This window comes from Capricornis sumatraensis, unplaced genomic scaffold (assembly GCF_032405125.1).
Source record: "Capricornis sumatraensis isolate serow.1 unplaced genomic scaffold, serow.2 scaffold1, whole genome shotgun sequence".
Lineage (NCBI taxonomy): Eukaryota > Metazoa > Chordata > Mammalia > Artiodactyla > Bovidae > Capricornis > Capricornis sumatraensis.
The window spans coordinates 13,060,886-13,204,731 of record NW_027184612.1 but is presented as its reverse complement, the minus strand read 5'-3'; positions in this window follow the sequence as shown (position 1 = coordinate 13,204,731).

Sequence of the window (143,846 nt, the reverse complement as noted above, 5' to 3'; positions counted from 1 at the left end):
AAGCGGGACATTGCTGCTACAGCCTGGAAGGAAAGCGCACGTGCATGCCCCAACTCGAGACGAGGCCTGACTCCCCTCGGGAGACTCCAGAAGTACCCAAAGATCCATGTCAGCCACTGAGAGGAATCCTCGATTCCGGCCCTGACTCCACACAAGGTTTTTGGCCCCGGTATCGACGGGAGAGGAATCCCGAGAGGCCCCCTAGCAACTCGCATGGGGACTGGCCTCTCCTGAGGCCACCAGGGCGGGTCCCTGAGGTCCCCGTCGTAACTCGAGAACACCTGCCGCAACTCGAGAAAATCCAGGAAGTTCTCCCTTCCAGGCGAGATGAGGCCTATTTCCGATGAGGCGTCTGGAGACTAATGACACCTAAACTCTGGAACTTCGAAAGGGTCTTTCACACCCTTGCTGCAACTCAAGAAGTTCAACGCCATACCCGTCTCCACTCGAGAGGAAGCACGATCGTCCCGCCCACATCCAGAGGAGCCCCGTTTCCCCCTCCTAGCTCGAGATGAGCGATCCTTTCCCTGCTTTCAACGGGAAAGAATTCCCGGCGTTCCCGTCGCATCTCAAGAGGAGGCACTCTCAACAGGAAAGGCGAGAGGAACTCCATGGTCGTACCACCATTCCAAGAGTCCCTCAGATGTCTCAGTCCATTCCAGAGGAACCTCTTTGCCCTGCACTGGCTCATCTTTCACTCCGATGATCGACTCACACCACGGTGGCACGTGGGACAGCCCTGTGGGAAAGCCTCGAGGGAAAGCCTCCAGGGAAAACCACAGATCCTTTTATCCACGCGATGGGAAGCGTGACATTGCTGCTACAGCCTGGAAGGAAAGCGCACGTGCATGCCCCCACTCCAAACGAGGCCTGACTCCCATGGGGAGACTCCAGAAGTACCCAAAGATCCATGTCAGCCCCTGAGAGGAATCCTCGGTTCCGGCCCTGACTCCACACAAGGTTTTTGGCCCCGGTATCGACGGGAGAGGAATCCCGAGAGGCCCCCTAGCAACTCGCATGGGGACTGGCCTCTCCTGAGGCCACCAGGGCGGGTCCCTGAGGTCCCCGTCGTAACTCGAGAACACCTGCCGCAACTCGAGAAAATCCAGGAAGTTCTCCCTTCCAGGCGAGATGAGGCCTATTTCCGATGAGGCGTCTGGAGACTAATGACACCTAACCTCTGGAACTTCGAAAGGGTCTTTCACACCCTTGCTGCAACTCAAGAAGTTCACCGCCATACCCGTCTCCACTCGAGAGGAAGCACGATAGTCCCGCCCACATCCAGAGGAGCCCCGTTTCCCCCTCGTAGCTCGAGATGAGGGATCCTTTCCCTGCTTTCAACGGGAAAGAATTCCCGGCGTTCCCGTCGCATCTCAAGAGGAGGCACTCTCAACAGGAAAGGCGAGAGGAACTCCATGGTCGTACCACCATTCCAAGAGTCCCCCAGATGTCTCAGTCCATTCCAGAGGAAGCTCTTTGCCCTACACTGGCTCATCTTTCACGCCGAGGATCGACTCACACCACGGTGGCACGTGGGACAGCCCTGTGGGAAAGCCTCGAGGGAAAGCCTCGAGGGAAAACCACAGATCGTTTGATTCACGCCACGGGAAGCGTGACATTGCTGCTACAGCCTTGAAGGAAAGCGCCCGTGCATGCCCCCACTCGAGACGAGGCCTGACTCCCATGGGGAGACTCCAGAAGTACCCAAAGATCCATGTCAGCCACTGAGAGGAATCCTCGGTTCCGGCCCTGACTCCACACAAGGTTTTTGGCCCCGGTATCGACGGGAGAGGAATCCCGAGAGGCCCCCTAGCAACTCGCATGGGGACTGGCCACTAATGAGGCCACCAGGGCGCGTCCCTGAGGTCCCCGTCGTAACTCGAGAACACCTGCCGCAACTCGAGAAAATCCAGGAAGTTCTCCCTTCCAGGCGAGATGAGGCCTATTTCCGATGAGGCGTCTGGAGACTAATGACACCTAAACTCTGGAACTTCGAAAGGGTCTTTCACACCCTTGCTGCAACTCAAGAAGTTCACCGCCATACCCGTCTCCACTCGAGAGGAAGCACGATGGTCCCGCCCACATCCAGAGGAGCCCCGTTTCCCCCTCCTAGCTCGAGATGAGCGATCCTTTCCCTGCTTTCAACGGGAAAGAATTCCCGGCGTTCCCGTCGCATCTCAAGAGGAGGCACTCTCAACAGGAAAGGCGAGAGGAACTCCATGGTCGTACCACCATTCCAAGAGTCACACAGATGTCTCAGTCCATTCCAGAGGAACCTCTTTGCCCTGCACTGGCTCATCTTTCACGCCGAGGATCGACTCACACCACGGTGGCACGTGGGACAGCCCTGTGGGAAAGCCTCGAGGGAAAGCCTCGAGGGAAAACCACAAATCCTTTGATCCACGCGATGGGAAGCGTGACATTGCTGCTACAGCCTGGAAGGAAAGCGCACGTGCATGCCCCCACTCGAGATGAGGCCTGTCTCCCCTGGCGAGACTCCAGAAGTACCCAAAGATCCATATCAGCCCGTGAGAGGAATCCTCGGTTCCGGCCCTGACTCCACACAAGGTTTTTGGCCCCGGTATCGACGGGAGAGGAATCCCGAGAGGCCCCCTAGCAACTCGCATGGGGACTGGCCTCTCCTGAGGCCACCAGGGCGGGTCCCTGAGGTCCCCGTCGTAACTCGAGAACACCTGCCGCAACTCGAGAAGATCCAGGAAGTTCTCCCTTCCAGGCGAGATGAGGCCTATTTCCGATGAGGCGTCTGGAGACTAATGACACCTAACCTCTGGAACTTCGAAAGGGTCTTTCACACCCTTGCTGCATCTCAAGAAGTTCACCGCCATACCCGTCTCCACTCGAGAGGAAGCACGATCGTCCCGCCCACATCCAGAGGAGCCCCCTTTCCCCCTCGTAGCTCGAGATGAGGAATCCTTTCCCTGCTTTCAATGGGAAAGAATTCCCGGCGTTCCCGTCGCATCTGAAGCGGAGGCACTCTCAACAGGAAAGGAGAGAGGAACTCCATGGTCGTACCACCATTCCAAGAGTCCCCCAGATGTCTCAGTCCATTCCAGAGGAAGATCTTTGCCCTGCACTGGCTCATCTTTCACGCCGAGGATCGACTCACACCACGGTGGCACGTGGGACAGCCCTGTGGGAAAGCCTCGAGGGATAGCCTCGAGGGAAAACCACAGATCCTTTGATCCACGCCACGGGAAGCGTGACATTGCTGCTACAGCCTGGAAGGAAAGTGCACGTGCATGCCCCGACTCGAGACGAGGCCTGACTCCCCTGGGGAGATTCCAGAAGTACCCAAAGATCCATGTCAGCCCCTGACAGGAATCCTCGGTTCCGGCCCTGACTCCACACAAGGTTTTTGGCCCCGGTATCGACGGGAGAGGAATCCCGAGAGGCCCCCTAGCAAGTCGCATGGGGACTGGCCTCTCCTGAGGCCACCAGGGCGGGTCCCTGAGGTCCCCGTCGTAACTCGAGAACACCTGCCGCAACTCGAGAAAATCCAGGAAGTTCTCCCTTCCAGGCGAGATGAGGCCTATTTCCGATCAGGCGTCTGGAGACTAATGACACCTAACCTCTGGAACTTCGAAAGGGTCTTTCACACCCTTGCTGCAACTCAAGAAGTTCACCGCCATACCCGTCTCCACTCGAGAGGAAGCACGATGGTCCCGCCCACATCCAGAGGAGCCCCGTTTCCCCCTCGTAGCTCGAGATGAGGGATCCTTTCCCTGCTTTCAACGGGAAAGAATTCCCGGCGTTCCCGTCGCATCTCAAGAGGAGGCACTCTCAACAGGAAAGGCGAGAGGAACTCCATGGTCGTACCACCATTCCAAGAGTCCCCCAGATGTCTCAGTCCATTCCAGAGGAAGCTCTTTGCCCTACACTGGCTCATCTTTCACGCCGAGGATCGACTCACACCACGGTGGCACGTGGGACAGCCCTGTGGGAAAGCCTCGAGGGAAAGCCTCGAGGGAAAACCACAGATCGTTTGATTCACGCCACGGGAAGCGTGACATTGCTGCTACAGCCTTGAAGGAAAGCGCCCGTGCATGCCCCCACTCGAGACGAGGCCTGACTCCCATGGGGAGACTCCAGAAGTACCCAAAGATCCATGTCAGCCACTGAGAGGAATCCTAGGTTCCGGCCCTGACTCCACACAAGGTTTTTGGCCCCGGTATCGACGGGAGAGGAATCCCGAGAGGCCCCCTAGCAACTCGCATGGGGACTGGCCACTCCTGAGGCCACCAGGGCGCGTCCCTGAGGTCCCCATCGTAACTCGAGAACACCTGCCGCAACTCGAGAAAATCCAGGAAGTTCTCCCTTCCAGGCGAGATGAGGCCTATTTCCGATGAGGCGTCTGGAGACTAATGACACCTAAACTCTGGAACTTCGAAAGGGTCTTTCACACCCTTGCTGCAACTCAAGAAGTTCACCGCCATACCCGTCTCCACTCGAGAGGAAGCACGATGGTCCCGCCCACATCCAGAGGAGCCCCGTTTCCCCCTCCTAGCTCGAGATGAGCGATCCTTTCCCTGCTTTCAACGGGAAAGAATTCCCGGCGTTCCCGTCGCATCTCAAGAGGAGGCACTCTCAACAGGAAAGGCGAGAGGAACTCCATGGTCGTACCACCATTCCAAGAGTCACACAGATGTCTCAGTCCATTCCAGAGGAACCTCTTTGCCCTGCACTGGCTCATCTTTCACGCCGAGGATCGACTCACACCACGGTGGCACGTGGGACAGCCCTGTGGGAAAGCCTCGAGGGAAAGCCTCGAGGGAAAACCACAAATCCTTTGATCCACGCGATGGGAAGCGTGACATTGCTGCTACAGCCTGGAAGGAAAGCGCACGTGCATGCCCCCACTCGAGATGAGGCCTGTCTCCCCTGGCGAGACTCCAGAAGTACCCAAAGATCCATATCAGCCCGTGAGAGGAATCCTCGGTTCCGGCCCTGACTCCACACAAGGTTTTTGGCCCCGGTATCGACGGGAGAGGAATCCCGAGAGGCCCCCTAGCAACTCGCATGGGGACTGGCCTCTCCTGAGGCCACCAGGGCGGGTCCCTGAGGTCCCCGTCGTAACTCGAGAACACCTGCCGCAACTCGAGAAGATCCAGGAAGTTCTCCCTTCCAGGCGAGATGAGGCCTATTTCCGATGAGGCGTCTGGAGACTAATGACACCTAACCTCTGGAACTTCGAAAGGGTCTTTCACACCCTTGCTGCATCTCAAGAAGTTCACCGCCATACCCGTCTCCACTCGAGAGGAAGCACGATCGTCCCGCCCACATCCAGAGGAGCCCCCTTTCCCCCTCGTAGCTCGAGATGAGGAATCCTTTCCCTGCTTTCAATGGGAAAGAATTCCCGGCGTTCCCGTCGCATCTGAAGCGGAGGCACTCTCAACAGGAAAGGAGAGAGGAACTCCATGGTCGTACCACCATTCCAAGAGTCCCCCAGATGTCTCAGTCCATTCCAGAGGAAGATCTTTGCCCTGCACTGGCTCATATTTCACGCCGAGGATCGACTCACACCACGGTGGCACGTGGGACAGCCCTGTGGGAAAGCCTCGAGGGAAAGCCTCGAGGGAAAACCACAGATCCTTTGATCCACGCCACGGGAAGCGTGACATTGCTGCTACAGCCTGGAAGGAAAGTGCACGTGCATGCCCCGACTCGAGACGAGGCCTGACTCCCCTGGGGAGATTCCAGAAGTACCCAAAGATCCATGTCAGCCCCTGACAGGAATCCTCGGTTCCGGCCCTGACTCCACACAAGGTTTTTGGCCCCGGTATCGACGGGAGAGGAATCCCGAGAGGCCCCCTAGCAAGTCGCATGGGGACTGGCCTCTCCTGAGGCCACCAGGGCGGGTCCCTGAGGTCCCCGTCGTAACTCGAGAACACCTGCCGCAACTCGAGAAAATCCAGGAAGTTCTCCCTTCCAGGCGAGATGAGGCCTATTTCCGATCAGGCGTCTGGAGACTAATGACACCTAACCTCTGGAACTTCGAAAGGGTCTTTCACACCCTTGCTGCAACTCAAGAAGTTCACCGCCATACCCGTCTCCACTCGAGAGGAAGCACGATGGTCCCGCCCACATCCAGAGGAGCCCCGTTTCCCCCTCGTAGCTCGAGATGAGGGATCCTTTCCCTGCTTTCAACGGGAAAGAATTCCCGGCGTTCCCGTCGCATCTCAAGAGGAGGCACTCTCAACAGGAAAGGCGAGAGGAACTCCATGGTCGTACCACCATTCCAAGAGTCCCCCAGATGTCTCAGTCCATTCCAGAGGAATCTCTTTGCCCTGCACTGGCTCATCTTTCACGCCGAGGATCGACTCACACCACGGTGGCACGTGGGACAGCCCTGTGGGAAAGCTTCGAGGGAAAGCCTCGAGGGAAAACCACAGATCCTTTGATCCACGCGACGGGAAGCGTGACATTGCTGCTACAGCCTGGAAGGAAAGCGCACGTGCATGCCCCCACTCGAGACGAGGCCTGACTCCCATGGGGAGACTGCAGAAGTACCCACAGATCCATGTCAGCCCCTGAGAGGAATCCTCGGTTCCGGCCCTGACTCCACACAAGGTTTTTGGCCCCGGTATCGACGGGAGAGGAATCCCGAGAGGCCCCCTAGCAACTCGCATGGGGACTGGCCTCTCCTGAGGCCACCAGGGCGGGTCCCTGAGGTCCCCGTCGTAACTCGAGAACACCTGCCGCAACTCGAGAAAATCCAGGAAGTTCTCCCTTCCAGGCGAGATGAGGCCTATTTCCGATGAGGCGTCTGGAGACTAATGACACCTAAACTCTGGAACTTCGAAAGGGTCTTTCACACCCTTGCTGCAACTCAAGAAGTTCACCGCCATACCCGTCTCCACTCGAGAGGAAGCAAGATGGTCCCGCCCACATCCAGAGGAGCCCCGTTTCCCCCTCCTAGCTCGAGATGAGCGATCCTTTCCCTGCTTTCAACGGGAAAGAATTCCCGGCGTTCCCGTCGCATCTCAAGAGGAGGCACTCTCAACAGGAAAGGCGAGAGGAACTCCATGGTCGTACCACCATTCCAAGAGTCCCGCAGATGTCTCAGTCCTTTCCAGAGGAACCTCTTTGCCCTGCACTGGCTCATCTTTCACGCCGAGGATCGACTCACACCACGGTGGCACGTGGGACAGCCCTGTGGGAAGCCTCGAGGGAAAGCCTCGAGAGAAAATCACAGATCCTTTGATCCACGCGATGGGAAGCGTGACATTGCTGCTACAGCCTGGAAGGAAAGCGCACGTGCATGCCCCCACTCGAGATGAGGCCTGTCTCCCCTGGCGAGACTCCAGAAGTACCCAAAGATCCATATCAGCCCGTGAGAGGAATCCTCGGTTCCGGCCCTGACTCCACACAAGGTTTTTGGCCCGGGTATCGACGGGAGAGGAATCCCGAGAGGCCCCCTAGCAACTCGCATGGGGACTGGCCTCTCCTGAGGCCACCAGGGCGGGTCCCTGAGGTCCCCGTCGTAACTCGAGAACACCTGCCGCAACTCGAGAAAATCCAGGAAGTTCTCCCTTCCAGGCAGGATGAGGCCTATTTCCGATGAGGCGTCTGGAGACTAATGACACCTAACCTCTGGAACTTCGAAAGGGTCTTTCACACCCTTGCTGCAACTCAAGAAGTTCACCGCCATACCCGTCTCCACTCGAGAGGAAACACGATCGTGCCGCCCACATCCAGAGGAGCCCCCTTTCCCCCTCGTAGCTCGAGATGAGGAATCCTTTCCCTGCTTTCAATGGGAAAGAGTTCCCGGCGTTCCCGTCGCATCTCAAGCGGAGGCACTCTCAACAGGAAAGGCGAGAGGAACTCCATGGTCGTACCACCATTCCAAGAGTCCCCCAGATGTCTCAGTACATTCCAGAGGAAGCTCTTTGCCCTGCACTGGCTCATCTTTCACGCCGAGGATCGACTCACACCACGGTGGCACGTGGGACAGCCCTGTGGGAAAGCCGCGAGGGAAAGCCTCGAGGGAAAACCACAGATCCTTTGATCCACGCCACGGGAAGCGTGACATTGCTGCTACAGCCTGGAAAGAAAGTGCACGTGCATGCCCCGACTCGAGACGAGGCCTGACTCCCCTGGGGAGACTCCAGAAGAACCCAAAGATCCCTGTCAGCCCGTGAGAGGAATCCTCGGTTCCGGCCCTGACTCCACACAAGGTTTTTGGCCCCGGTATCGACGGGAGAGGAATCCCGAGAGGCCCCCTAGCAACTCGCATGGGGACTGGCCTCTCCTGAGGCCACCAGGGCGGGTCCCTGAGGTCCCCGTCGTAACTCGAGAACACCTGCCACAACTCGAGAAATTCCAGGAAGTTCCCCCTTCCAGGCGAGATGAGGCCTATTTCCGATGAGGCGTCTGGAGACTAATGACACCTAACCTCTGGAACTTCGAAAGGGTCTTTCACACCCTTGCTGCAACTCAAGAAGTTCACCGCCATACCCGTCTCCACTCGAGAGGAAGCACGATCGTCCCGCCCACATCCAGAGGAGCCCCCTTTCCCCCTCTTAGCTCGAGATGAGGAATCCTTTCCCTGCTTTCAATGGGAAAGAATTCCCGGCGTTCCCGTCGCATCTCAAGCGGAGGCACTCTCAACAGGAAAGGCGAGAGGAACTCCATGGTCGTACCACCATTCCAAGAGTCCCCCAGATGTCTCAGTCCATTCCAGAGGAAGCTCTTTGCCCTGCACTGGCTCATCTTTCACGCCGAGGATCGACTCACACCACGGTGGCACGTGGGACAGCCCTGTGGGAAAGCCTCGAGGGAAAGCCTCCAGGGAAAACCACAGATCCTTTGATCCACGCCACGGGAAGCGTGACATTGCTGCTACAGCCTGGAAGGAAAGTGCACGTGCATGCCCCGACTCGAGACGAGGCCTGACTCCCCTGGGGAGACTCCAGAAGTACCCAAAGATCCATGTCAGCCCCTGAGAGGAATCCTCGGTTCAGGCCCTGACTCCACACAAGGTTTTTGGCCCCGGTATCGACGGGAGAGGAATCCCGAGAGGCCCCCTAGCAACTCGCATGGGGACTGGCCTCTCCTGAGGCCACCAGGGCGGGTCCCTGAGGTCCCCGTCGTAACTCGAGAACACCTGCCGCAACTCGAGAAAATCCAGGAAGTTCTCCCTTCCAGGCGAGATGAGGCCTATTTCCGATGAGGCGTCTGGAGACTAATGACTCCTAAACTCTGGAACTTCGAAAGGGTCTTTCACACCCTTGCTGCAACTCAAGAAGTTCACCGCCATACCCGTCTCCACTCGAGAGGAAGCAGGATGGTCCCGCCCACATCCAGAGGAGCCCCGTTTCCCCCTCCTAGCTCGAGATGAGCGATCCTTTCCCTGCTTTCAACGGGAAAGAATTCCCGGCGTTCCCGTCGCATCTCAAGAGGAGGCACTCTCAACAGGAAAGGCGAGAGGAACTCCATGGTCGTACCACCATTCCAAGAGTCCCGCAGATGTCTCAGTCCATTCCAGAGGAACCTCTTTGCCCTGCACTGGCTCATCTTTCACGCCGAGGATCGACTCACACCACGGTGGCACGTGGGACAGCCCTGTGGGAAGCCTCGAGGGAAAGCCTCGAGGGAAAACCACAGATCCTTTGATCTGCGCGATGGGAAGCGTGACATTGCTGCTACAGCCTGGAAGGAAAGCGCACGTGCATGCCCCCACTCGAGATGAGGCCTGTCTCCCCTGGCGAGACTCCAGAAGTACCCAAAGATCCATGTCAGCCCGTGAGAGGAATCCTCGGTTCCGGCCCTGACTCCACACAAGGTTTTTGGCCCGGGTATCGACGGGAGAGGAATCCCGAGAGGCCCCCTAGCAACTTGCATGGGGACTGGCCTCTCCTGAGGCCACCAGGGCGGGTCCCTGAGGTATCCGTCGTAACTCGAGAACACCTGCCGCAACTCGAGAAAATCCAGGAAGTTCTCCCTTCCAGGCAGGATGACGCCTATTTCCGATGAGGCGTCTGGAGACTAATGACACCTAACCTCTGGAACTTCGAAAGGGTCTTTCACACCCTTGCTGCAACTCAAGAAGTTCACCGCCATACCCGTCTCCACTCGAGATGAAGCACGATCGTCCCGCCCACATCCAGAGGAGCCCCCTTTCCCCCTCGTAGCTCGAGATGAGGAATCCTTTCCCTGCTTTCAATGGGAAAGAGTTCCCGGCGTTCCCGTCGCATCTCAAGCGGAGGCACTCTCAACAGGAAAGTCGAGAGGAACTCCATGGTCGTACCACCATTCCAAGAGTCCCCCAGATGTCTCAGTCCATTCCAGAGGAAGCTCTTTGCCCTGCACTGGCTCATCTTTCACGCCGAGGATCGACTCACACCACGGTGGCACGTGGGACAGCCCTGTGGGAAAGCCTCGAGGGAAAGCCTCGAGGGAAAACCACAGATCCTTTGATCCACGCCACGGGAAGCGTGACATTGCTGCTACAGCCTGGAAGGAAAGTGCACGTGCATGCCCCGACTCGAGACGAGGCCTGACTCCCCTGGGGAGACTCCAGAAGTACCCAAAGATCCATGTCAGCCCGTGAGAGGAATCCTCGGTTCCGGCCCTGACTCCACACAAGGTTTTTGGCCCCGGTATTGACGGGAGAGGAATCCCGAGAGGCCCCCTAGCAACTCGCATGGGGACTGGCCTCTCCTGAGGCCACCAGGGCGGGTCCCTGAGGTCCCCGTCGTAACTCGAGAACACCTGCCACAACTCGAGAAATTCCAGGAAGTTCCCCCTTCCAGGCGAGATGAGGCCTATTTCCGATGAGGCGTCTGGAGACTAATGACACCTAACCTCTGGAACTTCGAAAGGGTCTTTCACACCCTTGCTGCAACTCAAGAAGTTCACGGCCATACCCGTCTCCACTCGAGAGGAAGCACGATCGTCCCGCCCACATCCAGAGGAGCCCCCTTTCCCCCTCGTAGCTCGAGATGAGGAATCCTTTCCCTGCTTTCAATGGGAAAGAATTCCCGGCGTTCCCGTCGCATCTCAAGCGGAGGCACTCTCAACAGGAAAGGCGAGAGGAACTCCATGGTCGTACCACCATTCCAAGAGTCCCCCAGATGTCTCAGTCCATTCCAGAGGAACCTCTTTGCCCTGCACTGGCTCATCTTTCACGCCGAGGATCGACTCACACCACGGTGGCACGTGGGACAGCCCTGTGGGAAAGCCTCGAAGGAAAGCCTCGAGGGAAAACCACAGATCCTTTGATCCACGCCACGGGAAGCGTGACATTGCTGCTACAGCCTGGAAGGAAAGTGCACGTGCATGCCCCGACTCGAGACGAGGCCTGACTCCCCTGGGGAGACTCCAGAAGTACCCAAAGATCCATGTCAGCCCCTGAGAGGAATCCTCGGTTCCGGCCCTGACTCCACACAAGGTTTTTGGCCCCGGTATCGACGGGAGAGGAATCCCGAGAGGCCCCCTAGCAAGTCGCATGGGGACTGGCCTCTCCTGAGGCCACCAGGGCGGGTCCCTGAGGTCCCCGTCGTAACTCGAGAACACCTGCCGCAACTCGAGAAAATCCAGGAAGTTCTCCCTTCCAGGCGAGATGAGGCCTATTTCCGATGAGGCGTCTGGAGACTAATGACACCTAACCTCTGGAACTTCGAAAGGGTCTTTCACACCCTTGCTGCAACTCAAGAAGTTCACCGCCATACCCGTCTCCACTCGAGAGGAAGAACGATGGTCCCGCCCACATCCAGAGGAGCCCCGTTTTCCCCTCCTAGCTCGAGATGAGCGATCCTTTCCCTGCTTTCAACGGGAAAGAATTCCCGGCGTTCCCGTCGCATCTCAAGAGGAGGCACTCTCAACAGGAAAGGCGAGAGGAACTCCATGGTTGTACCACCGTTCCAAGAGTCCCCCAGATGTCTCAGTCCGTTCCAGAGGAAACTCTTTGCCCTGCACTGGCTCATCTTTCACGCCGAGGATCGACTCACACCTCGGTGGCACGTGGGACAGCCCTGTGGGAAAGCCTCGAGGGAAAGCCTCGAGGGAAAACCACAGATCCTTTGATCCACGCGATGGGAAGCGTGACATTGCTGCTACAGCCTGGAAGGAAAGCGCACGTGCATGCCCACACTCGAGATGAGGCCTGTCTCCCCTGGCGAGACTCCAGAAGTACCCAAAGATCCATATCAGCCCGTGAGAGGAATCCTCGGTTCCGGCCCTGACTCCACACAAGGTTTTTGGCCCGGGTATCGACGGGAGAGGAATCCCGAGAGGCCCCCTAGCAACTCGCATGGGGACTGGCCTCTCCTGAGGCCACCAGGGCGGGTCCCTGAGTTCCCCGTCGTAACTCGAGAACACCTGCCGCAACTCGAGAAAATCCAGGAAGTTCTCCCTTCCAGGCAGGATGAGGCCTATTTCCGATGAGGCGTCTGGAGACTAATGGCACCTAACCTCTGGAACTTCGAAAGGGTCTTTCACACCCTTGCTGCAACTCAAGAAGTTCACCGCCATACCCGTCTCCACTCGAGAGGAAGCACGATCGCCCCGCCCACATCCAGAGGAGCCCCCTTTCCCCCTCGTAGCTCGAGATGAGGAATCCTTTCCCTGCTTTCAATGGGAAAGAATTCCCGGCTTTCCCGTCGCATCTCAAGCGGAGGCACTCTCAACAGGAAAGGCGAGAGGAACTCCATGGTTGTACCACCATTCCAAGAGTCCCCCAGATGTCTCAGTCCAGTCCAGAGGAACCTCTTTGCCCTGCACTGGCTCATCTTTCACGCCGAGGATCGACTCACACCACGGTGGCTCGTGGGAGAGCCCTGTGGGAAAACCACAGATCCTTTGATCCACGCCACGGGAAGCGTGACATTGCTGCTACAGCCTGGAAGGAAAGCGCACGTGCATGCCCCGACTCGATACAAGGCCTGACTCCCCTGGGGAGACTCCAGAAGTACCCAAAGATCCATGTCAGCCCCTGAGAGAAATCCTCGGTTCCGGCCCTGACACCACACAAGGTTTTTGGCCCCGGTATCGACGGGAGAGGATTCCCGAGAGGGCCCCTAGCAACTCGCATGGGGACTGGCCTCTCCTGAGGCCACCAGGGCGGGTCCCTGAGGTCCCCGTCGTAACTCGAGAACACCTGCCGCAACTCGAGAAAATCCAGGAAGTTCTCCCTTCCAGGCGAGATGAGGCCTATTTCCGATCAGGCGTCTGGAGACTAATGACACCTAACCTCTGGAACTTCGAAAGGGTCTTTCACACCCTTGCTGCAACTCAAGAAGTTCACCGCCATACCCGTCTCCACTCGAGAGGAAGCACGATGGTCCCGCCCACATCCAGAGGAGCCCCGTTTCCCCCTCGTAGCTCGAGATGAGGGATCCTTTCCCTGCTTTCAACGGGAAAGATTTCCCGGAGTTCCCGTCGCATCTCAAGAGGAGGCACTCTCAACAGGAAAGGCGAGAGGAACTCCAAGGTCGTACCACCATTCAAAGAGTCCCCCAGATGTCTCAGTCCATTCCAGAGGAACCTCTTTGCCCTGCACTGGCTCATCTTTCACACCGAGGATCGACTCACACCACGGTGGCACCTGGGACAGCCCTGTGGGAAAGCCTCGAGGGAAAGCCTCGAGGGAAAACCACAGATCGTTTGATTCACGCCTCGGGAAGCGTGACATTGCTGCTACAGCCTTGGAAAGCGCACATGCATGCCCCCACTCGAGACGAGGCCTGACTCCCCTGGGGAGACTCCAGAAGTACCCAAAGATCCATGTCAGCCCCTGAGAGGAATCCTCGGTTCCGGCCCTGACTCCACACAAGGTTTTTGGCCCCGGTATCGACGGGAGAGGAATCCCGAGAGGCCCCCTAGCAAGTCGCATGGGGACTGGCCTCTCCTGAGGCCACCAGGGCGGGTCCCTGAGGTCCCCGTCGTAACTCGAGAACACCTGCCGCAACTCGAGAAAATCCAGGAAGTTCTCCCTTCCAGGCGAGATGAGGCCTATTTCCGAACAGGCGTCTGGAGACTAATGACACCTAACCTCTGGAACTTCGAAAGGGTCTTTCACACCCTTGCTGCTACTCAAGAAGTTCACCGCCATACCCGTCTCCACTCGAGAGGAAGCACGATGGTCCCGCCCACATCCAGAGGAGCCCCGTTTCCCCCTCGCAGCTCGAGATGAGGGATCCTTTCCCTGCTTTCAACGGGAAAGAATTCCCGGCGTTCCCGTCGCATCTCAAGAGGAGGCACTCTCAACAGGAAAGGCGAGAGGAACTCCATGGTCGTACCACCATTCCAAGAGTCCCCCAGATGTCTCAGTCCATTCCAGAGGAACCTCTTTGCCCTGCACTGGCTCATCTTTCACGCCGAGGATCGACTCACACCATGGTGGCACGTGGGACAGCCCTGTGGGAAAGCCTCGAGGGAAAGCCTCGAGGGAAAACAACACATCCTTTGATCCACGCGACGGGAAGCGTGACATTGCTGCTACAGCATGGAAGGAAAGCGCACGTGCATGCCCCCACTCGAGACGAGTCCTGACTCCCCTAGGGAGACTCCAGAAGTACCCAAAGATCCATGTCACCCCTGAGAGGAAACCTCGGTTCCGGCCCTGACTCCACACAAGGTTTTTGTCCCCGGTATCGACGGGAGAGGAATCCTGAGAGGCCCCCTAGCAACTCGCATGGGGAATGGCCTTTCCTGAGGCCACCATGGCGGGTCCCTGAGGTCCCCGTCGTAACTCGAGAACACCTGCCGCAACTCGAGAAAATCCAGGAAGTTCTCCCTTCCAGCCGAGATGAGGCCTATTTCCGATGAGGCGTCTGGAGACTAATGACACCTAACCTCTGGAACTTCGAAAGGGTCTTTCACACCCTTGCTGCTACTCAAGAAGTTCACCGCCATACCCGTCTCCACTCGAGAGGAAGCACGATGGTCCCGCCCACATCCAGAGGAGCCCCGTTTCCCCCTCGTAGCTCGAGATGAGGGATCCTTTCCCTGCTTTCAACGGGAAAGAATTCCCGGCGTTCCCGTCGCATCTCAAGAGGAGGCACTCTCAACAGGAAAGGCGAGAGGAACTCCATGGTCGTACCACCATTCCAAGAGTCCCCCAGATGTCTCAGTCCATTCCAGAGGAACCTCTTTGCCCTGCACTGGCTCATCTTTCACGCCGAGGATCGACTCACACCACGGTGGCACGTGGGACATCCCTGTGGCAAAGCCTCGAGGGAAAGCCTCGAGGGAAAACCACAGATCCTTTGATCCACACGACGGGAAGCGTGACATTGCTGTTACAGCCTGGAAGGAAATTGCACGTGCATGCCCCCACTCGAGACGAGGCCTGACTCCCCTGGGGAGACTCCAGAAATACCCAAAGTTCCATGTCACCTCTGAGAGGAAACCTCGGTTCCGACCCTGACTCCACACAAGGTTTTTGGCCCCGGTATCGAAGGGAGAGGAATCCTGAGAGGCCCCCTAGCAACTCGCATGGGGACTGGCCTTTCCTGAGGCCACCATGGCGGGTCCCTGAGGTCCCCGTCGTAACTCGAGAACACCTGCCTCAACTCGAGAAAATCCAGGAAGTTCTCCCTTCCAGGCGAGATGAGGCCTATTTCCGATGAGGCGTCTGGAGACTAATGACACCTAACCTCTGGAACTTCGAAAGGGTCTTTCACACCCTTGCTGCAACTCAAGAAGTTCACCGCTATACCCGTCTCCACTCGAGAGGAAGCACGATGGTCCCGCCCACATCCAGAGGAGCCCCGTTTCACATTCGTAGCTCGAGATGAGGGATCCTTTCCCTGCTTTCAACGGGAAAGAATTCCCGGCGTTCCCGTCGCATCTCAAGAGGAGGCACTCTCAACAGGAAAGGCGAGAGGAACTCCATGGTCGTACCACCATTCCAAGAGTACCCCAGATGTCTCAGTCCATTCCAGAGGAACCTCTTTGCCCTGCACTGGCTCATCTTTCACGCCGAGGATCGACTCACACCACGGTGGCACGTGGGACAGCCCTGTGGGAAAGCCTCAAGGGAAAGCCTCGAGGGAAAACCACAGATCCTTTGATCCAGGCCACGGGAAGCGAGACATTGCTGCTACGGCCTGGAAGGAAAGCTCACGTGCATGCCCCCACTCGAGACGAGGCCTGACTCCCCTGGGGAGACTCCAGAAGTACCCAAAGATCCATGTCAGCCCCTGAGAGGAATCCTCGGTTCCGGCCCTGACTCCACACACGGTTTTTGGCCCCTGTATCGACGGGAGAGGAATCCCGAGAGGCCCCGTAACAACTCGCATGGGGACTGGCCTCTCCTGGGGCCACCAGGGCGGGTCCCTGAGGTTCCCGTCGTAATTCGAGAACACCTGCCGCAACTCGAGAAAATCCATGAAGTTCTCCCTTCCAGGCGAGATGAGGCCTATTTCCGATGAGGCGTCTGGAGACTAATGACACCTAAACTCTGGAATTTCGAGAGGGTCTTTCACACCCTTGCTGCTACTCAAGAAGTTCACCGCCATACCCGTCTCCACTCGAGAGGAAGCACGATGGTCCCGCCCACATCCACAGGAGCCCCGTTTCCCCCTCGTAGCTCGAGATGAGGGATCCTTTCCCTGCTTTCAACGGGAAAGAATTCCCGGCGTTCCCGTCGCATCTCAAGAGGAGGCACTCTCAACAGGAAAGGCGAGAGGAACTCCATGGTCGTACCACCATTCCAAGAGTCCCCCAGATGTCTCAGTCCATTCGAGAGGAAGCTCTTTGCCCTGCACTGGCTCATCTTTCACGCCGAGGATGGACTCACACCACGGTGGCACGTGGGACAGCCCTGTGGGAAAGCCTCGAGGGAAAGCCTCGAGGGAAAACCACAGATCCTTTGATCCACGCGACGGGAAGCGTGACATTGCTGCTTCAGCCTGGAGGGAAAGCGCACGTGCATGCCCCCACTCGAGACGAGGCCTGACTCCCCTGGGGAGACTCCAGAAGTACCCAAAGATCCATGTCAGGCCCTGAGAGGAATTCTCGTTTCCGGCCCTGACTCCACACAAGGATTTGGCCCGGGTATCGACGGGAGAGAAATCCCGAGAGGCCCCCTAGCAACTCGCATGGGGACTGGCCTTTCCTGAGGCCACCATGGCGGGTCCCTGAGGTCCCCGTCGTAACTCGAGAACACCTGCCGCAACTCGAGAAAATCCAGGAAGTTCTCCCTTCCAGGCGAGATGAGGCCTATTTCCTATGAGGCGTCTGGAGACTAATGACACCTAACCTCTGGAACTTCGAAAGGGTCTTTCACACCCTTGCTGCAACTCAAGAAGTTCACCGCCATACCCGTCTCCACTCGAGAGGAAGCACGATGGTCCCGCCCATATCCAGAGGAGCCCCGTTTCCCCCTCGTAGCTCGAGATGAGGGATCCTTTCCCTGCTTTCAACGGGAAAGAATTCCCGGCATTCCGGTCGCATCTCAAGAGGAGGCACTCTCAACAGGAAAGGCGAGAGGAACTCTATTTTCGTACCACCATTCCAAGAATCCCCCAGATGTCTCAGTCCATTCCATAGGAACCTCTTTGCCCTGCACTGGCTCATCTTTCACGCCGAGGATCAACTCACACCACGGTGGCAAGTGGGACAGCCCTGTGGGAAAGCCTCGAGGGAAAGCCTCGAGGGAAAACCACAGAACCTTTGATCCACGCGACGGGAAGCATGACATTGCTGCTACAGCCTGGAAAGAATGCGCACGTGCATGGCCCCAATCGAGACGAGGCCTGACTCCCCTGGGGAGACTCCAGAAGTACCCAAAGATCCATGTCAGCTCCTGAGAGGAATCCTCGGTTCCGGCCCTGACTCCACACAAGGTTTTTGGCCCCGGTATCGCCGGGAGAGGAATCCCGAGAGGCCCCCTAGCAACTCGCATGGGGACTGGCCTCTCCTGAGGCCACCAGGGCGGGTCCCTGAGGTCCCCGTCGTAACTCGAGAACACCTGCCGCAACTCGAGAAAATCCAGGAAGTTCTCCCTTCCAGGCGAGATAAGGCCTATTTCCGATGAGGCGTCTGGAGACTAATGACACCTAACCTCTGGAACTTCGAAAGGGTCTTTCACACCCTTGCTGCTACTCAAGAAGTTCACCGCCATACCCGTCTCCACTCGAGAGGAAGCACGATGGTCCCGCCCACATCCAGAGGAGCCCCGTTTCCCCCTCGTAGCTCGAGATGAGGGATCCTTTCCCTGCTTTCAACGGGAAAGAATTCCCGGCGTTCCCGTCGCATCTCAAGAGGAGGCACTCTCAACAGGAAAGGCGAGAGGAACTCCATGGTCGTACCACCATTCCAAGAGTCCCCCAGATGTCTCAGTCCATTCCAGAGGAACCTCTTTGCCCTGCACTGGCTCATCTTTCACGCCAAGGATCGACTCACACCACGGTGGCACGTGGGACAGCCCTGTGGGAAAGCCTCGAGGGAAAACCACAGATCCTTTGATCCACGCGACGGGAAGCGTGACATTGCTGCTACAGCCTGGAAGGAAAGCACACGTGCATGCCCCCACTCGAGACGAGGCCTGACTCCCCTGGGGAGACTCCAGAAGTACCCAAAGATCCATGTCAGCCCCTGAGAGGAATCCCCTGTTCCGGCCCTGACTCCACACAAGGTTTTTGGCCCCGGTATCGACGGGAGAGGAATCCCGAGAGGCCCCGTAGCAACTCGCATGGGGACTGGCCTCTCCTGGGGCCACCAGGGCGGGTCCCTGAGGTCCCCGTCGTAACTCGAGAACACCTGCCGCAACTCGAGAAAATCCATGAAGTTCTCCCTTCCAGGCGAGATGAGGCCTATTTCCGATGAGGCGTCTGGAGACTAATGAAACCTAACCTCTGGAATTTCGAGAGGGTCTTTCACACCCTTGCTGCTACTCAAGAAGTTCACCGCCATACCCGTCTCCACTCGAGAGGAAACACGATGGTCCCGCCCACATCCAGAGGAGCCCCGTTTCCCCCTCGTAGCTCCAGATGAGGGATCCTTTCCCTGCTTTCAACGGGAAAGAATTCCCGGCGTTCCCGTCGCATCTCAAGCGGAGGCACTCTCAACAGGAAAGGCGAGAGGAACTCCATGGTCGTACCACCATTCCAAGAGTCCCCCAGATGTCTCAGTCCATTCCAGAGGAACCTCTTTGCCCTGCACTGGCTCAGCTTTTACGCCGAGGATCGACTCACACCACGGTGGCACGTGGGACAGCCCTGTGGGAAAGCCTCGACGGAAAGCCTCGAGGGAAAACCACAGATCCTTTGATCCACGCGACGGGAAGCGTGACATTGCTGCTTCAGCCTGGAGGGAAAGCGCACGTGCATGCCCCCACTCGAGACGAGGCCTGACTCCCCTGGGGAGACTCCAGAAGTACCCAAAGATCCATGTCAGCCCCTGACAGGAATCCTCGTTTCCGGCCCTGACTCCACACAAGGATTTGGCCCGGGTATCGACGGGAGAGAAATCCCGAGAGGCCCCCTAGCAACTCGCTTGGGGACTGGCCTCTCCTGAGGCCACCAGGGCGGGTCCCTGAGGTCCCCATCGTAACTCGAGATCACCTGCCGCAACTCGAGAAAATCCAGGAAGTTCTCCCTTCCAGGCGAGATGAGGCCTATTTCCGATGAGGCGTCTAGAGACTAATGACACCTAAACTATGGAACTTCGAAAGGGTCTTTCACACCCTTGCTGCTACTCAAGAAGTTCACCGCCATACCCGTCTCCACTCGAGAGGAAGCACGATGGTCCCGCCCACATCCAGAGGAGCCCCGCTTCCCCCTCGGAGCTCGAGATGAGGGATCCTTTCCCTGCTTTCAACGGGAAAGAATTCCCGGCGTTCCCGTCGCATCTCAAGAGGAGGCACTCTCAACAGGAAAGGCGAGAGGAACTCCATGGTCGTACCACCATTCCAAGAGTCCCCCAGATGTCTCAGTCCATTCCAGAGGAACCTCTTTGCCCTGCACTGGCTCATCTTTCACACCGAGGATCGACTCACACCACGGTGGCACGTGGGACAGCCCTGTGGGAAAGCCTCGAGGGAAAACCACAGATCCTTTGATCCACGCGACGGGAAGCGTGACATTGCTGCTACAGCCTGGAAGGAAAGCGCACGTGCATGCCCCCACTCGAGACGAGGCCTGACTCCCCTGGGGAGACTCCAGAAATACCCAAAGTTCCATGTCACCCCTGAGAGAAAACCTCGGTTCCGGCCCTGACTCCAGACAAGGTTTTTGGCCCCGGTATCGACGGGAGAGGAATATTGAGAGGCCCCCTAGCAACTCGCATGGGGACTGGCCTCTCCTGAGGCCACCATGGCGGGTCCCTGAGGTCCCCGTCGTAACTCGAGAACACCTGCCGCAACTCGAGAAAATCCAGGAAGTTCTCCCTTCCAGGCGAGATGAGGCCTATTTCCTATGAGGCGTCTGGAGACTAATGACACCTAACCTCTGGAACTTCGAAAGGGTCTTTCACACCCTTGCTGCAACTCAAGAAGTTCACCGCCATACCCGTCTCCACTCGAGAGGAAGCACGATGGTCCCGCCCATATCCAGAGGAGCCCCGTTTCCCCCTCGTAGCTCGAGATGAGGGATCCTTTCCCTGCTTTCAACGGGAAAGAGTTCCCGGCATTCCCGTCGCATCTCAAGAGGAGGCACTCTCAACAGGAAAGGCGAGAGGAACTCTATGGTCGTACCACCATTCCAAGAATCCCCCAGATGTCTCAGTCCATTCCAGAGGAACCTCTTTGCCCTGCACTGGCTCATCTTTCACGCCGAGGATCGACTCACACCACGGTGGCAAGTGGGACAGCCCTGTGGGAAAGGCTCGAGGGAAAGCCTCGAGGGAAAACCACAGATCCTTTGATCCACGCGACGGGAAGCGTGACATTGCTGCTACAGCCTGGAAGGAAAGCGCACGTGCATGCCCCCACTCGAGACGAGGCCTGACTCCCCTGGGGAGACTCCAGAAATACCCAAAGTTCCATGTCACCCCTGAGAGAAAACCTCGGTTCCGGCCCTGACTCCACACAAGGTTTTTGGCCCCGGTATCGACGGGAGAGGAATCCTGAGAGGCCCCCTAGCAACTCGCATGGGGACTGGCCTTTCCTGAGGCCACCATGGCGGGTCCCTGAAGTCCCCGTCGTAACTCGAGAACACCTGCCGCAACTCGAGAAAATCCAGGAAGTTCTCCCTTCCAGGCGAGATGAGGTCTATTTCCGATGAGGCATCTGGAGACTGACACGTAACCTCTGGAACTTCGAAAGGGTCTTTCACACCCTTGCTGCAACTCAAGAAGTTCACCGCCATACCCGTCTCCACTCGAGAGGAAGCACGATGGTCCCGCCCATATCCAGAGGAGCCCCGTTTCCCCCTCGTAGCTCGAGATGAGGGATCCTTTCCCTGCTTTCAACGGGAAAGAATTCCCGGCATTCCCGTCGCATCTCAAGAGGAGGCACTCTCAACAGGAAAGGCGAGAGGAACTCCATGGTCGTACCACAATTCCAAGAGTCCCCCAGATGTCTCAGTCCATTCGAGAGGAAGCTCTTTGCCCTGCACTGGCTCAGCTTTCACGCCGAGGATCGACTCACACCACGGTGGCACGTGGGACAGCCCTGTGGGAAAGCCTCGACGGAAAGCCTCGAGGGAAAACCACAGATCCTTTGATCCACGCGACGGGAAGCGTGACATTGCTGCTTCAGCCTGGAAGGAAAGTGCACGTGCATGCCCCGACTCGAGACGAGGCCTGACTCCCCTGGGGAGACTCCAGAAGTACCCAAAGATCCATGTCAGCCCCTGAGAGGAATCCTCGGTTACGGCCCTGACTCCACACAAGGTTTTTGGCCCCGGTATCGACGGGAGAGGAATCCCGAGAGGCCCCCTAGCAACTCGCATGGGGACTGGCCTCTCCTGAGGCCACCAGGGCGGGTCCCTGAGGTCCCCGTCGTAACTCGAGAACACCTGCCGCAACTCGAGAAATTCCAGGAAGTTTCCCCTTCCAGGCGAGATGAGGCCTATTTCTGATGAGGCGTCTGGAGACTAATGACACCTAACCTCTGGACCTTCGAAAGGGTCTTTCACACCCTTTCTGCTACTCAATAAGTTCACCGCCATACCCGTCTCCACTCGAGAGGAAGCACGATGGTCCCGCCCACATCCAGAGGAGCCCCGTTTCCCCCTCCTAGCTCGAGATGAGCGATCCTTTCCCTGCTTTCAACGGGAATGAATTCCCGGCGTTCCCGTCGCATCTCAAGAGGAGGCACTCTCAACAGGAAAGGCGAGAGGAACTCCATGGTCGTACCACCATTCCAAGAGTCCCCCAGATGTCTCAGTCCATTCCAGAGGAACCTCTTTGCCCTGCACTGGCTCATCTTTCACGCCGAGGATCGACTCACACCACGGTGGCATGTGGGACAGCCCTGTGGGAAAGCCTCGAGGGAAAGCCTCGAGGGAAAACCACAGATCCTTTGATCCACGCGATGGGAAGCGTGACATTGCTGCTACAGCCTGGAAGGAAAGGGCACGTGCATGCCCCCACTCGAGATGAGGCCTGTCTCCCCTGGCGAGACTCCAGAAGTACCCAAAGATCCATATCAGCCAGTGAGAGGAATCCTCGGTTCCGGCCCTGACTCCACACAAGGTTTTTGGCCCGGGTATCGATGGGAGAGGAATCCCGAGAGGCCCCCTAGCAACTCGCATGGGGACTGGCCTCTCCTGAGGCCACCAGGGCCGGTCCCTGAGGTCCCCGTCGTAACTCGAGAACACCTGCCGCAACTCGAGAAAATCCAGGAAGTTCTCCCTTCCAGGCGAGATGAGGCCTATTTCCGATGAGGCGTCTGGAGACTAATGACACCTAACCTCTGGAACTTCGAAAGGGTCTTTCACACCCTTGTTTCAACTCAAGAAGTTCACCGCCATACCCGGCTCCACTCGAGAGGAAGCACGATGGTCCCGCCCACATCCAGAGGAGCCCCCTTTCCCCCTCGTAGCTCGAGATGAGGAATCCTTTCCCTGCTTTCAATGGGAAAGAATTCCCGGCGTTCCCGTCGCATTTCAAGCGGAGGCACTCTCAACAGGAAAGGCGAGAGGAACTCCATGGTCGTACCACCATTCCAAGAGTCCCCCAGATGTCTCAGTCCATTCCAGAGGAAGCTCTTTGCCCTGCACTGGCTCATCTTTCATGCCGAGGATCGACTCACACCACGGTGGCACGTGGGACAGCACTGTGGGAAAGCCTCGAGGGAAAGCTTCGAGAGAAAACCACAGATCCTTTGATCCACGCCACGGGAAGCGTGACATTGCTGCTACAGCCTGGAAGGAAAGTGCACGTGCATGCCCCGACTCGAGACGAGGCCTGACTCCCCTGGGGAGTCTCCAGAAGTACCCAAAGATCCATGTCAGCCCCTGAGAGGAATTCTCGGTTACGGCCCTGACTCCACACAAGGTTTTTGGCCCCGGTATCGACGGGAGAGAAATCCCGAGAGGCCCCCTAGCAACTCGCATGGGGACTGGCCTCTCCTGAGGCCACCAGGGCGGGTCCCTGAGGTCCCCGTAGTAACTCGAGAACACCTGCCACAACTCGAGAAATTCCAGGAAGTTCCCCCTTCCAGGCGAGATGAGGCCTATTTCCGATGAGGCGTCTGGAGACTAATGACACCTAACCTCTGGAACTTCGAAAGGGTCTTTCACACCCTTGCTGCAACTCAAGAAGTTCACCGCCATACCCGTCTCCACTCGAGAGGAAGCACGATGGTCCCGCCCACATCCAGAGGAGCCCCGTTTCCCCCTCGTAGCTCGAGATGAGGGATCCTTTCCCTGCTTTCAACGGGAAAGAATTCCCGGCGTTCCCGTCGCATCTCAAGAGGAGGCACTCTCAAAGGAAAGGCGAGAGGAACTCCATGGTCGTACCACCATTCCAAGAGTCCCCCAGATGTCTCAGTCCATTCCAGAGGAACCTCTTTGCCCTGCACTGGCTCATCTTTCACGCCGAGGATCGACTCACACCACGGTGGCACGTGGGACAGCCCTGTGGGAAAGCCTCGAGGGAAAGCCTCGAGGGAAAAACACAGATCCTTTGATCCACGCCACGGGAAGCGTGACATTGCTGCTACAGCCTGGAAGGAAAGCGCACGTGCATGCCCCCACTCGAGACGAGGCCTGACTCCCATGGGGAGACTCCAGAAGTACCCAAAGATTCATGTCAGCCCCTGAGAGGATTCCTCGGTTCCGGCCCTGACTCCACCCAAGGTTTTTGGCCCCGGTATCGACGGGAGAGGAATCCCGAGAGGCCCCCTAGCAACTCGCATGGGGACTGGCCTCTCCTGAGGCCACCAGGGCGGGTCCCTGAGGTCCCCGTCGTAACTCGAGAACACCTGCCGCAACTCGAGAAAATCCAGGAAGTTCTCCCTTCCAGGCGAGATGAGGCCTATATCCGATGAGGCGTCTGGAGACTAATGACACCTAAACTCTGGAACTTCGAAAGGGTCTTTCACACCCTTGCTGCAACTCAAGAAGTTCACCGCCATACCCGTCTCCACTCGAGAGGAAACACGATGGTCCCGCCCACATCCAGAGGAGCCCCGTTTCCCCCTCCTAGCTCGAGATGAGCGATCCTTTCCCTGCTTTCAACGGGAAAGAATTCCCGACGTTCCCGTCGCACCTCAAGAGGAGGCACTCTCAACAGGAAAGGCGAGAGGAACTCCATGGTCGTACCACCATTCCAAGAGTCCCCCAGATGTCTCAGTCCATTCCAGAGGAACCTCTTTGCCCTGCACTGGCTCATCTTTCACGCCGAGGATCGACTCACACCACGGTGGCATGTGGGACAGCCCTGTGGGAAAGCCTCGAGGGAAAGCCTCGAGGGAAAACCACAGATCCTTTGATCCACGCGATGGGAAGCGTGACATTGCTGCTACAGCCTGGAAGGAAAGGGCACGTGCATGCCCCCACTCGAGATGAGGCCTGTCTCCCCTGGCGAGACTCCAGAAGTACCCAAAGATCCATATCAGCCAGTGAGAGGAATCCTCGGTTCCGGCCCTGACTCCACACAAGGTTTTTGGCCCGGGTATCGATGGGAGAGGAATCCCGAGAGGCCCCCTAGCAACTCGCATGGGGACTGGCCTCTCCTGAGGCCACCAGGGCCGGTCCCTGAGGTCCCCGTCGTAACTCGAGAACACCTGCCGCAACTCGAGAAAATCCAGGAAGTTCTCCCTTCCAGGCGAGATGAGGCCTATTTCCGATGAGGCGTCTGGAGACTAATGACACCTAACCTCTGGAACTTCGAAAGGGTCTTTCACACCCTTGTTTCAACTCAAGAAGTTCACCGCCATACCCGGCTCCACTCGAGAGGAAGCACGATGGTCCCGCCCACATCCAGAGGAGCCCCCTTTCCCCCTCGTAGCTCGAGATGAGGAATCCTTTCCCTGCTTTCAATGGGAAAGAATTCCCGGCGTTCCCGTCGCATTTCAAGCGGAGGCACTCTCAACAGGAAAGGCGAGAGGAACTCCATGGTCGTACCACCATTCCAAGAGTCCCCCAGATGTCTCAGTCCATTCCAGAGGAAGCTCTTTGCCCTGCACTGGCTCATCTTTCATGCCGAGGATCGACTCACACCACGGTGGCACGTGGGACAGCACTGTGGGAAAGCCTCGAGGGAAAGCTTCGAGAGAAAACCACAGATCCTTTGATCCACGCCACGGGAAGCGTGACATTGCTGCTACAGCCTGGAAGGAAAGTGCACGTGCATGCCCCGACTCGAGACGAGGCCTGACTCCCCTGGGGAGTCTCCAGAAGTACCCAAAGATCCATGTCAGCCCCTGAGAGGAATTCTCGGTTACGGCCCTGACTCCACACAAGGTTTTTGGCCCCGGTATCGACGGGAGAGAAATCCCGAGAGGCCCCCTAGCAACTCGCATGGGGACTGGCCTCTCCTGAGGCCACCAGGGCGGGTCCCTGAGGTCCCCGTAGTAACTCGAGAACACCTGCCACAACTCGAGAAATTCCAGGAAGTTCCCCCTTCCAGGCGAGATGAGGCCTATTTCCGATGAGGCGTCTGGAGACTAATGACACCTAACCTCTGGAACTTCGAAAGGGTCTTTCACACCCTTGCTGCAACTCAAGAAGTTCACCGCCATACCCGTCTCCACTCGAGAGGAAGCACGATGGTCCCGCCCACATCCAGAGGAGCCCCGTTTCCCCCTCGTAGCTCGAGATGAGGGATCCTTTCCCTGCTTTCAACGGGAAAGAATTCCCGGCGTTCCCGTCGCATCTCAAGAGGAGGCACTCTCAAAGGAAAGGCGAGAGGAACTCCATGGTCGTACCACCATTCCAAGAGTCCCCCAGATGTCTCAGTCCATTCCAGAGGAACCTCTTTGCCCTGCACTGGCTCATCTTTCACGCCGAGGATCGACTCACACCACGGTGGCACGTGGGACAGCCCTGTGGGAAAGCCTCGAGGGAAAGCCTCGAGGGAAAAACACAGATCCTTTGATCCACGCCACGGGAAGCGTGACATTGCTGCTACAGCCTGGAAGGAAAGCGCACGTGCATGCCCCCACTCGAGACGAGGCCTGACTCCCATGGGGAGACTCCAGAAGTACCCAAAGATTCATGTCAGCCCCTGAGAGGATTCCTCGGTTCCGGCCCTGACTCCACCCAAGGTTTTTGGCCCCGGTATCGACGGGAGAGGAATCCCGAGAGGCCCCCTAGCAACTCGCATGGGGACTGGCCTCTCCTGAGGCCACCAGGGCGGGTCCCTGAGGTCCCCGTCGTAACTCGAGAACACCTGCCGCAACTCGAGAAAATCCAGGAAGTTCTCCCTTCCAGGCGAGATGAGGCCTATATCCGATGAGGCGTCTGGAGACTAATGACACCTAAACTCTGGAACTTCGAAAGGGTCTTTCACACCCTTGCTGCAACTCAAGAAGTTCACCGCCATACCCGTCTCCACTCGAGAGGAAACACGATGGTCCCGCCCACATCCAGAGGAGCCCCGTTTCCCCCTCCTAGCTCGAGATGAGCGATCCTTTCCCTGCTTTCAACGGGAAAGAATTCCCGACGTTCCCGTCGCACCTCAAGAGGAGGCACTCTCAACAGGAAAGGCGAGAGGAACTCCATGGTCGTACCACCATTCCAAGAGTCCCGCAGATGTCTCAGTCCATTCCAGAGGAACCTCTTTGCCCTGCACTGGCTCATCTTTCACGCCGAGGATCGACTCACACCACGGTGGCACGTGGGACAGCCCTGTGGGAAAGCCTCGAGGGAAAGCCTCGAGGGAAAAACACAGATCCTTTGATCCACGCCACGGGAAGCGTGACATTGCTGCTACAGCCTGGAAGGAAAGCGCACGTGCATGCCCCCACTCGAGACGAGGCCTGACTCCCATGGGGAGACTCCAGAAGTACCCAAAGATTCATGTCAGCCCCTGAGAGGATTCCTCGGTTCCGGCCCTGACTCCACAAAAGGTTTTTGGCCCCGGTATCGACGGGAGAGGAATCCCGAGAGGCCCCCTAGCAACTCGCATGGGGACTGGCCTCTCCTGAGGCCACCAGGGCGGGTCCCTGAGGTCCCCGTCGTAACTCGAGAACACCTGCCGCAACTCGAGAAAATCCAGGAAGTTCTCCCTTCCAGGCGAGATGAGGCCTATATCCGATGAGGCGTCTGGAGACTAATGACACCTAAACTCTGGAACTTCGAAAGGGTCTTTCACACCCTTGCTGCAACTCAAGAAGTTCACCGCCATACCCGTCTCCACTCGAGAGGAAGCACGATGGTCCCGCCCACATCCAGAGGAGCCCCGTTTCCCCCTCCTAGCTCGAGATGAGCGATCCTTTCCCTGCTTTCAACGGGAAAGAATTCCCGACGTTCCCGTCGCACCTCAAGAGGAGGCACTCTCAACAGGAAAGGCGAGAGGAACTCCATGGTCGTACCACCATTCCAAGAGTCCCGCAGATGTCTCAGTCCATTCCAGAGGAACCTCTTTGCCCTGCACTGGCTCATCTTTCACGCCGAGGATCGACTCACACCACGGTGGCACGTGGGACAGCCCTGTGGGAAGCCTCGAGGGAAAGCCTCGAGGGAAAAGCACAGATCCTTTGATCCACGCGATGGGAAGCGTGACATTGCTGCTACAGCCTGGAAGGAAAGCGCACGTGCATGCCCCCACTCGAGATGAGGCCTGTCTCCCCTGGCGAGACTCCAGAAGTACCCAATGATCCATGTCAGCCCGTGAGAGGAATCCTCGGTTCCGGCCCTGACTCCACACAAGGTTTTTGGCCCGGGTATCGACGGGAGAGGAATCCCAAGAGGCCCCCTAGCAACTTGCATGGGGACTGGCCTCTCCTGAGGCCACCAGGGCGGGTCCCTGAGGTCCCCGTCGTAACTCGAGAACACCTGCCGCAACTCGAGAAAATCCAGGAAGTTCTCCCTTCCAGGCAGGATGAGGCCTATTTCCGATGAGGCGTCTGGAGACTAATGACACCTAACCTCTGGAACTTGGAAAGGGTCTTTCACACCCTTGCTGCAACTCAAGAAGTTCACCGCCATACCCGTCTCCACTCGAGAGGAAGCACGATCGTCCCGTCCACATCCAGCGGAGCCCCCTTTCCCCCTCGTAGCTCGAGATGAGGAATCCTTTCCCTGCTTTCAATGGGAAAGAGTTCCCGGCGTTCCCGTCGCATCTCAAGCGGAGGCACTCTCAACAGGAAAGGCGAGAGGAACTCCATGGTCCTACCACCATTCCAAGAGTCCCCCAGATGTCTCAGTCCATTCCAGAGGAAGCTCTTTGCCCTGCACTGGCTCATCTTTCACGCCGAGGATCGACTCACACCACGGTGGCACGTGGGACATCCCTGTGGGAAAGCCTCGAGGGAAAGCCTCGAGGGAAAACCACAGATCCTTTGATCCACGCCACGGGAAGCGTGACATTGCTGCTACAGCGTGGAAGGAAAGTGCACGTGCATGCCCCGACTCGAGACGAGGCCTGACTCCCCTGGGGAGACTCCAGAAGTACCCAAAGATCCATGTCAGCCCGTGAGAGGAATCCTCGGTTCCGGCCCTGACTCCACACAAGGTTTTTGGCCCCGGTATCGACGGAAGAGGAATCCCGAGAGGCCCCCTAGCAACTCGCATGGGGACTGGCCTCTCCTGAGGCCACCAGGGCGGGTACCTGAGGTCCCCGTCTTAACTCAAGAACACCTGCCGCAACTAGAGATATTCCAGGAAGTTCTCCCTTCCAGGCGAGATGAGGCCTATTTCCGATGAGGCGTCTGGAGACTAATGACACCTAACCTCTGGAACTTCGAAAGGGTCTTTCACACCCTTGCTGCAACTCAAGAAGTTCACCGCCATACCCGGCTCCACTCGAGAGGAATCACGATCGTCCCGCCCACATCCAGAGGAGCCCCCTTTCCCCCTCGTAGCTCGAGATGAGGAATTCTTTCCCTGCTTTCAATGGGAAAGAATTCCCGGCGTTCCCGTCGCATCTCAAGCGGAGGCACTCTCAACAGGAAAGGCGAGAGGAACTCCATGGTCGTACCACCATTCCAAGAGTCCCCCAGATGTCTCAGTCCATTCCAGAGGAAGCTCTTTGCCCTGCACTGGCTCATCTTTCACGCCGAGGATCGACTCACACCACAGTGGCACGTGGGACAGCCCTGTGGGAAAGCCTCGAGGGAAAACCACAGATCCTTTGATCCACGCCACGGGAAGCGTGACATTGCTGCTACAGCCTGGAAGGAAAGCGCACGTGCATGCCCCGACTCGAGACGAGGCCTGACTCCCCTGGGGAGACTCCAGAAGTACACAAAGATCCATGTCAGCCCCTGAGAGGAATCCTCGGTTCCGGCCCTGACTCCACACAAGGTTTTTGGCCCCGGTATCGGCGGGGGAGGAATCCCGAGAGGCCCCCTAGCAACTCGCATGGGGACTGGCCTCTCCTGAGGCCACCAGGGCGGGTCCCTGAGGTCCCCGTAGTAACTCGAGAACACCTGCCACAACTCGAGAAATTCCAGGAAGTTCCCCCTTCCAGGCGAGATGAGGCCTATTTCCGATGAGGCGTCTGGAGACTAATGACACCTAACCTCTGGAACTTCGAAAGGGTCTTTCACACCCTTGCTGCAACTCAAGAAGTTCACCGCCACACCCGTCTCCACTCGAGAGGAAGCACGATGGTCCCGCCCACATCCAGAGGAGCCCCGTTTCCCCCTCGTAGCTCGAGATGAGGGATCCTTTCCCTGCTTTCAACGGGAAAGAATTCCCGGCGTTCCGTCGCATCTCAAGAGGAGGCACTCTCAAAGGAAAGGCGAGAGGAACTCCATGGTCGTACCACCATTCCAAGAGTCCCCCAGATGTCTCAGTCCATTCCAGAGGAACCTCTTTGCCCTGCACTGGCTCATCTTTCACGCCGAGGATCGACTCACACCACGGTGGCACGTGGGACATCCCTGTGGGAAAGCCTCGAGGGAAAGCCTCGAGGGAAAAACACAGATCCTTTGATCCACGCCACGGGAAGCGTGACATTGCTGCTACAGCCTGGAAGGAAAGCGCACGTGCATGCCCCCACTCGAGACGAGGCCTGACTCCCATGGGGAGACTCCAGAAGTACCCAAAGATTCATGTCAGCCCCTGAGAGGATTCCTCGGTTCCGGCCCTGACTCCACACAAGGTTTTTGGCCCCGGTATCGACGGGAGAGGAATCCCGAGAGGCCCCCTAGCAACTCGCATGGGGACTGGCCTCTCCTGAGTCCACCAGGGCGGGTCCCTGAGGTCCCCGTCGTAACTCGAGAACACCTGCCGCAACTCGAGAAAATCCAGGAAGTTCTCCCTTCCAGGCGAGATGAGGCCTATTTCCGATGAGGCGTCTGGAGTCTAATGACACCTAAACTCTGGAACTTCGAAAGGGTCTTTCACACCCTTGCTGCAACTCAAGAAGTTCTCTGCCATACCCGTCTCCACTCGAGAGGAAGCACGATGGTCCCGCCCACATCCAGAGGAGCCCCGTTTCCCCCTCGTAGCTCGAGATGAGGGATCCTTTCCCTGCTTTCAACGGGAAAGAATTCCCGGCGTTCCCGTCGCATCTCAAGAGGAGGCACTCTCAACAGGAAAGGCGAGAGGAACTCCATGGTCGTACCACCATTCCAAGAGTCCCCCAGATGTCTCAGTCCATTCCAGAGGAACCTCTTTGCCCTGCACTGGCTCATCTTTCACTCCGAGGATCGACTCACACCACGGTGGCACGTGGGACAGCCCTGTGGGAAAGCCTCGAGGGAAAGCCTCGAGGGAAAACCACAGATCCTTTGATCCACGCGATGGGAAGCGTGACATTGCTGCTACAGCCTGGAAGGAAAGCGCACGTGCATGCCCCCACTCGAGACGAGGCCTGACTCCCATGGGGAGACTCCAGAAGGACCCAAAGATCCATGTCAGCCCCTGAGAGGAATCCTCGGTTCCGGCCCTGACTCCACACAAGGTTTTTGGCCCCGGTATCGACGGGAGAGGAATCCCGAGAGGCCCCCTAGCAACTCGCATGGGGACTGGCCTCACCTGAGGCCACTAGGGCGCGTCCCTGAGGTCCCCGTCGTAACTCGAGAACACCTGCCCCAACTCGAGAAAATCCAGGAAGTTCTCCCTTCCAGGCGAGATGAGGCCTATTTCCGATGAGGCGTCTGGAGACTAATGACACCTAACCTCTGGAACTTCTAAAGGGTCTTTCACACCCTTGCTGCAACTCAAGAAGTTCACCGCCATACCCGTCTCCACTCGAGAGGAAGCACGATAGTCCCGCCCACATCCAGAGGAGCCCCGTTTCCCCCTCGTAGCTCAAGATGAGGGATCCTTTCCCTGCTTTCAACGGGAAAGAATTCCCGGCGTTCCCGTCGCATCTCAAGAGGAGGCACTCTCAACAGGAAAGGCGAGAGGAACTCCATGGTCGTACCACCATTCCAAGAGTCCCCCAGATGTCTCAGTCCATTCCAGAGGAAGCTCTTTGCCCTACACTGGCTCATCTTTCACGCCGAGGATCGACTCACACCACGGTGGCACGTGGGACAGCCCTGTGGGAAAGCCTCGAGGGAAAGCCTCGAGGGAAAACCACAGATCGTTTGATTCACGCCACGGGAAGCGGGACATTGCTGCTACAGCCTTGAAGGAAAGCGCACGTGCATGCCCCCACTCGAGACGAGGCCTGACTCCCCTGGGGAGACTCCAGAAGTACCCAAAGATCCATGTCAGCCCCTGAGAGGAATCCTCGGTTCAGGCCCTGACTCCACACAAGGTTTTTGGCCCCGGTATCGGCGGGGGAGGAATCCCGAGAGGCCCCCTAGCAACTCGCATGGGGACTGGCCTCTCCTGAGGCCACAAGGGCGGGTCCCTGAGGTCCCCGTAGTAACTCGAGAACACCTGCCACAACTCGAGAAATTCCAGGAAGTTCCCCCTTCCAGGCGAGATGAGGCCTATTTCCGATGAGGCGTCTGGAGACTAATGACACCTAACCTCTGGAACTTCGAAAGGGTCTTTCACACCCTTGCTGCAACTCAAGAAGTTCACCGCCACACCCGTCTCCACTCGAGAGGAAGCACGATGGTCCCGCCCACATCCAGAGGAGCCCCGTTTCCCCCTCGTAGCTCGAGATGAGGGATCCTTTCCCTGCTTTCAACGGGAAAGAATTCCCGGCGTTCCCGTCGCATCTCAAGAGGAGGCACTCTCAAAGGAAAGGCGAGAGGAACTCCATGGTCGTACCACCATTCCAAGAGTCCCCCAGATGTCTCAGTCCATTCCAGAGGAACCTCTTTGCCCTGCACTGGCTCATCTTTCACGCCGAGGATCGACTCACACCACGGTGGCACGTGGGACAACCCTGTGGGAAAGCCTCGAGGGAAAGCCTCGAGGGAAAACCACAGATCCTTTGATCCACGCCACGGGAAGCGTGACATTTCTGCTACAGCCTGGAAGGAAAGGGCACGTGCATGCCCCCACTCGAGACGAGGCCTGACTCCCCTGGGGAGACTCCAGAAGTACCCAAAGATCCATGTCAGCCACTGAGAGGAATCCTCGGTTACGGCCCTGACTCCACACAAGGTTTTTGGCCCCGGTATCGACGGGAGAGGAATCCCGAGAGGCCCCCTAGCAACTCGCATGGGGACTGGCCTCTCCTGAGGCCACCAGGGCGGGTCCCTGAGGTCCCCGTCTTAACTCGAGAACACCTGCCGCAACTCGAGATATTCCAGGAAGTTCCCCCTTCCAGGCGAGATGAGGCCTATTTCCGATGAGGCGTCTGGAGACTAATGACACCTAACCTCTGGAACTTCGAAAGGGTCTTTCACACCCTTGCTGCAACTCAAGAAGTTCACCGCCATACCCGGCTCCAGTCGAGAGGAAGCACGATCGTCCCGCCCACATCCAGAGGAGCCCCCTTTCCCCCTCGTAGCTCGAGATGAGGAATCCTTTCCCTGCTTTCAATGGGAAAGAATTCCCGGCGTTCCCGTCGCATCTCAAGCGGAGGCACTCTCAACAGGAAAGGCGAGAGGAACTCCATGGTCGTACCACCATTCCAAGAGTCCCCCAGATGTCTCAGTCCATTCCAGAGGAACCTCTTTGCCCTGCACTGGCTCATCTTTCACGCCGAGGATCGACTCACACCACGGTGGCACGTGGGACAGCCCTGTGGGAAAGCCTCGAGGGAAAGCCTCGAGGGAAAACCACAGATCCTTTGATCCACGCCACGGGAAGCGTGACATTGCTGCTACAGCCTGGAAGGAAAGTGCACGTGCATGCCCCGACTCGAGACGAGGCCTGACTCCCCTGGGGAGACTCCAGAAGTACCCAAAGATCCATGTCAGCCCCTGACAGGAATCCTCGGTTCAGGCCCTGACTCCACACAAGGTTTTTGGCCCCGGTATCGACGGGAGAGGAATCCCGAGAGGCCCCCTAGCAACTCGCATGGGGACTGGCCTCTCCTGAGGCCACCAGGGCGGGTCCCTGAGGTCCCCGTAGTAACTCGAGAACAACTGCCACAACTCGAGAAATTCCAGGAAGTTCCCCCTTCCAGGCGAGATGAGGCCTATTTCCGATGAGGCGTCTGGAGACTAATGATACCTAACCTCTGGAACTTCGAAAGGGTCTTTCACACCCTTGCTGCAACTCAAGAAGTTCACCGCCACACCCGTCTCCACTCGAGAGGAAGCACGATGGTCCCGCCCACATCCAGAGGAGCCCCGTTTCCCCCTCGTAGCTCGAGATGAGGGATCCTTTCCCTGCTTTCAACGGGAAAGAATTCCCGGCGTTCCGTCGCATCTCAAGAGGAGGCACTCTCAAAGGAAAGGCGAGAGGAACTCCATGGTCGTACCACCATTCCAAGAGTCCCCCAGATGTCTCAGTCCATTCCAGAGGAACCTCTTTGCCCTGCACTGGCTCATCTTTCACGCCGAGGATCGACTCACACCACGGTGGCACGTGGGACAGCCCTGTGGGAAAGCCTCGAGGGAAAGCCTCGAGGGAAAAACACAGATCCTTTGATCCACGCCACGGGAAGCGTGACATTGCTGCTACAGCCTGGAAGGAAAGCGCACGTGCATGCCCCCACTCGAGACGAGGCCTGACTCCCATGGGGAGACTCCAGAAGTACCCAAAGATTCATGTCAGCCCCTGAGAGGATTCCTCGGTTCCGGCCCTGACTCCACACAAGGATTTTGGCCCCGGTATCGACGGGAGAGGAATCCCGAGAGGCCCCCTAGCAACTCGCATGGGGACTGGCCTCTCCTGAGTCCACCAGGGCGGGTCCCTGAGGTCCCCGTCGTAACTCGAGAACACCTGCCGCAACTCGAGAAAATCCAGGAAGTTCTCCCTTCCAGGCGAGATGAGGCCTATTTCCGATGAGGCGTCTGGAGTCTAATGACACCTAAACTCTGGAACTTCGAAAGGGTCTTTCACACCCTTGCTGCAACTCAAGAAGTTCTCTGCCATACCCGTCTCCACTCGAGAGGAAGCACGATGGTCCCGCCCACATCCAGAGGAGCCCCGTTTCCCCCTCGTAGCTCGAGATGAGGGATCCTTTCCCTGCTTTCAACGGGAAAGAATTCCCGGCGTTTCCGTCGCATCTCAAGAGGAGGCAATCTCAACAGGAAAGGCGAGAGGAACTCCATGGTCGTACCACCATTCCAAGAGTCCCCCAGATGTCTCAGTCCATTCCAGAGGAACCTCTTTGCCCTGCACTGGCTCATCTTTCACTCCGAGGATCGACTCACACCACGGTGGCACGTGGGACAGCCCTGTGGGAAAGCCTCGAGGGAAAGCCTCGAGGGAAAACCACAGATCCTTTGATCCACGCGATGGGAAGCGTCACATTGCTGCTACAGCCTGGAAGGAAAGCGCACGTGCATGCCCCCACTCGAGACGAGGCCTGACTCCCATGGGGAGACTCCAGAAGGACCCAAAGATCCATGTCAGCCCCTGAGAGGAATCCTCGGTTCCGGCCCTGACTCCACACAAGGTTTTTGGCCCCGGTATCGACGGGAGAGGAATCCCGAGAGGCCCCCTAGCAACTCGCATGGGGACTGGCCTCACCTGAGGCCACTAGGGCGGGTCCCTGAGGTCCCCGTCGTAACTCGAGAACACCTGCCGCAACTCGAGAAAATCCAGGAAGTTCTCCCTTCCAGGCGAGATGAGGCCTATTTCCGATGAGGCGTCTGGAGACTAATGACACCTAACCTCTGGAACTTCTAAAGGGTCTTTCACACCCTTGCTGCAACTCAAGAAGTTCACCGCCATACCCGTCTCCACTCGAGAGGAAGCACGATAGTCCCGCCCACATCCAGAGGAGCCCCGTTTCCCCCTCGTAGCTCAAGATGAGGGATCCTTTCCCTGCTTTCAACGGGAAAGAATTCCCGGCGTTCCCGTCGCATCTCAAGAGGAGGCACTCTCAACAGGAAAGGCGAGAGGAACTCCATGGTCGTACCACCATTCCAAGAGTCCCCCAGATGTCTCAGTCCATTCCAGAGGAAGCTCTTTGCCCTACACTGGCTCATCTTTCACGCCGAGGATCGACTCACACCACGGTGGCACGTGGGACAGCCCTGTGGGAAAGCCTCGAGGGAAAGCCTCGAGGGAAAACCACAGATCGTTTGATTCATGCCACGGGAAGCGGGACATTGCTGCTACAGCCTTGAAGGAAAGCGCACGTGCATGCCCCCACTCGAGACGAGGCCTGACTCCCCTGGGGAGACTCCAGAAGTACCCAAAGATCCATGTCAGCCACTGAGAGGAATCCTCGATTCCGGCCCTGACTCCACACAAGGTTTTTGGCCCCGGTATCGACGGGAGAGGAATCCCGAGAGGCCCCCTAGCAACGCGCATGGGGACTGGCCTCTCCTGAGGCCACCAGGGCGGGTCCCTGAGGTCCCCGTCGTAACTCGAGAACACCTGCCGCAACTCGAGAAAATCCAGGAAGTTCTCCCTTCCAGGCGAGATGAGGCCTATTTCCGATGAGGCGTCTGGAGACTAATGACACCTAACCTCTGGAACTTCGAAAGGGTCTTTCACACCCTTGCTGCAACTCAAGAAGTTCACCGCCACACCCGTCTCCACTCGAGAGGAAGCACGATGGTCCCGCCCACATCCAGAGGAGCCCCGTTTCCCCCTCGTAGCTCGAGATGAGGGATCCTTTCCCTGCTTTCAACGGGAAAGAATTCCCGGCGTTCCGTCGCATCTCAAGAGGAGGCACTCTCAAAGGAAAGGCGAGAGGAACTCCATGGTCGTACCACCATTCCAAGAGTCCCCCAGATGTCTCAGTCCATTCCAGAGGAACCTCTTTGCCCTGCACTGGCTCATCTTTCACGCCGAGGATCGACTCACACCACGGTGGCACATGGGACAGCCCTGTGGGAAAGCCTCGAGGGAAAGCCTCGAGGGAAAAACACAGATCCTTTGATCCACGCCACGGGAAGCGTGACATTGCTGCTACAGCCTGGAAGGAAAGCGCACGTGCATGCCCCCACTCGAGACGAGGCCTGACTCCCATGGGGAGACTCCAGAAGTACCCAAAGATTCATGTCAGCCCCTGAGAGGATTCCTCGGTTCCGGCCCTGACTCCACACAAGGTTTTTGGCCCCGGTATCGACGGGAGAGGAATCCCGAGAGGCCCCCTAGCAACTCGCATGGGGACTGGCCTCTCCTGAGTCCACCAGGGCGGGTCCCTGAGGTCCCCGTCGTAACTCGAGAACACCTGCCGCAACTCGAGAAAATCCAGGAAGTTCTCCCTTCCAGGCGAGATGAGGCCTATTTCCGATGAGGCGTCTGGAGTCTAATGACACCTAAACTCTGGAACTTCGAAAGGGTCTTTCACACCCTTGCTGCAACTCAAGAAGTTCTCTGCCATACCCGTCTCCACTCGAGAGGAAGCACGATGGTCACGCCCACATCCAGAGGAGCCCCGTTTCCCCCTCGTAGCTCGAGATGAGGGATCCTTTCCCTGCTTTCAACGGGAAAGAATTCCCGGCGTTTCCGTCGCATCTCAAGAGGAGGCACTCTCAACAGGAAAGGCGAGAGGAACTCCATGGTCGTACCACCATTCCAAGAGTCCCCCAGATGTCTCAGTCCATTCCAGAGGAACCTCTTTGCCCTGCACTGGCTCATCTTTCACTCCGAGGATCGACTCACACCACGGTGGCACGTGGGACAGCCCTGTGGGAAAGCCTCGAGGGAAAGCCTCGAGGGAAAACCACAGATCCTTTGATCCACGCGATGGGAAGCGTGACATTGCTGCTACAGCCTGGAAGGAAAGCGCACGTGCATGCCCCCACTCGAGACGAGGCCTGACTCCCATGGGGAGACTCCAGAAGGACCCAAAGATCCATGTCAGCCCCTGAGAGGAATCCTCGGTTCCGGCCCTGACTCCACACAAGGTTTTTGGCCCCGGTATCGACGGGAGAGGAATCCCGAGAGGCCCCCTAGCAACTCGCATGGGGACTGGCCTCACCTGAGGCCACCAGGGCGGGTCCCTGAGGTCCCCGTCGTAACTCGAGAACACCTGCCGCAACTCGAGAAGATCCAGGAAGTTCTCCCTTCCAGGCGAGATGAGGCCTATTTCCGATGAGGCGTCTGGAGACTAATGACACCTAACCACTGGAACTTGGAAAGGGTCTTTCACACCCTTGCTGCAACTCAAGAAGTTCACCGCCATACCCGTCTCCACTCGAGAGGAAGCACGATCGTCCCGCCCACATCCAGAGGAGCCCCCTTTCCCCCTCGTAGCTCGAGATGAGGAATCCTTTCCCTGCTTTCAATGGGAAAGAATTCCCGGCGTTCCCGTCGCATCTGAAGCGGAGGCACTCTCAACAGGAAAGGAGAGAGGAACTCCATGGTCGTACCACCATTCCAAGAGTCCCTCAGATGTCTCAGTCCATTCCAGAGGAAGATCTTTGCCCTGCACTGGCTCATCTTTCACGCCGAGGATCGACTCACACCACGGTGGCACGTGGGAGAGCCCTGTGGGAAAACCACAGATCCTTTGATCCACGCGATGGGAAGCGTGACATTGCTGCTACAGCCTGGAAGGAAAGCGCACGTGCATGCCCCCACTCGAGATGGGTCCTGTCTCCCCTGGCGAGACTCCAGAAGTACCCAAAGATCCATATCAGCCCGTGAGAGGAATCCTCGGTTCCGGCCCTGACTCCACACAAGGTTTTTGGCCCGGGTATCGACGGGAGAGGAATCCCGAGAGGCCCCCTAGCAACTCGCATGGGGACTGGCCTCTCCTGAGGCCACCAGGGCGGGTCCCTCAGGTCCCCGTCGTAACTCGAGAACACCTGCCGCAACTCGAGAAAATCCAGGAAGTTCTCCCTTCCAGGCGAGATGAGGCCTATTTCCGATGAGGCCTCTGGAGACAAATGACACCTAACCTCTGGAACTTCGAAAGGGTCTTTCACACCCTTGCTGCAACTCAAGAAGTTCACCGCCATACCCGTCTCCACTCGAGAGGAAACACGATCGTGCCGCCCACATCCAGAGGAGCCCCCTTTCCCCCTCGTAGCTCGAGATGAGGAATCCTTTCCCTGCTTTCAATGGGAAAGAGTTCCCGGCGTTCCCGTCGCATCTCAAGCGGAGGCACTCTCAACAGGAAAGGCGAGAGGAACTCCATGGTCGTACCACCATTCCAAGAGTCCCCCAGATGTCTCAGTACATTCCAGAGGAAGCTCTTTGCCCTGCACTGGCTCATCTTTCACGCCGAGGATCGACTCACACCACGGTGGCACGTGGGACAGCCCTGTGGGAAAGCCTCGAGGGAAAGCCTCGAGGGAAAACCACAGATCCTTTGATCCACGCCTCGGGAAGCGTGACATTGCTGCTACAGCCTGGAAGGAAAGTGCACGTGCATGCCCCGACTCGAGACGAGGCCTGACTCCCCTGGGGAGACTCCAGAAGAACCCAAAGATCCCTGTCAGCCCGTGAGAGGAATCCTCGGTTCCGGCCCTGACTCCACACAAGGTTTTTGGCCCCGGTATCGACGGGAGAGGAATCCCGAGAGGCCCCCTAGCAAGTCGCATGGGGACTGGCCTCTCCTGAGGCCACCAGGGCGGGTCCCTGAGGTCCCCGTCGTAACTCGAGAACACCTGCCACAACTCGAGAAATTCCAGGAAGTTCCCCCTTCCAGGCGAGATGAGGCCTATTTCCGATGAGGCGTCTGGAGACTAATGACACCTAACCTCTGGAACTTCGAAAGGGTCTTTCACACCCTTGCTGCAACTCAAGAAGTTCACCGCCATACCCGTCTCCACTCGAGAGGAAGCACGATCGTCCCGCCCACATCCAGAGGAGCCCCCTTTCCCCCTCGTAGCTCGAGATGAGGAATCCTTTCCCTGCTTTCAATGGGAAAGAATTCCCGGCGTTCCCGTCGCATCTCAAGAGGAGGCACTCTCAACAGGAAAGGCGAGAGGAACTCCATGGTCGTACCACCATTCCAAGAGTCCCCCAGATGTCTCAGTCCATTCCAGAGGAAGCTCTTTGCCCTGCACTGGCTCATCTTTCACGCCGAGGATCGACTCACACCACGGTGGCACGTGGGACAGCCCTGTGGGAAAGCCTCGAGGGAAAGCCTCGAGGGAAAACCACAGATCCTTTGATCCACGCGATGGGAAGCGTGACATTGCTGCTACAGCCTGGAAGGAAAGTGCACGTGCATGCCCCGACTCGAGACGAGGCCTGACTCCCCTGGGGAGACTCCAGAAGTACCCAAAGATCCATGTCAGCCCGTGAGAGGAATCCTCGGTTCCTGCCCTGACTCCACACAAGGTTTTTGGCCCCGGTATTGACGGGAGAGGAATCCCGAGAGGCCCCCTAGCAACTCGCATGGGGACTGGCCTCTCCTGAGGCCACCAGGGCGGGTCCCTGAGGTCCCCGTCGTAACTCGAGAACACCTGCCACAACTCGAGAAATTCCAGGAAGTTCCCACTTCCAGGCGAGATGAGGCCTATTTCCGATGAGGCCTCTGGAGACTAATGACACCTAACCTCTGGAACTTCGAAAGGGTCTTTCACACCCTTGCTGCAACTCAAGAAGTTCACCGCCATACCCGTCTCCACTCGAGAGGAAGCACGATCGTCCCGCCCACATCCAGAGGAGCCCCCTTTCCCCCTCGTAGCTCGAGATGAGGAATCCTTTCCCTGCTTTCAATGGGAAAGAATTCCCGGCATTCCCGTCGCATCTCAAGAGGAGGCACTCTCAACAGCAAAGCCGAGAGGAACTCCATGTTCGTACCACCATTCCAAGAGTCCCCCAGATGTCTCAGTCCATTCCAGAGGAAACTCTTTGCCCTGCACTGGCTCATCTTTCACGCCGAGGATCGACTCACACCACGGTGGCACGTGGGACAGCCCTGTGGGAAAGCCTCGAGGGAAAGCCTCGAGGGAAATCCACAGATCCTTTCATCCATGCGACGGGAAGCGTGACATTGCTGCTACAGCCTGGAAGGAAAGTGCACGTGCATGCCCCCACTCGAGACGAGGCCTGTCTCCCCTGGCGAGACTACAGAAGTACCCAAAGATCCATATCAGCCCCTGAGAGGAATCCTCGGTTCCGGCCCTGACGCCACACAAGGTTTTTGGCCCCGGTATCGACGGGAGAGGAATCCCGAGAGGCCCCCTAGCAACTCGCATGGGGACTGGCCTCTCCTGAGGCCACCAGGGCGGGTCCCTGAGGTCCCCGTCGTAACTCGAGAACACCTGCCGCAACTCGAGAAAATCCAGGAAGTTCTCCCTTCCAGGCGAGATGAGGCCTATTTCCGATGAGGCGTCTGGAGACTAATGACACCTAACCTCTGGAACTTCGAAAGGGTCTTTCACACCCTTGCTGCAACTCAAGAAGTTCACCGCCATACCCGTCTCCACTCGAGAGGAAGCACGATAGTCCCGCCCCCATCCAGAGGAGCCCCGTTTCCACCTCGTAGCTCGAGATGAGGGATCCTTTCCCTGCTTTCAACGGGAAAGACTTCCCGGCGTTCCCGTCTCATCTCAAGAGGAGGCACTCTCAACAGGAAAGGCGAGAGGAACTCCATGGTCGTACCACCATTCCAAGAGTCCCCCAGATGTCTCAGTCCATTCCAGAGGAAGCTCTTTGCCCTACCCTGGCTCATCTTTCACGCCGAGGATCGACTCACACCACGGTGGCACGTGGGACATCCCTGTGGGAAAGCCTCGAGGGAAAGCCTCGAGGGAAAACCACAGATCCTTTGATCCACGCCACGGGAAGCGTGACATTGCTGCTACAGCCTGGAAGGAAAGCGCACGTGCATGCCCCGACTCGAGACGAGGCCTAACTCCCCTGGGGAGACTCCAGAAGTACCCAAAGTTCCATGTCAGCCCCTGAGAGGAATCCTCGGTTCCGGCCCTGACTCCACACAAGGATTTTGGCCCCGGTATCGACGGGAGAGGAATCCCGAGAGGTCCCCTAGCAACTCGCATGGGGACTGGCCTCTCCTGAGGCCACCAGGGCGGGTCCCTGAGGTCCCCGTCGTAACTCGAAAACACCTGCCGCAACTCGAGAAAATCCAGGAAGTTCTCCCTTCCAGGCGAGATGAGGCCTATTTCCGATGAGGCGTCTGGAGACTAATGACACCTAACCTCTGGAACTTCGAAAGGGTCTTTCACACCCTTGCTGCAACTCAGGAAGTTCACCGCCATACCCGTCTCCACTCGAGAGGAAGCACAATGGTCCCGCCCACATCCAGAGGAGCCCCGTTTCCCCCTCGTAGCTCGAGATGAGGGATCCTTTCCCTGCTTTCAATGGGAAAGAATTCCCGGCGTTCCCGTCGCATCTCAAGAGGAGGCACTCTCAACAGGAAAGGCGAGAGGAACTCCATGGTCGTACCACCATTCCAAGAGTCCCCCAGATGTCTCAGTCCATTCCAGAGGAACCTCTTTGCCCTGCACTGGCTCATCTTTCACGCCGAGGATCGACTCACACCACGGTGGCACGTGGGACAGCCCTGTGGGAAAGCCTCGAGGGAAAGCCTCAAGGGAAAACCACAGATCGTTTGATTCACGCCACGGGAAGCGTGACATTGCTGCTACAGCCTTGAAGGAAAGCGCACGTGCATGCCCCCACTTGAGAGGAGGCCTCACTCCCCTGGGGAGACTCCAGAAGTACCCAAAGATCCATGTCAGCCACTGAGAGGAATCCTCGGTTCCGGCCCTGACTCCACACAAGGTTTTTGGCCCCGGTATCGACGGGAGATCAATCCCGAGAGGCCCCCTAGCAACTCGCATGGGGACTGGCCTCTCCTGAGGCCACCAGGGCGGGTCCCTGAGGTCCCCGTCGTAACTCGAGAACACCTGCCGCAACTCGAGAAAATCCAGGAAGTTCTCCCTTCCAGGCGAGATGAGGCCTATTTCCGATGAGGCGTCTGGAGACTAATGACACCTAACCTCTGGAACTTCGAAAGGGTCTTTCACACCCTTGCTGCAACTCAAGAAGTTCACCGCCATACCCGTCTCCACTCTAGAGGAAGCACGATGGTCCCGCCCACATCCAGAGGAGCCCCGTTTCCCCCTCGTAGCTCGAGATGAGGGATCCTTTCCCTGCTTTCAACGGGAAAGAATTCCCGGCGTTCCCGTCGCATCTCAAGAGGAGGCACTCTCAACAGGAAAGGCGAGAGGAACTCCATGGTTGTACCACCATTCCAAGAGTCCCCCAGATGTCTCAGTCCAGTCCAGAGGAACCTCTTTGCCCTGCACTGGCTCATCTTTCACGGCGAGGATCGACTCACACCACGGTGGCTCGTGGGAGAGCCCTGTGGGAAAACCACAGATCCTTTGATCCACGCGATGGGAAGCGTGACATTGCTGCTACAGCCTGGAAGGAAAGCGCAAGTGCATGCCCCCACTCGAGCCGAGGCCTGACTCCCCTGGGGAGACTCGAGAAGTACCCAAAGATCCATGTCAGCCCCTGAGAGGAATCCTCGTTTCCGGCCCTGACTCCACACAAGGTTTTTGGCCCCGGTATCGACGGGAGAGTAATCCCGAGAGGCCCCCTAGCAACTCGCATGGGGACTGGCCTCTCCTGAGGCCTCCAGGGCGGGTCCCTGAGGTCCCCGTCGTAACTCGAGAACACCAGCCGCAACTCGAGAAATTCCAGGAAGTTCCCCCTTCCAGGCGAGATGAGGCTTATTTCCGATGAGGCGTCTGGAGACTAATGACACCTAACCTCTGGAACTTCGAAAGGGTCTTTCACACCCTTGCTGCAACTCAAGAAGTTCACCGCCATACCCGTCTCCACTCGAGAGGAAGAACGATCGTCCCGCCCACATCCAGAGGAGCCCCCTTTCCCCCTCGTAGCTCGAGATGAGGAATCCTTTCCCTGCTTTCAATGGGAAAGAATTCCCGGCGTTCCCGTCGCATCTCAAGAGGAGGCACTCTCAACAGGAAAGGCGAGAGGAACTCCATGGTCGTACCACCATTCCAAGAGTCCCCCAGATGTCTCAGTCCATTCCAGAGGAACCTCTTTGCCCTGCACTGGCTCATCTTTCACGCCGAGGATCGACTCACACCACGGTGGCACGTGGGACAGCCCTGTGGGAAAGCCTCGAGGGAAAGCCTCGAGGGAAAACCACAGATCCTTTGATCCACGCGACGGGAAGCGTGACATTGCTGCTACAGCCTGGAAGGAAAGTGCACGTGCATGCCCAGACTCGAGACGAGGCCTGACTCCCCTGGGGAGACTCCAGAAGTACCCAAAGATCCATGTCAGCCCCTGAGAGGAATCCTCGGTTCCGGCCCTGACTCCACACAAGGTTTTTGGCCCCGGTATCGACGGGAGAGGAATCCCGAGAGGCCGCCTAGCAACTCGCATGGGGACTGGCCTCTCCTGAGTCCACCAGGGCGGGTCCCTGAGGTCCCCGTCGTAACTCGAGAACACCTGCCACAACTCGAGAAATTCCAGGAAGTTCCCCCTTCTAGGCGAGATGAGGCCTATTTCCGATGAGGCGTCTGGAGACTAATGACACCTAGCCTCTGGAACTTCGAAAGGGTCTTTCACACCCTTGCTGCAACTCAAGAAGTTCACCGCCATACCCGTCTCCACTCGAGAGGAAGCACGATGGTCCCGCCCACATCCAGAGGAGCCCCGTTTCCCCCTCGTAGCTCGAGATGAGGGATCCTTTCCCTGCTTTCAACGGGAAAGAATTCCCGGCGTTCCCGTCGCATCTCAAGAGGAGGCACTCTCAACAGGAAAGGCGAGAGGAACTGCATGGTCGTACCACCATTTCAAGAGTCCCCCAGATGTCTCAGTCCATTCCAGAGGAACCTCTTTGCCCTGCACTGGCTCATCTTTCACGGCGAGGATCGACTCACACCACGGTGGCACGTGGGACAGCCCTGTGGGAAAGCCTCGAGGGAAAGCCTCGAGGGAAAACCACAGATCCTTTGATCCACGCCACGGGATGCGTGACATTGCTGCTACAGCCTGGAACGAAAGCGCACGTGCATGCCCCCACTCGAGATGAGGCCTGTCTCCCCTGGCGAGACTCCAGAAGTACCCAAAGATCCATATCAGCCCCTGAAAGGAATCCTCGGTTCCGGCCCTAACTCCACAAAAGGTTTTTGGCCCCGGTATCGAAGGGAGAGGAATCCCGAGAGGCCCCCTAGCAAGTCGAATGGGGACTGGCCTCTCCTGAGGCCACCAGGGCGGGTCCCTGAGGTCCCCGTCGTAACTCGAGAACACCTGCCGCAACTCGAGAAAATCCAGGAAGTTCACCCTTCCAGGCGAGATGAGGCCTATTTCCGATGAGGCGTCTGGAGACTAATGACACCTAACCTCTGGAACTTCGAAAGGGTCTTTCACACCCTTGCTGCAACTCAAGAAGTTCACCGCCATACCCGTCTCCACTCGAGAGGAAGCACGATGGTCCCGCCCACATCCAGAGGAGCCCCGTTTCCCCCTCCTAGCTCGAGATGAGCGATCCTTTCCCTGCTTCCAACGGGAAAGAATTCCCGGCGTTCCCGTCGCATCTCAAGAGGAGGCACTCTCAACAGGAAAGGCGAGAGGAACTCCATGGTCGTACCACCATTCCAAGAGTCCCCCAGATGTCTCAGTCCATTCCAGAGGAACCTCTTTGCCCTGCACTGGCTCATCTTTCACGCCGAGGATCGACTCACACCACGGTGGCACGTGGGACAAACCTGTGGAAAAACCACAGATCCTTTGATCCACGCGATGGAAAGCGTGACATTGCTGCTACAACCTGGAAGGAAAGCGCACGTGCATGCCCCCACTCGAGATGGGGCCTGTCTCCCCTGGCGAGACTCCAGAAGTACCCAAAGATCCATATCAGCCCGTGAGAGGAATCCTCGGTTCCGGCCCTGACTCCACACAAGGTTTTTGGCCCGGGTATCGACGGGAGAGGAATCCCGAGAGGCCCCCTAGCAACTCGCATGGGGACTGGCCTCTCCTGAGGCCACCAGGGCGGGTCCCTGAGGTCCCCGTCGTAACTCGAGAACACCTGCCGCAACTCGAGAAAATCCAGGAAGTTCTCCCTTCCAGGCAGGATGAGGCCTATTTCCGATGAGGCGTCTGGAGACTAATGACACCTAACCTCTGGAACTTCGAAAGGGTCTTTCACACCCTTGTTGCAACTCAAGAAGTTCACCGCCATACCCGTCTCCACTCGAGAGGAAGCACGATCGTCCCGCCCACATCCAGAGGAGCCCCCTTTCCCCCTCGTAGCTCGAGATGAGGAATCCTTTCCCTGCTTTCAATGGGAAAGAGTTCCCGGCGTTCCCGTCGCATCTCAAGCGGAGGCACTCTCAACAGGAAAGGCGAGAGGAACTCCATGGTCGTACCACCATTCCAAGAGTCCCCCAGATGTCTCAGTCCATTCCAGAGGAATCTCTTTGCCCTGCACTGGCTCATCTTTCACGCCGAGGATCGACTCACACCACGGTGGCACGTGGGACAGCCCTGTGGGAAAGCCTCGAGGGAAAGCCTCGAGGGAAAACCACAGATCCTTTGATCCACGCCACGGGAAGCGTGACATTGCTGCTACAGCCTGGAAGGAAAGTGCACGTGCATGCCCCGACTCGAGACGAGGCCTGACTCCCCTGGGGAGACTCCAGAAGTACCCAAAGATCCATGTCAGCCCGTGAGAGGAATCCTCGGTTCCGGCCCTGACTCCACACAAGGTTTTTGGCCCCGGTATCGACGGGAGAGGAATCCCGAGAGGCCCCCTAGCAACTCGCACGGGGACTGGCCTCTCCTGAGGCCACCAGGGCGGGTCCCTGAGGTCCCCGTCGTAACTCGAGAACACCTGCCACAACTCGAGAAATTCCAGGAAGTTCCCCCTTCCAGGCGAGATGAGGCCTATTTCCGATGAGGCATCTGGAGACTAATGACACCTAACCTCTGGAACTTCGAAAGGGTCTTTCACACCCTTGTTGCAACTCAAGAAGTTCACGGCCACATCCGTCTCCACTCGAGAGGAAGCACGATGGTCCCGCCCACATCCAGAGGAGCCCCGTTTCCCCCTCCTAGCTCGAGATGAGGGATCCTTTCCCTGCTTTCAACGGGAAAGAATTCCCGGCGTTCCCGTCGCATCTCAAGAGGAGGCACTCTCAACAGGAAAGGCGAGAGGAACTCCATGGTCGTACCACCATTCCAAGAGTCCCCCAGATGTCTCAGTCCATTCCAGAGGAACGTCTTTGCCCTGCACTGTCTCATCTTTCACGCCGAGGATCGACTCACACCACGGTGGCACGTGGGACAGCCCTGTGGGAAAGCCTCGAGGGAAAGCCTCGAGGGAAAACCACAGATCGTTTGATTCACGCCACGGGAAGCGTGACATTGCTGCTACAGCCTTGAAGGAAAGGGCACGTGCATGCCCCCACTCGAGACGAGGCCTGACTCCCCTGGGGAGACTCCAGAAGTACCCAAAGATCCATGTCAGCCACTGAGAGGAATCCTCGGTTCCGGCCCTGACTCCACACAAGGTTTTTGGCCCCGGTATCGACGGGAGAGGAATCCCGAGAGGCACCCTAGCAACTCGCATGGGGACTGGCCTCTCCTGAGGCCACCAGGACGGGTCCCTGAGGTCCCCGTCGTAACTCGAGAACACCTGCCGCAACTCGAGAAAATCCAGGAAGTTCTCCCTTCCAGGCGAGATGAGGCCTATTTCCGATGAGGCGTCTGGAGACTAATGACACCTAACCTCTGGAACTTCGAAAAGGTCTTTCACACCCTTGCTGCAACTCAAGAAGTTCACCGCCATACCCGTCTCCACTCTAGAGGAAGCACGATGGTCCCGCCCACATCCAGAGGAGCCCCGTTTCCCCCTCCTAGCTCGAGATGAGCGATCCTTTCCCTGCTTCCAACGGGAAAGTATTCCCGGCGTTCCGGTCGCATCTCAAGAGGAGGCACTCTCAACAGGAAAGGCGAGAGGAACTCCATGGTCGTACCACCATTCCAAGAGTCCCCCAGATGTCTCAGTCCATTCCAGAGGAACCTCTTTGCCCTGCACTGGCTCATCTTTCACGCCGAGGATCGACTCACACCACGGTGGCACGTGGGACAAACCTGTGGAAAAACCACAGATCCTTTGATCCACGCGATGGAAAGCGTGACATTGCTGCTACAGCCTGGAAGGAAAGCGCACGTGCATGCCCCCACTCGAGATGGGGCCTGTCTCCCCTGGCGAGACTCCAGAAGTACCCAAAGATCCATATCAGCCCGTGAGAGGAATCCTCGGTTCCGGCCCTGACTCCAAACAAGGTTTTTGGCCCGGGTATCGACGGGAGAGGAATCCCGAGAGGCCCCCTAGCAACTCGCATGGGGACTGGCCTCTCCTGAGGCCACCAGGGCGGGTCCCTGAGGTCCCCGTCGTAACTCGAGAACACCTGCCGCAACTCGAGAAAATCCAGGAAGTTCTCCCTTCCAGGTAGGATGAGGCCTATTTCCGATGAGGAGTCTGGAGACTAATGACACCTAACCTCTGGAACTTCGAAAGGGTCTTTCACACCCTTGCTGCAACTCAAGAAGTTCACCGCCATACCCGTCTCCACTGGAGAGGAAGCACGATCGTCCCGCCCACATCCAGAGGAGCCCCCTTTCCACCTCGTAGCTCGAGATGAGGAATCCTTTCCCTGCTTTCAATGGGAAAGAGTTACCGGCGTTCCCGTCGCATCTCAAGCGGAGGCACTCTCAACAGGAAAGGCGAGAGGAACTCCATGGTCGTACCACCATTCCAAGAGTCCCCCAGATGTCTCAGTCCATTCCAGAGGAATCTCTTTGCCCTGCACTGGCTCATCTTTCACGCCGAGGATCGACTGACACCACGTTGGCACGTGGGACAGCCCTGTGGGAAAGCCTCAAGGGAATGCCTCGAGGGAAAACCACAGATCCTTTGATCCACGCCACGGGAAGCGTGACATTGCTGCTACAGCCTGGAAGGAAAGTGCACGTGCATGCCCCGACTCGAGACGAGGCCTAACTCCCCTGGGGAGACTCCAGAAGTACCCAAAGATCCATGTCAGCCCGTGAGAGGAATCCTCGGTTCCGGCCCTGACTCCACACAAGGTTTTTGGCTCCGGTATCGACGGGAGAGGAATCCCGAGAGGCACCCTAGCAACTCGCATGGGGACTGGCCTCTCCTGAGGCCACCAGGGCGGGTGCCTGAGGTCCCCGTCGTAACTCGAGAACACCTGCCGCAACTCGAGAAAATCCAGGAAGTTCTCCCTTCCAGGCGAGATGAGGCCTATTTCCGATGAGGCGTCTGGAGACTAATTACACCTAACCTCTGGAACTTCGAAAAGGTCTTTCACACCCTTGCTGCAACTCAAGAAGTTCAACGCCATACCCGTCTCCACTCTAGAGGAAGCACGATGGTCCCGCCCACATCCAGAGGAGCCTCGTTTCCCCCTCCTAGATCGAGATGAGCGATCCTTTCCCTGCTTTCAACGGGAAAGAATTCCCGGTATTCCCGTCCCATCTCAAGAGGAGGCACTCTCAACAGCAAAGGCGAGAGGAACTCCATCGTCGTACCACCATTCCAAGAGTCCCCCAGATGTCTCAGTCCATTCCAGAGGAACCTCTTTGCCCTGCACTGGCTCATCTTTCACGCCGAGGATCGACTCACACCACGGTGGCACGTGGGACAGCCCTGTGGGAAAGCCTCGAGGGAAAGCCTCGAGGGAAAACCACAGATCCTTTGATCCACGCGACGGGAAGCGTCACATTGCTGCTACAGCCTGGAAGGAAAGTGCAAGTGCATGCCCCCACTCGAGCCGAGGCCTGACTCCCCTGGGGAGACTCCAGAAGTACCCAAAGATCCATGTCAGCCCCTGAGAGGAATCCTCGTTTCCGGCCCTGACTCCACACAAGGTTTTTGGCCCCGGTATCGACGGGAGAGGAATCCCGAGAGGCCCCCTAGCAACTCGCATGGGGACTGGCCTCTCCTGAGGCCATCAGGGCGGGTCCCTGAGTTCCCCGTCGTAACTCGAGAGCACCTGCCGCAACTCGAGAAAATCCAGGAAGTTCTCCCTTCCAGGCGAGATGAGGCCTATTTCCGATGAGGCGTCTGGAGACTAATGACACCTAACCTCTGGAACTTCGAAAAGGTCTTTCACACCCTTGCTGCAACTCAAGAAGTTCACCGCCATACCCGTCTCCACTCTAGAGGAAGCACGATGGTCCCGCCCACATCCAGAGGAGCCCCGTTTCCCCCTCCTAGCTCGAGATGAGCGATTCTTTCCCTGCTTCCAACGGGAAAGAATTCCCCGCGTTCCCGTCGCATCTCAAGAGGAGGCACTCTCAACAGGAAAGGCGAGAGGAACTCCATGGTCGTACCACCATTCCAAGAGTCCCCCAGATGTCTCAGTCCATTCCAGAGGAACCTCTTTGCCCTGCACTGGCTCATCTTTCACGCCGAGAATCGACTCACACCACGGTGGCACGTGGGACAAACCTGTGGAAAAACCACAGATCCTTTGATCCACGCGATGGAAAGCGTGACATTGCTGCTACAGCCTGGAAGGAAAGCGCACGTGCATGCCCCCACTCGAGATGGGTCCTGTCTCCCCTGGCGAGACTCCAGAAGTACCCAAAGATCCATATCAGCCCGTGAGAGGAATCCTCGGTTCCGGCCCTGACTCCACACAAGGTTTTTGGCCCGGGTATCGACGGGAGAGGAATCCCGAGAGGCCCCCTAGCAATTCGCATGGGGACTGGCCTCTCCTGAGGCCACCAGGGCGGGTCCCTGAGGTCCCCGTCGTAACTCGAGAACACCTGCCGCAACTCGAGAAAATCCAGGAAGTTCTCCCTTCCAGGCAGGATGAGGCCTATTTCCGATGAGGCGTCTGGAGACTAATGACACCTAACCTCTGGAACTTCGAAAGGGTCTTTCACACCCTTGCTGCAACTCAAGAAGTTCACCGCCATACCCGTCTCCACTGGAGAGGAAGCACGATCGTCCCGCCTACATCCAGAGGAGCCCCCTTTCCCCCTCGTAGCTCGAGATGAGGGATCCTTTCCCTGCTTTCAACGGGAAAGAATTCCCGGCGTTCCCGTCGCATCTCAAGAGGAGGCACTCTAAACAGGAAAGGCGAGAGGAACTCCATGGTCGTACCACCATTCCAAGAGTCCCCCAGATGTCTCAGTCCATTCCAGAGGAACGTCTTTGCCCTGCACTGTCTCATCTTTCACGCCGAGGTTCGACTCACACCACAGTGGCACGTGGGACAGCCCTGTGGGAAAGCCTCGAGGGACAGCCTCGAGGGAAAACCACAGATCGTTTGATTCACGCCACGGGAAGCGTGACATTGCTGCTACAGCCTTGAAGGAAAGCGCACGTGCATGCCCCCACTCGAGACGAGGCCTGACTCCCCTGGGGAGACTCCAGAAGTACCCAAAGATCCATGTCAGCCACTGAGAGGAATCCTCGGTTCCGGCCCTGACTCCACACAAGGTTTTTGGCCCCAGTATCGACGGGAGAGGAATCCCGAGAGGCACCCTAGCAACTCGCATGGGGACTGGCCTCTCCTGAGGCCACCAGGGCGGGTCCCTGAGGTCCCCGTCGTAACTCGAGAACACCTGCCGCAACTCGAGAAAATCCAGGAAGTTCTCCCTTCCAGGCGAGATGAGGCCTATTTCCGATGAGGCGTCTGGAGACTAATGACACCTAACCTCTGGAACTTCGAAAAGGTCTTTCACAGCCTTGCTGCAACTCAAGAAGTTCATCGCCATACCCGTCTCCACTCTAGAGGAAGCACGATGGTCCCGCCCACATCCAGAGGAGCCTCGTTTCCCCCTCCTAGATCGAGATGAGCGATCCTTTCCCTGCTTTCAACGGGAAAGAATTCCCGGTATTCCCGTCCCATCTCAAGAGGAGGCACTCTCAACAGCAAAGGCGAGAGGAACTCCATCGTCGTACCACCATTCCAAGAGTCCCACAGATGTCTCAGTCCATTCCAGAGGAACCTCTTTGCCCTGCACTGGCTCATCTTTCACGCCGAGGATCGACTCACACCACGGTGGCACGTGGGACAGCCCTGTGGGAAAGCCTCGAGGGAAAACCACAGATCCTTTGATCCACGCGACGGGAAACGTCACATTGCTGCTACAGCCTGGAAGGAAAGTGCACGTGCATGCCCCCACTCGAGACGAGGCCTGTCTCCCCTGGCGAGACTCCAGAAGTACCCAAAGATCCATATCAGCCCCTGAGAGGAATCCTCCGTTTGAGCCCTGACTCCACACAAGGTTTTTCGCCCCGGTATCGACGGGAGAGGAATCCCGAGAGGCCCCCTAGCAACTCGCATGGGGACTGGCCTCTCCTGAGGGCACCAGGGCGGGTCCCTGAGGTCCCCATCGTAACTCGAGAACACCTGCCGCAACTCGAGAAAATCCAGGAAGTTCTCCCTTCCAGGCGAGATGAGGCCTATTTCCGATGAGGCGTCTGGAGACTAATGACACCTAACCTCTGGAACTTCGAAAGGGTCTTTCACACCCTTGCTGCAACTCAAGAATTTCACCGCCATACCCGTCTCCACTCGAGAGGAAGCACGATGGTCCCGCCCACATCCAGAGGAGCCCCGTTTTCCCCTCGTAGCTCGAGATGAGGGATCCTTTCCCTGCTTTCAACGGGAAAGAATTCCCGGCGTTCCCGTCGCATCTCAAGAGGAGGCACTCTCAACAGGAAAGGCGAGAGGAACTCCATGGTCGTACCACCATTCCAAGAGTCCCCCAGATGTCTCAGTCCATTCAAGAGGAACCCCTTTGCCCTGCACTGGCTCATTTTTCACGCCGAGAATCGACTCACACCACGGTGTCACGTGGGACAGCCCTGTGGGAAAGCCTCAAGGGAAAGCCTCGAGGGAAAACCGCAGATCCTTTGATCCACGCTACGGGAAGCGTGACATTGCTGCTACAGCCTGGAAGGAAAGTGCACGTGCATGCCCCCACACGAGACGAGGCCTGTCTCCCCTGGCGAGACTCCAGAAGTACCCAAAGATCCATATCAGTCCCTGAGAGGAATCCTCGGTTCCGGCCCTGACTTCACACAAGGTTTTTGGCCCCGGTATCGACGGGAGAGGAATCCCGAGGGGCCCCCTAGCAACACGCATAGGGACTGGCCTCTCCTGAGGCCAACAAGGCGGGTCCCTGAGGTCCCCGTCGTAACTCGAGAACACCTGCTGCAACTCGAGAAAATCAAGGAAGTTCTCCCTTCCAGGCGAGATGAGGCCTATTTCCGATGAGGCGTCTGGAGACTAATGACACCTAACCTCTGGAACTTCGAAAGGGTCTTTCACACCCTTGTTGCAACTCAAGAAGTTCACCGCCATACCCGTCTCCATTCGAGAGAAAGCACGATGGTCCCGCCCACATCCAGAGGAGCCCCGTTTCCCCCTCGTAGCTCGAGATGAGGGATCCTTTCCCTGCTTTCAACGGGAAAAAATTCCCGGCGTTCCCGTCGCATCTCAAGAGGAGGCACTCTCAACAGGAAAGGCGAGAGGAACTCCATGGTCGTACCACCATTCCAAGAGTCCCCCAGATGTCTCAGTCCATTCCAGAGGAACCTCTTTGCCCTGCACTGGCTCATCTTTCACGCCGAGGATCGACTCACACCACGGTGGCACGTGGGACAGCCCTGTGGGAAAGCCTCGAGGGAAAGCCTCGAGGGAAAACCACAGATCCTTTGATCCACGCGACGGGAAGCGTGACATTGCTGCTACAGCCTGGAAGGAAAGCGCACGTGCATGCCCCCACTCGAGACGAGGCCTGACTCCCCTGGGGAGACTCCAGAAGTACCCAAAGATCCATGTCAGCCCCTGAGAGGAATCCTCGGTTCCGGCCCTGACTCCACACAAGCTTTTTGGCCCCGGTATCGACGGGAGAGGAATCCCGAGAGGCCCCCTAGCAACTCGCATGGGGACTGGCCTCTCCTGAGGCCACCAGGGCCGGTCCCTGAGGTCCCCGTCGTAACTCGAGAACACCTGTCGCAACTCGAGAAAATCCAGGAAGTTCTCCCTTCCAGGCGAGATGAGGCCTATTTCCGATGAGGCGTCTGGAGACTAATGACACGTAACCTCTGGAACTTCGAAAGGGTCTTTCACACCCTTGCTGCAACTCAACAAGTTCACCACCATACCCGTCTCCACTCGAGAGGAAGCACGACGGTCCCGTCCACATCCAGAGGAGCCCCGTTTCCCCCTCGTAGCTCGAGATGAGGGATCCTTTCCATGCTTTCAACGGGAAAGAATTCCCTGCGTTCCCGTCGCATCTCAAGAGGAGGCACTCTCAACAGGAAAGGCGAGAGGAACTCCATGGTCGTACCACCATTCCAAGAGTCCCCCAGATGTCTCAGTCCATTCCAGAGGAACCTCTTTGCCCTGCACTGGCTCATCTTTCACGCCGAGGATCGACTCACACCACGGTGGCACGTGGGACAGCCCTGTGGTAAAGCCTCGAGGGAAAACCACAGATCCTTTGATCCACGCCACGGGAAGCGTGACATTGCTGCTACAGCCTGGAAGGAACGCGCACGTGCATGCCCCCACTCGAGACGAGGCCTGACTCCCCTGGGAAGACTCCAGAAGTACCCAAAGATCCATGTCTGCCCCTGATAGGAATCCTCGGTTCCGGCCCTGACTGCAGACAAGGTTTTTGGCCCCGGTATCGACGGGAGAGGAATCCCGAGAGGCCCCTTAGCAACTCGCATGGGGACTGGCCTCTCCTGAGGCCACCAGGGCGGGTCCCTGAGGTCCCCGTCGTAACTCGAGAACACCTGCCGCAACTCGAGAAAATCCAGGAAGTTCTCCCTTCCAGGCGAGATGAGGCCTATTTCCGATGAGGCGTCTGGAGACTAATGACACCTAACCTCTGGAACTTCGAAAGGGTCTTTCACACCCTTGCTGCAACTCAAGAAGTTCACCGCCATACCCGTCTCCACTCGAGAGGAAGCACGATGGTCCCGCCCACATCCAGAGGAGCCCCGTTTCCCCCTCGTAGCTCGAGATGAGGGATCCTTTCCCTGCTTTCAACGGGAAAGAATTCCCGGCGTTCCCGTCGCATCTCAAGAGGAGGCACTCTCAACAGGAAAGGCGAGAGGAACTCCATGGTCGTACCACCATTCCAAGAGTCCCCCAGATGTCTCAGTCCATTCAAGAGGAACCTCTTTGCCCTGCACTGGCTCATTTTTCACGCCGAGAATCGACTCACACCACGGTGTCACGTGGGACAGCCCTGTGGGAAAGCCTCGAGGGAAAGCCTCGAGGGAAAACCGCAGATTCTTTGATCCACGCTACGGGAAGCGTGACATTGCTGCTACAGCCTGGAAGGAAAGTGCACGTGCATGCCCCCACACGAGACGAGGCCTGTCTCCCCTGGCGAGACTCCAGAAGTACCCAAAGATCCATATCAGTCCCTGAGAGGAATCCTCGGTTCCGGCCCTGACTCCACACAAGGTTTTTGGCCCCGGTATCGACGGGAGAGGAATCCCGAGGGGCCCCCTAGCAACACGCATAGGGACTGGCCTCTCCTGAGGCCAACAAGGCGGGTCCCTGAGGTCCCCGTCGTAACTCGAGAACACCTGCTGCAACTCGAGAAAATCAAGGAAGTTCTCCCTTCCAGGCGAGATGAGGCCTATTTCCGATGAGGCGTCTGGAGACTAATGACACCTAACCTCTGGAACTTCGAAAGGGTCTTTCACACCCTTGTTGCAACTCAAGAAGTTCACCGCCATACCCGTCTCCACTCGAGAGGAAGCACGATGGTCCCGCCCACATCCAGAGGAGCCCCGTTTCCCCCTCGGAGCTCGAGATGAGGGATCCTTTCCCTGCTTTCAACGGGAAAGAATTCCCGGCGTTCCCGTCGCATCTCAAGAGGAGGCACTCTCAACAGGAAAGGCGAGAGGAACTCCATGGTCGTACCACCATTCCAAGAGTCCCCCAGATGTCTCAGTCCATTCCAGAGGAGCCTCTTTGCCCTGCACTGGCTCATCTTTCACGCCGAGGATCGACTCACACCACGGTGGTACGTGGGACAGCCCTGTGGGAAAGCCTCGAGGGAAAGCCTCGAGGGAAAACCACAGATCCTTTGATCCACGCGACGGGAAGCGTGACATTGCTGCTACAGCCTGGAAGGAAAGCGCACGTGCATGCCCCCACTCGAGACGAGGCCTGACTCCCCTGGGGAGACTCCAGAAGTACCCAAAGATCCATGTCAGCCCCTGAGAGGAATCCTCGGTTCCGGCCCTGACTCCACACAAGGTTTTTGGCCCCGGTATCGACGGGAGAGGAATCCCGAGAGGCCCCATAGCAACTCGCATGGGGACTGGCCTCTCCTGAGGCCACCAGGGCGGGTCCCTGAGGTCCCCGTCGTAACTCGAGAACACCTGCCGCAACTCGAGAAAATCCAGGAAGTTCTCCCTTCCACGCAAGATGAGGCTTATTTCCGATGAGGCCTCTGGAGACAAATGACACCTAACCTCTGGAACTTCGAAGGGGTCTTTCACACCCTTGCTGCAACTCAAGAAGTTCACCGCCATACCCGTCTCCACTCGAGAGGAAGCACGATGGTCCCGCCCACATCCAGAGGAGCCCCGTTTCCCCCTCGTAGCTCGAGATGAGGGATCCATTCCCTGCTGTCAACGGGAAAGAATTCCCGGCGTTCCCGTCGCATCTCAAGAGGAGGCACTCTCAACAGGAAAGGCGAGAGGAACTCCATGGTCGTACCACCATTCCAAGAGTCCCCCAGATGTCTCAGTCCATTCCAGAGGAGCCTCTTTGCACTGCACTGGCTCATCTTTCACGCCGAGGATCGACTCACACCACGGTGGCACGTGGGACAGCCCTGTGGGAAAGCCTCGAGCGAAAGCCTCGAGGGAAAACCACAGATCCTTTGATCCACGCGACGGGAAGCGTGACATTGCTGCTACAGCCTGGAAGGAAAGCGCACGTGCATGCCCCCACTCGAGACGAAGCCTGACTCCCCTGGGGAGACTCCACAAGTACCCAAAGATCCATGTCAGCCCCTGAGAGGAATCCTCGGTTCCGGCCCTGACTCCACACAAGGTTTTTGGCCCCGGTATCGACGGGAGAGGAATCCCGAGAGGCCCCCTAGCAACTCGCATGGGGACTGGCCTCTCCTGAGGCCACCAGGGCGGGTCCCTGAGGTCCCCGTCGTAACTCGAGTACACCTGCCGCAACTCGAGAAAATCCAGGAAGTTCTCCCTTCCAGGCGAGATGAGGCCTATTTCCGATGAGGCGTCTGGAGACTAATGACACCTAAACTCTGGAACTTCGAAAGGGTCTTTCACACCCTTGCTGCAACTCAAGAAGTTCACCGCCATACCCATCTCCACTCGAGAGGAAGCACGATGGTCCCGCCCACATCCAGAGGAGACCCGTTTCCCCCTCGGAGCTCGAGATGAGGGATCCATTCCCTGCTTTCAACGGGAAAGAATTCCCGGCGTTCCCGTCGCATCTCAAGAGGAGGCACTCTCAACAGGAAAGGCGAGAGGAACTCCCTGGTCGTACCACCATTCCAAGAGTCCCCCAGATGTCTCAGTCCATTCCAGAGGAGCCTCTTTGCCCTGCACTGGCTCATCTTTCACGCCGAGGATCGACTCACACCACGGTGGCACGTGGGACAGCCCTGTGGGAAAGCCTCGAAGGAAAGCCTCGAGGGAAAACCACAGATCCTTTGATCCACGCGACGGGAAGCGTGACATTGCTGCTACAGCCTGGAAGGAAAGCACACGTTCATGCCCCCACTCGAGACGAGGCCTGACTCCCCTGGGGAGACTCCACAATTACCCAAAGATCCATGTCAGCCCCTGAGAGGAATCCTCGGTTCCGGCCCTGACTCCACACAAGGTTTTTGCCCCGGTATCGACGGGAGAGGAATCCCGAGAGGCCCCCTAGCATCTCGCATGGGGACTGGCCTCTCCTGAGGCCACCAGGGCGGGTCCCTGAGGTCCCCGTCGTAACTCAAGAACACCTGCCGCAACTCGAGAAAATCCAGGAAGTTCTCCCTTCCAGGCGATTGAGGCCTATTTCCGATGAGGCGTCTGGGGACAAATGACAACAAACCTCTGGAACTTCGAAAGGGTCTTTCACACCCTTGATGCAACTCAAGAAGTTCACCTCCATACCCGTCTCCACTCGAGAGGAAGCACGATGGTCCCGCCCACATCCAGAGGAGCCCCGTTTCCCCCTCGGAGCTCGAGATGAGGGATCCTTTCCCTGCTTTCAACGGGAAAGAATTCCCGGCGTTCCCGTCGCATCTCAAGAGGAGGCACTCTCAACAGGAAAGGCGAGAGGAACTCCATGGTCGTACCACCATGCCAAGAGTCCCCCAGATGTCTCAGTCCATTCCAGAGGAGCCTCTTTGCCCTGCACTGGCTCATCTTTCACGCCGAGGATCGACTCACACCACGGTGGCACGTGGGACAGCCCTGTGGGAAAGCCTCGAGGGAAAGCCTCGAGGGAAAACCACAGATCCTTTGATCCACGCGACGGGAAGCGTGACATTGCTGCTACAGCCTGGAAGGAAAGCGCACGTGCATGCCCCCACTCGAGACGAGGCCTGACTCCCCTGGGGAGACTCCAGAAGTACCCAAAGATCCATGTCAGCCCCTGAGAGGAATCCTCGGTTCCGGCATTGACTCCACACAAGGTTTTTGGCCCCGGTATCGACGGGAGAGGAATCCCGAGAGGCCCCCTAGCAACTCGCATGGGGACTGGCCTCTCCTGAGGCCACCACGGCGGATCCCTGAGGTCCCCGTCGTAACTCGAGAACACCTGCCGCAACTCGAGAAAATCCAGGAACTTCTCCCTTCCAGGCGAGATGAGGCCTATTTCCGATGAGGCCTCTGGAGACAAATGACACCTAACCTCTGGAACTTCGAAAGGGTCTTTCACAGCCTTGCTGCAACTCAAGAAGTTCACCGCCATACCCGTCTCCACTCGAGAGGAAGCACGATGGTCCCGCCCACATCCAGAGGAGCCCCGATTGCCCCTCGTAGCTCGAGATGAGGGATCCTTTCCCTGCTATCAACGGGAAAGTATTTTCGGCGTTCCCGTCGCATCTCAAGAGGAGGCACTCTCAACAGGAAAGACGAGAGGAACTCCATGGTCGTACCACCATTCCAAGAGTCCCCGAGATTTCTCAGTCCATTCCAGAGGAACCTCTTTGCCCTGCACTGGCTCATCTTTCACGCCGAGGATCGACTCACACCACGGTGGCACGTGGGACAGCCCTGTGGGAAAGCCTCGAGGGTAAACCACAGATCCTTTGATCCACGCGACGGGAAGCGTGACATTGCTGCTACAGCCTGGAAGGAAAGCGCACGTGCATGCCCCCACTCGAGACGAGGCCTGACTCCCCGGGGGAGACTCCAGAAGTACCCAAAGATCCATGTCATCCCCTGAGAGGAATCCTCGGTTCCGGCCCTGACTCCACACAAAGTTTTTGACCCCGGTATCGACGGGAGAGGAATCCCGAGAGGCCCCCGAGCAACTCGCATGGGGACTGGCCTTTCCTGAGGCCACCAGGGCGGGTCCATGAGGTCCCCGTCGTAACTCGAGAACACCTGCCACAACTCGAGAAATTCCAGGAAGTTCTCCCTTCCAGGCGAGATGAGGCCTATTTCCGATGAGACGTCTGGAGACTAATGACACCGAACCTCTGGAACTTCAAAAGGGTCTTTCACACCCTTGCTGCAACTCAAGAAGTTCACCGCCATACCCGTCTTCACTCGAGAGGAAACACGATGGTCCCGCCCACATCCAGAGGAGCCCCGTTTCCCCCTCGTAGCTCGAGATGAGGGATCCTTTCCCTGCTATCAACGGGAAAGAATTCCCGGCGTTCCCGTCGCATCTCAAGAGGAGGCACTCTCAACAGGAAAGATGAGAGGAACTCCATGGTCGTACCACCATTCCAAGAGTCCCCGAGATTTCTCAGTCCATTCCAGAGGAACCTCTTTGCCCTGCACTGGCTCATGTTTCACGCCGAGGATCGACTCACACCACAGTGGCACGTGGGACAGACCTGTGGGAAAGCCTCGAGGGAAAGCCTCGAGGGAAAACCACAGATCCTTTGATCCACGCGACGGGAAGCGTGACATTGCTGCTACAGCCTGGAAGGAAAGTGCACGTGCATGCCCCCACTCGAGACGAGGCCTGACTCCCCTGGGGAGACTCCAGAAGTACCCAAAGATCCATGTCAGCCCCTGAGAGGAATCCTCGGTTCCGGCCCTGACTCCACACAAGGTTTTTGGCCCCGGTATCGACGGGAGAGGAATCCCGAGAGGCCCCCTAGGAACTCGCAAGGGGACTGACCTTTCCTGAGGCCACCAGGGCGGGTTCCTGAGGTGCCCGTCGTAACTCGAGAACACCTGCCGCAACTCGAGAAAATCCAGGAAGTTCTCCCTTCCAGGCGAGATGAGGCCTATTTCCGATAAGGCGTCTGGAGACTAATGACACGGAACCTCTGGAACTTCGAAAGGGTCTTTCACACCCTTGCTGCAACTCAAGAAGTTCACCGTCATAACCGTCTCCACTCGAGAGGAAACATGATGGTCCCGCCCACATCCAGAGGAGCCCCGATTGCCCCTCGTAGCTCGAGATGAGGGATCCTTTCCCTGCTATCAACGGGAAAGTATTTTCGGCGTTCCCGTCGCATCTCAAGAGGAGGCACTCTCAACAGGAAAGACGAGAGGAACTCCATGGTCGTACCACCATTCCAAGAGTCCCCGAGATTTCTCAGTCCATTCCAGAGGAACCTCTTTGCCCTGCACTGGCTCATCTTTCACGCCGAGGATCGACTCACACCACGGTGGCACGTGGGACAGCCCTGTGGGAAAGCCTCGAGGGTAAACCACAGATCCTTTGATCCACGCGACGGGAAGCGTGACATTGCTGCTACAGCCTGGAAGGAAAGCGCACGTGCATGCCCCCACTCGAGACGAGGCCTGACTCCCCGGGGGAGACTCCAGAAGTACCCAAAGATCCATGTCATCCCCTGAGAGGAATCCTCGGTTCCGGCCCTGACTCCACACAAAGTTTTTGACCCCGGTATCGACGGGAGAGGAATCCCGAGAGGCCCCCGAGCAACTCGCATGGGGACTGGCCTTTCCTGAGGCCACCAGGGCGGGTCCCTGAGGTCCCCGTCGTAACTCGAGAACACCTGCCGCAACTCGAGAAATTCCAGGAAGTTCTCCCTTCCAGGCGAGATGAGGCCTATTTCCGATGAGACGTCTGGAGACTAATGACACCGAACATCTGGAACTTCAAAAGGGTCTTTCACACCCTTGCTGCAACTCAAGAAGTTCACCGCCATACCCGTCTTCACTCGAGAGGAAACACGATGGTCCCGCCCACATCCAGAGGAGCCCCGTTTCCCCCTCGTAGCTCGAGATGAGGGATCCTTTCCCTGCTATCAACGGGAAAGAATTCCCGGCGTTCCCGTCGCATCTCAAGAGGAGGCACTCTCAACAGGAAAGATGAGAGGAACTCCATGGTCGTACCACCATTCCAAGAGTCCCCGAGATTTCTCAGTCCATTCCAGAGGAACCTCTTTGCCCTGCACTGGCTCATGTTTCACGCCGAGGATCGACTCACACCACGGTGGCACGTGGGACAGACCTGTGGGAAAGCCTCGAGGGAAAGCCTCGAGGGAAAACCACAGATCCTTTGATCCACGCGACGGGAAGCGTGACATTGCTGCTACAGCCTGGAAGGAAAGCGCACGTGCATGCCCCCACTCGAGACGAGGCCTGACTCCCCTGGGGAGACTCCAGAAGTACCCAAAGATCCATGTCAGCCCCTGAGAGGAATCCTCGGTTCCGGCCCTGACTCCACACAAGGTTTTTGGCCCCGGTATCGACGGGAGAGGAATCCCGAGAGGCCCCCTAGCAACTCGCATGGGGACTGGCCTCTCCTGAGGCCACCAGGGCCGGTCCCTGAGGTCCCCGTCGTAACTCGAGAACACCTGCCGCAACTCGAGAAAATCCAGGAAGTTCTCCCTTCCAGGCGAGATGAGGCCTATTTCCGATGAGGCGTCTGGAGACTAATGACACGGAACCTCTGGAACTTCGAAAGGGTCTTTCACACCCTTGCTGCAACTCAAGAAGTTCACCGTCATAACCGTCTCCACTCGAGAGGAAACATGATGGTCCCGCCCACATCCAGAGGAGCCCCGATTGCCCCTCGTAGCTCGAGATGAGGGATCCTTTCCCTGCTATCAACGGGAAAGTATTTTCGGCGTTCCCGTCGCATCTCAAGAGGAGGCACTCTCAACAGGAAAGGCGAGAGGAACTCCATGGTCGTACCACCATTCCAAGAGTCCCCGAGATTTCTCAGTCCATTCCAGAGGAACCTCTTTGCCCTGCACTGGCTCATCTTTCACGCCGAGGATCGACTCACACCACGGTGGCACGTGGGACAGCCCTGTGGGAAAGCCTCGAGGGTAAACCACAGATCCTTTGATCCACGCGACGGGAAGCGTGACATTGCTGCTACAGCCTGGAAGGAAAGCGCACGTGCATGCCCCGACTCGAGACGAGGCCTGACTCCCCGGGGGAGACTCCAGAAGTACCCAAAGATCCATGTCATCCCCTGAGAGGAATCCTCGGTTCCGGCCCTGACTCCACACAAAGTTTTTGACCCCGGTATCGACGGGAGAGGAATCCCGAGAGGCCCCCGAGCAACTCGCATGGGGACTGGCCTTTCCTGAGGCCACCAGGGCGGGTCCCTGAGGTCCCCGTCGTAACTCGAGAACACCTGCCGCAACTCGAGAAATTCCAGGAAGTTCTCCCTTCCAGGCGAGATGAGGCCTATTTCCGATGAGACGTCTGGAGACTAATGACACCGAACCTCTGGAACTTCAAAAGGGTCTTTCACACCCTTGCTGCAACTCAAGAAGTTCACCGCCATACCCGTCTTCACTCGAGAGGAAACACGATGGTCCCGCCCACATCCAGAGGAGCCCCGTTTCCCCCTCGTAGCTCGAGATGAGGGATCCTTTCCCTGCTATCAACGGGAAAGAATTCCCGGCGTTCCCGTCGCATCTCAAGAGGAGGCACTCTCAACAGGAAAGATGAGAGGAACTCCATGGTCGTACCACCATTCCAAGAGTCCCCGAGATTTCTCAGTCCATTCCAGAGGAACCTCTTTGCCCTGCACTGGCTCATGTTTCACGCCGAGGATCGACTCACACCACGGTGGCACGTGGGACAGACCTGTGGGAAAGCCTCGAGGGAAAGCCTCGAGGGAAAACCACAGATCCTTTGATCCACGCGACGGGAAGCGTGACATTGCTGCTACAGCCTGGAAGGAAAGCGCACGTGCATGCCCCCACTCGAGACGAGGCCTGACTCCCCTGGGGAGACTACAGAAGTACCCAAAGATCCTTGTCAGCCCCTGCGAGGAATCCTCGGTTCCGGCCCTGACTCCACACAAGGTTTTTGGCCCCGGTATCGATGGGAGAGGAATCCCGAGAGGCCCCCTAGCAACTCGCATGGGGACTGGCCTCTCCTGAGGCCACCAGGGCCGGTCCCTGAGGTCCCCGTCGTAACTCGAGAACACCTGCCGCAACTCGAGAAAATCCAGGAAATTCTCCCTTCCAGGCGAGATGAGGCCTATTTCCGATGAGGCGTCGGGAGACTAATGACACCTAACCTCTGGAACTTCGAAAGGGTCTTTCACACCCTTGCTGCAACTCAAGAAGTTCACCGCCATACCCGTGTCCACTCGAGAGGAAGCATGATGGTCCCGCCCACATCCAGAGGAGCCCCGTTTCCCCCTCGTAGCTCGAGATGAGGGATCCTTTCCCTGCTTTCAACGGGAAAGAATTCCCGGCGTTCCCGTCGCATCTCAAGAGGAGGCACTCTCAACAGGAAAGGCGAGAGGAACTCCATGGTCGTACCACCATTCCAAGAGTCCCCCAGATGTCTCAGTCCTTTCCAGAGGAAGCTCTTTGCCCTGCACTGGCTCATCTTTCACGCCGAGGATCGACTCACACCACGGTGGCACGTGGGACAGCCCTGTGGGAAAGCCTCGAGGGAAAACCACAGATCCTTTGATCCACGCGACGGGAAGCGTGACATTGCTGCTACAGCCTGGAAGGAAAGCGCACGTGCATGCCCCCACACGAGACGAGGCCTGACTCCGCTGGGGAGTCTCCACAAGTACCCAAAGATCCATGTCAGCCCCTGAGAGGAATCCTCGGTTCCGGCCCTGACTCCACACAAGGTTTTTTGCCCCGGTATCGACGGGAGAGGAATCCCGAGAGGCCCCCTAGCAACTCGCATGGGGACTGGCCTCTCCTGAGGCCACCAGGGCGGGTCTCTGAGGTCCCCGTCGTAACTCGACAACACCTGCCGCAACTCGAGAAAATACAGGAAGTTCTACCTTCCAGGCGAGATGAGGCCTATTTCCGATGAGGCGTCTGGAGACGAATGACACCTAACATCTGGAACTTTGAAAGGGTCTTTCACATCCTTGCTGCAACTCAAGAAGTTCACCGCCATACCCGTGTCCACTCGAGAGGAAGCACGATGGTCCCGCCCACATCCAGAGGAACCCCGTTTCCCCCTCGTTGCTCGAGATGTGGGATCCTTTCCCTGCTTTCAACGGGAAAGAATTCCCGGCGTTCCCGTCGCATCTCAAGAGGAGGCACTCTCAACAGGAAAGGCGAGAGGAACTCCATGGTCGTACCACCATTCCAAGAGTCCCCCAGATGTCTCAGTCCATTCCAGAGGAGCCTCTTTGCCCTGCACTGGCTCATCTTTCACGCCGAGGATCGACTCACACCACGGTGGTACGTGGGACAGCCCTGTGGGAAAGCCTCGAGGGAAAGCCTCGAGGGAAAACCACAGATCCTTTGATCCACGCGACGGGAAGCGTGACATTGCTGCTACAGCCTGGAAGGAAAGCGCACGTGCATGCCCCCACTCGAGACGAGGCCTGACTCCCCTGGGGAGACTCCAGAAGTACCCAAAGATCCATGTCAGCCCCTGAGAGGAATCCTCGGTTCCGGCCCTGACTCCACACAAGGTTTTTGGCCCCGGTATCGACGGGAGAGGAATCCCGAGAGGCCCCCTAGCAACTCGCATGGGGACTGGCCTCTCCTGAGGCCACCAGGGCGGGTCCCTGAGGTCCCCGTCGTAACTCGAGAACACCTGCCGCAACTCGAGAAAATCCAGGAAGTTCTCCCTTCCACGCGAGATGAGGCCTATTTCCGATGAGGCCTCTGGAGACAAATGACACCTAACCTCTGGAACTTCGAAGGGGTCTTTCACACCCTTGCTGCAACTCAAGAAGTTCACCGCCATACCCGTCTCCACTCGAGAGGAAGCACGATGGTCCCGCCCACATCCAGAGGAGCCCCGTTTCCCCCTCGTAGCTCGAGATGAGGGATCCATTCCCTGCTGTCAACGGGAAAGAATTCCCGGCGTTCCCGTCGCATCTCAAGAGGAGGCACTCTCAACAGGAAAGGCGAGAGGAACTCCATGGTCGTACCACCATTCCAAGAGTCCCCCAGATGTCTCAGTCCATTCCAGAGGAGCCTCTTTGCACTGCACTGGCTCATCTTTCACGCCGAGGATCGACTCACACCACGGTGGCACGTGGGACAGCCCTGTGGGAGAGCCTCGAGCGAAAGCCTCGAGGGAAAACCACAGATCCTTTGATCCACGCGACGGGAAGCGTGACATTGCTGCTACAGCCTGGAAGGAAAGCGCACGTGCATGCCCCCACTCGAGACGAAGCCTGACTCCCCTGGGGAGACTCCACAAGTACCCAAAGATCCATGTCAGCCCCTGAGAGGAATCCTCGGTTCCGGCCCTGACTCCACACAAGGTTTTTGGCCCCGGTATCGACGGGAGAGGAATCCCGAGAGGCCCCCTAGCAACTCGCATGGGGACTGGCCTCTCCTGAGGCCACCAGGGCGGGTCCCTGAGGTCCCCGTCGTAACTCGAGTACACCTGCCGCAACTCGAGAAAATCCAGGAAGTTCTCCCTTCCAGGCGAGATGAGGCCTATTTCCGATGAGGCGTCTGGAGACTAATGACACCTAAACTCTGGAACTTCGAAAGGGTCTTTCACACCCTTGCTGCAACTCAAGAAGTTCACCGCCATACCCATCTCCACTCGAGAGGAAGCACGATGGTCCCGCCCACATCCAGAGGAGACCCGTTTCCCCCTCGGAGCTCGAGATGAGGGATCCATTCCCTGCTTTCAACGGGAAAGAATTCCCGGCGTTCCCGTCGCATCTCAAGAGGAGGCACTCTCAACAGGAAAGGCGAGAGGAACTCCATGGTCGTACCACCATTCCAAGAGTCCCCCAGATGTCTCAGTCCATTCCAGAGGAGCCTCTTTGCCCTGCACTGGCTCATCTTTCACGCCGAGGATCGACTCACACCACGGTGGCACGTGGGACAGCCCTGTGGGAAAGCCTCGAGGGAAAGCCTCGAGGGAAAACCACAGATCCTTTGATCCACGCGACGGGAAGTGTGACATTGCTGCTACAGCCTGGAAGGAAAGCGCACGTGCATGCCCCCACTCGAGACGAGGCCTGACTCCCCTGGGGAGACTCCAGAAGTACCCAAAGATCCATGTCAGCCCCTGAGAGGAATCCTCGGTTCCGGCCCTGACTCCACACAAGGTTTTTGGCCCTGGTATCGACGGGAGAGGAATCCCGAGAGGCCCCCTAGCAACTCGCATGGGGACTGGCCTCTCCTGAGGCCACCAGGGCGGGTCCCTGAGGTCCCCGTCGTAACTCGAGAACACCTGCCGCAACTCGAGAAAATCCAGGAAGTTCTCCCTTCCAGGCGAGATGAGGCCTATTTCCGATGAGGCGTCTGGAAACTAATGACACCTAAACTCTGGAACTTCGAAAGGGTCTTTCACACCCTTGCTGCAACTCAAGAAGTTCACCGCCATACCCGTCTCCACTCGAGAGGAAGCACGATGGTCCCGCCCACATCCAGAGGAGACCCGTTTCCCCCTTGGAGCTCGAGATGAGGGATCCATTCCCTGCTTTCAACGGGAAAGAATTCCCGGCGTTCCCGTCGCATCTCAAGAGGAGGCACTCTCAACAGGAAAGGCGAGAGGAACTCCCTGGTCGTACCACCATTCCAAGAGTCCCCCAGATGTCTCAGTCCATTCCAGAGGAGCCTCTTTGCCCTGCACTGGCTCATCTTTCACGCCGAGGATCGACTCACACCACGGTGGCACGTGGGACAGCCCTGTGGGAAAGCCTCGAAGGAAAGCCTCGAGGGAAAACCACAGATCCTTTGATCCACGCGACGGGAAGCGTGACATTGCTGCTACAGCCTGGAAGGAAAGCGCACGTTCATGCCCCCACTCGAGACGAGGCCTGACTCCCCTGGGGAGACTCCACAATTACCCAAAGATCCATGTCAGCCCCTGAGAGGAATCCTCGGTTCCGGCCCTGACTCCACACAAGGTTTTTGCCCCGGTATCGACGGGAGAGGAATCCCGAGAGGCCCCCTAGCATCTCGCATGGGGACTGGCCTCTCCTGAGGCCACCAGGGCGGGTCCCTGAGGTCCCCGTCGTAACTCAAGAACACCTGCCGCAACTCGAGAAAATCCAGGAAGTTCTCCCTTCCAGGCGATTGAGGCCTATTTCCGATGAGGCGTCTGGGGACAAATGACAACAAACCTCTGGAACTTCGAAAGGGTCTTTCACACCCTTGATGCAACTCAAGAAGTTCACCTCCATACCCGTCTCCACTCGAGAGGAAGCACGATGGTCCCGCCCACATCCAGAGGAGCCCCGTTTCCCCCTCGGAGCTCGAGATGAGGGATCCTTTCCCTGCTTTCAACGGGAAAGAATTCCCGGCGTTCCCGTCGCATCTCAAGAGGAGGCACTCTCAACAGGAAAGGCGAGAGGAACTCCATGGTCGTACCACCATGCCAAGAGTCCCCCAGATGTCTCAGTCCATTCCAGAGGAGCCTCTTTGCCCTGCACTGGCTCATCTTTCACGCCGAGGATCGACTCACACCACGGTGGCACGTGGGACAGCCCTGTGGGAAAGCCTCGAGGGAAAGCCTCGAGGGAAAACCACAGATCCTTTGATCCACGCGACGGGAAGCGTGACATTGCTGCTACAGCCTGGAAGGAAAGCGCACGTGCATGCCCCCACTCGAGACGAGGCCTGACTCCCCTGGGGAGACTCCAGAAGTACCCAAAGATCCATGTCAGCCCCTGAGAGGAATCCTCGGTTCCGGCATTGACTCCAAACAAGGTTTTTGGCCCCGGTATCGACGGGAGAGGAATCCCGAGAGGCCCCCTAGCAACTCGCATGGGGACTGGCCTCTCCTGAGGCCACCACGGCGGATCCCTGAGGTCCCCGTCGTAACTCGAGAACACCTGCCGCAACTCGAGAAAATCCAGGAACTTCTCCCTTCCAGGCGAGATGAGGCCTATTTCCGATGAGGCCTCTGGAGACAAATGACACCTAACCTCTGGAACTTCGAAAGGGTCTTTCACAGCCTTGCTGCAACTCAAGAAGTTCACCGCCATACCCGTCTCCACTCGAGAGGAAGCACGATGGTCCCGCCCACATCCAGAGGAGCCCCGTTTCCCCCTCGTAGCTCGAGATGAGGGATCCATTCCCTGCTTTCAACGGGAAAGAATTCCCGGCGTTCCCGTCGCATCTCAAGAGGAGGCACTCTCAACAGCAAAGGCGAGAGGAACTCCATCGTCGTACCACCATTCCAAGAGTCCCCCAGATGTCTCAGTCCATTCCAGAGGAACCTCTTTGCCCTGCACTGGCTCATCTTTCACGCCGAGGATCGACTCACACCACGGTGGCACGTGGGACAGCCCTGTGGGAAAGCCTCGAGGGAAAGCCTCGAGGGAAAACCACAGATCCTTTGATCCACGCGACGGGAAGCGTCACATTGCTGCTACAGCCTGGAAGGAAAGTGCAAGTGCATGCCCCCACTCGAGCCGAGGCCTGACTCCCCTGGGGAGACTCCAGAAGTACCCAAAGATCCATGTCAGCCCCTGAGAGGAATCCTCGTTTCCGGCCCTGACTCCACACAAGGTTTTTGGCCCCGGTATCGACGGGAGAGGAATCCCGAGAGGCCCCCTAGCAACTCGCATGGGGACTGGCCTCTCCTGAGGCCATCAGGGCGGGTCCCTGAGTTCCCCGTCGTAACTCGAGAGCACCTGCCGCAACTCGAGAAAATCCAGGAAGTTCTCCCTTCCAGGCGAGATGAGGCCTATTTCCGATGAGGCGTCTGGAGACTAATGACACCTAACCTCTGGAACTTCGAAAAGGTCTTTCACACCCTTGCTGCAACTCAAGAAGTTCACCGCCATACCCGTCTCCACTCTAGAGGAAGCACGATGGTCCCGCCCACATCCAGAGGAGCCCCGTTTCCCCCTCCTAGCTCGAGATGAGCGATTCTTTCCCTGCTTCCAACGGGAAAGAATTCCCCGCGTTCCCGTCGCATCTCAAGAGGAGGCACTCTCAACAGGAAAGGCGAGAGGAACTCCATGGTCGTACCACCATTCCAAGAGTCCCCCAGATGTCTCAGTCCATTCCAGAGGAACCTCTTTGCCCTGCACTGGCTCATCTTTCACGCCGAGAATCGACTCACACCACGGTGGCACGTGGGACAAACCTGTGGAAAAACCACAGATCCTTTGATCCACGCGATGGAAAGCGTGACATTGCTGCTACAGCCTGGAAGGAAAGCGCACGTGCATGCCCCCACTCGAGATGGGTCCTGTCTCCCCTGGCGAGACTCCAGAAGTACCCAAAGATCCATATCAGCCCGTGAGAGGAATCCTCGGTTCCGGCCCTGACTCCACACAAGGTTTTTGGCCCGGGTATCGACGGGAGAGGAATCCCGAGAGGCCCCCTAGCAATTCGCATGGGGACTGGCCTCTCCTGAGGCCACCAGGGCGGGTCCCTGAGGTCCCCGTCGTAACTCGAGAACACCTGCCGCAACTCGAGAAAATCCAGGAAGTTCTCCCTTCCAGGCAGGATGAGGCCTATTTCCGATGAGGCGTCTGGAGACTAATGACACCTAACCTCTGGAACTTCGAAAGGGTCTTTCACACCCTTGCTGCAACTCAAGAAGTTCACCGCCATACCCGTCTCCACTGGAGAGGAAGCACGATCGTCCCGCCTACATCCAGAGGAGCCCCCTTTCCCCCTCGTAGCTCGAGATGAGGGATCCTTTCCCTGCTTTCAACGGGAAAGAATTCCCGGCGTTCCCGTCGCATCTCAAGAGGAGGCACTCTAAACAGGAAAGGCGAGAGGAACTCCATGGTCGTACCACCATTCCAAGAGTCCCCCAGATGTCTCAGTCCATTCCAGAGGAACGTCTTTGCCCTGCACTGTCTCATCTTTCACGCCGAGGTTCGACTCACACCACAGTGGCACGTGGGACAGCCCTGTGGGAAAGCCTCGAGGGACAGCCTCGAGGGAAAACCACAGATCGTTTGATTCACGCCACGGGAAGCGTGACATTGCTGCTACAGCCTTGAAGGAAAGCGCACGTGCATGCCCCCACTCGAGACGAGGCCTGACTCCCCTGGGGAGACTCCAGAAGTACCCAAAGATCCATGTCAGCCACTGAGAGGAATCCTCGGTTCCGGCCCTGACTCCACACAAGGTTTTTGGCCCCAGTATCGACGGGAGAGGAATCCCGAGAGGCACCCTAGCAACTCGCATGGGGACTGGCCTCTCCTGAGGCCACCAGGGCGGGTCCCTGAGGTCCCCGTCGTAACTCGAGAACACCTGCCGCAACTCGAGAAAATCCAGGAAGTTCTCCCTTCCAGGCGAGATGAGGCCTATTTCCGATGAGGCGTCTGGAGACTAATGACACCTAACCTCTGGAACTTCGAAAAGGTCTTTCACAGCCTTGCTGCAACTCAAGAAGTTCATCGCCATACCCGTCTCCACTCTAGAGGAAGCACGATGGTCCCGCCCACATCCAGAGGAGCCTCGTTTCCCCCTCCTAGATCGAGATGAGCGATCCTTTCCCTGCTTTCAACGGGAAAGAATTCCCGGTATTCCCGTCCCATCTCAAGAGGAGGCACTCTCAACAGCAAAGGCGAGAGGAACTCCATCGTCGTACCACCATTCCAAGAGTCCCACAGATGTCTCAGTCCATTCCAGAGGAACCTCTTTGCCCTGCACTGGCTCATCTTTCACGCCGAGGATCGACTCACACCACGGTGGCACGTGGGACAGCCCTGTGGGAAAGCCTCGAGGGAAAACCACAGATCCTTTGATCCACGCGACGGGAAACGTCACATTGCTGCTACAGCCTGGAAGGAAAGTGCACGTGCATGCCCCCACTCGAGACGAGGCCTGTCTCCCCTGGCGAGACTCCAGAAGTACCCAAAGATCCATATCAGCCCCTGAGAGGAATCCTCCGTTTGAGCCCTGACTCCACACAAGGTTTTTCGCCCCGGTATCGACGGGAGAGGAATCCCGAGAGGCCCCCTAGCAACTCGCATGGGGACTGGCCTCTCCTGAGGGCACCAGGGCGGGTCCCTGAGGTCCCCATCGTAACTCGAGAACACCTGCCGCAACTCGAGAAAATCCAGGAAGTTCTCCCTTCCAGGCGAGATGAGGCCTATTTCCGATGAGGCGTCTGGAGACTAATGACACCTAACCTCTGGAACTTCGAAAGGGTCTTTCACACCCTTGCTGCAACTCAAGAATTTCACCGCCATACCCGTCTCCACTCGAGAGGAAGCACGATGGTCCCGCCCACATCCAGAGGAGCCCCGTTTTCCCCTCGTAGCTCGAGATGAGGGATCCTTTCCCTGCTTTCAACGGGAAAGAATTCCCGGCGTTCCCGTCGCATCTCAAGAGGAGGCACTCTCAACAGGAAAGGCGAGAGGAACTCCATGGTCGTACCACCATTCCAAGAGTCCCCCAGATGTCTCAGTCCATTCAAGAGGAACCCCTTTGCCCTGCACTGGCTCATTTTTCACGCCGAGAATCGACTCACACCACGGTGTCACGTGGGACAGCCCTGTGGGAAAGCCTCAAGGGAAAGCCTCGAGGGAAAACCGCAGATCCTTTGATCCACGCTACGGGAAGCGTGACATTGCTGCTACAGCCTGGAAGGAAAGTGCACGTGCATGCCCCCACACGAGACGAGGCCTGTCTCCCCTGGCGAGACTCCAGAAGTACCCAAAGATCCATATCAGTCCCTGAGAGGAATCCTCGGTTCCGGCCCTGACTTCACACAAGGTTTTTGGCCCCGGTATCGACGGGAGAGGAATCCCGAGGGGCCCCCTAGCAACACGCATAGGGACTGGCCTCTCCTGAGGCCAACAAGGCGGGTCCCTGAGGTCCCCGTCGTAACTCGAGAACACCTGCTGCAACTCGAGAAAATCAAGGAAGTTCTCCCTTCCAGGCGAGATGAGGCCTATTTCCGATGAGGCGTCTGGAGACTAATGACACCTAACCTCTGGAACTTCGAAAGGGTCTTTCACACCCTTGTTGCAACTCAAGAAGTTCACCGCCATACCCGTCTCCATTCGAGAGAAAGCACGATGGTCCCGCCCACATCCAGAGGAGCCCCGTTTCCCCCTCGTAGCTCGAGATGAGGGATCCTTTCCCTGCTTTCAACGGGAAAAAATTCCCGGCGTTCCCGTCGCATCTCAAGAGGAGGCACTCTCAACAGGAAAGGCGAGAGGAACTCCATGGTCGTACCACCATTCCAAGAGTCCCCCAGATGTCTCAGTCCATTCCAGAGGAACCTCTTTGCCCTGCACTGGCTCATCTTTCACGCCGAGGATCGACTCACACCACGGTGGCACGTGGGACAGCCCTGTGGGAAAGCCTCGAGGGAAAGCCTCGAGGGAAAACCACAGATCCTTTGATCCACGCGACGGGAAGCGTGACATTGCTGCTACAGCCTGGAAGGAAAGCGCACGTGCATGCCCCCACTCGAGACGAGGCCTGACTCCCCTGGGGAGACTCCAGAAGTACCCAAAGATCCATGTCAGCCCCTGAGAGGAATCCTCGGTTCCGGCCCTGACTCCACACAAGCTTTTTGGCCCCGGTATCGACGGGAGAGGAATCCCGAGAGGCCCCCTAGCAACTCGCATGGGGACTGGCCTCTCCTGAGGCCACCAGGGCCGGTCCCTGAGGTCCCCGTCGTAACTCGAGAACACCTGTCGCAACTCGAGAAAATCCAGGAAGTTCTCCCTTCCAGGCGAGATGAGGCCTATTTCCGATGAGGCGTCTGGAGACTAATGACACGTAACCTCTGGAACTTCGAAAGGGTCTTTCACACCCTTGCTGCAACTCAACAAGTTCACCACCATACCCGTCTCCACTCGAGAGGAAGCACGACGGTCCCGTCCACATCCAGAGGAGCCCCGTTTCCCCCTCGTAGCTCGAGATGAGGGATCCTTTCCATGCTTTCAACGGGAAAGAATTCCCTGCGTTCCCGTCGCATCTCAAGAGGAGGCACTCTCAACAGGAAAGGCGAGAGGAACTCCATGGTCGTACCACCATTCCAAGAGTCCCCCAGATGTCTCAGTCCATTCCAGAGGAACCTCTTTGCCCTGCACTGGCTCATCTTTCACGCCGAGGATCGACTCACACCACGGTGGCACGTGGGACAGCCCTGTGGTAAAGCCTCGAGGGAAAACCACAGATCCTTTGATCCACGCCACGGGAAGCGTGACATTGCTGCTACAGCCTGGAAGGAACGCGCACGTGCATGCCCCCACTCGAGACGAGGCCTGACTCCCCTGGGAAGACTCCAGAAGTACCCAAAGATCCATGTCTGCCCCTGATAGGAATCCTCGGTTCCGGCCCTGACTGCAGACAAGGTTTTTGGCCCCGGTATCGACGGGAGAGGAATCCCGAGAGGCCCCTTAGCAACTCGCATGGGGACTGGCCTCTCCTGAGGCCACCAGGGCGGGTCCCTGAGGTCCCCGTCGTAACTCGAGAACACCTGCCGCAACTCGAGAAAATCCAGGAAGTTCTCCCTTCCAGGCGAGATGAGGCCTATTTCCGATGAGGCGTCTGGAGACTAATGACACCTAACCTCTGGAACTTCGAAAGGGTCTTTCACACCCTTGCTGCAACTCAAGAAGTTCACCGCCATACCCGTCTCCACTCGAGAGGAAGCACGATGGTCCCGCCCACATCCAGAGGAGCCCCGTTTCCCCCTCGTAGCTCGAGATGAGGGATCCTTTCCCTGCTTTCAACGGGAAAGAATTCCCGGCGTTCCCGTCGCATCTCAAGAGGAGGCACTCTCAACAGGAAAGGCGAGAGGAACTCCATGGTCGTACCACCATTCCAAGAGTCCCCCAGATGTCTCAGTCCATTCAAGAGGAACCTCTTTGCCCTGCACTGGCTCATTTTTCACGCCGAGAATCGACTCACACCACGGTGTCACGTGGGACAGCCCTGTGGGAAAGCCTCGAGGGAAAGCCTCGAGGGAAAACCGCAGATTCTTTGATCCACGCTACGGGAAGCGTGACATTGCTGCTACAGCCTGGAAGGAAAGTGCACGTGCATGCCCCCACACGAGACGAGGCCTGTCTCCCCTGGCGAGACTCCAGAAGTACCCAAAGATCCATATCAGTCCCTGAGAGGAATCCTCGGTTCCGGCCCTGACTCCACACAAGGTTTTTGGCCCCGGTATCGACGGGAGAGGAATCCCGAGGGGCCCCCTAGCAACACGCATAGGGACTGGCCTCTCCTGAGGCCAACAAGGCGGGTCCCTGAGGTCCCCGTCGTAACTCGAGAACACCTGCTGCAACTCGAGAAAATCAAGGAAGTTCTCCCTTCCAGGCGAGATGAGGCCTATTTCCGATGAGGCGTCTGGAGACTAATGACACCTAACCTCTGGAACTTCGAAAGGGTCTTTCACACCCTTGTTGCAACTCAAGAAGTTCACCGCCATACCCATCTCCACTCGAGAGGAAGCACGATGGTCCCGCCCACATCCAGAGGAGCCCCGTTTCCCCCTCGGAGCTCGAGATGAGGGATCCTTTCCCTGCTTTCAACGGGAAAGAATTCCCGGCGTTCCCGTCGCATCTCAAGAGGAGGCACTCTCAACAGGAAAGGCGAGAGGAACTCCATGGTCGTACCACCATTCCAAGAGTCCCCCAGATGTCTCAGTCCATTCCAGAGGAGCCTCTTTGCCCTGCACTGGCTCATCTTTCACGCCGAGGATCGACTCACACCACGGTGGTACGTGGGACAGCCCTGTGGGAAAGCCTCGAGGGAAAGCCTCGAGGGAAAACCACAGATCCTTTGATCCACGCGACGGGAAGCGTGACATTGCTGCTACAGCCTGGAAGGAAAGCGCACGTGCATGCCCCCACTCGAGACGAGGCCTGACTCCCCTGGGGAGACTCCAGAAGTACCCAAAGATCCATGTCAGCCCCTGAGAGGAATCCTCGGTTCCGGCCCTGACTCCACACAAGGTTTTTGGCCCCGGTATCGACGGGAGAGGAATCCCGAGAGGCCCCATAGCAACTCGCATGGGGACTGGCCTCTCCTGAGGCCACCAGGGCGGGTCCCTGAGGTCCCCGTCGTAACTCGAGAACACCTGCCGCAACTCGAGAAAATCCAGGAAGTTCTCCCTTCCACGCAAGATGAGGCTTATTTCCGATGAGGCCTCTGGAGACAAATGACACCTAACCTCTGGAACTTCGAAGGGGTCTTTCACACCCTTGCTGCAACTCAAGAAGTTCACCGCCATACCCGTCTCCACTCGAGAGGAAGCACGATGGTCCCGCCCACATCCAGAGGAGCCCCGTTTCCCCCTCGTAGCTCGAGATGAGGGATCCATTCCCTGCTGTCAACGGGAAAGAATTCCCGGCGTTCCCGTCGCATCTCAAGAGGAGGCACTCTCAACAGGAAAGGCGAGAGGAACTCCATGGTCGTACCACCATTCCAAGAGTCCCCCAGATGTCTCAGTCCATTCCAGAGGAGCCTCTTTGCACTGCACTGGCTCATCTTTCACGCCGAGGATCGACTCACACCACGGTGGCACGTGGGACAGCCCTGTGGGAAAGCCTCGAGCGAAAGCCTCGAGGGAAAACCACAGATCCTTTGATCCACGCGACGGGAAGCGTGACATTGCTGCTACAGCCTGGAAGGAAAGCGCACGTGCATGCCCCCACTCGAGACGAAGCCTGACTCCCCTGGGGAGACTCCACAAGTACCCAAAGATCCATGTCAGCCCCTGAGAGGAATCCTCGGTTCCGGCCCTGACTCCACACAAGGTTTTTGGCCCCGGTATCGACGGGAGAGGAATCCCGAGAGGCCCCCTAGCAACTCGCATGGGGACTGGCCTCTCCTGAGGCCACCAGGGCGGGTCCCTGAGGTCCCCGTCGTAACTCGAGTACACCTGCCGCAACTCGAGAAAATCCAGGAAGTTCTCCCTTCCAGGCGAGATGAGGCCTATTTCCGATGAGGCGTCTGGAGACTAATGACACCTAAACTCTGGAACTTCGAAAGGGTCTTTCACACCCTTGCTGCAACTCAAGAAGTTCACCGCCATACCCATCTCCACTCGAGAGGAAGCACGATGGTCCCGCCCACATCCAGAGGAGACCCGTTTCCCCCTCGGAGCTCGAGATGAGGGATCCATTCCCTGCTTTCAACGGGAAAGAATTCCCGGCGTTCCCGTCGCATCTCAAGAGGAGGCACTCTCAACAGGAAAGGCGAGAGGAACTCCCTGGTCGTACCACCATTCCAAGAGTCCCCCAGATGTCTCAGTCCATTCCAGAGGAGCCTCTTTGCCCTGCACTGGCTCATCTTTCACGCCGAGGATCGACTCACACCACGGTGGCACGTGGGACAGCCCTGTGGGAAAGCCTCGAAGGAAAGCCTCGAGGGAAAACCACAGATCCTTTGATCCACGCGACGGGAAGCGTGACATTGCTGCTACAGCCTGGAAGGAAAGCACACGTTCATGCCCCCACTCGAGACGAGGCCTGACTCCCCTGGGGAGACTCCACAATTACCCAAAGATCCATGTCAGCCCCTGAGAGGAATCCTCGGTTCCGGCCCTGACTCCACACAAGGTTTTTGCCCCGGTATCGACGGGAGAGGAATCCCGAGAGGCCCCCTAGCATCTCGCATGGGGACTGGCCTCTCCTGAGGCCACCAGGGCGGGTCCCTGAGGTCCCCGTCGTAACTCAAGAACACCTGCCGCAACTCGAGAAAATCCAGGAAGTTCTCCCTTCCAGGCGATTGAGGCCTATTTCCGATGAGGCGTCTGGGGACAAATGACAACAAACCTCTGGAACTTCGAAAGGGTCTTTCACACCCTTGATGCAACTCAAGAAGTTCACCTCCATACCCGTCTCCACTCGAGAGGAAGCACGATGGTCCCGCCCACATCCAGAGGAGCCCCGTTTCCCCCTCGGAGCTCGAGATGAGGGATCCTTTCCCTGCTTTCAACGGGAAAGAATTCCCGGCGTTCCCGTCGCATCTCAAGAGGAGGCACTCTCAACAGGAAAGGCGAGAGGAACTCCATGGTCGTACCACCATGCCAAGAGTCCCCCAGATGTCTCAGTCCATTCCAGAGGAGCCTCTTTGCCCTGCACTGGCTCATCTTTCACGCCGAGGATCGACTCACACCACGGTGGCACGTGGGACAGCCCTGTGGGAAAGCCTCGAGGGAAAGCCTCGAGGGAAAACCACAGATCCTTTGATCCACGCGACGGGAAGCGTGACATTGCTGCTACAGCCTGGAAGGAAAGCGCACGTGCATGCCCCCACTCGAGACGAGGCCTGACTCCCCTGGGGAGACTCCAGAAGTACCCAAAGATCCATGTCAGCCCCTGAGAGGAATCCTCGGTTCCGGCATTGACTCCACACAAGGTTTTTGGCCCCGGTATCGACGGGAGAGGAATCCCGAGAGGCCCCCTAGCAACTCGCATGGGGACTGGCCTCTCCTGAGGCCACCACGGCGGATCCCTGAGGTCCCCGTCGTAACTCGAGAACACCTGCCGCAACTCGAGAAAATCCAGGAACTTCTCCCTTCCAGGCGAGATGAGGCCTATTTCCGATGAGGCCTCTGGAGACAAATGACACCTAACCTCTGGAACTTCGAAAGGGTCTTTCACAGCCTTGCTGCAACTCAAGAAGTTCACCGCCATACCCGTCTCCACTCGAGAGGAAGCACGATGGTCCCGCCCACATCCAGAGGAGCCCCGATTGCCCCTCGTAGCTCGAGATGAGGGATCCTTTCCCTGCTATCAACGGGAAAGTATTTTCGGCGTTCCCGTCGCATCTCAAGAGGAGGCACTCTCAACAGGAAAGACGAGAGGAACTCCATGGTCGTACCACCATTCCAAGAGTCCCCGAGATTTCTCAGTCCATTCCAGAGGAACCTCTTTGCCCTGCACTGGCTCATCTTTCACGCCGAGGATCGACTCACACCACGGTGGCACGTGGGACAGCCCTGTGGGAAAGCCTCGAGGGTAAACCACAGATCCTTTGATCCACGCGACGGGAAGCGTGACATTGCTGCTACAGCCTGGAAGGAAAGCGCACGTGCATGCCCCCACTCGAGACGAGGCCTGACTCCCCGGGGGAGACTCCAGAAGTACCCAAAGATCCATGTCATCCCCTGAGAGGAATCCTCGGTTCCGGCCCTGACTCCACACAAAGTTTTTGACCCCGGTATCGACGGGAGAGGAATCCCGAGAGGCCCCCGAGCAACTCGCATGGGGACTGGCCTTTCCTGAGGCCACCAGGGCGGGTCCATGAGGTCCCCGTCGTAACTCGAGAACACCTGCCACAACTCGAGAAATTCCAGGAAGTTCTCCCTTCCAGGCGAGATGAGGCCTATTTCCGATGAGACGTCTGGAGACTAATGACACCGAACCTCTGGAACTTCAAAAGGGTCTTTCACACCCTTGCTGCAACTCAAGAAGTTCACCGCCATACCCGTCTTCACTCGAGAGGAAACACGATGGTCCCGCCCACATCCAGAGGAGCCCCGTTTCCCCCTCGTAGCTCGAGATGAGGGATCCTTTCCCTGCTATCAACGGGAAAGAATTCCCGGCGTTCCCGTCGCATCTCAAGAGGAGGCACTCTCAACAGGAAAGATGAGAGGAACTCCATGGTCGTACCACCATTCCAAGAGTCCCCGAGATTTCTCAGTCCATTCCAGAGGAACCTCTTTGCCCTGCACTGGCTCATGTTTCACGCCGAGGATCGACTCACACCACAGTGGCACGTGGGACAGACCTGTGGGAAAGCCTCGAGGGAAAGCCTCGAGGGAAAACCACAGATCCTTTGATCCACGCGACGGGAAGCGTGACATTGCTGCTACAGCCTGGAAGGAAAGTGCACGTGCATGCCCCCACTCGAGACGAGGCCTGACTCCCCTGGGGAGACTCCAGAAGTACCCAAAGATCCATGTCAGCCCCTGAGAGGAATCCTCGGTTCCGGCCCTGACTCCACACAAGGTTTTTGGCCCCGGTATCGACGGGAGAGGAATCCCGAGAGGCCCCCTAGGAACTCGCAAGGGGACTGACCTTTCCTGAGGCCACCAGGGCGGGTTCCTGAGGTGCCCGTCGTAACTCGAGAACACCTGCCGCAACTCGAGAAAATCCAGGAAGTTCTCCCTTCCAGGCGAGATGAGGCCTATTTCCGATAAGGCGTCTGGAGACTAATGACACGGAACCTCTGGAACTTCGAAAGGGTCTTTCACACCCTTGCTGCAACTCAAGAAGTTCACCGTCATAACCGTCTCCACTCGAGAGGAAACATGATGGTCCCGCCCACATCCAGAGGAGCCCCGATTGCCCCTCGTAGCTCGAGATGAGGGATCCTTTCCCTGCTATCAACGGGAAAGTATTTTCGGCGTTCCCGTCGCATCTCAAGAGGAGGCACTCTCAACAGGAAAGACGAGAGGAACTCCATGGTCGTACCACCATTCCAAGAGTCCCCGAGATTTCTCAGTCCATTCCAGAGGAACCTCTTTGCCCTGCACTGGCTCATCTTTCACGCCGAGGATCGACTCACACCACGGTGGCACGTGGGACAGCCCTGTGGGAAAGCCTCGAGGGTAAACCACAGATCCTTTGATCCACGCGACGGGAAGCGTGACATTGCTGCTACAGCCTGGAAGGAAAGCGCACGTGCATGCCCCCACTCGAGACGAGGCCTGACTCCCCGGGGGAGACTCCAGAAGTACCCAAAGATCCATGTCATCCCCTGAGAGGAATCCTCGGTTCCGGCCCTGACTCCACACAAAGTTTTTGACCCCGGTATCGACGGGAGAGGAATCCCGAGAGGCCCCCGAGCAACTCGCATGGGGACTGGCCTTTCCTGAGGCCACCAGGGCGGGTCCCTGAGGTCCCCGTCGTAACTCGAGAACACCTGCCGCAACTCGAGAAATTCCAGGAAGTTCTCCCTTCCAGGCGAGATGAGGCCTATTTCCGATGAGACGTCTGGAGACTAATGACACCGAACATCTGGAACTTCAAAAGGGTCTTTCACACCCTTGCTGCAACTCAAGAAGTTCACCGCCATACCCGTCTTCACTCGAGAGGAAACACGATGGTCCCGCCCACATCCAGAGGAGCCCCGTTTCCCCCTCGTAGCTCGAGATGAGGGATCCTTTCCCTGCTATCAACGGGAAAGAATTCCCGGCGTTCCCGTCGCATCTCAAGAGGAGGCACTCTCAACAGGAAAGATGAGAGGAACTCCATGGTCGTACCACCATTCCAAGAGTCCCCGAGATTTCTCAGTCCATTCCAGAGGAACCTCTTTGCCCTGCACTGGCTCATGTTTCACGCCGAGGATCGACTCACACCACGGTGGCACGTGGGACAGACCTGTGGGAAAGCCTCGAGGGAAAGCCTCGAGGGAAAACCACAGATCCTTTGATCCACGCGACGGGAAGCGTGACATTGCTGCTACAGCCTGGAAGGAAAGCGCACGTGCATGCCCCCACTCGAGACGAGGCCTGACTCCCCTGGGGAGACTCCAGAAGTACCCAAAGATCCATGTCAGCCCCTGAGAGGAATCCTCGGTTCCGGCCCTGACTCCACACAAGGTTTTTGGCCCCGGTATCGACGGGAGAGGAATCCCGAGAGGCCCCCTAGCAACTCGCATGGGGACTGGCCTCTCCTGAGGCCACCAGGGCCGGTCCCTGAGGTCCCCGTCGTAACTCGAGAACACCTGCCGCAACTCGAGAAAATCCAGGAAGTTCTCCCTTCCAGGCGAGATGAGGCCTATTTCCGATGAGGCGTCTGGAGACTAATGACACGGAACCTCTGGAACTTCGAAAGGGTCTTTCACACCCTTGCTGCAACTCAAGAAGTTCACCGTCATAACCGTCTCCACTCGAGAGGAAACATGATGGTCCCGCCCACATCCAGAGGAGCCCCGATTGCCCCTCGTAGCTCGAGATGAGGGATCCTTTCCCTGCTATCAACGGGAAAGTATTTTCGGCGTTCCCGTCGCATCTCAAGAGGAGGCACTCTCAACAGGAAAGGCGAGAGGAACTCCATGGTCGTACCACCATTCCAAGAGTCCCCGAGATTTCTCAGTCCATTCCAGAGGAACCTCTTTGCCCTGCACTGGCTCATCTTTCACGCCGAGGATCGACTCACACCACGGTGGCACGTGGGACAGCCCTGTGGGAAAGCCTCGAGGGTAAACCACAGATCCTTTGATCCACGCGACGGGAAGCGTGACATTGCTGCTACAGCCTGGAAGGAAAGCGCACGTGCATGCCCCGACTCGAGACGAGGCCTGACTCCCCGGGGGAGACTCCAGAAGTACCCAAAGATCCATGTCATCCCCTGAGAGGAATCCTCGGTTCCGGCCCTGACTCCACACAAAGTTTTTGACCCCGGTATCGACGGGAGAGGAATCCCGAGAGGCCCCCGAGCAACTCGCATGGGGACTGGCCTTTCCTGAGGCCACCAGGGCGGGTCCCTGAGGTCCCCGTCGTAACTCGAGAACACCTGCCGCAACTCGAGAAATTCCAGGAAGTTCTCCCTTCCAGGCGAGATGAGGCCTATTTCCGATGAGACGTCTGGAGACTAATGACACCGAACCTCTGGAACTTCAAAAGGGTCTTTCACACCCTTGCTGCAACTCAAGAAGTTCACCGCCATACCCGTCTTCACTCGAGAGGAAACACGATGGTCCCGCCCACATCCAGAGGAGCCCCGTTTCCCCCTCGTAGCTCGAGATGAGGGATCCTTTCCCTGCTATCAACGGGAAAGAATTCCCGGCGTTCCCGTCGCATCTCAAGAGGAGGCACTCTCAACAGGAAAGATGAGAGGAACTCCATGGTCGTACCACCATTCCAAGAGTCCCCGAGATTTCTCAGTCCATTCCAGAGGAACCTCTTTGCCCTGCACTGGCTCATGTTTCACGCCGAGGATCGACTCACACCACGGTGGCACGTGGGACAGACCTGTGGGAAAGCCTCGAGGGAAAGCCTCGAGGGAAAACCACAGATCCTTTGATCCACGCGACGGGAAGCGTGACATTGCTGCTACAGCCTGGAAGGAAAGCGCACGTGCATGCCCCCACTCGAGACGAGGCCTGACTCCCCTGGGGAGACTACAGAAGTACCCAAAGATCCTTGTCAGCCCCTGCGAGGAATCCTCGGTTCCGGCCCTGACTCCACACAAGGTTTTTGGCCCCGGTATCGATGGGAGAGGAATCCCGAGAGGCCCCCTAGCAACTCGCATGGGGACTGGCCTCTCCTGAGGCCACCAGGGCCGGTCCCTGAGGTCCCCGTCGTAACTCGAGAACACCTGCCGCAACTCGAGAAAATCCAGGAAATTCTCCCTTCCAGGCGAGATGAGGCCTATTTCCGATGAGGCGTCGGGAGACTAATGACACCTAACCTCTGGAACTTCGAAAGGGTCTTTCACACCCTTGCTGCAACTCAAGAAGTTCACCGCCATACCCGTGTCCACTCGAGAGGAAGCATGATGGTCCCGCCCACATCCAGAGGAGCCCCGTTTCCCCCTCGTAGCTCGAGATGAGGGATCCTTTCCCTGCTTTCAACGGGAAAGAATTCCCGGCGTTCCCGTCGCATCTCAAGAGGAGGCACTCTCAACAGGAAAGGCGAGAGGAACTCCATGGTCGTACCACCATTCCAAGAGTCCCCCAGATGTCTCAGTCCTTTCCAGAGGAAGCTCTTTGCCCTGCACTGGCTCATCTTTCACGCCGAGGATCGACTCACACCACGGTGGCACGTGGGACAGCCCTGTGGGAAAGCCTCGAGGGAAAACCACAGATCCTTTGATCCACGCGACGGGAAGCGTGACATTGCTGCTACAGCCTGGAAGGAAAGCGCACGTGCATGCCCCCACACGAGACGAGGCCTGACTCCGCTGGGGAGTCTCCACAAGTACCCAAAGATCCATGTCAGCCCCTGAGAGGAATCCTCGGTTCCGGCCCTGACTCCACACAAGGTTTTTTGCCCCGGTATCGACGGGAGAGGAATCCCGAGAGGCCCCCTAGCAACTCGCATGGGGACTGGCCTCTCCTGAGGCCACCAGGGCGGGTCTCTGAGGTCCCCGTCGTAACTCGACAACACCTGCCGCAACTCGAGAAAATACAGGAAGTTCTACCTTCCAGGCGAGATGAGGCCTATTTCCGATGAGGCGTCTGGAGACGAATGACACCTAACATCTGGAACTTTGAAAGGGTCTTTCACATCCTTGCTGCAACTCAAGAAGTTCACCGCCATACCCGTGTCCACTCGAGAGGAAGCACGATGGTCCCGCCCACATCCAGAGGAACCCCGTTTCCCCCTCGTTGCTCGAGATGTGGGATCCTTTCCCTGCTTTCAACGGGAAAGAATTCCCGGCGTTCCCGTCGCATCTCAAGAGGAGGCACTCTCAACAGGAAAGGCGAGAGGAACTCCATGGTCGTACCACCATTCCAAGAGTCCCCCAGATGTCTCAGTCCATTCCAGAGGAGCCTCTTTGCCCTGCACTGGCTCATCTTTCACGCCGAGGATCGACTCACACCACGGTGGTACGTGGGACAGCCCTGTGGGAAAGCCTCGAGGGAAAGCCTCGAGGGAAAACCACAGATCCTTTGATCCACGCGACGGGAAGCGTGACATTGCTGCTACAGCCTGGAAGGAAAGCGCACGTGCATGCCCCCACTCGAGACGAGGCCTGACTCCCCTGGGGAGACTCCAGAAGTACCCAAAGATCCATGTCAGCCCCTGAGAGGAATCCTCGGTTCCGGCCCTGACTCCACACAAGGTTTTTGGCCCCGGTATCGACGGGAGAGGAATCCCGAGAGGCCCCCTAGCAACTCGCATGGGGACTGGCCTCTCCTGAGGCCACCAGGGCGGGTCCCTGAGGTCCCCGTCGTAACTCGAGAACACCTGCCGCAACTCGAGAAAATCCAGGAAGTTCTCCCTTCCACGCGAGATGAGGCCTATTTCCGATGAGGCCTCTGGAGACAAATGACACCTAACCTCTGGAACTTCGAAGGGGTCTTTCACACCCTTGCTGCAACTCAAGAAGTTCACCGCCATACCCGTCTCCACTCGAGAGGAAGCACGATGGTCCCGCCCACATCCAGAGGAGCCCCGTTTCCCCCTCGTAGCTCGAGATGAGGGATCCATTCCCTGCTGTCAACGGGAAAGAATTCCCGGCGTTCCCGTCGCATCTCAAGAGGAGGCACTCTCAACAGGAAAGGCGAGAGGAACTCCATGGTCGTACCACCATTCCAAGAGTCCCCCAGATGTCTCAGTCCATTCCAGAGGAGCCTCTTTGCACTGCACTGGCTCATCTTTCACGCCGAGGATCGACTCACACCACGGTGGCACGTGGGACAGCCCTGTGGGAGAGCCTCGAGCGAAAGCCTCGAGGGAAAACCACAGATCCTTTGATCCACGCGACGGGAAGCGTGACATTGCTGCTACAGCCTGGAAGGAAAGCGCACGTGCATGCCCCCACTCGAGACGAAGCCTGACTCCCCTGGGGAGACTCCACAAGTACCCAAAGATCCATGTCAGCCCCTGAGAGGAATCCTCGGTTCCGGCCCTGACTCCACACAAGGTTTTTGGCCCCGGTATCGACGGGAGAGGAATCCCGAGAGGCCCCCTAGCAACTCGCATGGGGACTGGCCTCTCCTGAGGCCACCAGGGCGGGTCCCTGAGGTCCCCGTCGTAACTCGAGTACACCTGCCGCAACTCGAGAAAATCCAGGAAGTTCTCCCTTCCAGGCGAGATGAGGCCTATTTCCGATGAGGCGTCTGGAGACTAATGACACCTAAACTCTGGAACTTCGAAAGGGTCTTTCACACCCTTGCTGCAACTCAAGAAGTTCACCGCCATACCCATCTCCACTCGAGAGGAAGCACGATGGTCCCGCCCACATCCAGAGGAGACCCGTTTCCCCCTCGGAGCTCGAGATGAGGGATCCATTCCCTGCTTTCAACGGGAAAGAATTCCCGGCGTTCCCGTCGCATCTCAAGAGGAGGCACTCTCAACAGGAAAGGCGAGAGGAACTCCATGGTCGTACCACCATTCCAAGAGTCCCCCAGATGTCTCAGTCCATTCCAGAGGAGCCTCTTTGCCCTGCACTGGCTCATCTTTCACGCCGAGGATCGACTCACACCACGGTGGCACGTGGGACAGCCCTGTGGGAAAGCCTCGAGGGAAAGCCTCGAGGGAAAACCACAGATCCTTTGATCCACGCGACGGGAAGTGTGACATTGCTGCTACAGCCTGGAAGGAAAGCGCACGTGCATGCCCCCACTCGAGACGAGGCCTGACTCCCCTGGGGAGACTCCAGAAGTACCCAAAGATCCATGTCAGCCCCTGAGAGGAATCCTCGGTTCCGGCCCTGACTCCACACAAGGTTTTTGGCCCTGGTATCGACGGGAGAGGAATCCCGAGAGGCCCCCTAGCAACTCGCATGGGGACTGGCCTCTCCTGAGGCCACCAGGGCGGGTCCCTGAGGTCCCCGTCGTAACTCGAGAACACCTGCCGCAACTCGAGAAAATCCAGGAAGTTCTCCCTTCCAGGCGAGATGAGGCCTATTTCCGATGAGGCGTCTGGAAACTAATGACACCTAAACTCTGGAACTTCGAAAGGGTCTTTCACACCCTTGCTGCAACTCAAGAAGTTCACCGCCATACCCGTCTCCACTCGAGAGGAAGCACGATGGTCCCGCCCACATCCAGAGGAGACCCGTTTCCCCCTTGGAGCTCGAGATGAGGGATCCATTCCCTGCTTTCAACGGGAAAGAATTCCCGGCGTTCCCGTCGCATCTCAAGAGGAGGCACTCTCAACAGGAAAGGCGAGAGGAACTCCCTGGTCGTACCACCATTCCAAGAGTCCCCCAGATGTCTCAGTCCATTCCAGAGGAGCCTCTTTGCCCTGCACTGGCTCATCTTTCACGCCGAGGATCGACTCACACCACGGTGGCACGTGGGACAGCCCTGTGGGAAAGCCTCGAAGGAAAGCCTCGAGGGAAAACCACAGATCCTTTGATCCACGCGACGGGAAGCGTGACATTGCTGCTACAGCCTGGAAGGAAAGCGCACGTTCATGCCCCCACTCGAGACGAGGCCTGACTCCCCTGGGGAGACTCCACAATTACCCAAAGATCCATGTCAGCCCCTGAGAGGAATCCTCGGTTCCGGCCCTGACTCCACACAAGGTTTTTGCCCCGGTATCGACGGGAGAGGAATCCCGAGAGGCCCCCTAGCATCTCGCATGGGGACTGGCCTCTCCTGAGGCCACCAGGGCGGGTCCCTGAGGTCCCCGTCGTAACTCAAGAACACCTGCCGCAACTCGAGAAAATCCAGGAAGTTCTCCCTTCCAGGCGATTGAGGCCTATTTCCGATGAGGCGTCTGGGGACAAATGACAACAAACCTCTGGAACTTCGAAAGGGTCTTTCACACCCTTGATGCAACTCAAGAAGTTCACCTCCATACCCGTCTCCACTCGAGAGGAAGCACGATGGTCCCGCCCACATCCAGAGGAGCCCCGTTTCCCCCTCGGAGCTCGAGATGAGGGATCCTTTCCCTGCTTTCAACGGGAAAGAATTCCCGGCGTTCCCGTCGCATCTCAAGAGGAGGCACTCTCAACAGGAAAGGCGAGAGGAACTCCATGGTCGTACCACCATGCCAAGAGTCCCCCAGATGTCTCAGTCCATTCCAGAGGAGCCTCTTTGCCCTGCACTGGCTCATCTTTCACGCCGAGGATCGACTCACACCACGGTGGCACGTGGGACAGCCCTGTGGGAAAGCCTCGAGGGAAAGCCTCGAGGGAAAACCACAGATCCTTTGATCCACGCGACGGGAAGCGTGACATTGCTGCTACAGCCTGGAAGGAAAGCGCACGTGCATGCCCCCACTCGAGACGAGGCCTGACTCCCCTGGGGAGACTCCAGAAGTACCCAAAGATCCATGTCAGCCCCTGAGAGGAATCCTCGGTTCCGGCATTGACTCCAAACAAGGTTTTTGGCCCCGGTATCGACGGGAGAGGAATCCCGAGAGGCCCCCTAGCAACTCGCATGGGGACTGGCCTCTCCTGAGGCCACCACGGCGGATCCCTGAGGTCCCCGTCGTAACTCGAGAACACCTGCCGCAACTCGAGAAAATCCAGGAACTTCTCCCTTCCAGGCGAGATGAGGCCTATTTCCGATGAGGCCTCTGGAGACAAATGACACCTAACCTCTGGAACTTCGAAAGGGTCTTTCACAGCCTTGCTGCAACTCAAGAAGTTCACCGCCATACCCGTCTCCACTCGAGAGGAAGCACGATGGTCCCGCCCACATCCAGAGGAGCCCCGTTTCCCCCTCGTAGCTCGAGATGAGGGATCCATTCCCTGCTTTCAACGGGAAAGAATTCCCGGCGTTCCCGTCGCATCTCAAGAGGAGGCACTCTCAACAGGAAAGGCGAGAGGAACTCCATGGTCATACCACCATTCCAAGAGTCCCCCAGATGTCTCAGTCCATTCCAGAGGAGCCTCTTTGCCCTGCACTGGCTCATCTTTCACGCCGAGGATCGACTCACACCACGGTGGCACGTGGGACAGCCCTGTGGGAAAGCCTCGAGGGAAAACCACAGATCCTTTGATCCACGCGACGGGAAGCGTGACATTGCTGCTACAGCCTGTAAGGAAAGCGCACGTGCATGCCCCCACTCGAGACGAGGCCTGACTCCCCTGGGGAGACTCCAGAAGTACCCAAAGATCCATGTCAGCCCCTGAGAGGAATCCTCGGTTCCGGCCCTGACTCCACACAAGTATTTTGGCCCCGGTATCGACGGGAGAGGAATCCCGAGAGGCCCCCTAGGAACTCGCAAGGGGACTGACCTTTCCTGAGGCCACCAGGGCGGGTTCCTGAGGTCCCCGTCGTAACTCGAGAACACCTGCCGCAACTCGAGAAAATCCAGGAAGTTCTCCCTTCCAGGCGAGATGAGGCCTATTTCCGATAAGGCGTCTGGAGACTAATGACACGGAACCTCTGGAACTTCGAAAGGGTCTTTCACACCCTTGCTGCAACTCAAGAAGTTCACCGTCATAACCGTCTCCACTCGAGAGGAAACATGATGGTCCCGCCCACATCCAGAGGAGCCCCGATTGCCCCTCGTAGCTCGAGATGAGGGATCCTTTCCCTGCTATCAACGGGAAAGTATTTTCGGCGTTCCCGTCGCATCTCAAGAGGAGGCACTCTCAAAAGGAAAGACGAGAGGAACTCCATGGTCGTACCACCATTCCAAGAGTCCCCGAGATTTCTCAGTCCATTCCAGAGGAACCTCTTTGCCCTGCACTGGCTCATCTTTCACGCCGAGGATCGACTCACACCACGGTGGCACGTGGGACAGCCCTGTGGGAAAGCCTCGAGGGTAAACCGCAGATCCTTTGATCCACGCGACGGGAAGCGTGACATTGCTGCTACAGCCTGGAAGGAAAGCGCACGTGCATGCCCCCACTCGAGACGAGGCCTGACTCCCCGGGGGAGACTCCAGAAGTACCCAAAGATCCATGTCATCCCCTGAGAGGAATCCTCGGTTCCGGCCCTGACTCCACACAAAGTTTTTGACCCCGGTATCGACGGAAGAGGAATCCCGAGAGGCCCCCGAGCAACTCGCATGGGGACTGGCCTTTCCTGAGGCCACCAGGGCGGGTCCCTGAGGTCCCCGTCGTAACTCGAGAACACCTGCCGCAACTCGAGAAATTCCAGGAAGTTCTCCCTTCCAGGCGAGATGAGGCCTATTTCCGATGAGACGTCTGGAGACTAATGACACCGAACCTCTGGAACTTCAAAAGGGTCTTTCACACCCTTGCTGCAACTCAAGAAGTTCACCGCCATACCCGTCTTCACTCGAGAGGAAACACGATGGTCCCGCCCACATCCAGAGGAGCCCCGTTTCCCCCTCGTAGCTCGAGATGAGGGATCCTTTCCCTGCTATCAACGGGAAAGAATTCCCGGCGTTCCCGTCGCATCTCAAGAGGAGGCACTCTCAACAGGAAAGATGAGAGGAACTCCATGGTCGTACCACCATTCCAAGAGTCCCCGAGATTTCTCAGTCCATTCCAGAGGAACCTCTTTGCCCTGCACTGGCTCATGTTTCACGCCGAGGATCGACTCACACCACGGTGGCACGTGGGACAGCCCTGTGGGAAAGCCTCGAGAGAAAGCCTCGAGGTAAAACCACAGATCCTTTGATCCACGCGACGGGAAGCGTGACATTGCTGCTACAGCCTGGAAGGAAAGCGCACGTGCATGCCCCCACTCGAGACGAGGCCTGACTCCCCTGGGGAGACTCCAGAAGTACCCAAAGATCCATGTCTGACCCTGAGAGGAATCCTCGGTTCCGGCCCTGACTCCACACAAGGATTTTCGCCCCGGTATCGACGGGAGAGTTATCCCGAGAGGCCCCCTAGCAACTCGCATGGGGACTGGCCTTTCCTGAGGCCACCAGGGCGGGGCCCTGAGGTCCCCGTCGTAACTCGAGAACACCTGCCACAACTCGAGAAAATCCAGGAAGTTCTCCCTTCCAGGCGAGATGAGGCCTATTTCCGATGAGGCGTCTGGAGACTAATGACACCTAATCTCTGGAACTTCGAAAGAGTCTTTCACACCCTTGCTGCAACTCAAGAAGTTCACCGCCATACCCGTCTCCACTCGAGAGGAAGCACGATGGTCCCGCCCACATCCAGAGGAGCCCCGTTTCCCCCTCGCAGCTCGAGATGAGGGATCCTTTCCCTGCTTTCAACGGTAAAGAATTCCCGGCGTTTCAGTCGCATCTCAAGAGGAGGCACTCTCAACAGGAAAGGCGAGAGGAACTCCATGGTCGTACCACCATTTTAAGAGTCCCCCAGATGTCTCAGTCCATTCCAGAGGAACCTCTTTGCCCTGCACTGGCTCATCGTTGATGCCGAGGATCGACTCACACCACGGTGGCACGTGGGACAGCGCTGTGTGAAAGCCTCGAGGGAAAGCCTCGAGGGAAAACCACAGATCGTTTGATCCAGGCGACGGGAAGCGTGACATTGCTGCTACAGCTTGGAAGGAAAGCGCAAGTGCATGCCCCCACTCGAGACGAGGCCTGACTCCCCTGGGGAGACTCCAGAAGTACCCAAAGATCCATGTCAGCCCCTGAGAGGAATCCTCGGTTCCGGCCCTGACTCCACACAAGGTTTTTGGCCCCGGTATCGACGGGAGAGGAATCCCGAGTGGCCCCCTAGCAACTCGCATGGGGACTGGCCTTTCCTGAGGCCACCAGGGCGGGTCCCTGAGATCCCCGTCGTAACTCGAGAACACCTGCCGCAACTCGAGAAAATCCAGGAAATTCTCCCTTCCAGGCGAGATGAGGCCTATTTCCGATGAGGCATCTGGAGAGTAATGACACGTAACCTCTGGAACTTCGAAAGGGTCTTTCACACCCTTGCTGCAACTTAAGAAGTTATCCGCCATACCCGTCTCCACTCGAGAGGAAGCACGATGGTCCCGCCCACATCCAGAGGAGCCCCGTTTCCCCCTCGTAGCTCGAGATGAGGGATCCTTTCCCTGCTTTCAACGGGAAATAATTCCCGGCGTTCCCGTCGCATCTCAAGTGGAGGCACTCTCAACAGGAAAGGCGAGAGGAACTACATGGCCGTATCACCATTCCAAGAGTCCCCCAGATGTCTCATTCCATTCCAGAGGAACCTCATTGCCCTGCACTGGCTCATCTTTCACGGCGAGGTCGAATCACACCACAGTTACCCGTGGGACAGCCCTGTGGGAAAGCCTCGAGGGAAAGCCTCGAGGGAAAACCACAGATCCTTTGATCCACGCGACGGGAAGCGTGACATTGCTGCTACAGCCTGGAAGGAAAGCGCACGTGCATGCCCCCACTCGAGACGAGGCCTGACTCCCCTGGGGAGACTCCAGAAGTACCCAAAGATCCATGTCAGCCCCTGAGAGGAATCCTCGGTTCCGGCCCTGACTCCACACAAGGTTTTTGACCCCGGTATCGACGGGAGAGGAATCCCGAGAGGCCCCCTAGCAACTCGCATGGGGACTGGCCTCTCCTGAGGCCACCAGGGCGGGTCCCTGAGGTCCCCGTCGTAACTCGAGAACACCTGCCGCAACTCGAGAAAATCCAGGAAGTTCTCCCTTCCAGGCGAGATGAGGCCTATTTCCGATGAGGCCTCTGGAGACTAATGACACCTAAACTCTGGAACTTCGAAAGGGTCTTTCACAGCCTTGCTGCAACTCAAGAAGTTCACCGCCATACCCGTCTCCACTCGAGAGGAAGCACGATGGTCCCGCCCACATCCAGAGGAGCCCCGTTTCCCCCTCGTAGCTCGAGATGAGGGATCCATTCCCTGCTTTCAACGGGAAAGAATTCCCGGCGTTCCCGTCGCATCTCAAGAGGAGGCACTCTCAACAGGAAAGGCGAGAGGAACTCCATGGTCATACCACCATTCCAAGAGTCCCCCAGATGTCTCAGTCCATTCCAGAGGAGCCTCTTTGCCCTGCACTGGCTCATCTTTCACGCCGAGGATCGACTCACACCACGGTGGCACGTGGGACAGCCCTGTGGGAAAGCCTCGAGGGAAAACCACAGATCCTTTGATCCACGCGACGGGAAGCGTGACATTGCTGCTACAGCCTGTAAGGAAAGCGCACGTGCATGCCCCCACTCGAGACGAGGCCTGACTCCCCTGGGGAGACTCCAGAAGTACCCAAAGATCCATGTCAGCCCCTGAGAGGAATCCTCGGTTCCGGCCCTGACTCCACACAAGTATTTTGGCCCCGGTATCGACGGGAGAGGAATCCCGAGAGGCCCCCTAGGAACTCGCAAGGGGACTGACCTTTCCTGAGGCCACCAGGGCGGGTTCCTGAGGTCCCCGTCGTAACTCGAGAACACCTGCCGCAACTCGAGAAAATCCAGGAAGTTCTCCCTTCCAGGCGAGATGAGGCCTATTTCCGATAAGGCGTCTGGAGACTAATGACACGGAACCTCTGGAACTTCGAAAGGGTCTTTCACACCCTTGCTGCAACTCAAGAAGTTCACCGTCATAACCGTCTCCACTCGAGAGGAAACATGATGGTCCCGCCCACATCCAGAGGAGCCCCGATTGCCCCTCGTAGCTCGAGATGAGGGATCCTTTCCCTGCTATCAACGGGAAAGTATTTTCGGCGTTCCCGTCGCATCTCAAGAGGAGGCACTCTCAAAAGGAAAGACGAGAGGAACTCCATGGTCGTACCACCATTCCAAGAGTCCCCGAGATTTCTCAGTCCATTCCAGAGGAACCTCTTTGCCCTGCACTGGCTCATCTTTCACGCCGAGGATCGACTCACACCACGGTGGCACGTGGGACAGCCCTGTGGGAAAGCCTCGAGGGTAAACCGCAGATCCTTTGATCCACGCGACGGGAAGCGTGACATTGCTGCTACAGCCTGGAAGGAAAGCGCACGTGCATGCCCCCACTCGAGACGAGGCCTGACTCCCCGGGGGAGACTCCAGAAGTACCCAAAGATCCATGTCATCCCCTGAGAGGAATCCTCGGTTCCGGCCCTGACTCCACACAAAGTTTTTGACCCCGGTATCGACGGAAGAGGAATCCCGAGAGGCCCCCGAGCAACTCGCATGGGGACTGGCCTTTCCTGAGGCCACCAGGGCGGGTCCCTGAGGTCCCCGTCGTAACTCGAGAACACCTGCCGCAACTCGAGAAATTCCAGGAAGTTCTCCCTTCCAGGCGAGATGAGGCCTATTTCCGATGAGACGTCTGGAGACTAATGACACCGAACCTCTGGAACTTCAAAAGGGTCTTTCACACCCTTGCTGCAACTCAAGAAGTTCACCGCCATACCCGTCTTCACTCGAGAGGAAACACGATGGTCCCGCCCACATCCAGAGGAGCCCCGTTTCCCCCTCGTAGCTCGAGATGAGGGATCCTTTCCCTGCTATCAACGGGAAAGAATTCCCGGCGTTCCCGTCGCATCTCAAGAGGAGGCACTCTCAACAGGAAAGATGAGAGGAACTCCATGGTCGTACCACCATTCCAAGAGTCCCCGAGATTTCTCAGTCCATTCCAGAGGAACCTCTTTGCCCTGCACTGGCTCATGTTTCACGCCGAGGATCGACTCACACCACGGTGGCACGTGGGACAGCCCTGTGGGAAAGCCTCGAGAGAAAGCCTCGAGGTAAAACCACAGATCCTTTGATCCACGCGACGGGAAGCGTGACATTGCTGCTACAGCCTGGAAGGAAAGCGCACGTGCATGCCCCCACTCGAGACGAGGCCTGACTCCCCTGGGGAGACTCCAGAAGTACCCAAAGATCCATGTCTGACCCTGAGAGGAATCCTCGGTTCCGGCCCTGACTCCACACAAGGATTTTCGCCCCGGTATCGACGGGAGAGTTATCCCGAGAGGCCCCCTAGCAACTCGCATGGGGACTGGCCTTTCCTGAGGCCACCAGGGCGGGGCCCTGAGGTCCCCGTCGTAACTCGAGAACACCTGCCACAACTCGAGAAAATCCAGGAAGTTCTCCCTTCCAGGCGAGATGAGGCCTATTTCCGATGAGGCGTCTGGAGACTAATGACACCTAATCTCTGGAACTTCGAAAGAGTCTTTCACACCCTTGCTGCAACTCAAGAAGTTCACCGCCATACCCGTCTCCACTCGAGAGGAAGCACGATGGTCCCGCCCACATCCAGAGGAGCCCCGTTTCCCCCTCGCAGCTCGAGATGAGGGATCCTTTCCCTGCTTTCAACGGTAAAGAATTCCCGGCGTTTCAGTCGCATCTCAAGAGGAGGCACTCTCAACAGGAAAGGCGAGAGGAACTCCATGGTCGTACCACCATTTTAAGAGTCCCCCAGATGTCTCAGTCCATTCCAGAGGAACCTCTTTGCCCTGCACTGGCTCATCGTTGATGCCGAGGATCGACTCACACCACGGTGGCACGTGGGACAGCGCTGTGTGAAAGCCTCGAGGGAAAGCCTCGAGGGAAAACCACAGATCGTTTGATCCAGGCGACGGGAAGCGTGACATTGCTGCTACAGCTTGGAAGGAAAGCGCAAGTGCATGCCCCCACTCGAGACGAGGCCTGACTCCCCTGGGGAGACTCCAGAAGTACCCAAAGATCCATGTCAGCCCCTGAGAGGAATCCTCGGTTCCGGCCCTGACTCCACACAAGGTTTTTGGCCCCGGTATCGACGGGAGAGGAATCCCGAGTGGCCCCCTAGCAACTCGCATGGGGACTGGCCTTTCCTGAGGCCACCAGGGCGGGTCCCTGAGATCCCCGTCGTAACTCGAGAACACCTGCCGCAACTCGAGAAAATCCAGGAAATTCTCCCTTCCAGGCGAGATGAGGCCTATTTCCGATGAGGCATCTGGAGAGTAATGACACGTAACCTCTGGAACTTCGAAAGGGTCTTTCACACCCTTGCTGCAACTTAAGAAGTTATCCGCCATACCCGTCTCCACTCGAGAGGAAGCACGATGGTCCCGCCCACATCCAGAGGAGCCCCGTTTCCCCCTCGTAGCTCGAGATGAGGGATCCTTTCCCTGCTTTCAACGGGAAATAATTCCCGGCGTTCCCGTCGCATCTCAAGTGGAGGCACTCTCAACAGGAAAGGCGAGAGGAACTACATGGCCGTATCACCATTCCAAGAGTCCCCCAGATGTCTCATTCCATTCCAGAGGAACCTCATTGCCCTGCACTGGCTCATCTTTCACGGCGAGGTCGAATCACACCACAGTTACCCGTGGGACAGCCCTGTGGGAAAGCCTCGAGGGAAAGCCTCGAGGGAAAACCACAGATCCTTTGATCCACGCGACGGGAAGCGTGACATTGCTGCTACAGCCTGGAAGGAAAGCGCACGTGCATGCCCCCACTCGAGACGAGGCCTGACTCCCCTGGGGAGACTCCAGAAGTACCCAAAGATCCATGTCAGCCCCTGAGAGGAATCCTCGGTTCCGGCCCTGACTCCACACAAGGTTTTTGACCCCGGTATCGACGGGAGAGGAATCCCGAGAGGCCCCCTAGCAACTCGCATGGGGACTGGCCTCTCCTGAGGCCACCAGGGCGGGTCCCTGAGGTCCCCGTCGTAACTCGAGAACACCTGCCGCAACTCGAGAAAATCCAGGAAGTTCTCCCTTCCAGGCGAGATGAGGCCTATTTCCGATGAGGCGTCTGGAGACTAATGACACCTAAACTCTGGAACTTCGAAAGGGTCTTTCACACCCTTGCTGCAACTCAAGAAGTTCACCGCCATACCCGTCTCCACTCGAGAGGAAGCACGATGGTCCCGCCCACATCCAGAGGAGCCCCGTTTCCCCCTCGTAGCTCGAGATGAGGGATCCTTTCCCTGCTTTCAACGGGAAAGAATTCCCGGCGTTCCCGTCGCTTCTCAAGAGGAGGCACTCTCAACAGGAAAGGCGATAGGAACTCCATGGTCGTACCACCATTCCAAAAGTCCCCCAGATGTCTCAGTCCTTTCCAGAGGAAGCTCTTTGCCCTGCACTGGCTCATCTTTCACGCCGAGGATCGACTCACACCACGGTGGCACGTGGGACAGCCCTATGGGAAAGCCTCGAGGGAAAACCACAGATCCTTTGATCCACGCGACGGGAAGCGTGACATTGCTGCTACAGCCTGGAAGGAAAGCGCACGTGCGTGCCCCCACACGAGACGAGGCCTGACTCCGCTGGGGAGTCTCCACAAGTACCCAAAGATCCATGTCAGCCCCTGAGAGGAATCCTCGGTTCCGGCCCTGACTCCACACAAGGTTTTTTGCCCCGGTATCGACGGGAGAGGAATCCCGAGAGGCCCCCTAGCAACTCGCATGGGGACTGGCCTCTCCTGAGGCCACCAGGGCGGGTCTCTGAGGTCCCCGTCGTAACTCGACAACACCTGCCGCAACTCGAGAAAATCCAGGAAGTTCTACCTTCCAGGCGAGATGAGGCCTATTTCCGATGAGGCGTCTGGAGACGAATGACACCTAACCTCTGGAACTTTGAAAGGGTCTTTCACATCCTTGCTGCAACTCAAGAAGTTCACCGCCATACCCGTGTCCACTCGAGAGGAAGCACGATGGTCCCGCCCACATCCAGAGGAACCCCGTTTCCCCCTCGTAGCTCGAGATGTGGGATCCTTTCCCTGCTTTCAACGGGAAAGAATTCCCGGCGTTCCCGTCGCATCTCAAGAGGAGGCACTCTCAACAGGAAAGGCGAGAGGAACTCCATGGTCGTACCACCATTCCAAGAGTCCCCCAGATGTCTCAGTCCATTCCAGAGGAACCTCTTTGCCCTGCACTGGCTGATCTTTCACGCCGAGGATCGACTCACACCACGGTGGCACGTGGGACAGCCCTGTGGGAAAGCCTCGAGGGAATGCCTCGAGGGAAAACCACAGATCCTTTGATCCACGCCACGGGAAGCGTGACATTGCTGCTACAGCTTGGAAGGAAAGCGCACGTGCATGCCCCCACTCGAGACGAGGCCTGACTCCCCTGGGGAGACTCCAGAAGTACCCAAAGATCCATGTCATCCCCTGAGAGGAATCCTCGGTTCCGGCCCTGACTCCACACAAGGTTTTTGGCCCCGGTATCGACGGGAGAGGAATCCCGAGAGGCCCCCTAGCAACTCGCATGGGGACTGGCCTCTCCTGAGGCCACCAGGGCGGGTCCCTGAGGTCCCCGTCGTAACTCGAGAACACCTGCCGCAACTCGAGAAAATCCAGGAAGTTCTCCCTTCCAGGCGAGATGAGGCCTATTTCCGATGAGACGTCTGGAGACTAATGACACCTAACCTCTGGAATTTCGAAAGGGTCTTTCACACCCTTGCTGCAACTCAAGAAGTTCACCGCCATACCCGTCTCCACTCGAGAGGAAGCACGATGGTCCCGCCCACATCCAGAGGAGCCCCGTTTCCCCCTCGGAGCTCGAGATGGGGGATCCTTTCCCTGCTTTCAACGGGAAAGAATTCCCGGCGTTCCCGTCGCATCTCAAGAGGAGGCACTCTCAACAGGAAAGGCGAGAGGAACTCCATGGTCGTACCACCATTCCAAGAGTCCCCGAGATGTCTCAGTCCATTCCAGAGGAACCTCTTTGCCCTGCACTGGCTCATCTTTCACGCCGAGGATCGACTCACACCACGGTGGCACGTGGGACAGCCCTGTGGGAAAGCCTCGAGGGAAAACCACAGATCCTTTGATCCACACGACGGGAACCGTGACATTGCTGCTACAGCCTGTAAGGAAAGCACACGTGCATGCCCCCACACGAGACGAGGCCTGACTCCCCTGGGGAGACTCCAGAAGTACCCCAAGATACATGTCAGCCCCTGAGAGGAATCCTCGGTTCCGGCCCTGACTCCACACAAGGTTTTTGGCCCCGGTATCAACGGGAGAGGAATCCCGAGAGCCCCCTAGCAACTCGCATGGGGACTGGCCTCTCCTGAGGCCACCAGTGCGGGTCCCTGAGGTCCCCGTCGTAACTCGACAACACCTGCCGCAACTCGAGAATATCCAGGAAGTTCTACCTTCCAGGCGAGATGAGGCCTATTTCCGATGAGGCGTCTGGAGACGAATGACACCTAACCTCTGGAACTTTGAAAGGGTCTTTCACATCCTTGCTCCAACTCAAGAAGTTCACCGCCATACCCGTGTCTACTTGAGAGGAAGCACGATGGTCCCGCCCACATCCAGAGGAACCCCGTTTCCCCCTCGTAGCTCGAGATGAGGGATCCTTTCCCTGCTTTCAACGGGAAAGAATTCCCGGCGTTCCCGTCGCATCTCAAGAGGAGGCACTCTCAACAGGAAAGGCGAGAGGAACTCCATGGTCGTACCACCATTCCAAGAGTCCCCCAGATGTCTCAGTCCATTCCAGAGGAACCTCTTTGCCCTGCACTGGCTGATCTTTCACGCCGAGGATCGACTCACACCACGGTGGCACGTGGGACAGCCCTGTGGGAAAGCCTCGAGGGAAAGCCTCGAGGGAAAACCACAGATCCTTTGATCCACGCTACGGGAAGCGTGACATTGGTGCTACAGCCTGGAAGGAAAGCGCACGTGCATGCCCCCACTCGAGACGAGGCCTGACTCCCCTGGGGAGACTCCAGAAGTACCCAAAGATCCATGTCAGCCCCTGAGAGGAATCCTTGGTTCCGGCCCTGACTCCACACAAGGTTTTTGGCCCCGGTATCGACGGGAGAGGAATCCCGAGAGGCCCCCTAGCAACTCGCATGGGGACTGGCCTCTCCTGAGGCCACCAGGGCGGGTCCCTGAGTTCCCCGTCGTAAATCGAGAACACCTGCCGCAACTCGAGAAAATCCAGGAAGTTCTCCCTTCCAGGCTGCCGGGAGCCAGTGTGAGGAATCCCGCCCGTGACAAGGTCATGAGGAAGGAAGCTGACATACGCAAGGCGTGCTCAGACTTCAGGGACCCCTCTGGAAATTCCTAAGCATGTACCCCAACAAAAATCTGCCGGCTTTTGTGCTCTGCTTTTCCACTCTTCTGACATTTTCTGGAAAAAGTCAATTCAGGGCTTTAGTCTTCTACATTTGAAAGAGTGTTTCAATCCAAAAAACCCCTCCGATGGCTTTCTAGCCTGCCTGCAGGACTCGTACAGCTGCGCATGTGATTGTTTGAGGCCTCCTGACCGCAGGAGGCACAGGAAGCTTAAAACATCCTAGGAATGTAGGGGCTTCCGAAGAGTCAAAATCTTTAGAATAGGACTGATTAAAAGTTTCATTTGTTGAGTCAATGCTTGCTGCCAAATTTTCATATCCTTTATTTTTAGATATAGTTGGTATATAGAAAAACAAGTAGTAGACCTTGTATTAGCAACATTAGACCTTTGAGTTAAGTACCTTCTTTGTTATAACCCACTGCGCCTTTGTTCTATAGAGATGCAACTTTAATGCTTTAAGGAGATGCAGATCAAAGAAAAACACTTCAGGGGAAACAAAATTAACATTCATTAAGGAAGAGGGCCAAAAAGTGTTAACAAGCCTCTTGGCCAGAAGATAATGTAAATCACCTGAGACCTTTTGTATACAAAATGATGTATAGAAAGAGTCTGGGCTGCGAACGCTACATAATTTTGTGTTGCCCATTGATCTCCATGTTTTATCAAAAGTATAAAAGGCCTTCTGAACAATAAAGGACGGGACCAGGTTCTCAGACCAGTTTCTCGGACCAGTTTCTCGGACCAGTTTCTCGGACCAGCTTCTCAGACCAGTTTCTTGAACTAGTCTCTCGGCCTGGTTTCTGGGGAATCTGGCTCCCCCCGTGTCTCTCTCTCTCTCATTTTCTCTCCCTTTTCTTCCCTCTGCTCTTTACTTTAATTTCAGGCTGAATTTCCATCTGGGGCGCGGAGGCTCTCCAGGTCTACTTATTTGCCCTGGTTATTAAGGTCCGCGCGAAAGGGAGCTTAAGGCGAGGCACCCTTAGATATTCAAGCGGGCACCGGTGGCCCAACGTAGATGGTGCAAATTCCTTGTCTGGAATTTTATTGGTCTTCCGCGTAAACCAAGCTATTCAGCCTTCTTCCTCCACTTAATCTTCCTACTACACTATAGTTTCTTAATCTAATCTTATATTAATAAATAAACGAGTTTTTCCACGCCAACGCCGTCCACCCTTCGAATTCCCTGGATCCACCGGGGCTGGACCCCGGCAAGTGGCGCCCGGAACAGGCTATTCGAAGGTAGGTTCCTCGGAGCAAAAGCTCCCCCCGGAGCACTCTCTGTTGCTCCCCCCGGAGCACTCTCTGTTGCTCCCCCCGGAGCACTCTCTGTAGCTCCCCCCGGAGCACTCTCTGTTGCTCCCCCCGGAGTGACTTAATCACTCCCCCCGGAGTACTTTCGGGTACTCCCCCAGTGTTGAGTGTTCGGGACGGCTAGGACCCCACTCAGGGTGCCGCGGACCCCCCTGTAGGATAGACAGGGTGAGGACGAGTGGGAAGTGTTCAAGGGTTTAAGAGAAACCTGGTGCTCTAGAGGTTGAAAAGAAACCTGCTATCTTAGGGTTGAAAACAAAACCCCCCTTGCCAAAGGTAAAACCTTTTTGTCAAGGCAGACTTTTCTATAACTCTTAATTTTCTGACATGGGTAACAATGACTCAAAACAGCGACACCTCTTTATACAAGTAATTTTTTAACTGTTAAACAAAAGACAAATTAAAGATAAAAAGGCTAGTGTTACAAGAGCAATGTCCTTGGTTTCCATAAAAGGGATTTTAGATACTTGGGTGAAGCTAGGAAAACAGCTAAAAACTTACTATACTTTGCATGGGCCTGTAAATGCTTTTGCTCTGTAAAATATGATTACAAATGTTCTGGACCCCTGTCATGAGGCTGTTAGATAGCCTATGGGAGAGGCTATAGCGGTGAATGGTAGTGGGTCTCCACCTTCTACGCAGATCATATTTTCTGCCATTGGCAAACAAAAGGAGACAGACTGTACTCTTCCTCCCGAGGAAGGAGGGTGCTTACAGGACGCAGCGGCCGAGCGCCCTGGAGAGCCCCCTCCCCCTCTACACAAACCAAACCTTTAAAAAAAAAAGTATCTTATTTAAGGCGACCACTGCAACCTCTGCTTGCGCCTCCCCAGGGCTTAATAACTCCCCACTTTATATCCAAAGCCTCCCAGAACATTGCTTAAGTTTCAAAACTATAGTTAAAATATTTTTGAGCAAAACAACTTTTAAAACAGAGCTTGCTCCTTGCATAAAATCCCCTCAGGAGGGGCCTCACCCAAAATAAATAAATAAATAAATAAATTAAAAAAAAACAGAAAAAAGAAAGAAAAATATTCGTAATAAAAAGGATTTTACAAATGCAAAATGTTTCTCTTGAGGCCAAATAGAACATTTTTTGCCAAAATGTTCTGGTAAACAGAGACAACAAGCTGTACCAAACAACCCCAGGTAGCTCAGGCCTAGACCTCAGTTCCACCACCTCAATAATATTAACTCCCGACTCAGATTCCAATGGGAGTGGCTAGTCGCCTGCCTGAGGACATTGTAAGACTTCTGCTGGGGCATAGCTTGCTTTCTTTTCAAGGAATTTCGGTAGTGTCTTGTGTAGTAAATTCTGATTATACTGAAAAAATTGAAGTTTTGATATCGCCACCCGCTAAAACTGTGCAATTAATAAAAATAAAAAAGTAGCACAGCTTTTGCTTTTACTTTATTACCAGACAGAAAAACCAGAAAAAAAAAGCCCCAGAGGATCTAGATCTAGCCTTTTGGGTGCAGAATATTGCAGCTTCTAGGCCTTTAAAAGATTTTTTAATTCAAGGATATAAAATGTCATGGCTGTTAGACAATAGACAAAACGTTTTTTGCATTGCTGGAAAAGACTGGCCCAGCTCCTGGCCCACACATACTACTAAAAATAACTTGGTGGGGATAGGAAGAGCCCCACAGTAGCCAAAAGTGCAAAAATTTTAGATTGGCAATTTGAGGATACCTGTGCAACTTTCCAACCTTATGTTGCTCCTTCGCTCCCCCTTACCCTGTGGGGGAGGGACGTGCTATCTCAAATGGGAGTGTTACTTTTTAGCCCTGATGATAAAGTGACCTCTCAGATGTTGCAGATGGGCTATGATCCATCAAAAGGATTGGGTAAACAACAGACAGGAATAATTGAGCCAATTTGCCCAACTCCTCGCAAGCTACGTGCTGGATTGGGATATCCAAATTTATAATGGAGGCCATTATTTTTGCTGCCTACCCCATTACATGGAAATCTCAAGATCCGGTGTGGGTGAAACAATGGCCTCTGCCTAAGGAAAAATTACTGACATATTAATTAAAAAGATTAATTCAAGTATACTGATTTATTAAATTGTTTAGTAAAGAGCCATCAAAAATTGTAATTCCATATAACAGAGAACAACTTGATGCTTTTCAAATGTTTGATGATGATTGGCAGATTGCTATAGGAAATTATTGTGGTCAAATCTTGCATCATTTACCCTCACGTTTTGTTAATTCAAAAATTAAAAAGGGAGAATTTAAGTATAGTTTTTCCTCCATCAGATTTTACAACATGTTCTCTTTGTAATAAGTTAAATGCTGATTTGTTTGGAACTATAAGATGTAAAACCGTTGATAAAGTGAACAGATCTCCAGATAACAAAAAGATCCCGACCCAAAATTAACTGCCGGTCGAGGAAGTGTTTATATTTTTTCCACAGGGCGCAGATTCGTCAGTTTGGATCCTGGACAGACTGATTCGCCACAAAAGAAAAAGGGAACTTCTCTGCTGCCACCACCACGGGAAACAGCCTCACACTGAAAGCTGCAGGGCGGGGCCAGCCTGACTTACTGACGGGACCCAGTGCTCCGCCAGCGTCCGTCTGCAAAACTATGGGATAGAGACTTGATGGGGAAAGGAAATGTATAGGAACTGTATAATATTTGCTCAAATTTTCGTGTAGCTTGGCCGCCGCGCGCGATGGCAGAAGAGGCAAAATAAACATCAAGATCCCGGCGGGACTAACACCTGCTGCAGCGCAAACTCCAACCACAAAATGACTCTATTTACTCTATTTTGGCTTGTCTATCCTCTCCTTATGTTTTTCTTTTCACCAATGATTCCAGAAAACTTAACATACCTAATGTGACTTGTGAACCATGGATGCTTTCATCTTGTTTAACTCCTCAAAATAATGTCTGCTCTTTTGTGGTTTTAAAGATGTCCTGTAACTGTAACAACTTATTGATATGATCATTATGTTCTTGCTGTGTTACAACAACTGTATGGCAGCGATCATTGAATCAACAAGTGTAAATGCCCAATATGTTAAAAAATCAAGTTTTAGATGTTTTGGAACAGCTCAGATATTAGTTTAGACTTAGGGAAACTTCATAATCAGATTCAGACCTTGGAACACTCCCAATTAGATTTTACCACCGCAGGAGAAGCCAATGACTTTTTCCACACTTTCTCTAACTTCATTTCTGGAAAGACTATTCTGTCTACTGTTTATAATCTTGCTCCTCGTAATCATTCTTCCCTGTATTGTCTAGATTCTTCGGCAGAGCATTCGGAATCTCACGACCAAACTGCACCTGATTTAAAAAATAAATAATTAATTAATTAAAATTTAAAAGGGTGAGATGCCGGGAGCCAGTGTGAGGAATCCCGCCCGTGACAAGGTCATGAGGAAGGAAGCTGACATACGCAAGGCGTGCTCAGACTTCAGGGACCCCTCTGGAAATTCCTAAGCATGTACCCCAACAAAAATCTGCCGGCTTTTGTGCTCTGCTTTTCCACTCTTCTGACATTTTCTGGAAAAAGTCAATTCAGGGCTTTAGTCTTCTACATTTGAAAGAGTGTTTCAATCCAAAAAACCCCTCCGATGGCTTTCTAGCCTGCCTGCAGGACTCGTACAGCTGCGCATGTGATTGTTTGAGGCCTCCTGACCGCAGGAGGCACAGGAAGCTTAAAACATCCTAGGAATGTAGGGGCTTCCGAAGAGTCAAAATCTTTAGAATAGGACTGATTAAAAGTTTCATTTGTTGAGTCAATGCTTGCTGCCAAATTTTCATATCCTTTATTTTTAGATATAGTTGGTATATAGAAAAACAAGTAGTAGACCTTGTATTAGCAACATTAGACCTTTGAGTTAAGTACCTTCTTTGTTATAACCCACTGCGCCTTTGTTCTATAGAGATGCAACTTTAATGCTTTAAGGAGATGCAGATCAAAGAAAAACACTTCAGGGGAAACAAAATTAACATTCATTAAGGAAGAGGGCCAAAAAGTGTTAACAAGCCTCTTGGCCAGAAGATAATGTAAATCACCTGAGACCTTTTGTATACAAAATGATGTATAGAAAGAGTCTGGGCTGCGAACGCTACATAATTTTGTGTTGCCCATTGATCTCCATGTTTTATCAAAAGTATAAAAGGCCTTCTGAACAATAAAGGACGGGACCAGGTTCTCAGACCAGTTTCTCGGACCAGTTTCTCGGACCAGTTTCTCGGACCAGTTTCTCGGACCAGCTTCTCGGACCAGTTTCTTGAACTAGTCTCTCGGCCTGGTTTCTGGGGAATCTGGCTCCCCCCGTGTCTCTCTCTCTCTCATTTTCTCTCCCTTTTCTTCCCTCTGCTCTTTACTTTAATTTCAGGCTGAATTTCCATCTGGGGCGCGGAGGCTCTCCAGGTCTACTTATTTGCCCTGGTTATTAAGGTCCGCGCGAAAGGGAGCTTAAGGCGAGGCACCCTTAGATATTCAAGCGGGCACCGGTGGCCCAACGTAGATGGTGCAAATTCCTTGTCTGGAATTTTATTGGTCTTCCGCGTAAACCAAGCTATTCAGCCTTCTTCCTCCACTTAATCTTCCTACTACACTATAGTTTCTTAATCTAATCTTATATTAATAAATAAACGAGTTTTTCCACGCCAACGCCGTCCACCCTTCGAATTCCCTGGATCCACCGGGGCTGGACCCCGGCACCAGGCGAGATGAGGCCTATTTCCGATGAGGCGTCTGGAGACTAATGACACCTAACCTCTGGAACTTCGAAAGGGTCTTTCACACCCTTGTTGCAACTCAAGAAGTTCACCGCCATACCGTCTCCACTCGAGAGGAAGCACGATGGTCCCGCCCACATCCAGAGGAGCCCCGTTTCCCCCTCGGAGCTCGAGATGAGGGATCCTTTCCCTGCTTTCAACGGGAAAGAATTCCCGGCGTTCCCGTCGCATCTCAAGAGGAGGCACTCTCAACAGGAAAGGCGAGAGGAACTCCATGGTCGTACCACCATTCCAAGAGTCCGCCAGATGTCTCAGTCCATTCCAGAGGAACCTCCTTGCCCTGCACTGGCTCATCTTTCACGCCGAGGATCGACACACACAACGGTGGCACGTGGGACAACCCTGTGGGAAAGCCTCGAGGGAAAGCCTCGAGGGAAAACCACAGATCCTTTGATCCACGCCACGGGAAGCGTGACATTGCTGCTACAGCCTGGAAGGAAAGCGCACGTGCATGCCCCCACTCGAGACGAGGCCTGACTCCCCTGGGGAGACTCCACAAGTACCCAAAGATCCATGTCAGCCCCTGAGAGGAATCCTCGGTTCCGGCCCTGACTCCACACAAGGTTTTTGGTCCCGGTATCTACGGGAGAGGAATCCCGAGAGGCCCCCTAGCAACTCGCATGGGGACTGGCCTCTCCTGAGGCCACCAGGGCGGATCCCTGAGGTCCCCGTCGTAACTCGAGAACACCTGCCGCAACTCGAGAAAATCCAGGAAGTTCTCCCTTCCAGGCGAGATGAGGCCTATTTCTGATGAGGCCTCTGGAGACTAATGACACCTAACCTCTGGAACTTCGAAAGGGTCTTTCACATCCTTGCTGCAACTCAAGAAGTTCACCGCCATACCCGTCTCCACTCGAGAGGAAGCACGATGGTCCCGCCCACATCCAGAGGAGCCCAGTTTCCCCCTCGTAGCTCGAGATGAGGGATCCTTTCCCTGCTTTCAACGGGAAAGAATTCCCGGCGTTCCCGTCGCATCTCAAGAGGAGGCACTCTCAACAGGAAAGGCGAGAGGAACTCCATGGTCGTACCATCATTCCAAGAGTCCCCCAGATGTCTCAGTCCATTCCAGAGGAACCTCTTTGCCCTGCACTGGCTCATCTTTCACGCCGAGGATCGACTCACACCACGGTGGCACGTGGGACAGCCCTGTGGGAAAGCCTCGAGCGAAAGCCTCGAGGGAAAACCACAGATCCTTTGATCCACGCGACGGGAAGCGTGACATTGGTGCTACAGCCTGGAAGGAAAGCGCACGTGCATGCCCCCACTCGAGACGAGGCCTGACTCCCCTGGGGAGACTCCAGAAGTACCCAAAGATCCATGTCAGCCCCTGAGAGGAATCCTCGGTTCCGGCCCTGACTCCACACAAGGTTTTTTGCCCCGGTATCGACCGGAAAGGAATCCCGAGAGGCCCCCTAGTAACTCGCATGGGGACTGGCCTCTCCTGAGGCCACCAGGGCGGGTCCCTGAGGTCCCCGTCGTAACTCGAGAACACCTGCCGCAACTCGAGAAAATCCAGGAAGTTCTCCCTTCCAGGCGAGATGAGGCCTATTTCCGATGAGGCCTCTGGAGACTAATGACACCTAACCTCTGGAACTTCGAAAGGGTCTTTCACACCCTTGCTGCAACTCAAGAAGTTCACCGCCATACCGTCTCCACTCGAGAGGAAGCACGATGGTCCCGCCCACATCCAGAGGAGCCCCGTTTCCCACTCGGAGCTCGAGATGAGGGATCCTTTCCCTGCTTTCAACGGGAAAGAATTCCCGGCGTTCCCGTCGCATCTCAAGAGGAGGCACTCTCAACAGGAAAGGCGAGAGGAACTCCATGGTCGTACCACCATTCCAAGAGTCCCCCAGATGTCTCAGTCCATTCCAGAGGAAACTCTTTGACCTGCACTGGCTCATCTTTCACGCCGAGGATCGACACACACAACGGTGGCACGTGGGACAGCCCTGTGGGAAAGCCTCGAGGGAAAGCCTCGAGGGAAAACCACAGATCCTTTGATCCACGCCACGGGAAGCGTGACATTGCTGCTACAGCCTGGAAGGAAAGCGCACGTGCATGCCCCCACTCGAGACGAGGCCTGACTCCCCTGGGGAGACTCCACAAGTACCCAAAGATCCATGTCAGCCCCTGAGAGGAATCCTCGGTTCCGGCCCTGACTCCACACAAGATTTTTGGCCCCGGTATCTACGGGAGAGGAATCCCGAGAGGCCCCCTAGCAACTCGCATGGGGACCGGCCTCTCCTGAGGCCACCAGGGCGGGTCCCTGAGTTCCCCGTCATAACTCGAGAACACCTGCCGCAACTCGAGAAAATCCAGGAAGTTCTCCCTTCCAGGCGAGATGAGGCCTATTTCCGATGAGGCCTCTGGAGACTAATGACACCTAACCTCTGGAACTTCGAAAGGGTCTTTCACATCCTTGCTGCAACTCAAGAAGTTCACCGCCATACCCGTCTCCACTCGAGAGGAAGCACCATGGTCCCGCCCACATCCAGAGGAGCCCAGTTTCCCCCTCGTAGCTCGAGATGAAGGATCCTTTCCCTGCTTTCAACGGGAAAGAATTCCCGGCGTTCCCGTCGCATCTCAAGAGGAGGCACTCTCAACAGGAAAGGCGAGAGGAACTCCATGGTCGTACCATCATTCCAAGAGTCCCCCAGATGTCTCAGTCCATTCCAGAGGAACCTCTTTGCCCTGCACTGGCTCATCTTTCACGCCGAGGATCGACTCACACCACCGTGGCACGTGGGACAGCCCTGTGGGAAAGCCTCGAGCGAAAGCCTCGAGGGAAAACCACAGATCCTTTGATCCACGGGACGGAAAGCGTGACATTGCTGCTACAGCCTGGAAGGAAAGCGCACGTGCATGCCCCCACTCGAGACGAGGCCTGACTCCCCTGGGGAGACTCCAGAAGTACCCAAAGATCCATGTCAGCCCCTGAGAGGAATCCTCGGTTCCGGCCCTGACTCCACACAAGGTTTTTTGCTCCGGTATCGACCGGAGAGGAATCCCGAGAGGCCCCCTAGTAACTCGCATGGGGACTGGCCTCTCCTGAGGCCACCAGGGCGGGTCCCTGAGGTCCCCGTCGTAACTCGAGAACACCTGCCGCAACTCGAGAAAATCCAGGAAGTTCTCCCTTCCAGGCGAGATGAGGCCTATTTCCGATGAGGCGTCTGGAGACAAATGACAACAAACCTCTGGAACTTCGAAAGGGTCTTTCACACCCTTGATGCAACTCATGAAGTTCACCTCCATACCCGTCTCCACTCGAGAGGAAGCACGATGGTCCCGCCCACATCCAGAGGAGCCCCGTTTCCCCCTCGGAGCTCGAGATGAGGGACCCTTTCCCTGCTTTCAACGGGAAAGAATTCCCGGCGTTCCCGTCGCATCTCAAGAGGAGGCACTATCAACAGGAAAGGCGAGAGGAACTCCATGGTCGTACCACCATTCCAAGAGTCCCCCAGATGTCTCAGTCCATTCCAGAGGAGCCTCTTTGCCCTGCACTGGCTCATCTTTCACGCCGAGGATCGACTCACACCACGGTGGCACGTGGGACAGCCCTGTGGGAAAGCCTCGAGGGAAAGCCTCGAGGGAAAACCACAGATCCTTTGATCCACGTGACGGGAAGCGTGACATTGCTGCTACAGCCTGGAAGGAAGGCGCACGTGCATGCCCTCACTCGAGAGGAGGCCTGACCCCCCTGGGGAGACTCCAGAAGTACCCAAAGACCCATGTCAGCCCCTGAGAGGAATCCTGGGTTCCGGCCCTGACTCCACAGAAGGATTTTGGCCCCGGTATCGACGGGAGAGGAATCCCGAGAGGCCCCCGAGCAACTCGCATGGGGACTGGCCTTTCCTGAGGACACCAGGGCGGGTCCCTGAGGTCCCCGTCGTATCTCGAGAACACCTGCCGCAACTCGAGAAAATCCAGGAAGTTCTCCCTTCCAGGCGAGATGAGGCCTATTTCCGATGAGGCGTCTGGAGACTAATGACACCGAACCTCTGGAACTTTGAAAGGGTCTTTCTCACCCTTGCTGCAACTCAAGAAGTTCACCGCCATACCCGTCTCCACTCGAGAGGAAACACGATGGTCCCGCCCACATCCAGAGGAGCCCCGTTTCCCACTCGTAGCACGAGATGAGGGATCCTTTCCCTGCTCTCAACGGGAAAGAATTCCCGGCGTTCCCGTCGCATCTCAAGAGGAGGCACTCTCAACAGGAAAGGCGAGAGGAACTCCATGGTCGTACCATCATTCCAAGAGTCCCCCAGATGTCTCAGTCCATTCCAGAGGAACCTCTTTGCCCTGCACTGGCTCATCTTTCACGCCGAGGATCGACTCACACCACCGTGGCACGTGGGACAGCCCTGTGGGAAAGCCTCGAGCGAAAGCCTCGAGGGAAAACCACAGATCCTTTGATCCACGGGACGGAAAGCGTGACATTGCTGCTACAGCCTGGAAGGAAAGCGCACGTGCATGCCCCCACTCGAGACGAGGCCTGACTCCCCTGGGGAGACTCCAGAAGTACCCAAAGATCCATGTCAGCCCCTGAGAGGAATCCTCGGTTCCGGCCCTGACTCCACACAAGGTTTTTTGCTCCGGTATCGACCGGAGAGGAATCCCGAGAGGCCCCCTAGTAACTCGCATGGGGACTGGCCTCTCCTGAGGCCACCAGGGCGGGTCCCTGAGGTCCCCGTCGTAACTCGAGAACACCTGCCGCAACTCGAGAAAATCCAGGAAGTTCTCCCTTCCAGGCGAGATGAGGCCTATTTCCGATGAGGCGTCTGGAGACAAATGACAACAAACCTCTGGAACTTCGAAAGGGTCTTTCACACCCTTGATGCAACTCATGAAGTTCACCTCCATACCCGTCTCCACTCGAGAGGAAGCACGATGGTCCCGCCCACATCCAGAGGAGCCCCGTTTCCCCCTCGGAGCTCGAGATGAGGGACCCTTTCCCTGCTTTCAACGGGAAAGAATTCCCGGCGTTCCCGTCGCATCTCAAGAGGAGGCACTATCAACAGGAAAGGCGAGAGGAACTCCATGGTCGTACCACCATTCCAAGAGTCCCCCAGATGTCTCAGTCCATTCCAGAGGAGCCTCTTTGCCCTGCACTGGCTCATCTTTCACGCCGAGGATCGACTCACACCACGGTGGCACGTGGGACAGCCCTGTGGGAAAGCCTCGAGGGAAAGCCTCGAGGGAAAACCACAGATCCTTTGATCCACGTGACGGGAAGCGTGACATTGCTGCTACAGCCTGGAAGGAAGGCGCACGTGCATGCCCTCACTCGAGAGGAGGCCTGACCCCCCTGGGGAGACTCCAGAAGTACCCAAAGACCCATGTCAGCCCCTGAGAGGAATCCTGGGTTCCGGCCCTGACTCCACAGAAGGATTTTGGCCCCGGTATCGACGGGAGAGGAATCCCGAGAGGCCCCCGAGCAACTCGCATGGGGACTGGCCTTTCCTGAGGACACCAGGGCGGGTCCCTGAGGTCCCCGTCGTATCTCGAGAACACCTGCCGCAACTCGAGAAAATCCAGGAAGTTCTCCCTTCCAGGCGAGATGAGGCCTATTTCCGATGAGGCGTCTGGAGACTAATGACACCGAACCTCTGGAACTTTGAAAGGGTCTTTCTCACCCTTGCTGCAACTCAAGAAGTTCACCGCCATACCCGTCTCCACTCGAGAGGAAACACGATGGTCCCGCCCACATCCAGAGGAGCCCCGTTTCCCACTCGTAGCACGAGATGAGGGATCCTTTCCCTGCTCTCAACGGGAAAGAATTCCCGGCGTTCCCGTCGCATCTCAAGAGGAGGCACTCTCAACAGGAAAGGCGAGAGGAACTCCATGGTCGTACCACCATTCCAAGAGTCCCCCAGATGTCTCAGTCCATTCCAGAGGAACCTCTTTGCCCTGCACTGGCTCATCTTTCACGCCGAGGATCGACTCACACCACGGTGGCACGTGGGACAGCCCTGTGGGAAAGCCTCGAGGGAAAACCACAGATCCTTTGATCCACGCGACGGGAAGCGTGACATTGCTGCTACAGCATGGAAGGAAAGCGCACGTGCATGCCCACACTCGAGACGAGGCCTGACTCCCCTGGGGAGACTCCAGAAGTACCCAAAGATCCATGTCAGCCCCTGAGAGGAATCCTCGGTTCCGGCCCTGACTCCACACAAGGTTTTTGGCCCCGGTATCGACGGGAGAGGAATCCCGAGAGGCCCCCTAGCAACTCGCATGGGGACTGGCCTCTCCTGAGGCCACCAGGGCGGGTCCCTGAGGTCCCCGTCGTAACTCGAGAACACCTGCCGCAACTCGAGAAAATCCAGGAAGTTCTCCCTTCCAGGCGAGATGAGGCCTATTTCCGATGAGGCGTCTGGAGACTAATGACACCTAACCTCTGGAACTTCGAAAGGGTCTTTCACATCCTTGCTGCAACTCAAGAAGTTCACCGCCATACCCGTCTCCACTCGAGAGGAAGCACGATGGTCCCGCCCACATCCAGAGGAGCCCCGTTTCCCCCTCGTAGCTCGAGATGAGGGATCCTTTCCCTGCTTTCAACGGGAAAGAATTCCCGGCGTTCCCGTTGCATCTCAAGAGGAGGCACTCTCAACAGGAAAGGCGAGAGGAACTCCATGGTCGTACCACCATTCCAAGAGTCCCCCAGATGTCTCAGTCCATTCCAGAGGAACCTCTTTGCCCTGCACTGGCTCATCTTTCACGCCGAGGATCGACTCACACCACGGTGGCACGTGGGACAGCCCTGTGGGAAAGCCTCGAGGGAAAGCCTCGAGGGAAAACCACAGATCCTTTGATCCACGCGACGGGAAGCATGACATTGCTGCTACAGCATGGAAGGAAAGCGCACGTGCATGCCCCCACTCGAGACGAGTCCTGACTCCCCTGCGGAGACTCCAGAAGTACCCAAAGATCCATGTCAGCCCCTGAGAGGAATCCTCGGTTCCGGCCCTGACTCCACACAAGGTTTTTGGCCCCGGTATCGACGGGAGAGGAATCCCGAGAGGCCCCCTAGCAACTAGCATGGGGACTGGCCGTACCTGAGGCCACCAGGGCGGGTCCCTGAGGTCCCCGTCGTAAATCGAGAACACCTGCCGCAACTCGAGAAAATCCAGGAAGTTCTCCTTTCCAGGCGAAATGAGGTCTATTTCCGATGAGGCGTCTGGAGACTAATGACACCTAACCTCTGGAACTTCGAAAGGGTCTTTCACACCCTTGATGCAACTCATGAAGTTCACCTCCATACCCGTCTCCACTCGAGAGGAAGCACGATGGTCCCGCCCACATCCAGAGGAGCCCCGTTTCCCCCTCGGAGCTCGAGATGAGGGACCCTTTCCCTGCTTTCAACGGGAAAGAATTCCCGGCGTTCCCGTCGCATCTCAAGAGGAGGCACTATCAACAGGAAAGGCGAGAGGAACTCCATGGTCGTACCACCATTCCAAGAGTCCCCCAGATGTCTCAGTCCATTCCAGAGGAGCCTCTTTGCCCTGCACTGGCTCATCTTTCACGCCGAGGATCGACTCACACCACGGTGGCACGTGGGACAGCCCTGTGGGAAAGCCTCGAGGGAAAGCCTCGAGGGAAAACCACAGATCCTTTGATCCACGTGACGGGAAGCGTGACATTGCTGCTACAGCCTGGAAGGAAGGCGCACGTGCATGCCCTCACTCGAGAGGAGGCCTGACCCCCCTGGGGAGACTCCAGAAGTACCCAAAGACCCATGTCAGCCCCTGAGAGGAATCCTGGGTTCCGGCCCTGACTCCACAGAAGGATTTTGGCCCCGGTATCGACGGGAGAGGAATCCCGAGAGGCCCCCGAGCAACTCGCATGGGGACTGGCCTCTCCTGAGGCCACCAGGGCGGGTCCCTGAGGTCCCCGTCGTAACTTGAGAACACCTGCCCCAACTCGAGAAAATCCAGGAAGTTCTCCCTTCCAGGCGAGATGAAGCCTATTTCCGATGAGGCGTCTGGAGACTAATGACACCTAACCTCTGGAACTTCGAAAGAGTCTTTCACACCCTTGCTGCAACTCAAGAAGTTCACCGCCATACCCGTCTCCACTCGAGAGGAAGCACGATGGTCCCGCCCACATCCAGAGGAGCCCCGTTTCCCCCTCGTAGCTCGAGATGAGGGATCCTTTGCCTGCTTTCAACGGGAAAGAATTCCCGGCGTTCCCGTCGCATCTCAAGAGGAGGCACTCTCAACAGGAAAGGCGAGAGGAACTCCATGGTCGTACCACCATTCCAAGAGTCCCCCAGATGTCTCAGTCCATTCCAGAGGAACCTCTTTGCCCTGCACTGGCTCATCTTTCACGCCGAGGATCGACTCACACCACGGTGGCACGTGGGACAGCCCTGTGGGACAGCCTCGAGGGAAAGCCTCGAGGGAAAACCACAGATCCTTTGATCCACGCGACGGGAAGCATGACATTGCTGCTACAGCATGGAAGGAAAGCGCACGTGCATGCCCCCACTCGAGACGAGTCCTGACTCCCCTGCGGAGACTCCAGAAGTACCCAAAGATCCATGTCAGCCCCTGAGAGGAATCCTCGGTTCCGGCCCTGACTCCACACAAGGTTTTTGGCCCCGGTATCGACGGGAGAGGAATCCCGAGAGGCCCCCTAGCAACTAGCATGGGGACTGGCCGTACCTGAGGCCACCAGGGCGGGTCCCTGAGGTCCCCGTCGTAAATCGAGAACACCTGCCGCAACTCGAGAAAATCCAGGAAGTTCTCCTTTCCAGGCGAAATGAGGTCTATTTCCGATGAGGCGTCTGGAGACTAATGACACCTAACCTCTGGAACTTCGAAAGGGTCTTTCACACCCTTGCTGCAACTCATGAATTTCACCGCCATACCCGTCTCCACTCGAGAGGAAGCACGATGGTCCCGCCCACATCCAGAGGAGCCCCGTTTCCCCCTCGTAGCTCGAGATGAGGGATCCTTTCCCTGCTTTCAACGGGAAAGAATTCCCGGCGTTCCCGTCGCATCTCAAGAGGAGGCACTCTCAACAGGAAAGGCGAGAGGAACTCCATGGTCGTACCACCATTCCAAGAGTCCCCCAGATGTCTCAGTCCAATCCAGAGGAACCTCTTTGCCCTGCACTGTCTCATCTTTCACGCCGAGAATCGACTCACACCACGGTGGCACGTGAGACAGCCCTGTGGGAAAGCCTCGAGGGAAAACCACAGATCCTTTGATCCACGCGACGGGAACCGAGACATTGCTGCTACAGCCTGGAAGGAAAGCGCACGTGCATGCCCCCACTAAAGACAAGGCCTGACTCCCCTGGGGAGACTCCAGAAGTACCCAAAGATCAATGTCAGCCCCTGAGAGGAATCCTCGGTTCCGGCCCTGACTCCACACAAGTTTTTTGGCCCCGGTATCGACAGGAGAGGAATCCTGAGAGGCCCCCGAGCAACTCGCATGGGGACTGGCCTTTCCTGAGGCCACCAGGGCGGGTCCCTGAGGTCCCCGTCGTAACTCGAGAACACCTACCGCAACTCGAGAAACTTCAGGAAGTTCTCCCTTCCAGGCGAGATGAGGCCTATTTCCGATGAGGCGTCTGGAGACTAATGACACGGAACCTCTGGAACTTCGAAAGGGTCATTCACATCCTTGCTGCAACTCAAGAAGTTCACCGCCATAACCGTCTCCACTCGAGAGGATACATGATGGTCCCGCCCACATCCAGAGGAGCCCCGTTTGCCCCTCGTAGCTCGAGATGAGGGATCCTTTCCCTGCTATCAACGGGAAAGTATTTTCGGCGTTCCCGTCGCATCTCAAGAGGAGGCACTCTCAACAGGAAAGACGAGAGGAACTCCATGGTCGTACCACCATTCCAAGAGTCCCCGAGATTTCTCAGTCCATTCCAGAGGAAGCTCTTTGCCCTGCACTGGCTCATCTTTCACGCCGAGGATCGACTCACACCACGGTGGCACGTGGGACAGCCCTGTGGGAAAGCCTCGAGGGAAAGCCTCGAGGGAAAACCACAGATCCTTTGATCCACGCGACGGGAAGCGTGACATTGCTGCTACAGCCTGGAAGGAAAGCGCACGTGCATGCCCCCATTCGAGACGAGGCCTGACTCCCCTGGGGAGACTCCACAAGTACCCAAAGATCCATGTCAGCCCTTGAGAGGAATCCTCGGTTCCGGCCCTGACTCCACACAAGGATTTTGGCCCCGGTATCGACGGGAGAGGAATCCCGAGAGGCCCCCTAGCACCTCGCATGGGGACTGGCCACTCCTGAGGCCACCAGGGCGGGTCCCTGAGGTCCCCGTCGTAACTCGAGAACACCTGCCACAACTCGAGAAAATCCAGGAAGTTCTCCCTTCCAGGCGAGATGAGGCCTATTTCCGATGAGGCGTCTGGAGACTAATGACACCTAACCTCTGGAACTTCGAAAGGGTCTTTCACACCCTTGCTGCAACTCAAGAAGTTCACCGCCATACCCGTCTCCACTCGAGAGGAAGCACGATGGTCCAGCCCACATCCAGAGGAGCCCCGTTTCCCCCTCGTAGCTCGAGATGATGGATCCTTTCCCTTCTTTCAACGGGAAAGAATTCCCGGCGTTCCCGTCGCATCTCAAGAGGAGGCACTCTCAACAGGAAAGTCGAGAGGAACTCCATGGTCGTAGCACGATTCCAAGAGTCCCCCAGATGTCTCAGTCCATTCCAGAGGAACCTCTTTGCCCTGCACTGGCTCATCTTTCACGCCGAGGATCGACTCACACCACGGTGGCATGTGGGACAGCCCTGTGGGAAAGCCTCGAGGGAAAGCCTCGAGGGAAAACCACAGATTGTTTGATCCATGCGATGGGAAGCGTGACATTGCTGCTACAGCCTGAAAGGAAAGCGCACGTGCATGCCCCCACTCGAGACGAGGCCTGACTCCCCTGGGGAGACTCCAGAAGTACCCAAAGATCCATGTCAGCCCCTGAGAGGAATCCTCGGTTCCGGCCCTGACTGCACACAAGGCTTTTGGCCACGGTATCGACGGGAGAGGAATCCCGAGAGGCCCCCTAGCACCTCGCATGGGGACTGGCCTCTCCTGAGGCCACCAGGGTGGGTCCCTGAGGTCCCCGTCGTAACTCGAGAACACCTGCCGCAACTCGAGAAAATCCAGGAAGTTCTCCCTTCCAGGCGAGATGAGGCCTATTTCCGATGAGGCGTCTGGAGACTAATGACACCTAAACTCTGGAACTTCGAAAGGGTCTTTCACACCCTTGCTGCAACTCAAGAAGTTCACCGCCATACCTGTCTATACTCGAGAGCATGCACGATGGTCCCGCCCACATCCATAGGAGCCCCGTTTCCCCTCATAGCTCGAGATGAGGGATCCTTTCCCTGCTTTCAACGGGAACGAATTCCCGACGTTCCCGTCGCATCTCAAGAGGAGGCACTCTCAACAGGAAAGGCGAGAGGAACTCCATGGTCGTACCACCATTCCAAGAGTCCCCCAGATGTCTCAGTCCATTCCAGAGGAAGCTCTTTGCCCTTCACTGGCTCATCTTTCACGCCGAGGATCGACTCACACCACGGTGGCACGTGGGACAGCCCTGTGGGAAAGCCTCGAGGGAAAGCCTCGAGGGAAAACCACAGATCCTTTGATCCACGCCACGGGAAGCGTGACATTGCTGCTACAGCCTGGAAGGAAAGCGCACGTGCATGCCCCCACTCGAGACGAGGCCTGACTCCCCTGGGGAGACTCCACAAGTACCCAAAGATCCATGTCAACCCTTGAGAGGAATCCTCGGTTCCGGCCCTGACTCCACACAAGGTTTTTGGCCCCGGTATCGACGGGAGAGTAATCCCGAGAGGCCCCCTAGCACCTCGCATGGGGACTGGCCACTCCTGAGGCCACCAGGGCGGGTCCCTGAGGTCCCCGTCGTAACTCGAGAACACCTGCCACAACGCGAGAAAATCCAGGAAGTTCTCCCTTCCAGGCGAGATGAGGCCTATTTCCGATGAGGCGTCTGGAGACTAATGACACCTAACCTCTGGAACTTCGAAAGGGTCTTTCACACCCTTGCTGCAACTCAAGAAGTTCACCGCCATACCCGTCTCCACTCGAGAGGAAGCACGATGGTCCCGCCCACATCCAGAGGAGCCCCGTTTCCCCCTCGTAGCTCGAGATGATGGATCCTTTCCCTGCTTTCAACGGGAAAGAATTCCCGGCGTTCCCGTCGCATCTCAAGAGGAGGCACTCTCAACAGGAAAGGCGAGAGGAACTCCATGGTCGTAGCACCATTCCAAGAGTCCCCCAGATGTCTCAGTCCATTCCAGAGGAACCTCTTTGCCCTGCACTGGCTCATCTTTCACGCCGAGGATCGACTCACACCACGATGGCACGTGGGACAGCCCTGTGGGAAAGCCTCGAGGGAAAGCCTCGAGGGAAAACCACAGATCCTTTGATCCACGCGACGGGAAGCGTGACATTGCTGCTACAGCCTGGAAGGAAAGCGCACGTGCCTGCCCCCACTCGAGACGAGGCCTGACTCCCCTGGGGAGACTCCAGAAGTACCCAAAGATACATGTCAGCCCCTGAGAGGAATCCTCGGTTCCGGCCCTGACTCCACACAAGGTTTTTGGCCCCGGTATCGACGGGAGAGGAATCTCGAGAGGCCCCCTAGCACATCGCATGGGGACTGGCCTCTCCTGAGGCCACCAGGGCGGGTCCCTGAGGTCCCCGTCGTAACTCGAGAACACCTGCCGCAACTCGAGAAAATCCAGGAAGTTCTCCCTTCCAGGCGAGATGAGGCCTATTTCCGATGAGGCGTCTGGAGACTAATGACACCTAACCTCTGGAACTTCGAAAGGGTCTTTCACACCCTTGCTGCAACTCAAGAAGTTCACTGCCATACCCGTCTCCACTCGAGAGGAAGCACGATGGTCCCGCCCACATCCAGAGGAGCCCCGTTTCCCCCTCGTAGCTCGAGATGAGGGATCCTTTCCCTGCTTTCAACGGGAAAGAATTCCCGGCATTCACGTCGCATCTCAAGAGGAGGCACTCTCAACAGGAAAGGCGAGAGGAACTCCATGGTCGTACCACCATTCCAAGAGTCCCCCAGATGTCTCAGTCCATTCCAGAGGAACCTCTTTGCCCTGCACTGGCTCATCTTTCACGCCGAGGATCGACTCACACCACGGTGGCACGTGGGACAGCCCTGTGGGAAAGCCTCGAGGGAAAGCCTCGAGGGAAAACCACAGATCCTTTGATCCACGCCACGGGAAGCGTGACATTGCTGCTACAGCCTGGAACGAAAGCGCACATGCATGCCCCCACTCGAGACGAGGCCTGACTCCCCTGGGGAGACTCCACAAGTACACAAAGATCCATGTCAGCCCCTGAGAGGAATCCTCGGTTCTGGCCCTGACTCCGCACAAGGTTTTTGGCCCCGGTATCGACGGGAGAGGAATCCCGAGAGGCCCCCTAGCACCTCGCATGGGGACTGGCCTCTCCTGAGTCCACCAGGGCGGGTCCCTGAGGTCCGCGTCGTAACTCGAGAACACCTGCCGCAACTCGAGAAAATCCAGGAAGTTCTCCCTTCCAGGCGAGATGAGGCCTATTTCCGATGAGGCGTCTGGAGACTAATGACACCTAACCTCTGGAACTTCGAAAGGGTCTTTCACACCCTTGCTGCAACTCAAGAAGTTCACCGCCATACCCGTCTCCACACGAGAGGAAGCACGATGGTCCCGCCCACATCCAGAGGAGCCCCGTTTCCCCCTCGTAGCTCGAGATGAGGGATCCTTTCCCTGCTTTCAACGGGAACGAATTCCCGGCGTTCCCGTCGCATCTCAAGAGGAGGCACTCTCAACAGGAAAGGCGAGAGGAACTCCATGGTCGTACCACCATTCCAAGAGTCCCCCAGATGTCTCAGTCCATTCCAGAGGAACCTCTTTGCCCTGCACTGGCTCATCTTTCACGCCGAGGATCGACTCACACCACGGTGGCACGTGGGACAGCCCTGTGGGAAAGCCTCGAGGGAAAGCCTCGAGGGAAAGCCTCGAGGGAAAACCACAGATCCTTTAATCCACGCGACGGGAAGCGTGACATTGCTGCTACAGCCTGGAAGGAAAGCGCACGTGCATGCCCCCACTCGAGACGAGGCCTGACTCCCCTGGGGAGACTCCAGAAGTACCCAAAGATCCATGTCAGCCCCTGAGAGGAATCCTCGGTTCCGGCCCTGACTCCACACAAGGTTTTTGGCCACGGTATCGACGGGAGAGGAATCCCGAGAGGCCCCCTAGCAACTCGCATGGGGACTGGCCTCTCCTGAGGCCACCAGGGCGGGTCCCTGAGGTCCTCGACGTAACTCGAGAGCACCTGCCGCAACTCGAGAAAATCCAGGAAGTTCTCCCTTCCAGGCGAGATGAGGCCTATTTCCGATGAGGCGTCTGGAGACTAATGACACCTAACCTCTGGAACTTCGAAAGGGTCTTTCACACCCTTGCTGCGACTCAAGAAGTTCACCGCCATACCCGTCTCCACTCGAGAGGAAGCACGGTGGTCCCGCCCACATCCAGAGGATCCCCGTTTCCCCCTCGTAGCTCGAGATGAGGGATCCTTTCCCTGCTTTAAACGGGGAAGAATTCCCGGCGTTCCCGTCGCAACTCAAGAGGAGGCACTCTCAACAGGAAAGGCGAGAGGAACTCCATGGTCGTACCACCATTCCAAGAGTCCCCCAGATGTCTCAGTCCATTCCAGAGGAACCTCTTTGCCCTGCACTGGCTCATCTTTCACGCCGAGGATCGACTCACACCACGGTGGCACGTGGGACAGCCCTGTGGGAAAGCCTCGAGGGAAAGCCTCGAGGGAAAACCACAGATCCTTTGATCCACGCGACGGGAAGCGTGACATTGCTGCTACAGCCTGGAAGGAAAGCGCACGTGCATGCCCCCACTCGAGACGAGGCCTGACTCCCCTGGGGAGACTCCAGAAGTACCCAAAGATCCATGTCAGCCCCTGAGAGGAATCCTCGGTTACGGCCCTGACTCCACACAAGGTTTTTGGCCCGGTATCGACGGGAGAGGAATCCCGAGAGGCCCCCTAGCAACTCGCATGGGGACTGGCCTCTCCTGAGGCCACCAGGGCGGGTCGCTGAGGTCCTCGTCGTAACTCGAGAGCACCTGCCGCAACTCGAGAAAATCCAGGAAGTTCTCCCTTCCAGGCGAGATGAGGCCTATTTCCGATGAGGCGTCTGGAGACTAATGACACCTAACCTCTGGAACTTCGAAAGGGTCTTTCACACCCTTGCTGCGACTCAAGAAGTTCACCGCCATACCCGTCTCCACTCGAGAGGAAGCACGATGGTCCCGCCCACATCCATAGGATCCCCGTTTCCCCCTCGTAGCTCGAGATGAGGGAACCTTTCCCTGCTTTCAACGGGAAAGAATTCCCGGCGTTCCCGTCGCATCTCAAGAGGAGGCACTCTAAACCGGAAAGGCGAGAGGAACTCCATGGTCGTACCACCATTCCAAGAGTCCCCCAGATGTCTCAGTCCATTCCAGAGGAACCTCTTTGCCCTGCACTGGCTCATCTTTCACGCCGAGGATCGACTCACACCACGGTGGCACGTGGGACAGCCCTGTGGGAAAGCCTCGAGGGAAAGCCTCGAGGGAAAACCACAGATCCTTTGATCCACGCCACGGGAAGCGTGACATTGCTGCTAAAGCCTGGAAGGAAAGTGCACGTGCATGCCCCCTCACGAAACGAGGCCTGTCTACCCTGGCGAGACTCCAGAAGTATCCAAAGATACATATCAGCCCCTGAGAGGAATCCTCGGTTCCGGCCCTGACTCCACACAAGGTTTTTGGCCCCGCTATCGACGGAAGAGGAATCCCGAGAGGCCCCCTAGCAACTCGCATGGGGAATGGCCTCTCCTGAGGCCACCAGGGCCTGTCCCTGAGGTCCCCGTCGTAACTCGAGAACACCTGCCGCCACTCGAGAAAATCCAGGAAGTTCTCCCTTCCAGGCGAGATGAGGCCTATTTCCGATGAGGCGTCTGGAGACTAATGACACCGAACCTCTGGAACTTCGAAAGGGTCTTTCACACCCTTGCTGCAACTCAAGAAGTTCACCACCATACCCGTCTCCACTCGAGAGGAAGCACGATGGTCCCGACCACATCCAGAGGAGCCCCGTTTCCCCCTCGTAGCTCGAGATGAGGGATCCTTTCCCTGCTTTCAACGGGAAAGAATTCCCTGCGTTCCCGTCGCATCTCAAGAGGAGGCATTCTCAACAGGAAAGGCGAGAGGAACTCCATGGTCGTACCACCATTCCAAGAGTCCCCCAGATGTCTCAGTCCATTCCAGAGGATCCTCTTTGCCCTGCACTGGCTCATCTTTCACGCCGAGGATCGACTCACTGCACGGTGGCACGTGGGACAGCCCTATGGGAAAGCCTCGAGGGAAAGCCTCGAGGGAAAACCACAGATCCTTTGATCCACGCGACGGGAAGCGTGACATTGCTGCTACAGCCTGGAAGGAAAGCGCACGTGCATGCCCCCACTCGAGACGAGGCCTGACTCCCCTGGGGAGACTCCAGAAGTACCCAAAGATCCATGTCAGCCCCTGAGAGGAATCCTCGGTTCCGGCCCTGACTCCACACAAGGTTTTTGGCCCCGGTATCGACGGGAGAGGAATCCCGAGAGGCCCCCTAGCAACTCGCATGGGGACTGGCCTCTCCTGAGGCCACCAGGGCGTGTCCCTGAGGTCCTCGTCGTAACTCGAGAGCACCTGCCGCAACTCGAGAAAATCCAGGAAGTTCTCCCTTCCAGGCGAGATGAGGCCTATTTCCGATGAGGCGTCGGGAGACTAATGACACCTAACCTCTGGAACTTCGAAAGGGTCTTTCACACCCTTGCTGCGACTCAAGAAGTTCACCGCCATACCCGTCTCCACTCGAGAGGAAGCACGATGGTCCCGCCCACATCCAGAGGATCCCCGTTTCCCCCTCGTAGCTCGAGATGAGGGATCCTTTCCCTGCTTTCAACGGGAAAGAATTCCCGGCGTTCCCGTCGCATCTCAAGAGGAGGCACTCTCAACAGGAAAGGCGAGAGGAACTCCATGGTCGTACCACCATTCCAAGAGTCCCCCAGATGTCTCAGTCCATTTCAGAGGAACCTCTTTGCCCTGCACTGGCTCATCTTTCACGCCGAGGATCGACTCACACCACGGTGGCACGTGGGACAGCCCTGTGGGAAAGCCTCGAGGGAAAGCCTCGAGGGAAAACCACAGATCCTTTGATCCACGCGACGGGAAGCGTGACATTGCTGCTACAGCCTGGAAGGAAAGCGCACGTGCATGCCCCCACTCGAGACGAGGCCTGACTCCCCTGGGCAGACTCCAGAAGTACCCAAAGATCCATGTCAGCCCCTGAGAGGAATCCTCGGTTCCAGCCCTGACTCCACACAAGGTTTTTGGCCCCGGTATCGACGGGAGAGGAATCCCGAGAGGCCCCCTAGCAACTCGCATGGGGACTGGCCTCTCCTGAGGCCACCAGGGCGGGTCCCTGAGGTCCCCGTCGTAACTCGAGAACACCTGCCGCAACTCGAGAAAATCCAGGAAGTTCTCCCTTCCAGGCGAGATGAGGCCTATTTCCGATAAGGCGTCTGGAGACTAATGACACCTAACCTCTGGAACTTCGAAAGGGTCTTTCACACCCTTGCTGCGACTCAAGAAGTTCACCGCCATACCCGTCTCCACTCGAGAGGAAGCACGATGGTCCCGCCCACATCCAGAGGAGCCCCGTTTCCCCCTCGTAGCTCGAGATGAGGGATCCTTTCCCTGCTTTAAACGGGAAAGAATTCCCGGCGTTCCCGTCGCATCTCAAGAGGAGGCACTCTCAACAGGAAAGGCGAGAGGAACTCCATGGTCGTACCACCATTCCAAGAGTCCCCCAGATGTCTCAGTCCATTCCAGAGGAACCTCTTTGCCCTGCACTGGCTCATCTTTCACGCCGAGGATCGACTCACACCACGGTGGCACGTGGGACAGCCCTGTGGGAAAGCCTCGAGGGAAAGCCTCGAGGGAAAACCACAGATCCTTTGATCCAAGCGACGGGAAGCGTGACATTGCTGCTAAAGCCTGGAAGGAAAGTGCACGTGCATGCCCCCTCACGAAACGAGGCCTGTCTCCCCTGGCGAGACTCCAGAAGTATCCAAAGATCCATATCAGCCCCTGAGAGGAATCCTCGGTTCCGGCCCTGACTCCACACAAGGTTTTTGCCCCGGTATCGACGGGAGAGGAATCCCGAGAGGCCCCCTAGCAACTCGCATGGGGACTGGCCTCTCCTGAGGCCACCAGGGCCGGTCCCTGAGTTCCCCGTCGTAACTCGAGAACACCTGCCGCAACTCGAGAAAATCCAGGAAGTTCTCCCTTCCAGGCGAGATGAGGCCTATTTCCGATGAGGCGTCTGGAGACTAATGACACCTAACCTCTGGAACTTCGAAAGGGTCTTTCACACCCTTACTGCAACTCAAGAAGTTCACCACCATACCCGTCTCCACTCGAGAGGAAGCACGATGGTCCCGACCACATCCAAACGAGCCCCGTTTCCCCCTCGTAGCTCGAGATGAGGGATCCTTTCCCTGCTTTCAACGGGAAAGAATTCCCTGCGTTCCCGTCGCATCTCAAGAGGAGGCACTGTCAACAGGAAAGGAGAGGAACTCCATGGTCGTACCACCATTCCAAGAGTCCCCCAGATGTCTCAGTCCATTCCAGAGGAACCTCTTTGCCCTGCACTGGCTCATCTTTCACGCCGAGGATCGACTCACACCACGGTGGCACGTGGAACAGCCCTGTGGGAAAGCCTCGAGGGAAAGCCTCGAGGGAAAACCACAGATCCTTTGATCCAAGCGACGGGAAGCGTGACATTGCTGCTAAAGCCTGGAAGGAAAGCGCACGTGCATGCCCCCACTCGAGACGAGGCCTGACTCCACTGGGGAGACTCCAGAAGTACCCAAAGATCCATGTCAGCCCCTGAGAGGAATCCTCGGTTCCGGCCCTGACTCCACACAAGGTTTTTGGCCCCGGTATCGACGGGAGAGGAATCCCGAGAGGCCCCCTAGCAACTCGCATGGGGACTGGCCTCTCCTGAGGCCACCAGGGCGGGTCCCTGAGGTCCCCGTCGTAACTCGAGAACACCTGCCGCAACTCGAGAAAATCCAGGAAGTTCTCCCTTCCAGGCGAGATGAGGGCTATTTCCGATGAGGCCTCTGAAGACTAATGACACCAAACCTCTGGAACTTCGAAAGGGTCTTTCACACCCTTGCTGCAACTCAAGAAGTTCACCGCCATACCCGTCTCCACTCGAGAGGAAGCACGATGGTCCCGCCCACATCCAGAGGAGCCCCGTTTCCCCCTCGTAGCTCGAGATGAGGGATCCTTTCCCTGGTTTCAACGGGAAAGAATTCCCGGCGTTCCCGTCACATCTCAAGAGGAGGCACTCTCAACAGGAAAGGCGAGAGGAACTCCATGGTCGTACCACCATTCCAAGAGTCCCCCAGATGTCTCAGTCCAATCCAGAGGAACCTCTTTGCCCTGCACTGGCTCATCTTTCACGCCGAGGATCGACTCACACCACGGTGGCACGTGGGACAGCCCTGTGGGAAAGCCTCGAGGGAAAGCCTCGAGGGAAAACCACAGATCCTTTGATCCACGCGACGGGAAGCGTGACATTGCTGCTACAGCCTGGAAGGAAAGTGCACGTGCATGCCCCCTCACGAAACGAGGCCTGTCTCCCCTGGCGAGACTCCAGAAGTATCCAAAGATCCATATCAGCCCCTGAGAGGAATCCTCGGTTCCGGCCCTGACTCCACACAAGGTTTTTGGCCCCGGTATCGACGGGAGAGGAATCCCGAGAGGCCCCCTAGCAACTCGCATGGGGACTAGCCTCTCCTGAGGCCACCAGGGCGTGTCCCTGAGGTCCTCGTCGTAACTCGAGAGCACCTGCCGCAACTCGAGAAAATCCAGGAAGTTCTCCCTTCCAGGCGAGATGAGGCCTATTTCCGATGAGGCGTCGGGAGACTAATGACACCTAACCTCTGGAACTTCGAAAGGGTCTTTCACACCCTTGCTGCGACTCAAGAAGTTCACCGCCATACCCGTCTCCACTCGAGAGGAAGCACGATGGTCCCGCCCACATCCAGAGGATCCCCGTTTCCCCCTCGTAGCTCGAGATGAGGGATCCTTTCCCTGCTTTCAACGGGAAAGAATTCCCGGCATTCCCGTCACATCTCAAGAGGAGGCACTCTCAACAGGAAAGGCGAGAGGAACTCCATGGTCGTACCACCATTCCAAGAGTCCCCCAGATGTCTCAGTCCATTCCAGAGGAACCTCTTTGCCCTGCACTGGCTCATCTTTCACGCCGAGGATCGACTCACACCACGGTGGCACGTGGGACAGCCCTGTGGGAAAGCCTCGAGGGAAAGCCTCGAGGGAAAACCACAGATCCTTTGATCCACGCGACGGGAAGCGTGACATTGCTGCTACAGCCTGGAAGGAAAGCGCACGTGCATGCCCCCACTCGAGACGAGGCCTGACTCCCCTGGGGAGACTCCAGAAGTACCCAAAGATCCATGTCAGCCCCTGAGAGGAATCCTCGGTTCCAGCCCTGACTCCACACAAGGTTTTTGGCCCCGGTATCGACGGGAGAGTAATCCCGAGAGGCCCCCTAGCAACTCGCATGGGGACTGGCCTCTCCTGAGGCCACCAGGGCGGGTCCCTGAGGTCCCCGTCGTAACTCGAGAACACCTGCCGCAACTCGAGAAAATCCAGGAAGTTCTCCCTTCCAGGCGAGATGAGGCCTATTTCCGATGAGGCGTCTGGAGACTAATGACACCTAACCTCTGGAACTTCGAAAGGGTCTTTCACACCCTTGCTGCAACTCAAGAAGTTCACCACCATACCCGTCTCCACTCGAGAGGAAGCACGATGGTCCCGACCACATCCAAAGGAGCCCCGTTTCCCCCTCGTAGCTCGAGATGAGGGATCCTTTCCCTGCTTTCAACGGGAAAGAATTCCCTGCGTTCCCGTCGCATCTCAAGAGGAGGCACTGTCAACAGGAAAGGAGAGGAACTCCATGGTCGTACCACCATTCCAAGAGTCCCCCAGATGTCTCAGTCCATTCCAGAGGAACCTCTTTGCCCTGCACTGGCTCATCTTTCACGCCGAGGATCGACTCACACCACGGTGGCACGTGGGACAGCCCTGTGGGAAAGCCTCGAGGGAAAGCCTCGAGGGAAAACCACAGATCCTTTGATCCACGCGACGGGAAGCGTGACATTGCTGCTAAAGCCTGGAAGGAAAGCGCACGTGCATGCCCCCACTCGAGACGAGGCCTGACTCCACTGGGGAGACTCCAGAAGTACCCAAAGATCCATGTCAGCCCCTGAGAGGAATCCTCGGTTCCGGCCCTGACTCCACACAAGGTTTTTGGCCCCGGTATCGACGGGAGAGGAATCCCCAGAGACCCCCAACAACTCGCATGGGGACTGGCCTCTCCTGAGGCCACCAGGGCGTGTCCATGAGGTCCTCGTCGTAACTCGAGAGCACCTGCCGCAACTCGAGAAAATCCAGGAAGTTCTCCCTTCCAGGCGAGATGAGGCCTATTTCCGATGAGGCGTCTGGAGACTAATGACACCTAACCTCTGGAACTTCGAAAGGGTCTTTCACACCCTTGCTGCGACTCAAGAAGTTCACCGCCATACCCGTCTCCACTCGAGAGGAAGCACGATGGTCCCGCCCACATCCAGAGGATCCCCGTTTCCCCCTCATAGCTCGAGATGAGGGATCCTTTCCCTGCTTTCAACGGGAAAGAATTCCCGGCGTTCCCGTCGCATCTCAAGAGGAGGCACTCTCAACAGGAAAGGCGAGAGGAACTCCATGGTCGTACCACCATTCCAAGAGTCCCCCAGATGTCTCAGTCCATTCCAGAGGAACCTCTTTGCCCTGCACTGGCTCATCTTTCACGCCGAGGATCGACTCACACCACGGTGGCACGTGGGACAGCCCTGTGGGAAAGCCTCGAGGGAAAGCCTCGAGGGAAAACCACAGATCCTTTGATCCACGCGACGGGAAGCGTGACATTGCTGCTACAGCCTGGAAGGAAAGCGCACGTGCATGCCCCCACTCGAGACGAGGCCTGACTCCCCTGGGGAGACTCCAGAAGTACCCAAAGATCCATGTCAGCCCCTGAGAGGAATCCTCGGTTCCAGCCCTGACTCCACACAAGGTTTTTGGCCCCGGTATCGACGGGAGAGGAATCCCGAGAGGCCCCCTAGCAACTCGCATGGGGACTGGCCTCTCCTGAGGCCAACAGGGCGGGTCCCTGAGGTCCCCGTCGTAACTCGAGAACACCTGCCGCAACTCGAGAAAATCCAGGAAGTTCTCCCTTCCAGGCGAGATGAGGCCTATTTCCGATAAGGCGTCTGGAGACTAATGACACCTAACCTCTGGAACTTCGAAAGGGTCTTTCACACCCTTGCTGCGACTCAAGAAGTTCACCGCCATACCCGTCTCCACTCGAGAGGAAGCACGATGGTCCCGCCCACATCGAGAGGAGCCCCGTTTCCCCCTCGTAGCTCGAGATGAGGGATCCTTTCCCTGCTTTAAACGGGAAAGAATTCCCGGCGTTCCCGTCGCATCTCAAGAGGAGGCACTCTCAACAGGAAAGGCGAGAGGAACTCCATGGTCGTACCACCATTCCAAGAGTCCCCCAGATGTCTCAGTCCATTCCAGAGGAACCTCTTTGCCCTGCACTGGCTCATCTTTCACGCCGAGGATCGACTCACACCACGGTGGCACGTGGGACAGCCCTGTGGGAAAGCCTCGAGGGAAAGCCTCGAGGGAAAACCACAGATCCTTTGATCCACGCGACGGGAAGCGTGACATTGCTGCTAAAGCCTGGAAGGAAAGCGCACGTGCATGCCCCCACTCGAGACGAGGCCTGACTCCACTGGGGAGACTCCAGAAGTACCCAAAGATCCATGTCAGCCCCTGAGAGGAATCCTCGGTTCCGGCCCTGACTCCACACAAGGTTTTTGGCCCCGGTATCGACGGGAGAGGAATCCCGAGAGGCCCCCTAGCAACTCGCATGGGGACTGGCCTCTCCTGAGGCCACCAGGGCGGGTCCCTGAGGTCCCCGTCGTAACTCGAGAACACCTGCCGCAACTCGAGAAAATCCAGGAAGTTCTCCCTTCCAGGCGAGATGAGGGCTATTTCCGATGAGGCCTCTGAAGACTAATGACACCAAACCTCTGGAACTTCGAAAGGGTCTTTCACACCCTTGCTGCAACTCAAGAAGTTCACCGCCATACCCGTCTCCACTCGAGAGGAAGCACGATGGTCCCGCCCACATCCAGAGGATCCCCGTTTCCCCCTCGTAGCTCGAGATGAGGGATCCTTTCCCTGCTTTCAACGGGAAAGAATTCCCGGCGTTCCCGTCGCATCTCAAGAGGAGGCACTCTCAACAGGAAAGGCGAGAGGAACTCCATGGTCGTACCACCATTCCAAGAGTCCCCCAGATGTCTCAGTCCATTCCAGAGGAACCTCTTTGCCCTGCACTGGCTCATCTTTCACGCCGAGGATCGACTCACACCACGGTGGCACGTGGGACAGCCCTGTGGGAAAGCCTCGAGGGAAAGCCTCGAGGGAAAACCACAGATCCTTTGATCCACGCGACGGGAAGCGTGACATTGCTGCTACAGCCTGGAAGGAAAGCGCACGTGCATGCCCCCACTCGAGACGAGGCCTGACTCCCCTGGGGAGACTCCAGAAGTACCCAAAGATCCATGTCAGCCCCTGAGAGGAATCCTCGGTTCCAGCCCTGACTCCACACAAGGTTTTTGGCCCCGGTATCGACGGGAGAGGAATCCCGAGAGGCCCCCTAGCAACTCGCATGGGGACTGGCCTCTCCTGAGGCCACCAGGGCGGGTCCCTGAAGTCCCCGTCGTAACTCGAGAACACCTGCCGAATCTCGAGAAAATCCAGGAAGTTCTCCCTTCCAGGCGAGATGAGGCCTATTTCCGATGAGGCATCTGGAGACTAATGACACCTAACCTCTGGAACTTCGAAAGGGTCTTTCACACCCTTGCTGCAACTCAAGAAGTTCACCGCCATACCCGTCTCCACTCGAGAGGAAGCACGATGGTCCCGCCCACATCCAGAGGAGCCCCGTTTCCCCCTCGTAGCTCGAGATGAGGGATCCTTTCCCTGGTTTCAACGGGAAAGAATTCCCGGCGTTCCCGTCGCATCTCAAGAGGAGGCACTCTCAACAGGAAAGGCGAGAGGAACTCCATGGTCGTACCACCATTCCAAGAGTCCCCCAGATGTCTCAGTCCATTCCAGAGGAACCTCTTTGCCCTGCACTGGCTCATCTTTCACGCCGAGGATCGACTCACACCACGGTGGCACGTGGGACAGCCCTGTGGGAAAGCCTCGAGGGAAAGCCTCGAGGGAAAACCACAGATCCTTTGATCCACGCGACGGGAAGCGTGACATTGCTGCTACAGCCAGGAAGGAAAGCGCAGGTGCATGCCCCCACTCGAGACGAGGCCTGACTCCCCTGGGGAGACTCCAGAAGTACCCAAAGATCCATGTCAGCCCCTGAGAGGCATCCTCGGTTCCGGCCCTGACTCCACACAAGGTTTTTGGCCCCGGTATCGACGGGAGAGGAATCCCAAGAGGCCCCCTAGCAACTCGCATGGGGACTGGCCTCTCCTGAGGCCACCAGGGCGGGTCCCTGAGGTCCCTGTCGTAACTCGATAACACCTGACGCAACTCGAGAAAATCCAGGAAGTTCTCCCTTCCAGGCGAGATGAGGCCTATTTCCGATGAGGCGTCTGGAGACTAATGACACCTAACCTCTGGAACTTCGAAAGGGTCTTTCACACCCTTGCTGCGACTCAAGAAGTTCACCGCCATACCCGTCTCCACTCGAGAGGAAGCACGATGGTCCCGCCCACATCCAGAGGAGCCCCGTTTCCCGCTCGTAGCTCGAGATGAGGGATCCTTTCCCTGCTTTAAACGGGAAAGATTTCCCGGCGTTCCCGTCGCATCTCAAGAGGAGGCAGTCTCAACAGGAAAGGCGAGAGGAACTCCATGGTCGTACCACCATTCCAAGAGTCCCCCAGATGTCTCAGTCCATTCCAGAGGAACCTCTTTGCCCTGCATTGGCTCATCTTTCACGCCGAGGATCGACTCACACCACGGTGGCACGTGGGACAGCCCTGTGGGAAAGCCTCGAGGGAAAGCCTCGAGGGAAAACCACAGATCCTTTGATCCACGCCACGGGAAGCGTGACATTGCTGCTAAAGCCTGGAAGGAAAGTGCACGTGCATGCCCCCACTCGAGACGAGGCCTGACTCCCCTGGGGAGACTCCAGAAGTACCGAAAGATCCATGTCAGCCCCTGAGAGGAATCCTCGGTTCCGGCCCTGACTCCACACAAGCTTTTTGGCCCCGGTATCGACGGGAGAGGAATCCCGAGAGGCCCCCTAGCAACTCGCATGGGGACTGGCCTCTCCTGAGGCCACCAGGGCCGGTCCCTGAGGTCCCCGTCGTAACTCGAAAACACCTGCCGCAACTCGAGAAAATCCAGGAAGTTCTCCCTTCCAGGCGAGATGAGGCCTATTTCCGATGAGGCGTCTGGAGACTAATGACACCTAACCTCTGGAACTTCGAAAGGGTCTTTCACACCCTTGCTGCAACTCAACAAGTTCACCACCATACCCGTCTCCACTCGAGAGGAAGCACGATGGTCCCGACCACATCCAAAGGAGCCCCGTTTCCCCCTCGTAGCTCGAGATGAGGGATCCTTTCCATGCTTTCAACGGGAAAGAATTCGCTGCGTTCCCGTCGCATCTCAAGAGGAGGCACTCTCAACAGGAATGGCGAGAGGAACTCCATGGTCGTACCACCATTCCAAGAGTCCCCCAGATGTCTCAGTCCATTCCAGAGGAACCTCTTTGCCCTGCACTGGCTCATCTTTCACGCCGAGGATCGACTCACACCACGGTGGCACGTGGGACAGCCCTGTGGTAAAGCCTCGAGGGAAAACCACAGATCCTTTGATCCACGCCACAGGAAGCGTGACATTGCTGCTACAGCCTGGAAGGAAAGCGCACGTGCATGCCCCCACTCGAGACGAGGCCTGACTCCCCTGGGGAGACTCCAGAAGTACCCAAAGATCCATGTCTGCCCCTGATAGGAATCCTCGGTTCCGGCCCTGACTGCACAGAAGGTTTTTGGCCCCGGTATCGACGGGAGAGGAATCCCGAGAGGCCCCTTAGCAACTCGCATGGGGACTGGCCTCTCCTGAGGCCACCAGGGCGGGTCCCTGAGGTCCCCGTCGTAACTCGAGAACACCTGCCGCAACTCGAGAAAATCCAGGAAGTTCTCCCTTCCAGGCGAGATGAGGCCTATTTCCGATGAGGCGTCTGGAGACTAATGACACCTAACCTCTGGAACTTCGAAAGGGTCTTTCACACCCTTGCTGCAACTCAAGAAGTTCACCGCCATACCCGTCTCCACTCGAGAGGAAGCACGATGGTCCCGCCCACATCCAGAGGAGCCCCGTTTTCCCCTCGTAGCTCGAGATGAGGGATCCTTTCCCTGCTTTCAACGGGAAAGAATTCCCGGCGTTCCCGTCGCATCTCAAGAGGAGGCACTCTCAACAGGAAAGGCGAGAGGAACTCCATGGTCGTACCACCATTCCAAGAGTCCCCCAGATGTCTCAGTCCATTCAAGAGGAACCCCTTTGCCCTGCACTGGCTCATTTTTCACGCCGAGAATCGACTCACACCACGGTGTCACGTGGGACAGCCCTGTGGGAAAGCCTCAAGGGAAAGCCTCGAGGGAAAACCGCAGATCCTTTGATCCACGCGACGGGAAGCGTGACATTGCTGCTACAGCCTGGAAGGAAAGTGCACGTGCATGCCCCCACACGAGACGAGGCCTGTCTCCCCTGGCGAGACTCCAGAAGTACCCAAAGATCCATATCAGTCCCTGAGAGGAATCCTCGGTTCCGGCCCTGACTTCACACAAGGTTTTTGGCCCCGGTATCGACGGGAGAGGAATCCCGAGGGGCCCCCTAGCAACACGCATAGGGACTGGCCTCTCCTGAGGCCAACAAGGCGGGTCCCTGAGGTCCCCGTCGTAACTCGAGAACACCTGCTGCAACTCGAGAAAATCAAGGAAGTTCTCCCTTCCAGGCGAGATGAGGCCTATTTCCGATGAGGCGTCTGGAGACTAATGACACCTAACCTCTGGAACTTCGAAAGGGTCTTTCACACCCTTGTTGCAACTCAAGAAGTTCACCGCCATACCCGTCTCCACTCGAGAGAAAGCACGATGGTCCCGCCCACATCCAGAGGAGCCCCGTTTCCCCCTCGTAGCTCGAGATGAGGGATCCTTTCCCTGCTTTCAACGGGAAAAAATTCCCGGCGTTCCCGTCGCATCTCAAGAGGAGGCACTCTCAACAGGAAAGGCGAGCGGAACTCCATGGTCGTACCACCATTCCAAGAGTCCCCCAGATGTCTCAGTCCATTCCAGAGGAACCTCTTTGCCCTGCACTGGCTCATCTTTCACGCCGAGGATCGACTCACACCACGGTGGCACGTGGGACAGCCCTGTGGGAAAGCCTCGAGGGAAAGCCTCGAGGGAAAACCACAGATCCTTTGATCCACGCGACGGGAAGCGTGACATTGCTGCTACAGCCTGGAAGGAAAGCGCACGTGCATGCCCCCACTCGAGACGAGGCCTGACTCCCCTGGGGAGACTCCAGAAGTACCCAAAGATCCATGTCAGCCCCTGAGAGGAATCCTCGGTTCCGGCCCTGACTCCACACAAGCTTTTTGGCCCCGGTATCGACGGGAGAGGAATCCCGAGAGGCCCCCTAGCAACTCGCATGGGGACTGGCCTCTCCTGAGGCCACCAGGGCCGGTCCCTGAGGTCCCCGTCGTAACTCGAGAACACCTGTCGCAACTCGAGAAAATCCAGGAAGTTCTCCCTTCCAGGCGAGATGAGGCCTATTTCCGATGAGGCGTCTGGAGACTAATGACACCTAACCTCTGGAACCTCGAAAGGGTCTTTCACACCCTTGCTGCAACTCAACAAGTTCACCACCATACCCGTCTCCACTCGAGAGGAAGCACGATGGTCCCGACCACATCCAGAGGAGCCCCGTTTCCCCCTCGTAGCTCGAGATGAGGGATCCTTTCCATGCTTTCAACGGGAAAGAATTCCCTGCGTTCCCGTCGCATCTCAAGAGGAGGCACTCTCAACAGGAAAGGCGAGAGGAACTCCATGGTCGTACCACCATTCCAAGAGTCCCCCAGATGTCTCATTCCATTCCAGAGGAACCTCTTTGCCCTGCACTGGCTCATCTTTCACGCCGAGGATCGACTCACACCACGGTGGCACGTGGGACAGCCCTGTGGTAAAGCCTCGAGGGAAAACCACAGATCCTTTGATCCACGCCACGGGAAGCGTGACATTGCTGCTACAGCCTGGAAGGAACGCGCACGTGCATGCCCCCACTCGAGACGAGGCCTGACTCCCCTGGGAAGACTCCAGAAGTACCCAAAGATCCATGTCTGCCCCTGATAGGAATCCTCGGTTCCGGCCCTGACTGCACACAAGGTTTTTGGCCCCGGTATCGACGGGAGAGGAATCCCGAGAGGCCCCTTAGCAACTCGCATGGGGACTGGCCTCTCCTGAGGCCACCAGGGCGGGTCCCTGAGGTCCCCGTCGTAACTCGAGAACACCTGCCGCAACTCGAGAAAATCCAGGAAGTTCTCCCTTCCAGGCGAGATGAGGCCTATTTCTGATGAGGCGTCTGGAGACTAATGACACCTAACCTCTGGAACTTCGAAAGGGTCTTTCACACCCTTGCTGCAACTCAAGAAGTTCACCGCCATACCCGTCTCCACTCGAGAGGAAGCACGATGGTCCCGCCCACATCCAGAGGAGCCCCGTTTCCCCCTCGTAGCTCGAGATGAGGGATCCTTTCCCTGCTTTCAACGGGAAAGAATTCCCGGCGTTCCCGTCGCATCTCAAGAGGAGGCACTCTCAACAGGAAAGGCGAGAGGAACTCCATGGTCATACCACCATTCCAAGAGTCCCCCAGATGTCTCAGTCTATTCAAGAGGAACCTCTTTGCCCTGCACTGGCTCATTTTTCACGCCGAGAATCGACTCACACCACGGTGTCACGTGGGACAGCCCTGTGGGAAAGCCTCGAGGGAAAGCCTCGAGGGAAAACCGCAGATTCTTTGATCCACGCTACGGGAAGCGTGACATTGCTGCTACAGCCTGGAAGGAAAGCGCACGTGCATGCCCCCACTCGAGACGAGGCCTGACTCCCCTGGGGAGACTCCAGAAGTACCCAAAGATCCATGTCAGCCCCTGAGAGGAATCCTCGGTTCCGGCCCTGACTCCACACAAGCTTTTTGGCCCCGGTATCGACGGGAGAGGAATCCCGAGAGGCCCCCTAGCAACTCGCATGGGGACTGGCCTCTCCTGAGGCCACCAGGGCCGGTCCCTGAGGTCCCCGTCGTAACTCGAAAACACCTGCCGCAACTCGAGAAAATCCAGGAAGTTCTCCCTTCCAGGCGAGATGAGGCCTATTTCCGATGAGGCGTCTGGAGACTAATGACACCTAACCTCTGGAACTTCGAAAGGGTCTTTCACACCCTTGCTGCAACTCAACAAGTTCACCACCATACCCGTCTCCACTCGAGAGGAAGCACGATGGTCCCGACCACATCCAAAGGAGCCCCGTTTCCCCCTCGTAGCTCGAGATGAGGGATCCTTTCCATGCTTTCAACGGGAAAGAATTCCCTGCGTTCCCGTCGCATCTCAAGAGGAGGCACTCTCAACAGGAATGGCGAGAGGAACTCCATGGTCGTACCACCATTCCAAGAGTCCCCCAGATGTCTCAGTCCATTCCAGAGGAACCTCTTTGCCCAGCACGGGCTCATCTTTCACGCCGAGGATCGACTCACAACACGGTGGCACGTGGGACAGCCCTGTGGTAAAGCCTCGAGGGAAAACCACAGATCCTTTGATCCACGCCACGGGAAGCGTGACATTGCTGCTACAGCCTGGAAGGAAAGCGCACGTGCATGCCCCCACTCGAGACGAGGCCTGACTCCCCTGGGGAGACTCCAGAAGTACCCAAAGATCCATGTCTGCCCCTGATAGGAATCCTCGGTTCCGGCCCTGACTGCACACAAGGTTTTTGGCCCCGGTATCGACGGGAGAGGAATCCCGAGAGGCCCCTTAGCAACTCGCATGGGGACTGGCCTCTCCTGAGGCCACCAGGGCGGGTCCCTGAGGTCCCCGTCGTAACTCGAGAACACCTGCCGCAACTCGAGAAAATCCAGGAAGTTCTCCCTTCCAGGCGAGATGAGGCCTATTTCCGATGAGGCGTCTGGAGACTAATGACACCTAACCTCTGGAACTTCGAAAGGGTCTTTCACACCCTTGCTGCAACTCAAGAATTTCACCGCCATACCCGTCTCCACTCGAGAGGAAGCACGATGGTCCCGCCCACATCCAGAGGAGCCCCGTTTTCCCCTCGTAGCTCGAGATGAGGGATCCTTTCCCTGCTTTCAACGGGAAAGAATTCCCGGCGTTCCCGTCGCATCTCAAGAGGAGGCACTCTCAACAGGAAAGGCGAGAGGAACTCCATGGTCGTACCACCATTCCAAGAGTCCCCCAGATGTCTCAGTCCATTCAAGAGGAACCCCTTTGCCCTGCACTGGCTCATTTTTCACGCCGAGAATCGACTCACACCACGGTGTCACGTGGGACAGCCCTGTGGGAAAGCCTCAAGGGAAAGCCTCGAGGGAAAACCGCAGATCCTTTGATCCACGCTACGGGAAGCGTGACATTGCTGCTACAGCCTGGAAGGAAAGTGCACGTGCATGCCCCCACACGAGACGAGGCCTGTCTCCCCTGGCGAGACTCCAGAAGTACCCAAAGATCCATATCAGTCCCTGAGAGGAATCCTCGGTTCCGGCCCTGACTTCACACAAGGTTTTTGGCCCCGGTATCGACGGGAGAGGAATCCCGAGGGGCCCCCTAGCAACACGCATAGGGACTGGCCTCTCCTGAGGCCAACAAGGCGGGTCCCTGAGGTCCCCGTCGTAACTCGAGAACACCTGCTGCAACTCGAGAAAATCAAGGAAGTTCTCCCTTCCAGGCGAGATGAGGCCTATTTCCGATGAGGCGTCTGGAGACTAATGACACCTAACCTCTGGAACTTCGAAAGGGTCTTTCACACCCTTGTTGCAACTCAAGAAGTTCACCGCCATACCCGTCTCCATTCGAGAGAAAGCACGATGGTCCCGCCCACATCCAGAGGAGCCCCGTTTCCCCCTCGTAGCTCGAGATGAGGGATCCTTTCCCTGCTTTCAACGGGAAAAAATTCCCGGCGTTCCCGTCGCATCTCAAGAGGAGGCACTCTCAACAGGAAAGGCGAGAGGAACTCCATGGTCGTACCACCATTCCAAGAGTCCCCCAGATGTCTCAGTCCATTCCAGAGGAACCTCTTTGCCCTGCACTGGCTCATCTTTCACGCCGAGGATCGACTCACACCACGGTGGCACGTGGGACAGCCCTGTGGGAAAGCCTCGAGGGAAAGCCTCGAGGGAAAACCACAGATCCTTTGATCCACGCGACGGGAAGCGTGACATTGCTGCTACAGCCTGGAAGGAAAGCGCACGTGCATGCCCCCACTCGAGACGAGGCCTGACTCCCCTGGGGAGACTCCAGAAGTACCCAAAGATCCATGTCAGCCCCTGAGAGGAATCCTCGGTTCCGGCCCTGACTCCACACAAGCTTTTTGGCCCCGGTATCGACGGGAGAGGAATCCCGAGAGGCCCCCTAGCAACTCGCATGGGGACTGGCCTCTCCTGAGGCCACCAGGGCCGGTCCTGAGGTCCCCGTCGTAACTCGAGAACACCTGTCGCAACTCGAGAAAATCCAGGAAGTTCTCCCTTCCAGGCGAGATGAGGCCTATTTCCGATGAGGCGTCTGGAGACTAATGACACGTAACCTCTGGAACTTCGAAAGGGTCTTTCACACCCTTGCTGCAACTCAACAAGTTCACCACCATACCCGTCTCCACTCGAGAGGAAGCACGATGGTCCCGACCACATCCAGAGGAGCCCCGTTTCCCCCTCGTAGCTCGAGATGAGGGATCCTTTCCATGCTTTCAACGGGAAAGAATTCCCTGCGTTCCCGTCGCATCTCAAGAGGAGGCACTCTCAACAGGAAAGGCGAGAGGAACTCCATGGTCGTACCACCATTCCAAGAGTCCCCCAGATGTCTCAGTCCATTCCAGAGGAACCTCTTTGCCCTGCACTGGCTCATCTTTCACGCCGAGGATCGACTCACACCACGGTGGCACGTGGGACAGCCCTGTGGTAAAGCCTCGAGGGAAAACCACAGATCCTTTGATCCACGCCACGGGAAGCGTGACATTGCTGCTACAGCCTGGAAGGAACGCGCACGTGCATGCCCCCACTCGAGACGAGGCCTGACTCCCCTGGGAAGACTCCAGAAGTACCCAAAGATCCATGTCTGCCCCTGATAGGAATCCTCGGTTCCGGCCCTGACTGCAGACAAGGTTTTTGGCCCCGGTATCGACGGGAGAGGAATCCCGAGAGGCCCCTTAGCAACTCGCATGGGGACTGGCCTCTCCTGAGGCCACCAGGGCGGGTCCCTGAGGTCCCCGTCGTAACTCGGGAACACCTGCCGCAACTCGAGAAAATCCAGGAAGTTCTCCCTTCCAGGCGAGATGAGGCCTATTTCCGATGAGGCGTCTGGAGACTAATGACACCTAACCTCTGGAACTTCGAAAGGGTCTTTCACACCCTTGCTGCAACTCAAGAAGTTCACCGCCATACCCGTCTCCACTCGAGAGGAAGCACGATGGTCCCGCCCACATCCAGAGGAGCCCCGTTTCCCCCTCGTAGCTCGAGATGAGGGATCCTTTCCCTGCTTTCAACGGGAAAGAATTCCCGGCGTTCCCGTCGCATCTCAAGAGGAGGCACTCTCAACAGGAAAGGCGAGAGGAACTCCATGGTCGTACCACCATTCCAAGAGTCCCCCAGATGTCTCAGTCCATTCAAGAGGAACCTCTTTGCCCTGCACTGGCTCATTTTTCACGCCGAGAATCGACTCACACCACGGTGTCACGTGGGACAGCCCTGTGGGAAAGCCTCGAGGGAAAGCCTCGAGGGAAAACCGCAGATTCTTTGATCCACGCTACGGGAAGCGTGACATTGCTGCTACAGCCTGGAAGGAAAGTGCACGTGCATGCCCCCACACGAGACGAGGCCTGTCTCCCCTGGCGAGACTCCAGAAGTACCCAAAGATCCATATCAGTCCCTGAGAGGAATCCTCGGTTCCGGCCCTGACTCCACACAAGGTTTTTGGCCCCGGTATCGACGGGAGAGGAATCCCGAGGGGGCCCCTAGCAACACGCATAGGGACTGGCCTCTCCTGAGGCCAACAAGGCGGGTCCCTGAGGTCCCCGTCGTAACTCGAGAACACCTGCTGCAACTCGAGAAAATCAAGGAAGTTCTCCCTTCCAGGCGAGATGAGGCCTATTTCCGATGAGGCGTCTGGAGACTAATGACACCTAACCTCTGGAACTTCGAAAGGGTCTTTCACACCCTTGTTGCAACTCAAGAAGTTCACCGCCATACCCGTCTCCACTCGAGAGGAAGCACGATGGTCCCGCCCACATCCAGAGGAGCCCCGTTTCCCCCTCGTAGCTCGAGATGAGGGATCCTTTCCCTGCTTTCAACGGGAAAAAATTCCCGGCGTTCCCGTCGCATCTCAAGAGGAGGCACTCTCAACAGGAAAGACGAGAGGAACTCCATGGTCGTACCACCATTCCAAGAGTCCCCCAGATGTCTCAGTCCATTCCAGAGGAACCTCTTTGCCCTGCACTGGCTCATCTTTCACGCCGAGGATCGACTCACACCACGGTGGCACGTGGGACAGCCCTGTGGGAAAGCCTCTAGGGAAAACCACACATCATTTGATCCACGCGACAGGAAGCGTGACATTGCTGCTACAGCCTGGAAGGAAAGTTCACGTGCATGCCCCCACTCGAGACGAGGCCTGACTCCCCTGGGGAGACTCCAGAAGTACCCAAAGATCCATGTCAGCCCCTGAGAGGAATCCTCGGTTCCGGCCCTGACTCCACACAAGGTTTTTGGCCCCGGTATCGACGGGAGAGGAATCCCGAGAGGCCCCCTAGCAACTCGCATAGGGACTGGCCTCTCCTGAGGCCACCAGGGCGGGTCCCTGAGGTCCCCGTCGTAACTCGAGAACACCTGCCGCAACTCGAGAAAATCCAGGAAGTTCTCCCTTCCAGGCGAGATGAGGCCTATTTCCGATGAGGCGTCTGGAAACTAATGACACCTTACCTCTGGAACTTCGAAAGGGTCTTTCACAGCCTTGCTGCAACTCAAGAAGTTCACCACCATACCCGTCTCCACTAGAGAGGAAGCACGATGGTCCCGCCCACATCCAGAGGAGCCCCGTTTCCCCCTCGTAGCTCGAGATGAGGGATCCTTTCCCTGCTTTCAACGGGAAAGAATTCCCGGCGTTCCCGGCGCATCTCAAGAGGAGGCACTCTCAACAGGAAAGGCGAGAGGAACTCCATGGTCGTACCACCATTCCAAGAGTCCCCCAAATGTCTCAGTCCATTCCAGAGGAACCTCTTTGCCCTGCACTGGCTCATCTTTCACGCCGAGGATCGACTCACACCACGGTGGCACGTGGGACAGCCCTGTGGGAAAGCCTCGAGGGAAAGCCTCGAGGGAAAACCACAGATCCTTTGATCCACGCGACGGGAAGCGTGACATTGCTGCTACAGCCTGGAAGGAAAGCGCACGTGCATGCCCCCACTCGAGACGAGGCCTGACTCCCCTGGGGAGACTCCAGAAGTACCCAAAGATCCATGTCAGCCCCTGAGAGGAATCCTCGGTTCCGGCCCTGACTCCACACAAGGTTTTTCGCACCGGTATCAACGGGAGAGGAATCCCGAGAGGCCCCCTAGCAACACGCCTAGGGACTGGCCTCTCCTGAGGCCACCAGGGCGGGTCCCTGAGGTCCCCGTCGTAACTGGAGAACACCTGCCGCAACTCGAGAAAATCCAGGAAGTTCTCCCTTCCAGGCGAGATGAGGCCTATTTCCGATGAGGCGTCTGGAGACTAATGACACCTAACCTCTGGAACTGCGAAAGGGTCTTTCACACCCTTGCTGCAACTCAAGAAGTTCACCGCCATACCCGTCTCCACTAGAGAGGAAGCACGATGGTCCCGCCCACATCCAGAGGAGCCCCGTTTCCCCCTCGTAGCTCGAGATGAGGGATCCTTTCCCTGCTTTCAACGGGAAAGAATTCCCGGCGTTCCCGTCGCATCTCAAGAGGAGGCACTCTCAACAGGAAAGGCGAGAGGAACTCCATGGTCGTACCACCATTCCAAGAGTCCCCCAGATGTCTCAGTCCATTCCAGAGGAACCTCTTTGCCCTGCATTGGCTCATCTTTCACGCCGAGGATCGACTCACACCACGGTGGCACGTGGGACAGCCCTGTGGGAAAGCCTCGAGGGAAAGCCTCGAGGGAAAACCACAGATCCTTTGATCCACATGACGGGAAGCGTGACATTGCTGCTACAGCCTGAAAGGAAAGCGCACGTGCATGCCCCCACTCGAGACGAGGCCTGACTCCCCTGGGGAGACTCCAGAATTACCCAAAGATCCATGTCAGCCCCTGAGAGGAATCCTCGGTTCCGGCCCTGACTCCACACAAGGTTTTTGGCCCCAGTATCGACGGGAGAGGAATCCCGAGAGGCCCCCTAGCAACTCGCATGGGGACTGGCCTCTCCGGAGGCCACCAGGGCGGGTCCCTGAGGTCCCCGTCGTAATTTGAGAACACCTGCCGCAACTCGAGAAAATCCAGGAAGTTCTCCCTTCCAGGCGAGATGAGGCCTATTTCCGATGAGGCGTCTGGAGACTAATGACACCAAACCTCTGGAACTTCGAAAGGGTCTTTCACACCCTTGCTGCAACTCAAGAAGTTCACCGCCATACCCGCCTCCACTCGAGAGGAAGCACGATGGTCCCGCCCACATCCAGAGGAGCCCCGTTTCCCCCTCGTAGCTCGAGATGAGGGATCCTTTCCCTGGTTTCAACGGGAAAGAATTCCCGGCGTTCCCGTCGCATCTCAAGAGGAGGCACTCTCAACAGGAAAGGCGAGAGGAACTCCATGGTCGTACCACCATTCCAAGAGTCCCCCAGATGTCTCAGTCCATTCCAGAGGAACCTCTTTGCCCTGCACTGGCTCATCTTTCCAGCCGAGGATCGACTCACAACACGGTGGCACTTGGGACAGCCCTGTGGGAAAGCCTCGAGGGAAAGCCTCGTTGGAAAACCACAGATCCTTTGATCCACGCGACGGGAAGCGTGACATTGCTGCTACAGCCTGGAAGGAAAGCGCACGTGCATGCCCCCACTCGAGACGAGGCCTGACTCCCCTGGGGAGACTCCAGAAGTACCCAAAGATCCATGTCAGCCCCTGAGAGGAATCCTCGGTTCCGGCCCTGACTCCACACAAGGTTTTTGGCCCCAGTATCGACGGGAGAGGAATCCCGAGAGGCCCCCTAACAACTCGCATGGGGACTGGCCTCTCCTGAGGCCACCAGGGCGGGTCCCTGAGGTCCCCGTCGTAACTCGAGAACACATGGGGCAACTCGAGAAAATCCAGGAAGTTCTCCCTTCCAGGCGAGATGAGGCCTATTTCCGATGAGGCGTCTGGAGACTAATGACACCTAACCTCTGGAACTTCGAAAGGGTCTTTCACACCCTTGCTGCAACTCAAGAAGTTCAACGCCATACCCGTCTCCACTCGAGAGGAAGCACGATGGTCCCGCCCACATCCAGAGGAGCCCCGTTTCCCCCTCGTAGCTCGAGATGAGGGATCCTTTCCCTGCTTTCAACGGGAAAGAATTCCCGGCGTTCCCGTCGCATCTCAAGAGGAGGCACTCTCAACAGGAAAGGCGAGAGGAACTCCATGGTCGTACCACCATTCCAAGAGTCCCCCAGATGTCTCAGTCCATTCCAGAGGAACCACTTTGCCCTGCACTGGCTCATTTTTCACGCCGAGAATCGACTCACACCACGGTGTCACGTGGGACAGCCCTGTGGGAAAGCCTCGAGGGAAAGCCTCGAGGAAAAACCGCAGATCCTTTGATCCACGCGACGGGAAGAGTGACATTGCTGCTACAGCCTGGAAGGAAAGTGCACGTGCATGCCCCCACACGAGACGAGGCCTGTCTCCCCTGGCGAGACTCCAGAAGTACCCAAAGATCCATATCAGTCCCTGAGAGGAATCCTCGGTTCCGGCCCTGACTCCACACAAGGTTTTTGGCCCCGGTATCGACGGGAGAGGAATCCCGACGGGCCCCCTAGCAACACGCATAGGGACTGGCCTCTCCTGAGGCCAACAGGGTGGGTCCCTGAGGTCCCCGTCGTAACTCGAGAACACCTGCCGCAACTCGAGAAAATCCAGGAAGTTCTCCCTTCCAGGCGAGATGAGGCCTATTTCCGATGAGGCGTCTGGAGACTAATGACACCTAACCTCTGGAACTTCGAAAGGGTATTTCACACCCTTGCTGCAACTCAAGAAGTTCACCGCCATACCCGTCTCCACTCGAGAGAAAGCACGATGGTCCCGCCCACATCCAGAGGAGCCCCGTTTCCCCCTCGTAGCTCGAGATGAGGGATCCTTTCCCTGCTTTCAACGGGAAAAATTCCCGGCGTTCCCGTCGCATCTCAAGAGGAGGCACTCTCAACAGGAAAGGCGAGAGGAACTCCATGGTCGTACCACCATTCCAAGAGTCCCCCAGATGTCTCAGTCCATTCCAGAGGAACCTCTTTGCCCTGCACTGGCTCATCTTTCACGCCGAGGATCGACTCACACCACGGTGGCACGTGGGACAGCCCTGTGGGAAAGCCTCGAGGGAAAACCACACATCATTTGATCCACGCGACGGGAAGCGTGACATTGCTGCTACAGCCTGGAAGGAAAGTGCACGTGCATGCCCCCACTCGAGACGAGGCCTGACTCCCCTGGGGAGACTCCAGAAGTACCCAAAGATCCATGTCAGCCCCTGAGAGGAATCCTCGGTTCCGGCCCTGACTCCACACAAGGTTTTTGGCCCCGGTATCGACGGGAGAGGAATCCCGAGAGGCCCCCTAGCAACTCGCATAGGGACTGGCCTCTCCTGATGCCACCAGGGCGGGTCCCTGAGGTCCCCGTCGTAACTCGAGAACACCTGCCGCAACTCGAGAAAATCCAGGAAGTTCTCCCTTCCAGGCGAGATGAGGCCTATTTCCGATGAGGCGTCTGGAGACTAATGACACCTAACCTCTGGAACTTCGAAAGGGTCTTTCACAGCCTTGCTGCAACTCAAGAAGTTCACCACCATACCCGTCTCCACTAGAGAGGAAGCACGATGGTCCCGCCCACATCCAGAGGAGCCCCGTTTCCCCCTCGTAGCTCGAGATGAGGGATCCTTTCCCTGCTTTCAACGGGAAAGAATTCCCGGCGTTCCCGTCGCGTCTCAAGAGGAGGAACTCTCAACAGGAAAGGCGAGAGGAACTCCATGGTCGTACCACCATTCAAGAGTCCCCCAGATGTCTCAGTCCATTCCAGAGGAACCTCTTTGCCCTGCACTGGCTCATCTTTCACGCCGAGGATCGACTCACACCACGGTGGCACGTGGGACAGCCCTGTGGGAAAGCCTCGAGGGAAAGCCTCGAGGGAAAACCACAGATCCTTTGATCCACGCGACGGGAAGGGTGACATTGCTGCTACAGCCTGGAAG